The 126,474-nt window shown below is 40.9% G+C and overlaps 5 protein-coding genes and 1 long non-coding RNA gene across 8 annotated transcripts; 2 read left to right on the forward strand and 4 right to left on the reverse strand.

Annotated features, from left to right (window-relative positions):
- Positions 1–2,634: 2,634 nt before the first annotated feature.
- Positions 2,635–7,187, reverse strand: LOC308092699 (C3a anaphylatoxin chemotactic receptor-like). The gene is made up of 4 exons (XM_080438785.1): positions 7,035–7,187; positions 6,940–6,972; positions 5,423–5,611; positions 2,635–4,276 (listed from the first exon to the last, which is right to left on the reverse strand). The coding sequence occupies exons 3-4, from the start codon at positions 5,540–5,542 to the stop codon at positions 3,389–3,391; spliced, it is 1,008 nt and encodes a 335-aa protein (XP_080294911.1). The 5' UTR covers positions 5,543–5,611; positions 6,940–6,972; positions 7,035–7,187; the 3' UTR covers positions 2,635–3,388.
- A 3,674-nt stretch (positions 7,188–10,861) lies between these two features.
- On the reverse strand, positions 10,862–13,203 carry LOC308092700 (fMet-Leu-Phe receptor-like). The gene is made up of 3 exons (XM_080438786.1): positions 13,107–13,203; positions 12,066–12,254; positions 10,862–11,770 (listed from the first exon to the last, which is right to left on the reverse strand). The coding sequence occupies exons 2-3, from the start codon at positions 12,183–12,185 to the stop codon at positions 10,928–10,930; spliced, it is 963 nt and encodes a 320-aa protein (XP_080294912.1). The 5' UTR covers positions 12,186–12,254; positions 13,107–13,203; the 3' UTR covers positions 10,862–10,927.
- Positions 13,204–15,123: 1,920 nt separating this feature from the next.
- LOC308092332 (C3a anaphylatoxin chemotactic receptor-like) lies at positions 15,124–18,853 on the reverse strand (the record flags this gene model as incomplete). Its single annotated transcript, XM_080438184.1, has 3 exons — positions 18,733–18,853; positions 17,425–17,613; positions 15,124–15,987 (listed from the first exon to the last, which is right to left on the reverse strand). Exons 2-3 carry the CDS (start codon positions 17,542–17,544, stop codon positions 15,124–15,126), a joined length of 984 nt encoding a protein of 327 aa, XP_080294310.1. The 5' UTR covers positions 17,545–17,613; positions 18,733–18,853.
- Positions 18,854–21,363: 2,510 nt separating this feature from the next.
- On the forward strand, positions 21,364–46,326 carry LOC308092696 (aminopeptidase N-like). 3 transcript variants are annotated; one of them, XM_080438774.1, is made up of 24 exons: positions 21,364–21,623; positions 23,531–23,609; positions 25,647–25,744; positions 27,062–27,160; positions 28,185–28,371; positions 29,508–29,650; positions 29,958–30,094; positions 30,781–30,907; positions 32,316–32,470; positions 32,592–32,705; positions 32,860–33,003; positions 34,457–34,522; positions 34,714–34,779; positions 35,260–35,420; positions 36,160–36,236; positions 36,698–36,828; positions 37,116–37,171; positions 38,919–39,066; positions 39,339–39,430; positions 40,353–40,460; positions 41,533–41,700; positions 42,825–42,965; positions 44,263–44,344; positions 44,475–46,326. In XM_080438774.1, the coding sequence occupies exons 2-24, from the start codon at positions 23,533–23,535 to the stop codon at positions 44,643–44,645; spliced, it is 2,748 nt and encodes a 915-aa protein (XP_080294900.1). In that variant the 5' UTR covers positions 21,364–21,623; positions 23,531–23,532; the 3' UTR covers positions 44,646–46,326. The 3 variants fall into 3 exon arrangements, with proteins under 3 accessions (XP_080294900.1, XP_080294901.1, XP_080294902.1); XM_080438775.1 differs by having other exon boundaries at positions 21,364–21,440; XM_080438776.1 differs by lacking the exon at positions 23,531–23,609.
- A 10,153-nt stretch (positions 46,327–56,479) lies between these two features.
- Positions 56,480–87,995, reverse strand: sv2bb (synaptic vesicle glycoprotein 2Bb; the record flags this gene model as incomplete). The annotated part of the gene is made up of 14 exons (XM_080437930.1): positions 87,427–87,995; positions 85,187–85,413; positions 74,301–74,481; positions 71,786–71,937; positions 68,559–68,692; positions 66,895–66,984; positions 65,457–65,570; positions 64,317–64,405; positions 63,596–63,683; positions 62,836–62,924; positions 60,173–60,306; positions 58,155–58,355; positions 57,574–57,733; positions 56,480–56,663 (listed from the first exon to the last, which is right to left on the reverse strand). The coding sequence occupies exons 1-14, from the start codon at positions 87,663–87,665 to the stop codon at positions 56,480–56,482; spliced, it is 2,082 nt and encodes a 693-aa protein (XP_080294056.1). The 5' UTR covers positions 87,666–87,995.
- An 8,952-nt stretch (positions 87,996–96,947) lies between these two features.
- On the forward strand, positions 96,948–98,442 carry LOC308091947. Its single transcript, XR_013933756.1, has 3 exons — positions 96,948–97,028; positions 98,115–98,186; positions 98,278–98,442. It is a non-coding gene; the product is annotated as an uncharacterized lncRNA (long non-coding RNA).
- Positions 98,443–126,474: the final 28,032 nt, after the last annotated feature.

Raw genomic sequence — 126,474 nt, forward strand, 5'->3', positions numbered from 1 at the left:
TGAATGTTGCTGGACTCATCGAGCATTAATAGGCTTATTAGATTATATAATTATATAGCTAAACTAAAATGACATACTTGACATACTTTCCCAATTTTAATATAGATTTTAATATAAACAATTTAATTTAATTAGGGTGGTCATCCCTTGGCCTTATGACAAGGCTTGTGTCACAGTTGTGTTACGTGGAGTTAAGTAATAGGTTTTTTGGAAATTTTTCAAGTTATTCACCTTTTTGCATTAGGCCATGCCTCTTTTGGCCAAATTAGCATAACATTTTAATCAGTTCTTCCTTAGCCTATGTCAAACTTTTCCACAAAGTTAAAGCTGGTGTAAGTGGTGTTGTTTGTTTTTTGTTAAAGAGCAGGGGTCTCGAAACGGTCTTCAGGCCAAGGACCCCTTAGCTGACAAAGATGAAGCAGGGACACCCTAGTATTCAACAGGGGGTCCGTGACCCCTGGGGGGTCCTCAGAGTCACAAGATATTGTTGATGTCTTTATTTGGACTGAAAATATGCATGAATCCGACATATTTTTTGCGAAGAAAAAATTCTACCCAACACAACCACCCCCACTGGAGGACAGTAGCAAATTTTGAAAACAGTGAATTAAACAATGGAGACCCATTCAAGCAAAAGTGTACATAGTTTATATTGTACTTTAAAATATGAATGATAATGATTTATAGATGATCCCTAAGAATTCTTTGGCAGTTTACTTTAGACTGATGCTAGGTTCTTGGTTTACCTACAGGTATGCGTTTACCTTGCTTATTGTAAATCTGTAAGTCTGCAAACCATACAGTATTGTACTGCACAGGCTTATGAAACAGTTTTTTTCACTTTATGGGAGAAGACAAAAGATTAAAAAAAAGAAGTATGACTAAGTTACAGAAGTGGTACATTTTATCACCAACTTCAAGTCATGGGTGGACTGGAAACAAAAGTCAGCCTGGGAATATTAATTACCTCATATTTGTTCATTTAAAAATAACAGTAGTAGTGAAAGCTCATCTGTCAATAAAATAAATACAATAAGATAAATACAAATTAAAGGGCCCCAGCATTGTACTGCACATGGCTTATGAAACACTCATATTTTGATACCACTTTTTTCACGTTATGGGAGGAAACTGATTACAAAAAGATAAAATAAGAGAGAAGTGACCAGTTACTGGAAGTAACTACATTTTATCATCAACTTTATGTTGAAATTTGTGGACCAGTAGATCATATCTCACACTAGCAGTAAAAGTGGTTCTCTGGCTGTGTGTGTACGTGCGCGTGTCAACTATGTAGAAACAAGAAGATGTGTAGAAGGAGGTATGGCTGGTACAGTATCAATAGTGCAGCAAATGTGTTGCAAATATTCCGACGTATTGAAAAACGTGACACACGCTTGCTCAGCTCTGTTCAGGGTTTTTTATTTATTTATAATTTATTTGTGACAACACTAAAACTGCAGACTAGAAGCAAAATGTATGAACAATGAGCTATTTTAAGCAGTGGGGGAAAAAGTACTCAAATGTTTTACTTAAAGGTTTCATGACGTTCAGTTTTAACAAAAAAGTCCACTCCATTGATCCATGGCAGGTGTTTTTCTCTCACATTTCTAAAGCCTTTTCAACTGCAATGAAAAAATAAATCTTTGCCTGCGGGTGTCGCTGGTGAGGGATTTTGCCTGTCAATCATCGCCTCTGCTCCGCCCCCCCCAAAGGAAAGGATAGGGGAGGGGAGGGGCGAGGAGGAGAGTGGGCGGGATTAATCGGCTGTGACCTCACTGCCGAAGGGCCAAACTCAGATTACTTTTCAGCCTAATTATTCAGAAAACCCCAGACCACAGAAAATCCACTGAATATTCAATGTTCAGATTTTTTTGGGTGTAATTGAGGTCATAAAACCCCCCCCCAAAAAAGTTAAAATGAATGTCATAGAACCTAAAAGTATCAATACTGTAATGTAGAAGTACTGTTACAAGTAAAAGTTCGGAATTCAAAGTTTACTTGAGTAAAAGTACAAAAGTATTGGTATCAAAATGTTGGTATCAAAACCAAAAGTACAACATTTTTTGAAAATAGCAGATCTACAAGCTCACAACTCGTCGCAATGTGACGCGTTGTGAGCTCGTAGATCGGCTATTTTCAAATAGCCTAGATATAAAATAGGGCTAAAGTGGTTAATGTATGTTTTATAATGTAATAGTTTATATCTGCAAAGTAACTAAAGTTTGTAGTGGAGTAAAAGTACAATATTTGCCTCTGAGATGTAGTGAAGTAGAAGTAAAAGTACAGAAAATTGGAAATACTCCAGTAAAGTAGATGTACTCAAAATTGTACTTAAGTACAGTAAATGTACTTAGTTACTTTACAACACTGGTTTTAAACTGGCTCGTGACAAGCATGAGCTCAGACTGACCACAGCCACCACTGACAGATCATATCCCCTTTTTTCGCAGTATTAGCAGTATTAGTTCCATAAGCAAGCGTGTTAGATCGTCAGCTTCACTACAGGTAACAGTTTCTCATACTATCTCTCTCACCAGGGTCCATGGAAGACTATAGGGAGACCGCCTCCAACCTCTGCAGATATGTACTAGTCATATTGTGTTAACAAATACTCTACTATACAGATACTTTGAAATACAATTTTATTGATTCAAACAATTTGGAGTTTTAACTCCCGAAGAGGAAGTTCACAGCACAGAAAGATCCACATAGAGATATTCAAATTACAGACAAAACAGAGTGGCTGTGCTATGTAAAAATAATAAGTGATGATAACACCCTTGGTTGTCACTGCTCTGTAGCATTGCTTGTATATGAGCTTTCTGGAATCCTCAAATGCAAAAAGCTTTTCCAAGCAGCACTGTTTTCTGGACAAAAATCAAGGCAAGGCACACCCGAGCGAAGCAATAGCAATACTTTTTAAAGTGTCCAGATATTTTGCACAAGCAGCACTTTGAGAAGAAGTGTTGCAAACCTTTAGGCTTAGTTCATGCATTGTGTAAATTAGTTACATCTTTTGCCTTAACCCATTAAGACCTGAGGCCAATTCTACAAATCCCTTCTAAATCAGTAATTCTCAAACTGTTTCGTGCCAAGGACCCCCAAATTGATATGTATATGGCCATGGACCCCCATCTGAAAGCCTTTTGTGCCAGGGACCCCCAGAATAGAAGTTTTGTGTAAAAAAAAATCAAACACTTTCAAGATTTTCCAAAAATGTTTAAGAATAACAGATGTACAAGCTCACTGTGATCTTGTATATCTGCTATTTTTGAGGACCACTCTTTAAAAGAAAATGACTTTGGGTGGGGCCAGAACTCTTTACAACATAAAAAGAAACTGGGCCACAAATGCAATGAATGGCCAAACTGAGACGGCCTATCCTTCACATCGTTGTTAGACAGTGGGCCTCAATCCTGCTACAGCTGTCATCCCCTGAGAGCGCGTGAGATTGGGTGTATGATCCCCCATCCACCCCAGCTGTTCTCCCATCCTCATCCTCAGCCAGCGCCCTGCGGAACACCGTAGCTAGGCTATGTCTGCACATCGCCTTCACGTCCACCCCCATGCTGAAGTAAAGCAGTGGGTTCACACAGCTATTGAAGTATGCCAAAGCCTTTGCCACCGGTAGCCCGATCTTAACCACAAGACTTTTTTTGTCCCTCATACTGGCCAGCTGTAAGAAGTGGTAGGGAGCCCAGCACAGAAAGAAAGCGATGACCAGCAACGCCAAAATGCGAAGTGGTCGAGATGTGTTTGGGAGGCCTGTGCGTCTGATGCCGATAGCCGTCAGGATGTAGCAGACAAGAATGACGATGAAAGGCAGCAGGAAGCCACACGAGAAGCGAATGACGCTTAATGCTAGCATGACAGCTTTGTCATCGGTGGTGTTTGTCCCTTTCACCACCACGCTACATTTGGTCAAGTTGTCCTTCCCCAGGTACACTTCCCGGTAATGGAAGTATGGAGCACTCAAAATGGATGCCAACAGCCAGATGCAGGCGCTTATCACCTTTGCAGCTGTCAAGTTTCGCCGATTCCTGATGAAGATGGGACACCGGACGCACAGCACACGGTCGAGGCTGATGACAGCCAGCAGGAAGACAGAGCAGAACATGTTGGCGTACTTGAAGAATCCATTGAATTTGCAGCTGAACACATCGATGGACCAGTGGTGGAAGAAGAGCCACTTGATGAGGGAATTGACACGCGTGAAGCAGAAGATCAGGTCAGCCACAGCCAGGTTCACCAGCCACACGTTGTTCACGGCGGGCTGGAGATGAATGAGAAAGGAGATGAGATAAGGAGAGAAGAGATAAGAGGGAGTAGATTTATTCATTAAGCACTTACTTTATTAGCACCACACTTTAAAACCCAGCAATGGTAAGAGATCGCAATTGTCTGTCCAAATTTCTGTATTGTGTTCAAAAATCCAATATTTTTGAAGAAGAAATAGAAACTGCTCTTAAAAAATAATTGTATAGTTAACAATTAACACAAATCATGGTAGCCTACTTTAAAAACATGTTTAATACTACTACTAGTAATCTGGAAACAAGACTGACTCGCTACGTTCAGTGTTTTGGAGGCTTCCATTTGAGCCTGATATCCAAACGTCACCTGTTACTGTACATAGGCACGTTATTATTGATTATAGTGCTCAATGAATCACAGCAGCAAGGGAATTGACATTATTAGCCAGCGCCGCTCTCTGAATGCTTCTCTTGTTGACGATCACTAGCCTGAGTAATTGTGTAAACGCTGCATATAGTTGGATAAAGTGTCCACTAAGGGCAGTGAAATAATTATTTTAGCCAAAAGATGGCGATGCACTCTAGGGTATAGCGTGGCTCCAGCCCCTGAAATTGCTAGCCTCTCATTCAGGGTCTGGTGACGCTGTAAAAGGCAGAGTTTTCTCGGTTGAAAAATCTAACCGGTGGCCCGGCCCGATCGGGTTTGGGTTAATCCAGTAAGAATCAATCGCTAAAGAGTCCCACTTTGGCCATGCCCCCATCTCAGAAAACTGCTGCACTGAGAGGGTTTTCAGACTGAATAATGGAGTGAAACGAAATGAAAATTCAGGCTGAGTGTCAGGCTAGAGTATAGCATGACACATTGGCCAAATGATGATGTGCACTCTAGTCTAGGGTATAGCATCAGAAGACAGGAGTACCTTGGTAGAAGACTGGTGTAGTTCATCAGTGACTCGGATGACGTCACTGAAACTCACCTGAGCGTGTCATCAGCTGAGATGTTTAGCCCCGCCCAGAAAATATTAAGTTCATTATTAAAGAGCCTGTAAACAGGAAATGCTTTTGGGCTTTTCCTGTTTACAGGCTCTTTAATGATGAACTTCAGTTAATTTCCTTTCCCCAAAAATTCATGAATAGCATTTTAAAAGTGAAGATTTCATATCCACCTTGAGTTTGAAGCTGGCAACCCAGATCACCAAAGAGTTGCCTGTGATTCCCAGAATAACAGTGAGGGTATAAATGACAAAAGTGATTTTGTCTACGATGGCATTGATGTCCGTCATCATGTCCTGACCCTTCTTACTTGACAGGAGTTTTAAGAGAGGGATGGACGAGTTGGACGATATTCTTTACCCCTGAAGGGAAGAACACCAGTGCGTGACAAGTCAATTAACTCTTACAGTATTTGGCTTACTTCATTCATTTCATTTATACTAAAATATGTCATCCTGTCTACTGCAATGTGCAAGCGTAACAATGTCATTCTAATGCCTTTTTCAGAACACTCCTGACTGAGACACAGCAAGGCAGTATTTTTCTAGCCTGGTAACCCACGCCGGTCGCGGAAATCACATTTCCGCAACCGGGGTGGTTTACCAGGCTAGTGTTTGGCAACTCTAGTCCTTGCTGGTTTTCTCTTCAGCTGTTTAATCAGGGTCTAATTCAAACCTAGAATACAATGTGAATGCAGTTAACTACTGTACAGTACTTGGTGACATAGACAATAAGTAGCAGTCTGGGTGACTGCATGGGGTTAAGGAATTTTACTGAAAGAGAGACTCTTCCCCCATAATGGTTTTCATTGCATCTATATTATTCATTACCATTTAGAAATTACACACCATATACGTATGGATGAATAATGGATTGAACCAGGCACCAGCCACTGTTCACTGGCGGACAATAGTTTCCTGTCCCGAACACTATTAGACTTCTCCTTACGGTTAGCACGGTAGTGAGTAGACTGCTTGAAACAAGGTGAATAATTGACACGCTACAAACACATTGGGTGCCAAAACCGTATATATACGGTTTTGGCCATACTAACGTTGAGTGCCAAAACCGTATATATACTGTTTTTGAAAAAAAAAAATATATATTTTTTCTTCACAGCACCAGGAGATATCACTCCTACAAGATTTAGACTCCAATCCACTTCCTGGTTAACTTATGACTTCAAAAACCTGTATCTCGGCTCCTGTGTACTTTTGTTTTTTACAATGTTAATTTAACTATTTTCAACTGGCTGCAACTATGGAACGGATTACCGAATGTTTTTAAATTTTTTCCCCCGATTGTACGAGACCTGTATGTGTGTAATGAGGGGATCACCGTGAGGACGGTGATCACTGAAAATATTTTGTGACTACTTGAAAAAGGTTAAAAAATGGTTAAAAATCCTGGCACTCAAAGTATAATATTTTAATAAACCTCTGGCACCTGTCACGGCCCCTTGTCACGGGCCGGGTTGTGACACACCCTTAAGATTTTAAAGGTATTTTTTTTTAATCTTATAGTGCAGTGGTGCAAATTACAGCTAACAAACACAGATGAAGATGAAGTGTTATAAAAATGCTTACAAAACTGGTTTAGCAATTATAACTTATGTAATACCCAATCTGTTGTACTAATTGGAATTTGCAACAAACACACCTTCTGCTGATTACACTTACACAGGACTTACCTATATAGCAATGAACAGAATGCTTGCATGGGGCTTGTGAGGTTCTCCTCTGATGCCTGCTCCTGTCGCTGATGGGGAAGAGACAAAAAAAGGACATTCAGTTGAGGGAAATGTCATCACCTCAGCTGTTCCGCCGTGGTTATGCAGAAGTACTCCTCGTTTCACTATTTGAATGTTGGACGAATGTCGCGAACGAATGTAGAGACCAAAAGTAAAAAATGCATCTAGCTGACAGTACAGTATGCTGGACGATTTAGTTCACTTTGTTGTACTGTGGCATCAGGGGTTGTGCCAACTCATCTGGGCAGGACTTCCCAGCTCGCCTCGGGGCACATACAGTGGTGTAAAGTAACTAAGTACATTTATTCAAGTACTATACTTTTTTACTTGAGCATTTCCAATGTTCAATACTTTTACTAATACTCCACTACATCTCAGAGGCAAATATTGTACTTTTACGCCACTACAATTATTTGAAAACTTTAGTTTCTAGTTACTTTGTAGATTTTTATTCTTATTACAAAACATGCATTAACCACTTCATCCCTATTTTATACATAGGCTATTTTCAAACATTTTAGTACTTTTACTTTTGGTACTTAAAGTATATTTTGAATACTTTTGTACTTTTACTCATGTATATTTTGATTACCAGACTTTTACTTGTATGATAGTGTTTCTAAAAAGAAAAAGAAAAAAGACCATTACTGCATCAAAAGTAACCAACAAATTATACTATAAAAACTGGTCAAACATTGGCCAAATTGTCAAATAATATAAGAAAGAGGCAAACATTTTGAAAATAGACGATCTACAAGCTTGTAGATCGGCTATTTTCACTATTTATCTCTGGAACCGAGTCAAACTAAATGTAATGCCTCAACTCCTCAATTCCAAGTGCTTGTCAGGGTGGGGGGTCCCCAGTTCAAATACAGTATGACTATTTTGGGGGTCACGGCCTGAAAAGGTTTAGAACCATCGGTATAGAACCTATACCCTAAACTGTGACCTATTGGTCATATGATTGGTTAGACAAGGAATAATTTCGACAGCATACTGTTGTATAACCTGTATTTCCTTTGTGTGTGTGTGTGTGTGTGTGTGTGAGAGCTGTTGGTGTGTAGCCTATAGTGCTTTTGTGTCTACGACAGGGGCGATTCTAGGATCACTTCAAGGGCTCAGCCCATAAGCCACTGGATAACAATTTATTGATACATTCACTGCTAAGCATGATATTTCAATAGATTTGCTCTTGACAATTCTCTTCAAGACTTGCATGTTTAGCATCTGTTTCTTGCATTCCACCCAGTAACTAAACCTAGTTGTTCACTAATTTGTGTGTGCGCGCGATATATATTAGCTGGTGATATGACACAATCCTTAGATTACATTTCAGCAGCAGTTGAGCATGCATCATAGAAAACTGAACATTCTCCCTGTTCAGTTTACGTTTTTTTTTTTTTTTACACCTACAGAGATGGTGGGTTCTTTGCAAGTCATAAGGTTGTGGTTAGTCTGAATGTTGCACATCCGCCATTTCTCTGTGTTAAACATGACCTACTTAGGCTACTTGACCACATACTTAAGATACTTAGGCTACTTGACCACATAGCCTACATACTGTCCTCCATTTAGTATGCATGCTCTACAGGCTATGACCACATCCTCTCCTCTCATGCTGTCCCCCTCAGACAGAACTGCTAGCTCGAACTAGAACTACGAGGGCAGCAACAATCGATTATCTGTCGATTACTTTGCCGATTAATGGAATAATTGAGAAGAGTGTTTTTGGTTAACTGTATTTCTATTTATTTTCGTATTTTTATTAACGAATAGACACAATATTGTAATGTTTTTATAATCAACTAAATCAAGCCTGATTAACCGTTAAGTCTTATTTCATGTCTTTGTACAATGGTGTAGTGAAAATAAATAGCCAAAATAGCAGGTCTACAAGCTCACAAGGAGTTGTGTCACATTGTCAGGGGGCAGTCCATACCTCTGCTTTAGATCAATCTTGGTCAGTCAATTGTTTGTTTTTTATTTTAAAAAAGGGAACCGAAAGAAAACATGAAATGACACTTCCAAACCCACATCCAGCACCCCCAACATACACAAGCACAATTTGTCTACACAAACACATCGAAACATGCAGAATCATGACACAAAGAGAAACCAACATGATCAGCGCATGTGGTCGGAACTCTCTTACAGAATTAACACAAAAGCAGAGTCAGGAGCAATAAAGGGATATTTCACTTTTTAAAAAAAGTAATGGAAAAATCACGACCCCTCACGCATTAGAAGGACCTTCTAATGCGTGAAGGGGCCGTGATTTTTCCATAACTTTTTTCATTTAATTTGTATACATTATTTGAATGTTTATTTTATTTGAAATTGAAATATGCCCTTAACCAATAAAAAACATATATATACATGTAACTGGATATCAAGCCCTGCAGTATATTCATAAATGTCTTTAAGAGAAGAGGTGCCAGAAACCTTAATACATAAAACTAAACTGGGCCACAAATCGAATGAATGGCTGGAATATTTATTGACGGCGTCTATTCTGCACAGGCGGGATGATTGTATAGGGTGTATACATCCGTATACCTTATTCATATTTGTCTTTATTGTGATGTTCTGTACCCTCTACTCCTCTTTCTTTGCCCTGTATCTGTAACTTTTGCCGCTGTGCTGTTTCTGGTGCCTGAATTTCCCCAGCGGTATCAATGAAGATATCTACAGTATCTATCTGTCTGTCTATCTATGAGACTCTTTCTCCCGTTATTAGACACTGGCTTCCGTCCTACCACAACTGTCATCCCTTGTGAGTGCGTGAGATTGGGTATATGATCCCCCATCCACCCCAGCTCCAACTAAAATGACAGATGCTTTCCCAATTTTGAATGGGTTAATACATTGGAACTAGCGTTGAAATATGAGACAATTTGTGTACAGTGTGCAATACTGTATGGTTTGCAAAACAGTAGGGGTCTGGTCCCATATAGGCTATCATGCTGGGCCCCTTTAGTTTGTATTTATTTTAGACTGATCAGCTGATTTATGTGGTTTTACTACTTTATTTTGTATGAAAATAAGATAACGTATGGTAAACCTGTAATTTACATTCCCAGGTTGATTTTTGTTTCCAGTCTGTCCCTGTGTATTGGATACATTGGTAAATAGATATAAAGCCCTATATTCCCCATTGTAAAATAAAACTTTTTTGGCAACCCTCTTTAAAGGGATTCTAGGCAACATTAAGCCTAAATTTTTAAATATTTATATATATATATTTTGCATTTTTTCCCCCCTCTATCAGCCACTATATAATGATGCTGGGGTGTTTTCCTGCATTGAAACACAGTCCTCTTTCTGAAATCCGTATTTTCCCTACAGTTTATGTTTGTCCGGGACGTAAATCAACGTACGCATGTGCGCGTCCGTGCGCGTCCGTGCGAACTGTTAGAGTGAAACCGAATGGAACCGAGTGCAGCCGACAAAAATGGAACGAGCCGCCATTGTTTTTCTGTTTTTTACTTTCGGTTTTAAAACGCTCTCAAACTTATTTTTTGAGGCACGGAATTTACTTTTAAGATATCGTTTGGATAGAATCTAGTTGTTTAACTTTATATATGTGGTCAATTTATCATGAGAGAGCCTATTTAAAAATGAAAATTCAGAGAACCGGCAGGGGCGGACCGGGCGGGCAGTGACACACATTGTATCCGAATAAAGCAATCTATTTTCGGCATGGCCCGTTTAGAAGTCCCCCCTGCGTCATCCCCTGGTGGTCGGGGAAACAAACTGCTGATGAGGGGGGGGGAAGTGGAGGGGCGATGTTTGACTTTTTTTTATCTCTGAACTTGCCTACAATCCCTTTAAAAGAAAATGACTCAGGGTGGGGCTGAGAACTCTTTACAACATAAAAAGAAACTGGGCCACAAATGCAATGAATGGCCAAACTGAGACGGTCTATCCTTCACATTGTTGTTAGACAGTGGGCCTCAATCCTGCTACAGCTGTCATCCCCTGAGAGCGCGTGGGATTGGGTGTATGATCCCCCGTCCACATCCTCAGCCAGCGCCCTGCGGAACACCCCAGCTAGGCTATGTCTGCACATCGCCTTCACGTCCAACCCCATACAGAAGTAGAGCAGTGGGTTCACACAGCTATTGAAGTATGCCAACGCCTTTGCCACCTGTAGCCCGATCTTAACCGCAACACTTTTTCTGTCCACCATATTAGCTAGCTGTAAGCAGTGGTATGGCGCCCAACACAGGAAGAAAGCGATGACCAGGAATGCCAAAATGCGAAGTGGTCGAGATGTGTTTGGGAGGCCTGTGCGTCTGATCCCAATACCCGTCAGGATGTAGCAGACAAGGATGACGATGAAAGGCAGCAGGAAGCCACACGAGAAGCGAATTATGTTCAACGCTAGAACGATGGCTTCATCTGTGTTGTTTGACCCTTTCACAACCGCTCTACATTTGGTCACGTTGTTGTTCCCCAGGTACACTTCCCGGTAATGGAAGTATGGAGCACTCATAACGGATGCCAACAGCCAGATGCAGGCGCCTATCACCCTAGCAGCTCGCAAGGTGCTCCGATTCCTGATGAAGATGGGACACCAGACGCACAGCGCACGGTCGATGCTGATGACAGCCAGCAGGAAGACGGAGCAGAACATGTTGGCGTACTTGAAGAATCCATTGAACTTGCAGCTGAGGAGAGAACTTCCCTCGACGAGAGAAAGGGCACGCGTGAAGCAGAAGATCAGGTCAGCCACGGATAGGTTCACTAGCCACACGTTGTTCACTGTGGGCTGGAGATGAATGACAAAGGAGATAGAGAGAATTGTAGAGGAGACAACAGGGAGGGACACTTTAAAACAAACCAGTAGTCAAGGATCATGCGCATCAATGGCGTCTGCCATGCAAGCAATGGCGTCTACCCGCCCCCTAGGCCGTCCCTTCCTTCTTTTCTAATTTCCTTGCCTGTAAACAGGAAATGCTTTTGGGCATTTCCTGTTTACAGGCTCTTTAATGATGAACTTCAGTTAATTTCCTTTCCCCAAAAATTCATGAATAGCATTTTAAAAGTGAAGATTTCATATCCACCTTGAGTTTGAAGCTGGCAACCCAGATCACCAAAGAGTTGCCTGTGATTCCCAGAATAACAGTGAGGGTATAAATGACAAAAGTGATTTTGTCTACGATGGCATTGATGTCCATCATCATGTCCTGACCCTTCTTACTTGACAGGAGTTTTAAGAGAGGGATGGACGAGTTGGACGATATTCTTTACCCCTGAAGGGAAGAACACCAGTGCGTGACAAGTCAATTAACTCTTACAGTATTTGGCTTACTTCATTCATTTAATTTATACTAAAATATGTCATCCTGTCTACTATGTGCAAGCGTAACAATGTCATTCTAATGCCTTTTTCAGAACACTCCTGACTGAGACACAGCAAGGCAGTATTTGTCTAGCCTCGTAACCCACGCCGGTCGCGGAAATCACATTTCCGCGACCGGGGTGGTTTACCAGGCTAGTGTTTGGCAACTCTAGTCCTTGCTGGTTTTCTCTTCAGCTGTTTAATCAGGGTCTAATTCAAACCTAGAATACCATGTGAATGCAGTTAACTACTGTACAGTACTTGGTGGCATAGACAATAAGTAGCAGTCTGGGTGACTGGGGTTAAGGAATTTTACTGAAAGAGAGACTCTTCCCCCATAATGCATTTTTTTTCATTGCATCTATATTATTCATTACCATTTAGAAATTACACACCATATACGTATGGATGAATAATGGATTGAACCAGGCACCAGCCACTGTTCACTGGCCGACAATAGTTTCCTGTCCCGAACACTATAGACTTCTCCTTACGGTTAGCACGGTAGTGAGTAGACTGCTTGAAACAAGGTGAATAATTGACACGCTACTTAAGATTTTAAAAGTATTTTTAAGGTATTTTTTTTAATCTCGCAGTGCAGTGGTGCAAATTACAGCTAACAAACACAGATGAAGATGAAGTGTTATAAAAATGCTTACAAAACTGGTTTAGCAATTATAACTTATGTAATACCCAATCTGTTGTACTAATTGGAATTTGCAACAAACACACCTTCTGCTGATTACACTTACACAGGACTTACCTAGATAGCAATGAACAGAATGCTTGCATGAAGTTGCAGTTGAGGGAAATGTCATCACCTCAGCTGTTCCGCCGTGGTTATGCAGAAGTACTCCTCGGCAGGACCTCCCAGCTCGCCTCGGGGCACATACAGTGGTGTAAAGTAACTAAGTACATTTATTCAAGTACTATACTTTTTTACGTATTGAACATTTCCAATGTTCAATACCTTTACTAATACTCCACTACATCTCAGAGGCAAATATTGTACTTTTACTCCACTACAATTATTTGAAAACTTTAGTTTCTAGTTACTTTGTAGATTTGTATTCTTATTACAAAACAGGCATTAACCACTTCATCCCTATTTTATACATAGGCTATTTTCAAACATTTTAGTACTTTTACTTTTGGTACTTAAAGTATATTTTGAATACTTTTGTACTTTTACTCATGTATATTACCAGACTTTTACTTGTAAGAAAGAAGACCATTACTGCATCAAAAGTAATCAACAAATTATACTATAAAAACTGGTCAAACATTGGCCAAATTGTCAAATAATATAAGAAAGAGGCAAACATTTTGAAAATAGCCGATCTACAAGCTTGTAGATCGGCTATTTTCACAATATTTATCTGTGGAACCGAGTCAAACTAAATGTAATGCCTCAACTCCTACAATTCCAAGTGCTTGTCAGGGTGGGGGGTCCCCAGTTCAAATACAGTATGACTATTTTGGGGGGTCACGGCCTGAAAAGGTTTAGAACCATCGGTATAAAACCTATACCCTACCTAAACTGACCTATTGGTCATATGATTGGTTAGACAAGGAATCATTTCGACAGCATATAACCTGTATTTCCTTTGTGTGTGTGTGTGTGTGAGAGCTGTTGGTGTGTAGCCTATAGTGCTTTTGTGTTTACGACAGGGGCGATTCTAGGATCACTTCAAGGGCTCAGCCCATAAGCCACTGGATAACAATGTATTGATACATTCACTGCTAAGCATGATATTTCAATAGATTTGCTCCTGATAATTCTCTTCAAGACTTGCAAGTTTAGCATCTGTTTCTTGCATTCCACCCAGTAACTAAACCTAGTTGTTCACTAATTTGTGTGTGCGTGCGAGCGAGCGTGCGTGTGTGTGTGTGTATATATATATATAGCTGGTGATTTGAACATTCTCCCTGTTCAGTTTATGTTTGTTTTTTTTACACCTACAGAGATGGTGGGTTCTTTGCAAGTCATAAGGTTGTGGTTAGTCTGAATGTTGCACATCCGCCATTTCTCTGTGTTAAACATGACCTACTTAGGCTACTTGAGATACTTAGGCTACTTGACCACATAGCCTACATAATGTCCTCCATTTAGTAGGCATGCTCGTCTACAGGCTATGACCACATCCTCTCCTCTCATGCTGTCCCCCTCAGACAGAACTGCTAGCTCGAACTAGAACTACGAGGGCAGCAACAATCGATTATCTGTCGATTGCTTTGCCGATTAATGGAATAATTGAGAAGAGGGTTTTGGGAAAACTGTATTTTTATTTCGTTTCGTATTCAACTAAAATGACAGATGCTTTCCCAATTTTGAATGGGTTAATACATTGGAACTAGCTTTGAAATATGAGACAATTTGTGTACAGTGTGCAATACTGTATGGTTTGCAAAACAGTAGGGGTCTGGTCCCATATACTGTAGGGCAGGCTATCATGCAGGGCCCATTTTAGTTTGTATTTATTTGATAGACTGATCAGCTGATTTATGTGGTTTTACTACTTTATTTTTTATAAAAATAAGATAACATGGTAAACCTGTAATTCACATTCCCAGGTTGATTTTTGTTTCCAGTCTGTCCCTGTGTATTGGATACATTGGTAAATAGATATAAAGCCCTATATTCCCCATTGTAAAATACAACTTTTTTGGCAACCCTCTTTAAAAGAAAATGACTCAGGGTGGGGCTGAGAACTCTTTACAACATAAAAAGAATCTGGGCCACAAATGTAATGAATGGCCAAACTGAGACGGTCTATCCTTCACATTGTTGTTAGACATTGGGCCTCAATCCTACTACAGCTGTCATCCCCTGAGAGCGCGTGAGATTGGGTGTATGATCCCCCATCCACCCCAGCTGTTCTTCCATCCACATCCTCAGCCAGCGCCCTGCGGAACACCCCAGCTAGGCTATGTCTGCACATCGCCTTCACGTCCACCCCCATACAGAAGTAGAGCAGTGGGTTCACACAGCTATTGAAGTATGCCAACGCCTTTGCCACAGGTAGCCCGATCTTTACCGCAACACTTTTTCTGTCCACCATATTAGCTAGCTGTAAGCAGTGGTATGGCGCCCAACACAGGAAGAAAGCGATGACCAGGAATGCCAAAATGCGAGGTGGTCGAGATCTGTTTGGGAGGCCTGTGCGTCTGATCCCAATACCCGTCAGGATGTAGCAGAGAAGGATGACGATGAAAGGCAGCAGGAAGCCACACGAGAAGCGAATTATGTTCAACGCTAGAACGATGGCTTCATCTGTGTTGTTTGACCCTTTCACAACCGCTCTACATTTGGTCACATTGTTGTTCCCCAGGTACACTTCCCGGTAATGGAAGTATGGAGCACTCATAACGGATGCCAAAAGCCAGATGCAGGCGCCTATCACCCTCGCAGCTCGCAAGGTGCTCCGATTCCTGATGAAGATGGGACACCAGACGCACAGCGCACGGTCAATGCTGATGACAGCCAGCAGGAAGACGGAGCAGAACATGTTGGCGTACTTGAAGAATCCATTGAACTTGCAGCTGAGGAGAGAACTTCCCTCGACGAGAGAAAGGGCACGCGTGAAGCAGAAGATCAGGTCAGCCACGGATAGGTTCACCAGCCACACGTTGTTCACTGTGGGCTGGAGATGAATGACAAAGGAGATAGAGAGAATTGTAGGGGAGACAACAGGGAGGGACACTTTAAAACAAACCAGTAGTCAAGGATCACATGTATGTCCAATCCATGTAGAATGTTATAAATTTGTATCCCTCATTTGAAAAAAGTATTTTTAGAAAATAATGTAATTCAGTCAGAATAGAGCGAATAGATTGAGACCAATAATAGCTTGAGAACATTTTATTTATAAAATGTAAATGCAATTGTGAATATTATATTTGATCTTGGCGTTCAGGCTCTGCTTACATTAATCCCTGCTCAGCACATTAGCAGACAACCATTTAAGAGCAGGGAGATATACATCTATAACAAATCCCCCAGGGGGAAACAGTGCTGGGGTGGTGATGGTGGAAGCAAACAAAGCACCTACAACATCAGTGGCAACACTGATGACAGCGAGAGGAAGTGCAATGAATCAGGTGAGCTTAAGTAGACCGCCATAGTGCTGCACATGGGTATAAACATCTGCCTGAACTTAGCTCGCAGGCTACGCATCATTTGATCATTAATTTAACACAAATCATGATACTTTTCAAAGCACATTTTATTGCTACTAATCTGTATTAATTTCATGAATTGTGTACTGTATTAAAATAGAAGGGGGAAGCGCTCAAACAGGTGTTCTTCAGTGAAACGGGTAGGTACGTATACATAAAAGCAATAGAAGAAAGAAAAAAAAATTAAGTTCTGCTTGTGGTGTGATAGAGTGCCTCATAACCTACTTTTTTCCCTATAGTCTGACTCACCACAAGCAGAACTTCATTTTTAGTTTGCTTCCTTGTGTAGGCTACTGTATTGTTAGTGAGACAGAATTTTTAACCTATTATTACCATTCCCCAAATAATTCATAAATAGCACTTTAAAAGCAGGTGGAAGAAGTACTCTAATTTTGTACTTAAGTAAAAGTATCAATATCACAATGTAATAAATGCTCTATTACAAGTTAAAGTCCGGTATTAAAAATTTACTTGAGTTAAAGTAAAAAAGTATTGGCATCAAAATAATACTAAGAGTACCAAAAGTAAAAGTACTTATTATGCAGAATGTCCCATTTCGCAAGTTTCCAAATGTATGAAATCCTTAGAAAATAGCAGATCTACAAGAGGTTGTAGATCGGCTATTTTCAAACAGCCAAACTATATAGGGCCGAAGTGGTTAGTTAGTGTATGTTTTGTAATGATAATCTAAATCTACAAAGTAACTAGTAATTAACATTTTCAAATAATTGTAGTGGAGTAAAAGTACAACATTTGCCTCTGGGATATAATGGCGTAGAAGTAATAGCATTGAAAATTGGAAATACTCCAGTAAAGTAAAAACACATCAAATCGAGGACAGTACTTGAGTAAATGTACTTAGTTACTTTCCACCACTGTTTAAAAGTGAAGACTTCATATACCTGGAGTTTGAAGCTGGCAACCCAGATCACCAAAGAGTTGCCTGTGATTCCCAGAATAACAGTCAGGGTATAAATGACAAAAGTGATTTTGTATACGATGGCATCGATGTCCATCATCATGTCCTGACCCTTCTTACTTGACAGGAGTTCGAAGAGAGGGATGGACGAGTTGGACGATATTCTTCACCCCTGAAGAGAAGAACACCGGTGCATGACATGTTATTTTCTTAATTTATTCTTCAGTGCATGCAAGCTAATTTATAAAAAAATATGCATATCTCTGCTGTCGGGCAGAAACCAGCTATGTCCAAAATATTAGCTTTTCAGGAAATGAAAAAACAACAACATGCTTTTAGAACAACACAATACTGTCTCATCAAAGTTGGTATGGTGACTTTATACATTTACAGATACTTGAATGTGTCCTAATATTATCATCACTGACACCAAATACAGCTCAAGTGGAGTTAGGAGGTTTTTGACCATTAATGTGGAGTTTTTTCATGCTAATCAATGATGGATAAAAACAGCTACCTCCAATGTTGGAGTTAGGTGGTTTAACTGACAGTTTTGAGGATCCAATGGAGTTAGGAGGTTTAGTCAGAAGCGTTCAATATTTGTAAAACCCCACACACAGACACAATGTTCAATAGCACTGATTTATTAAAAAAAATAAAAAAAGTTGAAAAAAGATATGCAAACCCAACAATGTAATTCTAATGCCTTTTTCAGTACACTACTTACTGAGACAAAATAGGGCAGTATATTATAACCACTGTTGTAATGCAGTGACCACTTACTACATAGTGCTATAATCACTTTACAAATTTTATTGTAAAATAATGTATTTCATAATGTATTATGATTATTGTTATAATACATTATGAGTACTTATTGTGAGTGTTTATACAGTAACTGTAATTCTACAATGTTATAAGCAGATTATAATGCATGTAAACTTTACCTTACGAGTCATACAATATAATGTGCTATGATTATTGTTATCAAGCATTATGATTTCTTGTAAATATACAATGGCATGAACAGATTATAATGCAGGCATACAGTAGGCTTCATAGAAAGTCTTAATTTTCTTTATTATTTCTATATTATTAGTATTACTAATAACACAATATGTGTAGAAAAATAATGATGGATTGAACTAGGCACTGGTCACTGATGGACAATAGCTTACGGTCCTGAACACTAGACTTCTCAAATACCAGCTAACAAACTTTGGTGAAGTTTGATATAGTATTATAAAATGTTTACAAAGCATGTTTAGCTGTTATAGCTGTTATGCTATACCTAATCATTTGTAGTAATTGGGACCCACACATCTGCTGCAGATTGAACTGAAGGACTTACCTGAATTAGCCTGACTAATACAGAAATATATAGGCTACAATTAGTGCTGGCAGGTTCGTCAGGTACAGTAGCAATGAATATAGAATGCTTGTATGAAGTTGCTTTTGCAGGAACAATAACGTCACCTCAGCTGTTCTGCATGCAGAATACAGAAGTAGCCTAATCCTCATTTGACTATTCATGCATGATTTACTGTAAGCAAACCAATGTAGAAACCAAAAGTAAGTGCTCCTCCGAGTGATGAAATTCACTGACATGACACTTATTTTCCTGTTCACTGATGACATTATTAATTAACCACTATAAGCCCCCTTTCAAATAAAATAAAAAATGTCTACCTTTTAATACAGCAATGCATTGATATTAAAAAGAAGAGAAAATAATGTGCTTTTGAATACTTTAAGTTAAGTAACAGAACAACTTTCACTTGTTGAGTAATATTGAGTATCTACTTTGACTTAAGGCTACTGGTACTGGGGTTGAGTAGCCTACTTGTGTCCTTCTAATCTACACTGTAGAAGGTCTCAAGTAGAATCTAGGTTCATGAAAATGGCTATGTCAACTCCAAACAGCCCCAAAGACGCGATGCCAGCACTATTTGACCCCACTGATTCCTAAAACAATACAGGTCAGTGTTACAATAGTGATGGTACATGTCCAATGGGCGTTTGGAGTTTTTCATAAATGTACCACTCACCTGGTCTGAGAAAAGGGGGGCAGACAGTTTCTGGCAAGCAAATGTGTATTGCCGAATACAGTCCGCCTCCTTTAATTTCTGTTTTCAGAATCAATAGGGTCAAATAGTGCTGGCATTGTGTCTTTGGGGCTGTTTGGAGTTGGCATAGCCATTTTCATGAATGTTGAAAGGTCTAAATATACAATTGCCAAATATGTGCATTAAGCCTGCATATAGCCTAGGTCAAGGCCCTATACCAATTCACGCAAAATGAACATATACTGTACAACAATCTGACTATTATGAGGCATAATACTACACGCACGCTCTGTCTGTCTGTCTGTCTGTCTGTTTGTCTGTCTGTCTGTTCTCGTCATTATATCTATCTATAAATCTATCTTAATAGTCGAATAAACAATGAGTCTAAACGTCCACTTTCCATAGACAGATTATATTTCATCACTGAGGAAGAGGATTATTTACATCGTATTTAAAACGGATATAAGAAGAGTGGGCACTATAAGGAAGAGTGGGCACTGTAAGCAAGAGTGGGCACTGTAAGCAAGAGTGGGCACTGTAAGCAAGAGTGGGCACTATGAGGAAGAGTGGGCACTATGAGGAAAAGTGGGCACTATAAGGAAAAGTGGGCACTATGAGGAAGAGTGGGCACTGTGAGGAAGAGTGGGCACTATAAGGAATAGTGGGCACTATGAGGAAGAGTGGGCACTATGAGGAAAAGTGGGCACTATGAGGAAAAGTGGGCACTATGAGGAAGAGTGGGCACTGTGAGGAAGAGTGGGCTCTGTGAGGAAGAGTGGGTACTATAAGGAATAGTGGGCACTATGAGGAAGAGTGGGCACTGTGAGGAAGAGTGGGCACTATGAGGAAGAGTGGGCACTGTGAGGAAAAGTGGGCACTATAAGGAAGATTGGCACCTGGATGTAAAATTTGCTATTTTGTTAAAAAATTAAAAAAGTAATAAAGGCTACATGATGTGAACATGCACAGTACATCATTATCAGACTTACATTTACCTCAACTTCTTGTTTATGCCCAAAATGATTGGTTACACAGGTGTTGTGTTATTGTAGAAATATTAGACCTTAAAAGTCCAAATTAATGTTCAATCATGTTCTAATTATGTATTACGTATTATTGTATTTACTTGAGACCGTTTTCCAAATATTAAATTGTTTAACATTTTGGACCAAATAGCCAATTTAACATCGAGGTGCCCACTTTTCTTTATAGTGCCCACTTTTTCTGAATGCGCGCGGACATTTCTCGACAGTGGAGTGGATAGATTTCGGTATAACCGTACCCCATGGAACCAGTGCTGTATGTATACCCCACTGTATCGGCGAGCACCCATTTTTATAACCTGACGCTTCCAGATCCAAGAAGCTTACGTCACACATTTATGCTGTCTTGAGAAACGTAGTTACTCAATACCGCCCCCATCTGGCAGAGTGAGAAACGTAGTTACTCAATACCGCCCCCATCTGGCAGAGTCAGGTTACCATTTTTATGGGTCACGATGGGTTTTTTTTTTTTTGTTTCCTACATTTAAAAACAATATTAAAGATTTTTTTAAAGTTTAAAAAACAAAATTTTCCAACCTTCAATTCCAACATTTTTCTAAAGTATTTCATTAAAAAATAATAATAGGCTAATAATGATTTCCATAAATACATTAAACCAAAAAAGGTTAAGAAGTAGTGAAAATAGCAGATCTATACAAGCTCACAAGGCAGTGCGTGAGCTTGTAGATCGGCTATTTTCACAAGTTTGGGTCACGGGGCAAACGTCACATTTCTTTTGGGTTTTGAGCTAAAAACTAAAGGTTTGGGAACCACATGCTGTGGGCGGGTCTAACGTAGGCTACAGAACAGAAGTCGAGCGGATCCTGACTTTATTCGTATTGGAAAGAATCGAAAGATCCATCCAGATCCAGCCGAAGCCGACAAAAAAAGTAACTTAATTTGGGTAATGCTGCCATAATTAAGGGAGAGCCATGTTTTGCAGCAGCAGCCCCTGAAACAGAAAGTGTGCATGACACTGATCAGGCTGTTATTCGCTCGCCAAAGTTTAGTAAAACAAACAACAGTGAGCGTCTAAGCAAAGCTCTTTGACGTCATTACGCCTGTTACGGACGGTGAGTGTTTATTATTAACATGAATAAGTGCAGTGGTGGAAAGTAACTAAGTACATTTACTCAAGTACTGTTATAAGTACAATTTTTAGGCTATCTTTACTTTACTGGAGTATTTCAAATTTTCAGTACTTTTACTTCTACTCCACTACATTTCAGAGGCAAATAGCCTAGTGTACTTTTTACTCCAATTTGTTGTAGATTTAGATCAGTGACCACTTCAGCCTTAGCCTTAGATCAAGACTATCGTAGTATTTTATCGAGTCTGACTTTTACTTTCGTATCTACGAGAGTCTTAGCGACCACTCCCCCAGTTTGTCCTGTCACCAGTAAAGCCTGTATTTCTCCAAACATGTACAAATGCAAAATGTAAGGTGCTTACTCGCTTGCCCCAAATATTAATTAGGTGTTCGGAGTATTCATGCAATGTATTATACCATATATTTCAATAAATGTTTTAATCCCGTCTGTGGCCGATTCTGTCGGAATTCCCAATGGGCGGTAGTGACGGGGGTCCAGGTGAAAGCCGGAATTACACTCAATGTAAACAGGAAGTAAACGAGGAGAGGAAATGGCGTTCGGCCACAGACGGGATTAAAACACTTCTTTATTGAAAAATATGGACTAATACATTACACAAATACTCCGGGAACCTAGTTAACATACGGGGCAAGCGGGTAAGCACCTTATATTTTGCATGTGAATAATGTGACCTTAACAGCCCAATAAAATGCTGCTGTAGTTAATTCATTACCATCTTTATCTCTTAAAACCTGACTGTCATCAATCTTTTTTTCACCACCCCACTAATTGGACTATTACATTGTACAAATACTCCGGAGTCCGGACACCTAATTAACATATGGGGCAAGCGGGTAAGCAACTTTGTAAATTTTTGGAGAAATACGGGCTTTAGGCTACTGGTGGTGACATTCTAAGGCAAACTGGGGGGGTGCTTGCCTCTCGTAGATATAAAAATGTCAAAATCGATCAAATACATCTACGACAGTCTTGATCTAAGGCTAATACATTTCGGTCATTTGAAAATAGCCACTATCGTAAATCTGCTATTTTCAAAATATTTAAACATTTTACACATTTTATACATTTGAAATTGTGAAATGGGACATTCTGCATAATGAGTATACTTTTGGCACTTTAAGTACATTTTGAAACCAATACTTTTGTACTTTTACTCAAGTACATGTTTAATTCCGGACTTTTACTTGCAACAGAGTATTTCTACATCGCAGTATTGATACTTTTACTTAAGTAAAAAAAGAGTAATTTTTCCACCACTGTGAATAACCCATGTGACCTTCTTAACAGCCCAATAAAATGCTGCCGTAGTTAATTCATTACTATCTTTATCTCTTAAAACCTGACTGTCATCAATCTTTTTTTCACCACCCCAACCCATGGGAGCTATTCTGGCCCAGTAATACATCATCCATTTACATAGCCTACTTTCAATAGTAGTGATGCATGTGGTTGTAGCCTAGTGTAGAGAGGAGAACATAATAGAGGCAACAGTCAGATTTATCAGTAATAGTTGAACTTGGCATTTTAGTACAGTTGTCAGTTGACAGACACTTGTAGGCACTTTAGTACAGTTGACAGCAGTTATAGGCATTTAATACAGTTGACACAGACACTTATAGACATTTCAGTACAGTTGACAGTTATATTAGGCTATATGAGGTATAGGGTACTACCTAGAGTGAGGCTGTGCTTTCAGTGATGGAAGTTTAGCAAGTGTTGTTTTAGAATATAACTTTTAGTTGGTCTATATTTCATGTTTTAGCTATTTAAACCAAGTGTTTCTTCAGGTGATTGTTTGTGTGCCAGTGAAACGATGGGAAAACGTTGCTGCCATGTTAACAAATGGTCTGTTATCGCTGCCTTTTTAGCCATGGGATCTGTGGCAGTCATTGTTGGCTTGTGGACCGTTGCCCTCGCAGGTTTTGTCGTCAAACCTCCAAGGCAAAGGTAGGACCTGGCTATTTTTTTATTTACTTAAGTAAACGTATCAGTACTGCAATGTAGAAATACTCTGTTACAAGTAAAAGTCTGGTAATCAAAATTTACTTGTGTAAAAGTACAAAAGTATTGGCATCAAAAATATTCTTCAGTTTCAGTTTTATTTATTTCATTAATGGCTGTTCATGATTACATTAATTTACTTTTCTTTCTTTTTTTCTTTTACTTTTTACGTGTTCCATAAATGAAAAGGAGCCCCTATCTACAATTAAAAGTCAACAAATAATAGATGCTCTGTCCAATGGCTACCAACCAGTACGGCATGATTCATCAAAATAAAAAGGAAAAAATGAACAAAGAATGAGAGAACAAGGAAATAAAACAAAAACAAACAAAAAATGTAAATTTACCAAGAATGAGAGAACAAGGAAATAAAACAAAAACAAACGAAAAATGGAAATTAACCATCCAAATCATACTTTATAATTTTCCCCCTTTTAAACACTTTCTTAAACTGAAACATTGTTGTACTACTCCTTGCCTTGAGAATTCCATAACTTTATACATGTAACAGAAATACACATTTGTTTTAATGTTGTCCGAGCAAACAGATGTTTAAAATCTTCTTCTGTGGTCTTCATCCTCTGAACTAAACTCAAATAACTTCTGCAACTGTTTTGGTAACCCTCTGTTTTTCGCTTTGTACACAACTAATAATGTTCTTAATTCAACTAAATCCATAATTTTCAACAAACCTGATAACATAAAAAGTCTGTTTGTAAGTGCTCTGACATCCTCTTTATAATTATAAATAATTCTTAAAGCTCTTTTTTATAACATAACCAAGGGAATGATATTACTCTTATACGTGTTGCCCCACACTTCCAAACAGTAAATACAATATGGTAAAACCAGTGTACAATACAACATCCTCAATATACTCATGTCTAAATCATATTTTAACTCGTTCAAAATAAAGACTTTTAGCCACCTTGGCTTTTACATACTGTATGCTATATGATTTTTCCTTGTCAATTTGTCGTCTAATATAACACCCAAAAACCTAAATTCGTACGCTCTTTCAATATTCACACCATAGAGCAGCGCTACTCAACCCGCGGCCCGCGGGCCGCATGCGGCCCGATCGCAGCGTCTTGGCGGCCCCCTCATGGTCAAAAAAAAAGAAAAAAAAAAAAACTTTTTCTTTTTTAAGCACAGGATAAAAATATACATTTCCGTTCAAATATATGGGTTGCTAAAACATTTTTCAAAAACAAACAGACAGACATACATACAGGTGCGTCAATTGTTACAGGTATAATGCATAGTTTTCTATGCATTTCGGGTTTTTGGGGGGGTTTGACCCCCAAATTTTTCCGGTGTCTGCCACTGGACATACACACAACACAAAATAAACTGGTACAGTGAAAAGAATATGATGTCAAAATGTACATTTTCTTGTGCGTTACAAAATCGAAAAATCCAAAATAGGACCGTCATTTTTATGGCGGCCCCTTGGACTTTTGGTATTTTGCTGAGTGGCCCCTGAGCCATCTTAAGTTGAGTAGCCCTGCCATAGAGAGTAACATTTCATCCTTTTTCAGATTAGAGAAAATTATAAACTTTTTTTCTTTTTTCAAATGTAACGATTTAAACCACCTTTTAAGTTTAACCATTTCATTTGTAATACCTTCTTCTGCTACACTTATTAAGTTATCCCCTGAACAATTTTTTTTTGTGTCGTCTGCAAACAAAACAAATGCATTATCTTTGATACGTCACAAATGCCACTAATTTATATAAAATAAAGAGTGTTGGTCTGAAAACCGAGCCTTGTGGGACCCCGCATTCAAGCTTCATACATTCAGATTTATAACCCTCCAACTGTGCATATTGTTGCCTGATGTGAAGTTAACCGATTAACCAGTCCAATACACCGCTCACACCATATTTATTCAATTTAGAGATTAGTATAGTGTGGTCAATTGTGTCGAAAGCCTTCTTTAAATCAATAAATCCCTGAATACTGTTTGTTTTTTCTTACAGTCATCGTCTCCCAACTGAATTGGTCCCACATCACTACAATGTGACCTTGTGGCCTCGCCTGACCCCTCACCCCACCAGAGGTGTCAATTATTTCACCGGTGAGGAATCAAAGTCATTTGTTCACTTGTACATTTTAAGAATCACTGGGTTTTCCAGGGGAGAGCGTCATTGATGCCAGTGTCACTGATGCATCATGCGAGTCCACCTGTTCACATCGTCTGTTAAATAAAAAATGGTCTTGTGTTCCTACAATGGTCAAACAAGTGACAACAAACATACATACTGTACACTGCAATACAAGTTTGAAATTAAGAGGGGTTACTTTTCTACATTGTTCCAACTCATTTTCCATGGTCTGTTCCGTGGTACGATGCTCCAAAATAGAGAGGCACTCTCAACAGGTTTTGAAGCACCAACTTGACGCCTCCAGTATGGCTACAGCCATTGTAAACAAGAGTTTGATGACGCAAGTGTCTGACGCGTTCAGTGTGTCAGGGCCTTAACACAATATTCCTCTATCCTGTCATAACATACTGTATCACAACCATTATGTACGACACGACTGAGAATTTACCCCAGTCACTGTTAGACCAGTGCTTAAGTAAGTAAAAGCAGACCAACGGTTTCTGTTTTAACCACTTTTTCAACCCGGGATCCCTATTTTGGGCATGTCATTATAAGCGAAAAAGGGGAAAGAATTGAACATTAAAAACAAATAGTGCACATAGCAGATCTACATGTTCATACTACATCGCAATGCAGCACGTTGTGAGCTTGTAGATCCTCTAATTTCGCAGAGCGACATCTTTGTTCAACAAAGTATAAAGTAGGGCTTAAGCGGTTAAAGTAGGAATCAGACCTCTAATGGCTGGGGAATCATCATTGGCCTACTTTTTGTTGGTCCACACATGAATGAAGTGGTAATACGTTTTTAACAGCCCTCTGTCTAAAAGCAGCAGACTATCATCACCGTCTGTCATAACATGAATTAAGACCTGAGTCCGATTCTACAAATGTCTTCTAAATCCTAACAGTTTTCTCAAAAAACGTGTGTTGCTATATCAGTGGTTCTCAAACCTTTTCACGTCAAGAACCCCCAAAATTATATGTATTTGGCTGTGGACCCCCATCTCAAAATATTTTGTTCCAGGGACTCCTAGAAGCAAAGTTTTGAGTTAAAAGTGTTTGCTTTAAAAATATATATACTGTATATTCAAAGATTTGCACACATTTTCACAAATAAAAAAAAAAGATCAGATATTCAAGCTCATAGTGCGGCACGAAGTGACGCGCTGTGAGCTTTTATATATCTGCTATTTTTGAATAGCCAACCAATGTGCTATATATATATAGCCCAAATCTAAAACGACACAGTTGCTTTCCCGGTTTTAAAATAACACTTCCATGCTTCACAGGTCATTCTATGGTGGAGTTTGAGTGTGTGGAACCGACCAATCTGATTGTGATCCATTCTAACCGGCTGGACTACAACGAAGTCAGACTCACCGCTAAAGGTACAGTACATCCTACTGTACAATAGAGAGTCGTGCGCATGCGTGGCTGTTTGTGTGTCTGCCTCTCCAAGCTGTTTGTCTGTCTGGGTCTCCAACAGGTTAGGTCTCACTTCGCTTTCGGTTCGCATGTTGCAGTTAGGTTTCGCTTTCGATTTACGTGTCGACACAAACACCCATGTTGCAATGACCGTCGACACGCTCTGCTGTCTCTGTCTCCAATGTGCGGCCCAGGCTACTAGACGGGAGCCCCGCGCAGCGGCTAGACGGGAGGGCCGCACAGCGGCCCGAACCGCTAGTACAGTACAATATACACAACACAATACTGCCTGATCAAAGTTGGTATGGTGACTTTATACATTGTCAGATACTTGAATGTGTACTTATATTATCATCACTTTACCCAAATATAGCTCAAGTGGAGTTAGGAGGTTTTTGACCAGTAATGTTTCCGTCTGTCTTCGTCATTCTAATCAATGATGTAAAAAACAGCTATCTCCACAAGTTGGAGTTAGGTGGTTTGGTTAGAAGCGCTTTTTAATACTTTTCATTGGTTAAATATTTGTAAAACCCACACACAGTGTTCAATAGCACTGATTTATAAAAAAAAGATAATAGAAGAATTGAGATAGCTAATTTCTGCCCGACAGCGACGATATGATATATGATATAAAATATATAATTATTCAGGACCTGTTAGGACTGCTTCATCAAAACATCAGTTAGCTTGCACCTTAAATGAAGATAATAAAAGGAAAATGCAGATTTCTGTGTATTTCTCCACAAAATGTTGATGTTGCAAAATGATGACATCAAACATGATCATGCATCATCGGTCTTACATTCAATGTGATTTAGGTTTAAAATCTGAAAAGTTTTCCTTTAAGATGACCTGTGTGCTCCAGCGTTCACCTTTTAAATGTTATACTTTACTGTACATGTGATATTTGTACAATTTGTGTACAACTACTACTAATGATAATAATTATAATGATGATTAGTAGCTCAAATCTTTCTTTCCCTTCAGGTGAAACGTCTGCTCCTGGTATTAGGTCTGACTCCCTGGAGCCTGCCACTCAGTTTCTAGTCGTAGAGTTGAATGGTAAACTGACTAGAGGACAGAGGTACCAACTGTACACTGAGTTCACCGGAGAGCTGGCAGATGACTTGGCTGGTTTGTACCTCAGTGAATATGAAGAAGATGGAGTCAAAAGGTGATGTTATGTTTCTTGAGTGTTAAGGGCCGTCCGCACCAATTATGATAACTATTAAGATAGCTATAATGATAATGAAGTGAGCATCCACACTGATGAACGATAACATTTTGTAAACACGAACCTTGTACATTTGGATAGGTTTTACTTGGCTGTCGTTCATCAAATCGCTCTAAAAGTGATCCCAGCGATATGGTTCACCACTATCGTCGTTATAGTTGTGGTTTGGACTGGCTATCCACTTAAGGTGGAACGATTTTTTAAACAATATATTTATAGTTATTGTAATATAGTTAGTTATCTTTCTCGGCGTTGACAGCCCTTTACAGTCACAAGAGTAACTGTTGACCAGGAGCCAAACATTGAAAAGGTTTAGCTAAAGATAGTTTCTTATTAGCTGTTCTCGTTTACATAATACAAGAGAAACAATAAATAAAAACGAATGTTATTTCACTGTCCCAATATTCATAGAATCGTAGATTCCTATGTAATACTTTAGACTCTGGGCTTAAAATAGAGCTCCTACTATTGCTACTGTCTATAAAATGTTGTACAATGCCAAATAATCAAACAAACTCAAATCATTGGCTGAAAGTAACCCATGAGTAATATGGTGATAGAAACTCCCAATACATTCATAACTGTATACTGTATGCAAATGTGATAAATGGTGACATTTATTCCTTCTACTAAATGCAGTACAGTAAACATACGCAACTCTGTTCTCAATAAACGTCAACTTGTTTTTCTCACCAGTAAAATCTAGAACTGTCTCTACGTCATAAATATACCTCATAAATATCATAAATGGAGTTGGCGAATGTGTCTGTACAACTTTATGGCTGATCGAGTTAACCATATCTTTGACTGGCATTATGGAAATGTGTTGTGTAAGAGTCCTTTACAGTATGCAACTTGTTTCTGTACTTTTTATTCTGTATGTTTATAATTTTAAACATTTAAACTTGCAAACTACCATTCTTGCAGAATATTCCGAATTGTTTTTGGCCTGCAGTTCCTGTCAGTATGCAGACATTTAGCTAAGAATAGAATTGTCGGTGTACTGTACAGTACAGCGTTTTCATTTGTATTTGTTGTTGTTGTTGTGATATTCATTATGTTTTGATAATTCTCAGGGTTGTTATCACCTCTCAGATGCATCCAACTAATGCAAGAAAGACTTTTCCCTGTTTTGATGAGCCAGCTTTGAAAGCCATTTTCCATATCACTCTCATTCACTCCCCTGGAACTATAGCTCTGTCCAATGGCATGGAGGAAGGTGAGTGGAATGTGCAAAAAACATGCAATGGCAGTGTGAAAGAACTAAGAGAGAAATCCTGTCACTCTCGTGGCTGCTTGCAATATGATTTGTTGTCTTGCAACTTCATGTATTTCTGTGCAAGCTATTTAGATTACTTTGACAATAGAATGCACAAAATATCCCATAGAATGGGATATTTTGTGCATTCAGTCAAATAAGAAGTATATGATCAACAACTGAAAATGCTTAAATAAACAAATTCAAATGATACAATGTATCATTGTTGACAATCGCTAATCTAATTATGTGTTTGCCTTTTATCCAGAGATTGTTAACACAACCATAGATGGAGTGGCAGTGACACGGACAAGGTTTGAGCCTACCGAGAAAATGTCCACTTATTTACTGGCCATCATCGTCTCTGATTATGCCCGCCTCAGCTCTAAAGAAGGAGACATATTGGTAACTCTTCGTTTATTTGGGCACTAATTACCCTGTAGTCAGTGTAGTGCAGTGGTTCTCAACCTTTTCAGGTCGTGACCCCCCAAAATAATAATATTTGAACTGGGGATCCCCCAAAATAATAATATTTGAACTGGGGACCCCCACCCTGACAAGCACTTGGAATTGTAAGAGTTGAGGCATTAAATTTAGTTTTACTCGGTTCCACAGATAAATATTGTGAAAATAGCAGATCTACAAGCTCACAACGCCTATTTCTTAATATTATTTGACAATTTGGCCAATGTTTGACCAGTTTTTATAGTATAGTTGGTTGATTACTTTTAATGCAGTAATGGTCTTTTTTCTTTTCTTTCTTTCTTTCTTTCTTTTTTTAAATTAAATTGTCACATTACTGTCATCTCGGTGGGACCCCTCCAAAAATCATGTGGGGACCCCCCTGGGGGGTCCCAAACCCACAGGTTGAGAACCAATGCTGTAGTGGGCATGATGTCATACCCACATAATAGAGTGAACATAGACGAAGAACATATATCTAATATGACTAAAAACATGCACATTTGTGGTATTCTCTATAACAGCATGGCTGCGATTATCTTCTAAGACTGAGTTACAGCTGTGCTGATATCAAGTACTGTATAATAGCATGAACTTTGCTTCAATAATACACAAGTAACTGTTTACAGATCCGTATCTGGGCTCGGAGGAAGGCCATAGAGGAAGGGCAGGGAGACTATGCCCTCAAGCTGACTGGACCCATACTGGACTTCTTCCAACAGTATTACAACACCTCCTACCCGCTGTCCAAGTCTGGTGAGGCCTGTTTTACCACTTACAACCTGCGCCGTCCCTATTTTGGGCATGTGTGCACGTCATTATACTGTAGATCTACTATTTTCGCGGCATGACACCATCATTCGAGGAAGTTTAACCCATTAAGACCTGGAACGCATCTGTGTCACGCATCATCTGTCACTTTAGATTTCTTTGGCTATTCAAAAATAGCAGATATACAAGCTCATAGCAGCTTGTAGATCTGCTTTTTTTTTTTTTTTTAGGATTTAGAAAACATTTTAAAGAATCGCCTCAGGTCTTAATGGGTTAAAATAGGTCTTAAAGGACGACTTCACCCATTTTCAACCTATCTTCATATAATTGTTCCTCAACAATGCTCATTATAATATGGTACAATTTTGTCTACTCGGTCTGTGTCTCATATACAGTAGGAGGGCTGTGGACAGTTTGGAAACCCGCCTACCAGTGACATCATCAATGGGGAATCCAAGCTAATATAAACTGCATAAACTGCTTTCTATTCCTGGAAAGTTATATGCTATAATAGAAGCCGTTGTTCTCACGTTAATACTTTTTTTTTTTTTTAAACCTGCTTCACGATGATGTCACTGGTAGGCGGGTTTCTGAAGTTTACACAGCCCTCCTTTGAGACGCAGACAGAGCAGATTTTTAGATTTTTTTTTTACCATTTTATCATAACCATTAGTGAGGACCAATTATATGAAGATAGGTTGAGAATGGGTGACGTAGTCCTTTACGTAGTTAACCAATTAAACCCCAGCATCCATATGATATTGTGAGCTTGTAGATCGGCTATTTTCAGCAAAGACATTAATGTAGAGCGAAAACAGAAACTACACTAGTATAGAGCCCTGGGGGACTCCGGTCAACCAAGTATAGGGTTTAAGTGGTTAATACTGTAGTCCTGCTCATGTGAGGACATCCACTCTTTGTCCTGTTTGACGTGCATCCATTTGATTTATTCTTACTTCTCCTTCCACCAATGAACACCTGATGATTGATGATTTCACATCAAGCATTTCTATCTACTGTGCAGAGGCCATTCAACTGTCAACTATAGGCTCATCCTATTGTAAACTACCATAATTATGCCCCCCCCCCACCCCAGTGTTTGCCAAATGTTTCTCCATCTCACAATCTTTACCTTCTGTTCAAAACAATCATAATAACCTGCTATTACAGCCATATAGATATAGCTATATATATATAGCACATCTGGTTGGCTATTCAAAAATAGCAGATATACTAGCGCATATTTAATATAAAATATTTTGAGAAGGGGGCCCCTCAAATGTTTTTGGAGGGGGGGGGGGGTCCTTGACGGGAAAAACTGTTAGGATTCAGAAGACATTTGTCGGCCTCAGGTCTTAATGGGCTAGCTAGACTATGATTTTATGCCTTACAGATCAAATAGCTCTTCCAGACTTCTATTACGGAGCAATGGAGAACTGGGGTTTGGTCACATACAGGGAAACCAATCTACTCTATGACCCCCTGACCTCCTCCAATTTAAACAAAGAGACCACTGCCACCATTATTGCTCATGAACTGGCCCACATGGTAAGATGATTTGTGATTTGATTTAATAATTATACCTTTCTTATTAGTAGTATACATCTCTGTCTGTCTGTCTGTTTTAATTGATTAATTGGCTGACTGTCGTTACTGTTTCCCTGACCAGTGGTTTGGTAACCTGGTGACTCTGAGGTGGTGGAATGAGGTGTGGCTCAACGAAGGCTTTGCTTCCTATGTTTCCTATCTGGGAGCCGACTATGCTGAACCACAATGGAACGTGGTATGAATTATAGTGGATTAAACTAAATTACTTACAAAACTCAGCTCTTTTTAAGAGTGCTGTATGAATAAACTTGACTTGAATTCACATACAGTAAATATCATTGATATCATTTATTTAAATTGACACTGACTAATGCATCTGTTCCATCCAGAAAGACTTGATAGTATTGGATGATGTCCAAAAAGTGTTTGCTGTAGATGCCCTGGCCTCCTCTCACCCCCTGTCCTCCAGGGAAGAAGACATTGTCCTGCCACATCAGATCAGTGCGCAGTTTGATACCATCTCATACAGCAAGGTACAAGTAGAACGGATGATAAATGACATACAGTTTGATACCATCTCATACAGCAAGGTACGAGAAGAACGGATTATAAATGACATACAGTTTGATACCATCTCATACAGCAAGGTAGAGAACTGATAATAAACTATAAGATTATCACCCGAGCATTCCTCACTGCTCATTACCCAAAGCCTTATTTATTCATGAAGACAATGAGGAAATAGATAGATAGACAGATAGATCCCGCAGGGAAAAACAGTCGCCCAGAGGCAGCATAGCAGTTAAGAGTTACAGAGTTACAGGAAAAGAGTAAGGAAAGAAAGTAATGTCGTATACAGCAATACAAGGCAAGAAAGGGAAAAGAAGAAGCGCCATCAAAACAGAACAACAGTATACAATAGTATATAAGGAAAAACAAACACTGCACTATGCAGAAAAGAACTCCAAGGTTACAGTGTCTCACCGCATCCCGTCCTGCACTATGCACTGCTATGTCATTAAAGTTGTACTATGCATAAACCTTTAAGATGACATCATGACATACTATCGTTGTTGTGACAGAATGCAGCAACATCCCAAAACTTCGATCTGCGTTCATTTAACTCTGATAGACTGCAAATGTTTGGCATGTTTCTTTTTCAGTTTTTCTCCCCCCCCCCCACCCTGTCTTTCTTAACCCTGAACTTGAATTCATTTTTTAGTTTTTGTCGCATTCCTAAGCCAATAATTTGATGACCGGCAGCAGTTCTGGTAGGAGACACCAACAAGTGTCCTTTGTGTCTCCTACAAGAACCACTGCCTACCGGTCTGCTGGTCATCAAATTATTGGCTTAGGAATGCGACAAAAACTAAAAAATATCCATGAATTCAAGTTTCCATGGGGTGACTAATCGCTAGAAAAAAATATTTTCTTTGGGTGAATTAACCCTTTAGACTGATTCTACAAATGCCTTGTAAATCAGTAGTTCTCACACACGTTCAAAAATAGCAGATGTGCAAGCTCGCAGCGCGGCACGAAGTGACACGCTGTGAGCTTGTAGATCTGCTATTTTTGAATAGCCAACGCCTGTGAGATGCCTGAAGAAGGTCTATTGACCGAAACGTTGGCTAAATAAAGTTGTCCTTATTAAGTGCAGACGGTGTGCAGGACGGTCATTTTATTTTATTCTATACGTCTGATCCCTGCCTACGCACCCGTCTCTGAGTTGATCATGTGTGCATAACACATGGTTGTTTCCTGTGAATAGCCAATGCAAAAATAATAGCCAATGCAAAAACAGATGCTTTCCTGTTTTTAATGGGTTAAAGTGGTGAAAGTGGAAAACCAGCTATGTAGATCGATTCTGATTCTGATGTAACCAAATACATTTGGTTACATTTGCAGGCTCAGAATATTTCTTTTTTTTTATAACTAAACACAAGGGCTTTACTGTGTAACTTTCAGTTCCTTTCTCTTTCTCTTCAGGGTGCAGCAGTGCTGAGGATGTTGTCAGATTTCCTATCAGAACAAGTCTTTGTCCAGGGTCTCAGCGTATGTATTTGTGTTAAGTTACTGTATATTATACAGTACACTACAGTAGTATGTATATTTAGATTGACTTTATATAACAGGAATATGAATCAGGACTTATCACTTCCTGGAAATGAATGATGGTATTATTTCTGCCTCAGTCACCAGTGATCTCATAATAGCATACTGAGATGTGATGCATTCTTCCCCAGAGCTACCTAAATCATTTTGCCTTTGGCAACACAGCAGGCACAGACTTGTGGGACCATCTACAAATGGTAAGAACATTTGACTTGTCTTGCAAACTAATCCCTACTACTACATTACATTTTCATTTGATTTAATAACCGTTTAAAACAAATAAAAATGACCCAGGGGGCGTGGGTTTGACATCAGGACTTTGGTGCTCTTCAGCTGCGGTTCTCAAAATGTTTCATGTCAAGGACCAGCAAATGAATATGTATTTGGCCATGGACCCCCATCTGAAAATATTGTGTGCTAGGGACACCCTTGAGAGAAGATTTGAGTTGTTACATATTCAAAAGATTTTTTCAAGCTTGCACACGCATAGGGTTAAAGTGTTTCAATTATTGCTCAATTTGGTGGGGACCCCCTGGGTTCCCCTCAAAGACCCCTGGGGGTCCCTGAACCCCACTTTGAGAACCACTGCTCTACAGAAGTTGAACACCGAACTTCCCAAATAAGCGGATGAAGCAGCTCTTTTTCAATGGCTATCTGCTGTCATTTGTCCTCCATAGGCGGTAGATGCCAATGGTATGGACCTTCCTGCTGGGGTCAATGATATTATGCAAGGCTGGGTCTCTCAGATGGGCTTCCCTGTGGTCACCATAGATACCTCTAATGGATCATTATCCCAGAGGCATTTTCTACTGGACCCAAAACCTGATGTCCCGTATAAGTACGTTGCATGACTACTTCACAGCCAAAAATACAAATCTTGTGTTCACACCGGACGTGAAGTGAATCTTTGCTCTTTCTTGCTTGACTCATGCATGCTTAATCGCGTCAATGTTAGCACTTAATGTGCGTCACGCCATGTCATTCTCAGCCAATGCAAATTTGCATCTATCTTTGCATTAGTCTCATCTCACGTAGCCAGACAACTATTCCACAATCTCCGAATGCTATATAGTCTGGAACTACATCTCCCGAAATCCGAGGCAGAAAGCTATCATCTTAATTTTAATTTCCATTTCTGCTAAGCAGCAAGCTACTGTATATATGCTTCGATGATTTTGATTTATATTAGAATACATTTGCGCAACTGTAAAGACGTCACATCCGCTTTATCGCTTGATCATTTTCAGAGCTTCCATGCTCCAGACTGTATGACGGAAGCATTTGAAAATTGTAGGAGGCAACAGTCTGGCTTGCGAGACTTTGCATTTTGATTAAAAAAAAATCTTTGCATCTGCTTTTAATGTACACATATTTTGACCAGATTCACATAGACATTCATTTATTCTTCCCTTTACTTATTCCTTTCCTAGCTCCCTCCTTTTTTCTCTTTAGTTATTTTATTCCTACCACCCCTCCATTCACACTTTCCTAATTTACATCATGATAATGAACCCATTGAATCGCACTCTTTCTCAGTCAGTAATCACTCAGACTCACTGACCTTTGTTTGTTTTCAGCAATATGTGGCTGATTCCTATCAGGTGGATGAAGTCAGGAAAGGTTCAGAAAGACATTTGGCTGATGGAGAAGTCAGGTACAGTATGAACACACCAACCTGTACTGTTGTGGTTCCTGTCTTTTAGCAATTAGCAATATAATCATATATACTGTATATCTTTGCTGATGACAGTGGAGAAAGTCAAGTATGTTTGCACTTAGCAGTGATGTACAGTAGCTATCATGCTAGGCTGACGTCTATAAAACCCTCTTTTTTTATTGTTCTAAAATCTGGTAATATTGTTTCTCGCGACAGTATGTTTTGGACATTTACTTACAAACTCAGCAGGTTTGGAGTTAATCTTAAACAGGTTGACGTACAGTATAATGTAACACGATGCATAATACAGTACCTCAGCTTTGCTGCGTGCACTGCTGTTTTCTGCTATAGATACACAATGTGTGTGCACATGGAACATAATGCATAATGCATTATCTTTCTATGTTTACGGTACATTGCTCTCTTCACAGTTCACACCATCTTTATTTTTCTTTCAGGGGTAAACAGAGAGATGAGGACTGGTGGTGATTGGGTTCTGGCCAACATCAATGTGACTGGTTATTATAGAGTGAATTATGATCTTGGCAACTGGGAAAGACTCCTCACACAACTCAACACTGACCACCAGGTGCACAATCGTTTCATTTCAAACCATACAGATCAACTATTTTAGATCAACTCCAGACTTAGCCACCCTGTAATGCCATTATGTTTTATTGCATACAATGGGTCATTTCCGACAAGATTAAATGCAAGGTTAATTGAATCCCATAATTAGTTTCTTCTCCCATGATTTGTTTTCCTGCTGTTCATGTTCAACATCTACACCCACTGTAAATTATAGGATTATAAAGACATTTTTGTTGCCACTAGTGTCCCCAATTCCTGTTTGATCAACAAGAGAATGTTTTGCAGGTGATACCAGTGATCAACAGGGCACAACTGGTGGATGATGCTTTCAATCTTGCCAGGTAAGTTTCAGTGTCGCTGTCTAACATAATCTGGCCGTGGCGGACATAGATATAGAAACCTAGATACCTCATTGGCCTCTGCAGTTCGTTGGAGCGACCTGTTTGGTATGGTGGCCGACTGGCCGCCATATTCCCGGGGGGAACGGGCACTGGCCAATCACAGCGTGTTGACTACTGGCCAACCACAGCGCGTCTTTTCCAGGACTTGTCAGAATCTAGTTGTCCCGCCCCCACCTGCCTCTGATTGGCCTACTGAACGCCCCCTTCTGTGACGCACGCGGAAATTTCCAGCTGCCCTCCCGGAAGCGGAAGCGCGTCCGCCATACAGACGCTTCAGAGCCAGAGGAGGCGTCTACCTTTATATGTCTATGGTGGCGGATGCCCACTGTGTTTGCAGTTTAATCCATTAAGACCTGATAGGCCAATTCTACAAATGCCTTCTAAATCAGTAGTTCTCAAACGTTTTCGTAATAAAAAAGGATTCAAGATTTTTCAAAAATAGCAGGTGTACAAGCTTTGTGTCGCGCTGAGAGCTTGTATATCTGCTATTTTTAAAAGCCAACGCTAAAATGACACAGGTGCTTTCCCGGTTTGAATAGGATAAATGCTGGAATTCTCACCCCCCTCTCAAGTCCAAGGTTCAGTTAGAGAGCTGCATTTGACCAAACCCTTATATACTTAGTTGACTGGGGTCCTTCAGGGCTCCATACTTGGTCCGCTCATTTTCTCCCTGTACACCAAATCTCTTTGCCAAATATTCACCCCAGAATGGGGACGGCTAGCGAGGGCTCATGTGGTTTACCACGTGCTAGTAAGAGACAGTAGACAGTATATTAATGCAGTGGTTCTCAACATGTGGGTCGGGACCCCCAGGGGGTCCCCACATGATTTTGGGGATGACAGTGAAGTGACAATTTAAGGACCTTGTTAAGACCTTTTTAATGAAAGTAAAAAAGCAAAGAAAAATACCATTATTGCATCAAAAGTAATCAACAAACTAACTGGTCAAACATTGGCCAAATTGTCAAATAATATAAGAAAGAGGCAAAGATTGTGAAAATAGCCGATCTATAACCTCGTAACGTGATGTGTTGTGAGCTTGTAGATCTGCTATTTTCATTATTTTTGCTGCTTGGGTAATCAACTGCACCATGTTAGCTTTATGGACCACTATGCAATGAAAATACTATCAACATTCAACAGGGCTTCTTAGACATATTCGCCCCATGATCCAAACTTAAGTCAAACTGTCCAAGGACAGCCTATGGCCCGTTATGGTTACTTAAAACCGGAAAGCAAGAACCATATAAATATACTCCCGTAGACACTTACAGTAACTGACAACTCTGCTTTTTAATCAATGTTTCTAATCAATGTTTCTGTCCTCTGTCCTTTGTCAAGACATTCAAACTAACGTCATTGTGAGTCACTTTTATAGCCTTCACCATTGATGAGCAAACCAAACACAATTGGAGTGCTCATAAAGCCCTTCTTTATGAGACATTGATTGATCAAGGCTACTACGGAGCCACGCTGTAAAACAAAAAAAAGGGACTGTCTGTGTGTCTGTCTATGTGTCTGTCTATTTGCCTGGAGTTAATCTCGCAAACCGCTGGACTGATAAGCGCCACATTTGTTGTGCACGCTGCCAGCTGCCTTAGTCGCCCTCATCAATGAAGAAACTTAAGTGATCATGAAAGTAATATGAATTGACATCTCCATCAAAATAATGTGACTGTTCCTCCAGGGCCTCTGTGCTTCACACTACTCTAGCGCTGAGGACTACCCTCTATCTAGATGGAGAAACACAATACATGCCCTGGCAGTCTGCGCTGAACAATATGCACTATTACTACCGAATGTTGGACCGCACTGAAGTCTTTGGGCCTATGCAGGTATAATATCTGTCCTCTCTCTCTCTTAATGTCTTGCTCACTGTGTGTGTGTGTGTGTGTGTGTGTGTGTGTGTGTGTGTGTGTGTGTGTGTGTGTGTGTGTGTGTGTGTGTGTGTGTGTGTGTGTGTGTGTGTGTGTGTGTGTGTGTGTGTGTGTGTGTGTGTGTGTGTGTGTGTGTGTGTGTGTGTGTGTGTGTATTCGTGTATTCGGACATATCTAACCTAATGAAAAGTTCCTTGAAGAATAACTAGAACAACATCAAATGTTTCCAGGACTACATGAAGAAGCTGGTCACTCCTCTCTTCCTGCACTTCAAGAACGTGACATCAGAATGGACACAGGTTCCAAGTGGACACACTGACCAGTAAGTGGTCTGGATATATTTATTTAAACAAGTGGTTTTCAAACCTTTTCATGTCAAGGGGACCCAGGGACCCCCAGAAGAGAAGATTTGCGTTAAACAATTTCAGTATCGTTAACATTTTTCCAATACTTTCAAGATTTATTTAAAAGAATGGTAGGTGTACATGCTCTGTGATGTGCTGTGAGCTTGTTTATCAGCAATTTTTTAATAGCCAACGTAAAAAATATGGATAAAGTGGTTAAAATGATTGTGATGCTATATTAACTAATTTAGCTGGGGACCCACAGGAACCCACCCGACGACCCCTGTGGGTCCCCGTACCCCACTTTGAGAACCACGGCTTTATGGAATGAATGATAAAGAATTAAATAATGAATCAAAGACAGAGATTCACCTAATAAACCTATAACCTCACATGTTTGTTTATCGGGTGTTATTCCATTATCGCATATTTCCAGTTGGAACACAGTCTTACCACTTGGTAATGCTAGCATTTTCTCCCTGACCATTTGAGCCCCACAATCCACCGATGCTTTTAAAAATGGACTCACAACATACCTTTTTAACAAAGCTTTTGCTTAGTCCTTTTTTTCCTAGGTCTTTTTCCTAGGTCTTTTACTCTATGCCTTAATTAGTTTTTAATCAACTTTTTACCCCAAGAAGGGTCTAATGTTGTTGCAGAATGTTTTTTTATTTCTGTCTTGCCCTTGTTTTTATGCCATTTTTTAAAACCCTGTAGCACTTTGTGATTTGCAAAGATGTAAAGTGTGTTATAAATAAAACGCATAATTATTAATATGAATGTATTATTTTCTCTACTCTACCTCTATGTTTACTGATTAACTGAAGGATATACAGTAGGCACCAGTTATATCTTTTGGGAGTCAGTGTGTTAATCATTAATGTCTCTCCCCTACTACAGATACAACCAGGTGAATGCTATTGACATGGCCTGCAAAACAGGAGTGGCGGAATGCCAGAATTTGACCACCACATGGTTCAGACAATGGATGGACACTCATCACAATCCGTTAGTACACCACTCGTATCCTTTCATCTCTGTCCACACAGTACAGTACAGTATGTCTATCTGCCTCGCTGTATGGTGTAAAGTAACTAAGTATATTTACTCAAGTGCTGTACTTAAAGTTGTACAATGCAGAATCACAAATAACGATTTTTAGCAACCTCTGCTGGTCACTACCGTCACTGCATACAATTTCCCTAGTCCTCGATTACCCAGAATTCCATTCGTTTTCACCGGAAGCCGGAAGCGTTTCAAAAAGCGATCTTTTAATTGTTTTATACTATCTACGGATCGTTTCTCTTAGCCAGTGGAGCATTAGTTACCATGAGCTGTGCTTTCTTTTTCTGTTCTTTTTCGATCTTCCAATCCTACATTATCTTAAAATCAGCGTGAGGTTCCTTTTTGTTAATAGCGCGGTAGTTCCTGGCCAAACAGGAAACCGTTGCGGTAGTTCCTGAGGACGTCGGCCACGACGTCATGACGTTGGCCAGGAACGTCATTTTCCCGGGAAAGTCCCCCCCGTACACGTTCAATAGAAAATATATAAATAAAAGGCTTCCGGGGGTGAAATTCACGGAGTGGGTGTTGTGAAACTTTTGCCACTCGCAAAAGATATACAATTTAACTTTAGTTTTGTTGAAAACGTTACCTAGTATTACTTTAAGTACAATTTTGTGTTTTTTACTTTACTAAAGTATGTATTTCCAATTTGCAATACTTTTACTTCTACTCCACTACATCTCAAAGGCAAATATTGTACTTTTTACTCCACTACAATTATTTGAAAATTGAAGTTACTAGTTACTTTGTAGATTTGGATTATTAATACAAAACGAACAACCACTTCAGCCCTATATGCTATACATTGGCTATTTAAAAATAGCCGATCTACAAGCTCACAACAAGTTGTGAGCTTGTAGATCTGCTATTTTCAAAAGATTTTTATACATTTTATACATTTGACAACTTGTGAAATGGGACTTTCTACAATAATGAGTAGCCTACTTTTATTTTTGTTACTTTAAGTATATTTTGAAAATATATGAGTACTTCTTCCACCACTGTGTGTTGCCAGGATTCATCCCAACCTGCGTTCATCGGTGTACTGCAGTGCCATGGCAGCAGGGGGCGATGCAGAGTGGCAGTTTGTCTGGGCCCAATTTAAGAATGCCACAGTTGCTAGTGAAGCTAGCAAACTGATGCACGCTCTGGCATGTACCAACGACAAGGAACTGTTGAAAAGGTGTGTGTGTGTGTGTGTGTGTGTGTGTGTGTGTGTGTGTGTGTGTGTGTGTGTGTGTGTGTGTGTGTGTGTGTGTGTGTGTGTGTGTGTGTGTGTGTGTGTGTGTGTGTGTGTGTGTGTGTGTGTGTGTGTGTGTGTGTGTGTGTGTGTGTGTGTGTGTGTGTGTGTGTGTGTGTGTGTGTGCTGCTCAATCTCCTCCATTATAGGCAGTCGATCTATTTGAAGGAGAAGGAGCTTCCTGTACCAGCATATGTTGACTGTGAATACGTTCATGTGTGTTGTTTACATTCTGAACTTGTCTGGATTCTACTCTGTGTGGAGTTTGCATGTTCTCCCCGTGTCTCCTAGGGTAGTTAATACCCTCACAAAAACATGTAGTAATCCTGGTCACTATACTGCCTCCCCCATGACAGCCGGGGCGCCTGATGGAGGGGAAGGGAACTGGTTGGAATAACGTGTTCCTTCCACGCGCTACGTCCAACCAGGGAAACTCCCCCCTGTCGGGTGACAAGAAGGTCAGTTGGCTCTCATGCCTGAAGGAAGCATGAGCTCGGCCCTGGTCTCCCTACTGTGGGGGACTGGTGTAGTGCTGGTGTAGGGCTGGTGTAGCGCCCAGGATCACTTAGGAAATTGGCACCGGGTGAAAAAAAATGGGTTACAAAAATCGCGGGATAAAAAATTTAGTGAAAAAAAAAGAACTTGTCTGGATTCATGCACTGAGACACATGTTATTTCAAGTACATAAGACATCTTAAGCAACTGAAAAGTATCTGTAATGTATTTTATAAATGTGGACTCAAATAAATGAGTAGAAGTGTCTGTGTGTGTGTGTGTGTGTGTGTGCGTGTGTGCGCGCGCGGGTTTTAAAGGGATAGTTCACCCCCAAAACGAATCGAATTCATGGATATTTTTGGGCTTTTGTCGCATTCCTAAGCCAATACTTTGATGACCGGTAGGAGAGACAAAGAGTCTCCTTTGTGTACCGGTCTGCTGGTCATCAAATTATTGGCTTAAAGTTTTTACAAAAAAAGTCTCCATGGGGTGACTAATCAATAGCAAAAAAAAACATTTTTTTGGGTGAACTATCCGTTTAATGTGTCACTCTGTCTCTTCTGTCCTTCCAGCTATCTCTCCTTCACCTTAAAGCCAGATATGATCCGGAAGCAGGACGCCACTTCAGTCATCGTCTCCATTGCCGGTAACAGAGAGGGGCAAGATCTGGCCTGGAACTTTGTCAGGGAAAACTGGGAACACATGTTTACAGAGTGAGTATTATACTAACACCGTCAATAGATCAGACAGAATAAGGAGGTGTGAGAGAGAAAGAGAGGTGATGATTTCCCGGTTTTAATGGGTTAAGAAATGAGACTGTTGGAAAAAAGAGCAAATTGAAAGGAACTGGTTATGGTATTGAATAATAAAGAATTAAATAAAGAATCAAAGACAGAGATTCACTCAATAAACATAACCTCACTTGTTTGTTTATTGGGTATTATTCCATGTTTTTTTTTGTTAATAACTGGCATCTAGTTGTACGTTTCAGATAGTGTACAATAATAGTGGACCTCAAAGTGCATCTGTTGAACTGCCAATATTTCAGGTGCTAAGTCACAATATTTTTTTCCCCCCCAGAGGTTAGGTTAAAGGTAGGGTAAGTGATATTTTTGGGTTAAAACAAAAAGTATTTTGTTAAAAGGTTTAAAATACTATATTCTGATAGTAATCATTGCTATAGAGTGTTTGATCAGTAACAGGAGTCTCCCCGTCTCTCCAGCTCTTTAATAAACAGAAAATACATTTTTCGGTAGGTGTCAAAATCTCAGCCAATCAGGAGAAAGCACCCATTTTTAAGCTTCATTTTTATAGTGTTCCAGTTCCAATTTTGCCTGCTCATTTCTTAGTGTCATCACTTCCAATTCCACTTGTTTTATCTATATCCTGATTGAGTTCTCTGTCCTGGTTGGATAAAATTGGAAATGAAACTGAAACGAAAATGCATTTTCTGTTTAATAAAGAGGTGGAGAGACAAAGAGACTCCTTTTACTGAACAAACACTCTATAGCAATGAGTACTATCAGAATATAGATCTATTTAACACTTATTTTAACCAAAGAAAATCACTTACCCTACCTTTAATCACCCTCTTCAGCACTATATACGTTTTGGCCATTTGAAAATAGTCCATCTACAAGCTCACAATGCGACGCATTGTGAGCTTTTAGATCTAGAAGTTGTGAAATGGGACCTTCTGCATAATGAGTAGCCTACTTTCTACTGTTGGTACTTTAAGTACATTTTGATACATACCAATACTTTTGTACTTTTACTCAAGTCAATTTTGAATTACGGACTTTTACTTCAGGTAACAGGTATTGATACTTTTAGATAAGTAAAAAAATTGAGTACCTTTTCCACCTCTGGATACGTGGTGGTGTAATTTAGTAAGACTGAGACTCTGAGATTCAGTGTCTATTTCATTGCATTTTTACTAGTGGGGTGGTGGACAGGAAATGAAACTGGGGATTTCACACTTACCACACATACCATTTCATTTTGTTTCAGCTATGGAGCGGACTCCTTCAACTTTGCCAACTTGATCAGTGGAGTCACTGAGAGATTCTCTACTGAAGCCGAACTGCAGCAGGTTTGTGGTGGAATAATCAACCTCAGTACCTAACTTAGTATTATTTAGGGTTCCCAAACTTTTCAGGTGAACTGATGTACAAGAATTATCAATTTTCTCTTAACTGTACGTCCATGTCTGTGTCCCTTAGCTTAAGGCCTTTGAACAGGAGAACAGTGACTTTGGCTCAGCCACGCTGGCTCTGAAACAGGCCTTTGAGAGGACTTCCGCCAACATCAACTGGCTACAAGAGAACAAACAAGACATCTTGAACTGGTTCAACCAACGCAATATTCAGACCCATAGAGAGAGAGAGTTATGACACTATTTGATCTCGCCGCAAAGCGGGCCGCTATGGGCTATAGTTCCAAACATTGGAACTTCCTCATTGAGATAGATCGAGCATTTCCGCATTCCATTCTTACTATGGGAGTCAACGGTAGTGTCGTCACTCTCATATTAGATCACGCTGACAAAATTGTGAGAGAGAGAGGGTGAGCTCTTGGTAATAGTATAGTACAAAAAGGTAATAGATTAGTATAATAGAATAGTAATAGATACATTTGATTGATTGAATACTTTATTAACAAGTGAAAACAGCACGGCAGAGCGATGACTAGTAAACAAAAAAACAAACAAACAAAACAAAAAACAAACAAATACATAAATAGTAGTCATTATAAAGATTGAACATTACCTTATGATCGATTGATATTGGACCGCATTAATGTTTTTCTTTGTTATTTTATCTATACTGTACAACAACATGTTTTATATACAACTATTATTTTCTGTGTTATTGTCTCCGCCAGGCCGAAAGGCATGGCGAGAGAGTATGTTTTGCCCCCTGTCCGTCCGTCCGTGTGTCCGTCCGTCCGTGTGTCCGTCATTCTGTCATTTTGTGTACAGCTAATCTCTGGCACCGTTGGCTTGATCGCAGCGAAACTGTGCACACACACTCCCTGGATGCCAGAGCAGAACCTCTGCCCCAAATTTGTCAAATTAGCCTTTTATAGCGCCACCAGGAGGCCGCTTTTTGCAAAACACATTTCTTGACAGTACTCCTACAGATTTTATCCAAACATCACGCAAATCAGTACACAGTATCTCTATAGTCATGTGATCAACACGGATCTGTCCAATTTTCCATATTTCATCCTGATTGGCTAAGGTTGGCTTCCAAAGTTTGCAGGATTGCTCCGTTTTCAACAAAATGCCTCAAATCATGAACGCAGCTTGCGATTTCCGTGAGATTTCACACGCACATTCCCACTAGGCCAAGGAAGAAATGCCACTTGAAAATGTTCAAATCAGCCTCATGGTGGCGCTATAAATGGACGATTTGTGTTTTGAAATATAACTTCACCGATCTGCATGAAACTTTGCACGCACACTCCCTAGAGGCTAAGGAAAAACAACTGCCCTGCATTTTTCACATTTGCCTTTCATAGCGCCACCAGGAGGCCGACTTATGTAAAACAAATTTTTTGATATTAAGCCTTCAGAATGTATCCAAATTTCACGCACATCGGTACACATGATCTCTATAGTCATGCGATCACGATGGATCTTTTAAAATGTTCATATTCCATCCTGATTGGCTAACATTGACATCTAAAGTTTGCAGGAGTGGTCCGTTTTGAACAACAAAATGCCACAAATCATGAATGCAGCGTCCGATTGCGGTGACACTTTGCACGCACATTCGCACTACATTGAAAAACAAATGCCACCCTTTTAACATTGCCCTATTATAGCGCCACCAGGAGGCCAATTTTGCAACACTTTTCTTTTTTATATTACTCCTACAAATTCAAACATCATGCAAATCTGTACACATATAGTCAAGTGATCAAGATGGTTCCGTACGATTTTTCATATTCCATCCTGATTGGCTAATTCCGAACATTGCTGCCCCACAATAACCTACCTGACCTGGCGGAGACCTGTGCTCCGAGGAGCACTTTTTCTAGTTATCTTTGCATTATGTCTTTTCTTTTTATATGGACCCATGAGTCTGGAATAAAGATTATATATATATATATACAATGAAACAATTATTGGAAAAATATCTGACTGAATGACTTTATGGGCCATATTTGACAAATGAGATGTATATATATATATATATATATATGTCACAGGGTGAATGGAGAACCAGGTAGATTGAAGACAGAGCGCTCGTTTTTAGGCACAGGGCTTCGGGGCGAGGCGGGGCTTTTAGCGAGGCTCGCGAGGAGGAGGAGGAGAAGGAGGACGCTGCGAGGCGGGGGTTTATTACGTGAGGCTCGCGAGGAGAAATAAACCGTCCTCCTTGAGAAGGAGGACGGTTTATTTCGCGAGGAGGAGCTCCTCCTCGCGAAATAAACCGTCCTCCTTCTCCTCCTCGGCGCGGAGAGGCGGGGCTTTGATGTGCCGACGCGGACCTGTCTTTTGTTGTTCCCCCCCACATAGCAACCAGGAAGCTACGCTAGGGGAACGCTGAACACGCGTGCACACGCACAAGCTTGTCCACGACGTAGGCGCGCCGACTTAGTGGAGCTTGAGGCCGAGGAAGCGCGCCCTCGCGCCTCCAGGCGCGAGTGCCCGCGCTGACCGGCCGATGCTCTACTAGTCGACTCAGCGCCGTTTGAGTTGTAAACCGATAGGGACAGAATAGTTCTTTTCATGGATCACTGTGTGTGTGTGTGTGTGTGTGTGTGTGTCAGGGAGAAAGTAAAACAAAAGCCAGAACACAATAAAAGTATCTTAACAGTCCTGCTTTCAATAAACCAAAAAAAGCATGAGCGCGTGCGCTTGTGTGTGTGTGTGTGACTGTGTGTGTGTGGTCGCAGCCATATACATGTTTGTGCACAAGCCTGGCTTGTGGCTCCCTCTAGTGTTGCTTCTACAGAATTGCTGGTGGGTGGTAAAAACGAACGCGCCTTCTTCAATCTACCTGGTTCTCCATTCACCCTGTAACATATATATATATATATATATATATATATAAAAAATAAGTTGCATAGATCGGTTATTTAAAGTGCTAATGTGGCTTATTAGTCGCTTATTCTTTTGGGCTTGTTTTCATAGATCTGGTTGCTTATTTCTCTCGCGAAATCTGGCAACACTGCCTGTGATAGCACCATGGACAGCACCTGTGTGAACCTTGAGCCATCTTGAGCCTCCAGGAGGAAACAAACATCACAGTCTTGTGTTTTATTTGTTAGCTATAGTTAGAACTTCAGGAAAATAGCAAAACTATCTATAAAACAATTACCATTTTGACTTTTTGTCATTCTGACCATTACACTGACCTGCTACAGAGTTGATAACATAGTCTACTGTAGGCACTTGTTGCTGTTCTGCTCTGTCCAGTCTCTCTAGTAATAAAAATAATACGCTTTCGCTGCTCACCAAAAAAAAGACGGTTTTAAGATTTTGCAAGCCTACTCTCCTTAGTGGGAACACCCTGAGCCCCCCACCTCTCTTTTAAAATACACTTTTTGATCAAAATGTAAAATAATCCATCGGAGTGGAAACATTTTTTTAGTTACTCCACTGCGCCCTCTGCAGATCTTGTTTTTTTTTTTTTTTTTTTTTTTTTTTTCAATAGTATGTTTATTGATTTTTTAAAGACAAGACAAAACAAGACAAGACAAAACAGACAAACAGCTCAGCTCAGATACAAAGGAAAAAGGACACGGATACAAATATAGATTCCAAATACTTACAGTGGACCAAACAAAAATATAACACAATATATATATACATGGTTGGTGCTTGACATTACATAAATGGGTGAGTAACTACCCCAAGAACAAAAAGGAAATACAAGAAATACAGATCACAGTACATATATCCACAACAGAAAAGATGAAAAATAAAAATAAAACAAAAAAAATTAAAAAGCAAGGATTCAGACATTATATCTCAAGGTCAGCGGTATCACTCCTGTTAAGAAACCCTGTCGTTAAAGTATCAGCTAGTTGAGGGCCAATAAAGTGTAGATATGGGTCCCATATTTTATAGAAGGCATCGGTTGTGGAACGTAGGAGGCAGGTTAAAAATTCCAACGGCATGCATTGCATGATTATTTTGTGCCAGTCTCTTTTTGTTGGTGGTTTCTCATTAATCCAAGACAACAGAATATTTTTCCTCGCAGCGTAGGTTAGAAGATTAAACAAACGTCTATGAAACTTGTTAATAATCTTTTTATCAGGAAGTCCCAGAATCAAACACATGGGGTCAGGTTCGAACTCCATATTGAAGATCTCATTCAACTGCTGCACAACACCCAACCAATAATGTCTGATCTTATGACATGACCATATACAGTGAATATAGTCCCCCTCTTCAATCTTACATTTAAGACAGAGATGTGATAGATTAGGGTTCATTTTATGCCGAAGGCTAGGAGAGATCTGTAATCGGTGTATGGTTCTTAGCTGAATCGACCAGGCTCTATTGCACACAGAAAGTTTCTTTGCATTTTCAAATATTTCATACCAAATTTCGTCTGCAATTTCAACCCCGAGATCTCTCTCCCATTTCCTCTTAGTATCCAGGGTGTTAACAGTCGTATTGGATCTTAACAGGCCATAGAGAATGCTAATAAAACCCCTTGTAAAATCCATTATCAATGCTCTTTCAATTGGAGAGGTGCCTATGTTAGTTGAAAGAGTTGTGCGCCTGAGAATGAAATCCCTCACTTGTAGGAATCTGAAAAAATTGCTGCGAGATAGACCATATTTCTGTTGTATCTGATCAAATGACATGAGTATAGGACCCTCAAACAAATTCCCTAGTGTTGTTATACCACCATCTTTCCAAGAATTAAACCCAAGGTCATTAAGGCCAGGAGGGAAGTCTGGGTTCCCCTGAATTGAGGTGAGAGGTGATGTTATTTTGGCTCGGCCCTCCAGGAGCCTCGCCACCTTCCATGCCCTAAGCGTGTTGGAGACAATTGGGTTTTTACAACATTTCTTCACTGTTTTAGGGTCCGTAAGAAACAAGAGATTCCGGAGGGGACAATCACACTGTGCAGCTTCAATATCTAGCCAAATTGAGGGCTGGTCACCCTTCAACCAGGCCGCTATAAACCGCAATTGTGCAGCTGCCTGATACCATTTTATATTGGGAAGATCTAGTCCACCCTCAGAGCCAGACAGTTGTAATTTTGAAAATTTTAATCTGGGCCGTCTCTTGCTCCAAATAAACGAGCTCAGCCAGCCTTCAATGATCTTAACCACCTTGCTTGAGAGAAAAATAGGAACCATTTGAAGTGGATATAGTAACCTTGGTAGTATGTTCATTTTAATAAGCGCTACTCTACCTAACCAAGACAGTGGGAGTGATGCCCACCGGTCAAGGTCGGACTTTATGACATCCAGGAGAGGAGTAAAGTTGGCACTGTACATTTGTCCAAATAGGGGAGTTATATGAACACCCAAATAAACAAAGCCATCAGGGGACCATCGAAATGGAAACGGGTCAGGGGCCCGCGGAACAGTCTGGAGGGAGCCCAGTGGCATGGCTTCTGATTTGGAGAAGTTAATCTTATAACCCGAGAAGGATCCGAACTTGTCAATGATATCCATAACACCGGGGACAGAGAGATCAGGCCTGGTTAGAAATAAAAGAACATCATCAGCATATAAAGTAATCCTATGCTCCCTCTCTCCGACCAGAACCCCCGAGACCACAGGAGACTGGCGTATAGCCTGGGCAAACGGTTCTATGGCGATGGCGAACAGCAAAGGACTCAAAGGGCAACCCTGTCTGTTCGAGCGTTGTAAAGCGAAGTTTTTAGACCTGAGGCCGTTTGTGAGAACCGCTGCCTGAGGGTTATTGTACAGGATCTTAACCCCTCTGCAGATCTTGTTAATAGAAACATTCCATTGACCGGATCTGTAGAGGGCGCAGTGGAGTAACTAAAACATGTTTTCCATCCGGTGTATTGTTTGACATTTTGGTCAAAAAGTGTATTTTAAACGTGAGGTGGGGAGCTTCGAGTGTTCCCACTAAGGAAATTAGGCTTTCATTTCAACATCTTAAAACCGTCTTTGTTTTGGTGAGCAGCGAAAGTGGGTGTGCGGGCAACGGCTCGAAAGTACCAACGCTGTGGACCAGAGCTAATCTGACTCCATGGGACCCCAAAGCCCAAACATCTGTGATCATAACAGAAGAAGAAAAACATCTCTGGTAAGAATTTTGGCTTTTTTTCTTTTTTTTTCTTTCTTTATTATCATGGGATGTAATGACTGCCAAGCTACAGCCTTATAGACCATTATCTGCAGGCTTGTAGACCATTATATCGCTTGCTGTTGTAGGCTATTTGGTGAATGGGGGGCCTTGGGTGACTATAAGAATTGGAAACACTCCAGTAAAATACAAATTCCAAGTACAGTACTTGAGTAAATGTACTCAGTTACTTTCCACCACTGGTTTTGTGGATCTATGTCTCGTTCTCTGCTTCTTTTAGCAGCCATATTGTCATAAACGTTTTTTTTTAATTTATGGACAAACAAACAAACAAACAAAGGAAACTCACTGCACTGATGGATTCAGTTTATTTGTTTAATTTGTCACAGCCACAGAAACATACATACAGTAACCAAACAGAAAAAAGAAAAACAAATCGAACCATAAAACATTGTACACAAAATAACCTTCAGCTTTTCCACAAACCGACAGACAAATATAAAAACTAAGGACAAATTATGGCTTTTTATTTATTTGTTTTACATTAATGCCAGACACAGAATACAAAACAAAAATAAATAAAATAGTTACATGAAGACACATTGTATTCATAATAAGCCATTTCACTGTTATACAAATGGAGCGGTGTGGTACCAGAATATCAACAAATAGACAAACTTTAAGGACATGCTTTGCACTAATAGATCTTGACCTTGATATTCAGCTTCACTTTGGCAATCCAACTCAAATTCAGTTTTAGTGAATACATACAAGCCCAAAAAATTACTGCAAATATCTTACGCCTCTGAAATTCTTGCGTGTGGATGACAATCTAAAAGAGAAACACCATTTTCCTCAGACACTCTCTGAGCATCTGAACACAAAAAGAAAAATTTAACTTTAACCTCTAAACTTTAACACAGTTCAGAGGTCATTTGAGCCCTGGGACCTGACCGACAAGGATCAAATGAAGTAGGACAAATGTTTAAAGACAATAATAATAATAATAATAATAATAATAATAATAATAATAATAATAATAATACAACTTATTGAAAATAATGTGGTTGTTAACCCTTATGTCAGTGGTTCTCAACCTTTTCAGGCTGTGACCCCCCAAAATAATCATAATTTGAACTGGGGACCCCCCACCCACCCTGTCAAGCTCTTGGAATGTAGGGGTTGAGGAGGTATTACATTTTCGGTTCCACAGATCAATATTGTGAAAATAGCAGATCTTGATCGGCTATAGTTTTTTGCCTCTTTCTTATATTATTTGACAATTTAGCCAATGATTCACCAGTTTTTATAGTATCGTTTGTTGATTACTTCTGATGCAGTAATGGTCTTTTTCTTTTCTTTCTTTTTGAGGTGTTAAAAAGGTCTTAAAAGTCCTTAAATTGTCACTTCACTGTCATCTGGGGACCCCCCAAAATCATGTGGGGACCCCGCTGGGGGTCCCGATCCGCAGGTTGAGAACCACTGCCTTATGGTACAGTATAAAATTAAAGACAAACTAAATTTAAATAATCAACATTGCTTCCACATCGAAGCCATGTCATGGAACTAATGACTGGGCGAGAACTGTAAAATGTTCTTATTTTCGTGAGTGAGTGCATTTAGCATGTTAGGTATCCAGTCTGCTAAAGAAGCTTGACTTTATTGAGCAGCTGTTTGAATGTTCATTTCAATGGCCACAGATAAATGACTGGCATATTATGTGGAAACATCTTGCTCCACGCATTGAGGAAATACTAGACATGGGCAACACATTCAATCAATGAAGATGAGAAAAGCTAGCGCCTGACCTGATCGGATATCTGCCATTATTTGACTTTTTTGACACCATCATTATATTATTTCGTTTTTCCCGCCAGAATCGTCGTTCTACAAACTTACAATGCGTTGAAGGTGACCTTTTTAGAAATGTTTTGAATAGGGCTTAAGTGGTTAAATACTAAGTGGTTAAGTGGCTTAAGTGGTTTTTTTCTACCTATCAAAGTTATTTGTGTTTATTTTTATTTATTTGTTATCTCTTCAAAACATTGATTGGACAAACAAACATTGATTATCGGTGCTCGGGATCGGCATCGGACCCAAAAATCTGGCATCAGTAGGGCTCTAGAAAAGCAATATTCTCGTTCTCCATTACCTGAAATAAATTGCCCTTGTGATTGCCATTGGCCCTATTAGTGTACATTACAAGACATGAAACAGCTTATGACGAATGTGTATCCAACTAAAGTGGTGGTGGTGGTGGTAGCAGTTACTTGAAAGCCAGAGAAGGCTACAATATAGCAACGTTTTTTTATATACATATTTTTCGCTCTTACAGTGAGACACAGTGAACATTATCCAGGGACCGGTTTCATATAGAGTAGTAGACCATTGAACTCTCCCGATCATAGGTCAGATTTTACCCAAGGCAAAGCAAACCACAGCTGATTATGGTTAAAAGATATGTTATTGAGGTGTCTGTCTCTTCATCTGAACTGTAACAGCAGTGTACAGTACGTGATAGTACAGATTTAACCATTTTGTCTTTCTGGGAAAGTGAAATATCTTGGTCATTGAGAAATAATTGTCATCATCAAGTGTTTTACCAAGGCTAGTCATTGAAGCATGTCTAGTCCTCTCTAAAATGGGATGTAGGCCTAACTCAGATTCCATGTGTTTTCTTACCAACCATAGGACAAATCTATGTATGCCACAAAGAGTTGGAAACAAATGTTTTTGCTACCTGTGTGAATCCAGCTGTTGATGCATTTGGGAAACGGGTAATGGTTTATATATACTTTGTCACAAGACAGTGTTGCATGACGAAGAATGCATCATGGAACGTGTCGTAGGCCAAAGTATAAATCGGGCTTATAAAAGGGGCTATGGTTCTGAAGGAAACCGGTCCAAGATATATTTCAAAACGACACACCATGTTAAAGACACATTGAAACATTAACCCCATAACAGAAAAAATAACACACAAACATGCAGTCAGTCAGTCAAACCATTTACCGTAAATAAACAGTCACAGCACACACAGACAGGAATGTGCGCATCAGTGATTCTCCAAATGCAGCTAGAGAATTTCCCCATACCTTTATTACTTTATATATATATTTGTTCTCATAGACTTTCTCATATTTATACAATATAAGGTTTCTTGAACGGAAAACTAAATGTGAAGCCTTTTTGAGGGGATAAAATGGCACATCACAGACACAAGTGTGTGTGTGTGTGAAGTTTTGTTCGAAAGCATACTGTGGAAAGCCGTGTAAAAATTATCACCATCCATAATACACTCAAAGTTGAATTAACCCTCTCAAAATCTTAGTGTGTATGGCAAAGTTAAATGTAATAAAAGAGAGGTGTGTGTGTGTGTGTGTGTGTGTGTGTGTGTGTGTGTGTGTGTGTGTGTGTGTGTGTGTGTGTGTGTGTGTGTGTGTGTGTGTGTGTGTGTGTGTGTGTGTGTGTGTGTGTGTGTGTGTGTGTGTGTGTGTGTGTGTGTGTGTGTGTGTGTGTGTGTGAACTCGTGAGACAGAAGGGACAGAACAGCAACAATACATACACAAGCACACTAAGATGACCCAACCGGCAGTGGTGGAAAGTACATTTACTCAAGTACTGTACTTAAGTACAGTTTATGGTATTCTTTTTACTTTACTGCAGTATTTCCAATTTTCTGTACTTTTACTTACTACTACTCCACTACATCTCAAATAATTGTATAATCCTATACAATTATTTCAAAACTTTAGTTACTAAAGTAGCTACTTTGTAGATTTTGATTATTATCACAAAACATACAGTAACCACTTCAGCCCTATATACATTTCGGCCATTTGAAAATAGCCGATCAAAAGATTTTTTTATACATTTTAGACCTTATGATAACTTGTGAAACGGGACATTCTGCATAATGAGTACCTTTTTTTTGGGGTACTTTTAAGTGTATTTTGATGCCAATACTTTTGTACTTTTGCTCATGTACATTTTGATTACCGGACTTTTACTTGTAACAGGGCGTTTCTACATCGCAGTATTGATACTTTTACTTAAGTAAAAAGTCTGAGGACTTTTTCCACCACTGCCAACCGGCGGTGATTGTCAGTCTCTTCCACAAGGTGGCACAATTGTGGGATTTTCGATTTCAGGACTAGGCCAACTGGTTGAGGGGGATGAACTGAATGAAACTCACTACAAGTTGATAAAGGGAAAAGGAAAAAAAATAAGATAAATAAAACAAATACATTGAGGATCGAAGGCAATGTATTAGGGCGATAAGATAAAAATGATGTAGAGTTTATGTATAGGATTCTGACAGGAGGACATTTAGATGATACAAATCTTACAACATTGTAGAAAGATTTCTTGGGGTATAATGATACCCCATTGTCCCCCACAAGTGCAGCATAGGAGGACAGTGTAAACTATTAATCTATTATAAATGGCAACCTATTGACACAAGCTGCATATATTACCATTTATGGAAAGATGTTGGTCTCTATTTGCACAGTATATGCAAATGCACGCAAATGTAACCATTTGAGTGCCTTGTGAGAGGAATTTTACAACTTCAGATCAATTTATATTTCTTGGAACAGATGCATTTAAATGACTTTCTGTTGATTGTCTACACGTTGTGGTAACGGTACGTGTACGTAGTGTATTGTCCTCTGTGACAAACTCATTTTCAATCTGTTCATAATAATTTACAAATGGGCTACTATAACCCAAGGGGTGGTTTGTGGATGCATCCGCATTCTGTGAAAACCTTCGCTGAAAATAGCCGATCGACAAGCTTGTCGATTGTCGAGCTAGCCGACCAGCGAAGCTATTTAATGTAGCGCGAATCCAGTGAAGGCAGACAATAACCATAAGAGAGTACAGCGGAAGAGAGAGAGAGATGCATTATGGGTACAGAGTAGCCTACACTTTGATTCAAACAGTATTAAGACAATAGCCAAATGACACTGGAGAAAAAAAAGTGAACTCTGGCAAGATCCTTAAAACAATTGAATAAAGTTGACTTGAAACGGAAATACATAACATAAAATGAAATAAGTCGCTGGAGATATATTTGGCGCTTAGTAAACGTGTCAAATTGGGCCCTCTGTACCATAACTGTTTGCAAGTCGCAAGGTAGTTGATAAGACTATAGCAAGGGAATGTTATCTGTTCAGGTCTCCATGATGTACAGCAAGTGATTAAAAACGCAGCAGAACTAACTTCAAACAACCAGAAGCAGACATTTGCTATTTATATACACATAATGGTTACGAGACAATTGAACCATTTTATGGCCATAGATTTGGATGTGGAAGTCCAACAACAAAGCGTCTGGTATCAAGAGAAAACGAATGATATCTGCTGGCCAAAGTTTACCTGCCTCTTTGACTATTATTTCCATTTAAATTGATGTTCAGAATAAAAGAAAAGTCTGCCAAAGTTTGTTCCCCTGCCACAGTGGTGGGAGAATTGAAAACGGTACCAGGCAGCTTGTTTCACACTGGATTCACACAAGAAAATTAACAATTAATATTTCTATCGTCATTACTTTACCATGATCATCAGTCTCCTCATCATCAACCTTGTGTACCGTATGTATGTAATACATACATGTATTACATGTACACAGTCTACACACACACAAAAATAAACGCCATTATGACGTCCTTTACGTAAACATCATCCCTTCCCCCCTCTCTTGACACCCGCACAAAAATGCTTCAAATACTTGAAATAAAACAAACCAGCTGAATTCTATAATAATAATGCTAAGCTAAGCTGCCCATTTTGTACTGTCTGGTCGAGTGCTGGCCTGGGTGAAGTCAGTTATATGGCATCGTTAATAAGAAGTATTCAAATGTTTGAAACACTTTGCAAGATTGGGGTGTTACTTTCACTGTAGCTCTTAACTGTCTGATCCCACCCCCTCCTCCCAACATCCCCCACATGACCTTTATACCATTGACCTCACTGCAGGATTTTCTCTCGGGTGTCGGGCAGCTTGAGCGCCACCAGCCCGCCACAGACCAGGGCGGTGAACGAGAGCAGGATGGGGACGGCTTTGGTGACGCCGACGAAGCTGGCAAAGATGGAGCTGCCCAGCACGGCCGCCAGTTTACATAGAGCATTCAGAACTCCGAATGCAGTGGCCCTGAGAGAGAGAGAGAGAGAGAGAGCGGGAAGAGATTCACAAAGGAAGAACATGAGAGAGAGAGGTAACTCTTGTTCAGGAATGTTAAAAGGAGAACTTCTACTGTACTTTATCTGTGGATGTGCAATCATTACTGATGGTCAGTGTAGTCCACTGAACTAAAATACTCATTGCACACTACTGTATATTGATGGAGGAATTTAGAGTTATCCTGCCTACAGAATACATTGCATTGAAATACATTCTCATTTTCAGAGGCATTATGTTTACGGTCAGTAATATACAGTAGCTGTAGACTGCAGAATGAAATCACAGGAAGCTGAACATCCAAATGTAACTAGGGCTGTCACGATTACAACATTTACTTGATTGTCATACAAATAATTGCGATTAACGATTGAATTGTGTTTTTGGCATTGAACGTCGGAACATTATGAATACAAATACAATTTCTGTTTGGCCTTTTAGGCTTCGTCATCAAAAATTGAGCAGGGTAGATATGACTTTAGAAATAAATAAAAATAGCAGAAATAGCTTTCTCTTTTTTAAGTATAAAAAAAAAGACTACAGTATGTTGCTATATCAGTGGTGCTCAAACCTTTTCATATCAAGGACCCTCAAAATTATATGCATTTTGCTGCGGATCCCCATCTGAAAATATTTTGTTCCAGGGACCCCCAGAAGCAAATATTTAAAAATGTTTACTTTAAAAAAATATATATCAATGATTTGCACAAATCTTCACAATTTCTGAACAGCCAAAGTATAAAATGACACAGGTACTTCCCTGCTTTTAATGGGTTAAAGACAAAAGACATGCTTGCCACCGTTCTGACTAATACATGGACAAGAATACGGTTGAAATTCAGAAACCACTGGAATTTCACAATACAATCATCGTATACTGTACCTTTTGGAACATGGGTACAGCTCCACGGTGACCACCTGTATGCCGTTCCAGGCAGCTACGCTCACACCACAGAACAGACACTGCAGGGCAATGAGCGCTGACTGACTGAAACCCAGGAATAGGAAGAAGCAGCAGCCTGCTGAAATCAACATGGAGCCACCTGTCGCGTAGGCGGAGAGAGGTAGACAGAGGGAGAGACGGGAAAGTGACTTGACTGTATTACTTGTTTCCCCAGCAAACGACAATGAATAGTTATTTTCATACAGGCTGCACAACATGGCTAATATGCTACATTGTGTGTGATTTTATATAATCATATGAACAAGGCATATACTGTACCTCTAAATAAACATTGAAAAGCTCAAAACAAACATTATAATGAAGCATCAATGAATGCAAATAAACTTGAGTGAGAAAAATGGGAACTCATAACTTAACATGCAGAATCCTTTCACAACCAATCAAAACTAAAACGTTATCTCCCCTGTGCCGATCTCTAAAATAAAGACGGGTGAACTGTTCGTGCGAGACCCACTCAAAGAAACTTTTAACAAACTGAAAACGTAAAAAAAAAGAATCACCTATGATCTTAATCCTGCCGATTTTCTCCATGAAGAGGGCGGAAATGATGTTGCCAGGCAACACCGCCAGGCTCCCCAGGAAACTGACCAAATAAATGAGAACGTCGTTGTCCTCTAGAGTGTCCAGGTGGCAGCCGTGTTTGTTGTGGGTGAAGGAGGAGTTCTCCATCCTACAGTCGATGAATTTCTCCTTCCACAGATCTGCAGAAAACAATGCAATTAAACGGCACACTCTCTGTGTGAGCGTGCTGTGCTGTGAATGTACAAATGCCTTCGTACACTCTCAGAGTTACGGACCTGTAAAAGGTCCATGTGGAACTAGGGATGGGACGATATGAAAATTACACTTCACCATTAAGGTCATTACACACCGGAGATTACGCGAATATACGCAAAATTCGGATGCGGTCCGAAAAAACAAAATGTGCTTTTTCGCTCCGCGAAATTGATGTGGAAGCTTGCACGCCCCCGGTGTGTAAGGACCTTTATTGTGGCAAAAATAATTCTCTGCGATACGATTATTGTGAGTGTTTTTATTTATTTATTATTGTCCAATCCCTATTTGGAACCCCATCAAGGACCCTTGAGGGTCTCTGGACCACACTTTAAGAACATATCGGCCTGTGTTGTCATGGCTACTGTACTGAACGTCCCATAGCGAAACTTCCTGTTTGTAACCGTTGCCCTGGAAAACAAATTATAAAACGATCAGGAAAACAGCTTTTGTTTACGTAAAATAGTTTAGCCTTCAAAAACTGTCAACTGTACAATTCTTTATTAAATATTATACATTTTGCGAGGGGTGTAAATAGCTTACAGGATTTTCATATGCTTCTGTCTGGTAAACCCCTTTGTTTTGTGTTCACAATAAAGGAAGACACAAAAAACAATTATCAATGGGGCTGTCGTGATTATGAAATTTTACGTGACGATTAATTTTCGCTCAAATAATTGCGATTAACGATTTAATTGTGTTTCTGTCGTTGAACATTGAAACATCCTGAGTAAAAATTACATTTCTGCTTTAAGGCTTCATAAACAAAAAGCTTTACAGGGCAGATATGATGAATAACTTACATAATTCATTTAATAACTTTATACTTAAAAATAAAATAAAAAATAGTGGAAGTAGCCGATCTACAAGCTCAAAACACGTCACACTGTCGAAATCTAATTGAATCTGTGACACCCCTAAAACCACAGCAAATTGCTGTTTAGTTATTTTATTTACATGTTTTCACACATGCAAAGGAAGCCACATGCAGATAGTGGAAAGCACAGCACCCTACTGTATGGCCACAGTAGAGCCTACTGTATATTGTTACAGTAGAACCAGTACTATTGTATACGCTTACAGTAGGGCCGGTACTACTGTGTATGGTTTACATTAGAGCCAGTAGCTGAGCTACCGGACAATGTACTGTATATCAAGTATTGTGTCTTTGCAATGCAGTCCAGGTTCAATATGCTTTATCAGTGAAACATAATGTAGTCAATGACATGTGTGATAAATGTTCTCCAAATGTACATCATGTTTCAATCATATTGAGCAGGACTTGATAATTGCAAATGCCTGTTTGACCTACCTGATTTGATATGTGTCCAGATGGTTTAATAAATGAAAAATGAAATGTTTGGCTGTTACTCCTGCGATACTGTCATGGTGCCAAACATGAATCTTAATTCTAAATTCTGTCCTCTGAGCTAATCTAATATTTATCCCTCGATGCCTGGCTTATAACCCCTTGCTCTTAGAAGTGTTGTAGGAGACAGTAAGTAGTTTGGCTATTATTAACCCACTGACCTGTATGGGTTGATATTTCACTCTGAGTTAACTAACACTCGGGATTTTACTGTGTGCTAGATCTAGCCTCTTAAATACTTGATCGTACAGATCTGCAAGCTTGCAGCGTGTCATAATGTGACGCGTTCATGCAAGCTTGTAGATCAGCTGTTTTTGCTATCCAAGATCGGGACGCCAGGTTGAAGTGGATAAACTTCCTGTACATGACACCTACCTGTGTTGTAGAACTCAGTGGACCGGATGGTGCAGTTCACAAATACTGTGTCTGTTGACCTGATATCCTCAAAATAACAATCTTCAAACAGTGAGTCCTCAAACTTCACTGACCTCATCTCTAGCCTGATGAACCTACAGGGGTGGAATGGCACACACACACACACACACACACACACACACACACACACACACACACACACACACACACACACACACACACACACACACACACACACACACACACACACACACACACACACACACGCAAACACACGCAAACCAACACACAAAGATAACATGGAGACTCACTTCTATGGCTTTGACAACCACAGAACCAAAATGGACACGAGGTACTGTAGCTCTTCCTGATGTATTATGACAACCACCTCGGGTAATTGTAAGATGGCCACAATAGTGTGTTGCTATTGCTTGTGCTGTCAAGGAAAGGAGCTTTGTTTTTGTCTTCAGACAGCATTGACGTTGAAGTGCGGGGCAGCCATAGCTGAGTGGGTAGAGAGGCCATCTGGTAATCAGAAGGTCACCGATTTGCCAACCAGCCCGGTGAGCCCTTCCATGTCTACGTTTCGAAGTGTCCTTGATTACGACACTTAAAAGATGACCTCACCCATTTTCAACCTATCCTCATATAATTGGTCCTCACTAATGCTCATGATAAAATGGTACGATTTTGTTCTACTCGGCCTGTGTCTCATATGGGCTGTGGACACTTCCAGAAACCTGCCTACCAGTGACATCATCGTTATGCAGGTTTTTTGTTTCAAACAGGATTAAAAAATATATATTTTGATTTTTGTTGCTGTTTCTATTAGCTTCGATTCCCCATCGATGATGTCACTGGTAGGCAGGTTTCTGAACTGTCCACACTACAGCCCTCCTCTGAGACACAGACCGAGTAGACAAAAATGGTGCCATCTTATAATAAGCATGAGTGAGGACCAATTATATGAAGATAGGTTGAAAATAGGTGAAGTCGTCCTTTAACAGCTCCTTTGCCTGGCCAGTAATGTGGCCAGTGGCCACATTAGCCCGGCTTGGGGATACCATATTGTTAAACACTCTGTGGTTGACCATTTTTTAAATATACTGCCAAAAGACTAGTTAGAAAGGTTGCATTCTACAGGAAGGCCCATTACATCCATTTTGAATCTGTGTATTCGGCATAGAAGTTTAATAGTATACAGTGTTGTATACTGTATAGGCTGAGAGTACTGACAGTTGTTGTATTCCAAAGGGGAAGCATTCTTAAACCCACTCAAGGGTTTACCGACTTCACCCACTTGAGAAGTGAATTTAAAAGGATTGTACAGCAAGTGATAATCTTTTTGTTAAAATATAATAGCTCTATATTCTGATAATAATAACCATTGCTATAAAGTGTTTGTTCAGTAATAGGGGTCTTCCCATCTCTCCAGCTCTTTAGTAAACTGTAAAATAAATTTCAAGTCGGGATACACATTTTATCCAACGAGGAGAGATGGCTCAAAATGTTTGAGATGTTGTCAAAAGTTTAGAACTTGAACACTATAACATTTTAGAAGATACTGTAAATTATGTTTGTGTGGTATCTGCAAATGGTACTGTAGCTTAAAATATATTTTCTGTTAAATAAAGAGCTGGTATGATGGGAAGACCCCTGTTATTGAACAAACACTCATAGCAATGATTACTATCAGAATATAGAGCTTTAACTTTCTAACACAGACATATCACTTACTGTACACTCCCTTTAAACATTGTATGACTGCATACAATATACTGTAATAGCACCGTAAATAGCATCAGAATGACGTGATAACATTAAAAACATGAAGCATAAACCTCTTTTAAAGGTTTATTTCCTTCAATGTATAGTGAATAAGTTAATCTTATGCTTATTATTCTGATAATTACCATATCAGTGAATGATTGCCTATACCACTTAGCTAATTGTAAATGTTTCAGACACAGAGTAGCATGCTGCTGTATGACAACAGAAATGAGAATGCATGATTGATAGGCTTTTAAACTAACACCTGTCTTCACTGTAACAAGGTGCTACTGAGCCTAAGAATAAACATAACGCATACTTGATGATACTTGTTACCGTAAAGTTAACACAATAAAAATTGTCATTGTGGTATCAAACAGGACTGCTTTATGATAATATCTTGACTATATCCTAGTTTTTGCAGGTGCAGACAGTCTGTGTGCCCAATATACCTGTGTTTTTGTGGGCTTGTTTTTTCTCTCTCCACGATGCTAATAATAGAGAGGACACACGGTTGTGTGTTCCAGAGAATACTGAGAGGTGTGCATGTTTTAAGCACTACAGCACTGCCAGGCACTAAATCATAACTCAGTTCAACTTTAGCCAAACGTCAATTCACAGTATCTGAGATCTTCATTGCAGTATACAGATCCACGGCTATAAGCCCTTCTCAGCCAGAAAGTGAAAACCAGTGCTGCTGCTGTTTTTTCCCACACTCAGTGTTAGATAGATGATAGTATAAGGTAGAAAATCAATAGGCGCAATTAATTTTTTATTCAATCCATAGTGGGGGATGAATGAATTGCGGTTTCTATTTACGTTTAATTGGAGTGATTGAATTAAAGGCCCTGCAGTGAATCTATATCACATGGCGGTGCTGAGGAGGGGCATACTTGTCTCTGATGTACTCTCCTTCTCTATGGATCTGGTTCTCCAAGGAGAAGTTGAAATGGAAGCCCTCCACTCGCTCTCTGTGGAATATCTGGATAAAGATGTTCAGACAAGACAGAGGGACAAGCATTAGTAGAACCAACTTTGAGCTTGTAGATCGACTATGTTTGGCACATGACTGTCATACCACAACGTATAAATCAGGCGTAGTTATAGGCTTTAGTTGCTTTGAATTTAGATGCATGAATTAGTTCACCTTGTTTGGTTGAACTGGTGGCTGGACCTGCGTTATATGGTTAGTTACTGTAGTGTAGGTACAGTAGATGCTGGCAGGTAAGTTAATTTACAGAAGATGATGGTGGGTATGTACCCAGTGCATCAAGAGAATAGGTCCAGTGGGCACCTAAATCTTGTGGGCACCTCAATGTTAAAGGAGTAGTTCACCCTTATTTTCGCTAGAAGATTTTTTAGTTTTTGTCGCATTCCTAAGCCAATCATTTAATGACCGGCGGAGTCTCAAATTGAGTCTCCTATCGGAGACTCCGCCGGTCATCAAATTATTGGCTTAGGAATTATATTAGTGGTTTGAAATAATGTAAAGTATATATGATTTGAATATGTATTGTATGGTACAACATTATCATACCTACATTTACCCTTCAAATGAAGCAAGCTAATGTACAGTAACTTGGTGGCTTGCTGTTTATCTTTCTTGTGAACAGTTGGTGTTTTTCTTTGCTCCATGGCACGGAATGTATTTACCTTTGTATTTTCCTTGACTTTGGCCTCATACTCTTCATACTGGAGGTGCCTGACCATGTCAGGGAACCACACTGACAGGCCATAGTAACTGGAACACAGAGGCAGGACGGTTATAATGGAGACAATAAACGGAGCAACTTCACATGTTATACTATGGCTCTCAATTATACTATATATTGGAGTTGTAAAGTCAACCGAACAACAAAAAATTGCCAGTGAGTGAATATGATGCAAAGCCTTTTCCAACGCGTGGTGTTGACAGTAAATCAGGTCTTCTCTTGAGTGCATTTAAAATGTTTATTTTGATGCAGGATGATGACAGCATAAACAAAAGCTGGGCGTTTAACGGATAATTAAACAACAAACTAGTGACAAGAAAACAAACCAAAAACACTCAAAACAAACTGAAAACACAGAAACGGTTGAAAAACTGTATGGCTTCCCGTGGCGTTCCCAATCCTTACAGCTGTGCACCTGTGACACCCCCAAATATGCTGTGCCCCGCCTATGCCCAGGTCAAGCAGTAATATCACAGCACCTTCACAATATCACATAATAAACCACAATCGAATTGGCTACAACAGGAGTCCTTTTGTACCTACTGTCTGAATTTTCATTAACATTGTGTATTGTATTTGGTTTAATGCACAACGTTATTGAAAGTACAGACAGCATAGGTACAAAAGAAAAAGTACTTTGATAACCCATTGCATAAACTAACCTGAAAGCCATGCAGAACCAGATGATGGCCATGAAGAGAGTAGCAAATCGTAGCTCGGCGGACAGAAGTGATGCAACATTCTTTAATACCTGGGGAAAGATAGGCAGATAAAATAGTTAGACATTGTAACCTATCCTAGTCTCAACTAGCCAGACAATCAGAGATCTGCAAGTTGACAATTAATTGTCACACAAATTATTGTGATTAATCGTGTTTTTGGCATTGAACATTGGGAACATACATACAGTATGATACAACTTAAAATTTGTGTTTGGTTCTTAGGCTTCATAATCACAAATTGCACAGGGCAGATGGGAAAATGTCTTAAATATACAAAGATTAAAACATTTAATTATATACTTTCAATACAAAAGAAAACTTTTGAAAATGTATGAACATTTTTCAACATGGAAACGATTGATGATTATACAAAATAATTGCGATCATCTCAAATAATTGCGATTTGGCATTTATGTAATAATTGTGACAGACCTAAATGATATCTAAATTCAATGAATGGGATAAAACTGTGTTGAAACGATTTGGAAATTAAAAATAAACTAGAGTAACTAGAATAGTGCAGCATAGCTAAAACATGTTTCCCAAATTCATTTCTCCCATTTGGGAACATGATATGAAATATAATTCTTTGATCTCAGATTGTAATGTCCACCTCGTTGAATGAGTATCTAATTATCACCATAATCCAATATAGGCAAAGGAAAGGAGCAGCCACAAACCACCTTTGTGCTCGAAAGCTGAAACAAAACAAGCTTGTTTCTAAAGACAATACTCAATTTAGATTTAAGTGTTCTCAGCTATGTGTGCTTTTTAAAAACACGACATCACAAAATAATCATTTTTGAACTGGGGACCCCCCCAAAATAATCATATTTGAACTGGGGACCCCCCACCCTGACAAGCACTTGTAATGTAGGAGTTGAGACATTACATTTAGTTTGACTCGGTTCCACAGATAAACATTGTGAAAATAGCTGATCTACAAGGGAGGCGTTGTGAGCTTGTAGATCGTCTTATTTTCATTTCATTTATAAAATAATATTTTTAAGGTATTAAAAAACAATCACCCCCCCCAAAACAAAATCAGGTGGGGTTGAGAACCACTGCTGTAGTACATACCAGTTTGCAGAGCGTCAGTGAGCGGACAGCCCATCGCTGGACAGCTGTTCCTGTAGCACTTTGAATCTCTATGAACTCATCCTCTGCTGTCTTAGGAGCCTTAATGTGGGTGACCTGAAATAACACAACATCAACATCACTACTGTAATAACATGTGGACTTCAAGTGTACATACATGGAGTATAATCATTCACTGACCTGAAATAGTCAAATCAGTTAGATGGTGGAGATTAAAAGAATGCTGAAACTAAAGGCCATAAGTATATCCACAGCACAATATTTTGGCTAATTTGCAGTGGGTTTATAGGTGGCTCATAACTACAGTATGTTTGTAAAGCTAGGCTATTAGTTATCTATCTCTTTGCTTCTCTAAATTATATCTAGCATTAAAACTACCCTGCATAATATCTACTAAAATTGCGGACATTCTCAGGCAGTCGTGTGATGGTGTGGTTATTCACTACTTGGCCTGCTCTAAACAAGTGTGTTTAAAGGTGGTTTAAGTGATATTCCTTTGTTGAAACAAAACGTTTTTGGTTAAAAAGATATTCTATTATCTATCTGCATTCTGATATAATCATTGCTATGGAGTGTTTCTTCAGTGACAGGGGTCTCCCCAACTCTCCAGCTCTTTATAGAGTAAACTTCCAATTTCACTTTTTTTCATCTTTTATCTTGTATGAGGGCCCTCTCCTCATTGGATCAAATTGGTATCCTGACCAGAAAATGTATTTTCTATTTACTAAAGAGCTGGAGAGACGGTGAGACCTCTGTTACTGAACAAACACTGTAGAAGTGGCTAATGTTTGAATATAGAGCTATTTAACACTTATTTTAGCAAAGATATATCACTTTTAGCACCTTTTAGTATTCATATACAGAGTGAGCCCACAAAGTATGCATTGGTGTGTGTGTGGTACACTGCTCAGGCTACTGCCCTGTTATTTTATTTTCTGCCACCAGGAGGCACGAGAACTAATATGCACCAAGCAGCACACACTGATCACGACTCTATTTAATGAAGCGATTTGGTACTGACAGAATATTCATATTAAACTGATGCAAGAACACTGGTTTCTATGTCAGCGACGGTGTGCTAACTTTCCAGGAAGAGAAAGACGGTAGTTTCATTCATCAGCTTTGAATCCCCATCAATGATGTCATCGGTAGGTAGGTTACTGAACTGTCCCACAGCCCTCATCTGAGACGCAGAGCGAGTAGACGGAAATGGTGCCATCTTATAATGAGCATTGGCGAAGACCAATTACTATATCAAGATAAGGTTGAAAATGTGTGACGTGCTCCTTTAATGCATGCATATGTTAATATACTTTATATTGAAAAAACGTGTTTCGAGCTTGTGTTGATCTGCTACTTTTGAATTTGAATCCTGAAATGTAACAGTTTTTAATGTACTGGAGTCTGTACATGTACTCACAGTGAAGACTTTCTCCGGCTGTCCTTTGGCCCTCCAGTTGGTGTCATGCACATTTTTCAGAATCATCCAAGCCTCGTCATGCTTGGCATTCTGCTCCACACACAAACGCACACACACACACACACAAAAAGTGAAAAATGTTAATGAACATTTTTAATGCAGCGATTTTGGCTAAGATTCATGTAATGCTGAGACAGGCAAAACGATAATAGTACGGTAATAGTATTCCAGATTTGCATGTCACCTAATACATTATCCACCGGTCAGTTCACTTGGAAATCTTAAAATGTGTAATATTTATTAAATATAAAGTAAATTAAAGGTAGGGTAAGTGATATTTTTGTGTTAAAGGTTAAAGCATTATATTCTGATAGTAATCATTGCTATAGAGTGTTTATTCAGTAACAGGAGTCTCCCCGTCTCTCCATAAACAGAAAATACATTTTCCGGTAAGTGTCAAAATCTCAGCCAATCAGGAGAAAGTACCAATTTTTAAGCTTAATTTTTATAGTGTTCCAGTTCCAATTTTGTCTGCTCATTTCTTAGTGTCATCACTTCCAATTTCACTTGTTTAATCTATATCCTGATTGAGTTCTCTATCCTGATTGGTTAAAATTGGAAATTAAACTGAAACTGAAACGAAAATGTATTTTCTGTTTTATAAAGAGCTGGAGAGACAAGGAGACTCCTTTTACTGAACAAACACTCTATAGCAATGAGTACTATCAGAATATAGAGCTATTTAACACTTATTTTAACCAAAGAAAATCACTTACCCTACCTTTAACACATTCCCTGCCAGAGGGTTTTTTTTATTTTACTTCCCCCAGTGCCAGTGTTTAATTTTTAAAATTTAAAAAGCCGAGATACAGGATTTTAAAGTAATAAGTTAACCAAGGAGTGAATGGAGCTAGAAATCTTTGGATCGTGATATCTCTGGTTCTGTGTGGATAATTTTTTTTTGAAAAACGGTTATACTCGTGGATGGATTATCTTGGCAGTAAACGGGTGTATTTTTCATCAACGGTTATACTCGTGATTGGCAGGTAAAGTGTTAACAGTAAAGATTGAAATAAATAAAAGTAGTCCACACTAAGTCTGATTCAATATATCTTTGCTGTTGGGCGGAAACCTCATATGTCCAAAACTGTTACTTTTTGGACATAATGCTCTACACACAGGCATGCACGCCTGTGTGTGAACGCGTCGCTTTGCCCCGCGTTCCGAGCTTGCAGATCTGCTACTTTTGATGCTTTTGTGTGACACTGTAGTATGATCACAGGATTTACGGGAAAACACTAAAAGTTAGAATGTGGAGATAGCCCAACAGCAATGACATATATATATATATATATATATATATATATATATATATATATATATATATATATATATATATATATATCTTTTTTCTTATTGATGTAATTTTCTTTTATCAATCGATGCACCGAAGGCACAGCAATCAGAACACAGTTTTTGCACGAGGAGGAATCAATATGTGTTCCAGGCCACAACAACAGTTTCCTGCTAACATAGACTGGCAGTGTGAACATGCCTGGTCTTTCACCTCCATGAAGAGGCGAGGGCTCTCAGGCATGAACATGAGGAGTCCCACCATGGGGAGGTGGGACACACTGGCAGTGTAAACACGCGTGGTCTCTCACCTCCAGGAGGAAGCGAGGGCTCTCAGGCATGAACATGAGTCCCACCAGGGAGGCGATGGCAGGGAGCGCTGCTACTATGACGAACACACGCCAGCTATGGAACTGGAACTCTGTACCCATACTGAAGCCCCAGCCTGGAACAGAAACACACACACACGCACACACATGCAGTTAACACAATCAGTGGTGGAGAGTATCAGTGGTGGAAAGTAACTAAGTACATTTACTCAAGTACTGTACCTATGTACCATTTTGATGTATTTCTTACTTTACTGGAGTATTTCCAATTTTCAATAGGCCTACTTTTTACTTCTACTCTATAACGAAAAACATCACATGGATGCACCTAGGACGTATCATCAGTGTTGTAGCCTGGGGTCATAGGATGTTTCGGGTCTCGCAACATACACCCTCACCCAGGTGACCCAGCCAGGGTTGATCAAGCCCCGACTTACGTCCCAGTAGCTACCCACGGTCAGTCCTATAGGGCAAGACAGGGCCACTCAGTCCGCTTCTCCGGAAATACTCTGCCGGGACTCGGGGAGGCTCTGGCACGTGGAGGGACTAGGCTCTGTGGGTTGTCTCCTGGCCGGGCTCCTCCTTCGTCTCACCAGGTCCAGGACCTGAGCGTTGCACCAGACTCCCCTGCTCCAAACATTTCATTCTGGTGTGATGGTGTCTTGGCCCGTGACACCATCACATTGGTGGTACTGCAGGCTGGTGGTACTGCAGGCTCCCTTGCGTCTTACTTGAATGGTCCTCCCAAAGGCCTCACCGTGGATTTGTTGGGCTTCTTCCTCACGCCACTACATCTCAGAGGTAAATATTGTACTTTGTACTCCACTACAAATATTAGATAATGTTAATTATAGTTACTGTGAAGATTTTGATTATTATTACAAAACATACACTAACCACTTCAGCCCTATAAATATTTGTAAATAGCCGATCTACAAGCTCACAATGCGTCGCGAGTGTCACTCACTTTGGAGAAGTAGTTAGACGGGTATGAGAGCACTGTCCCTTTGAATATCTTAAATACCAATCCCATTGACACGTTTTCAGCGCAATAACCCCGGAAACGCTGGACAAGCTGATAAGTGTACAGTATACCACTATTTCTAGCTCTGCTAGCAGCTCTTAAGATGACTGTCGGTTGGTCCAACCACCACCTTGGTCCCAAGCAGCATATCTCATGCATTCATTAGGCCAAAATGTCCACTTGCACACATTTGACTCCCAAACAAGATTATATAGAAATCTACTGGCTGGATTTCCATGGCATTTGCTGTGCACCTTCATGCTCCCCAAAGGATGGGTCCTATTGATCCTGGTGACTCAGTGGCCTTTGCTCAGCCGTCGGTACACAATTTATCAGAAACTCTAATGGCCACATTGCCATGAAACTTAATGCGTGCAGCAAAGATGAACCCTAGTTACCCTACTGATATTAGTGACCCCCAGGCCAATGCGTCGCCCTTAGGCTAAACGTTACGCTTACACACAAGTGATCTCAAAATGTGATGGGTAGATTGTTGTGAAACTTATTGAGTGCATAGATGCTCCCTGCAGGAGTGCCCTCATGTCCTTTCCTTTAGCGCCATCCTCAGGTCAAAATGTAAAATGTGCAAGATCTCATAATCTAAGTTTGAAGGATGAACCCTACTGATTTTGGTGACCCCATAACCTTTTCTCAAGCACAGGCTTTAGACTCAGAGGGCACTATTTTTGGGAGATGGATTGGTGTGAGGCATGCAGCTGACAAGTCATATTAAGTAAGTAATTAACATACTAAACCAGCGGACTTGCAAATTGACAATTTCCAGTGGCATGTTTTTTCTGCCTAGATGTTTTGGGGATTTTTGGGGACTCGCCGTGCGCTAGTATGGTAGGAGAAGTTCAGTGGGAACTTCTGGGAAGGGGTGGGGGGGTTGCGGTTTGCAAATCAGCGGCACACTACAATTTTGGGGTCAACGAGGACAACGATTTGCGCCGTCCACCCTGCCTGCTTGGGGGCGGCACCTGTCAGCAGGGAGTGTTGAGCGGGAGGAGTAGGATGAAGGCTCTACGCGTCCTCCCGGTGGGGGCTCCTCACTGGCAGGTGAGCCAGTAGGATACAACAGCAGCTCTACTGGCTCTAAAAAAAAAAACGATCATCTATACTATACTACTCTGAATGGTCATTGACTCATAACCAGTGTTGCAATGCTTAATTGGAACGTGGTTGAACTCTATTTTAATGACGTGACGCGCACGTCGCTTGACGCTTAACACCTACACTACAGGTCACACAATGGACAATTGATATGCATCTCTAGGCTCATTCCTATGTTAATTTACCTGCTGTGAGTCGGGAGCCTTTGTAAACTTTGTTGAGGTGTGAATTTAAAGTCGTTTTAAATCCATGGGTGTGCCTGCGCGTGCTCCTGGTCAAATAGGTTCCTGCACGGCGTGCAAGGCCGTCCCATGAGCAATGCAACCCTGCTCATAACTGACTTGCGGCACTTGCCGTGGAGTCCTACAAAATGTACCGCCAATTATTTCACCAGTACAGGGACTAAATGGTTAATTACCCCTACACTCCTACCCCACCAGCTGATGCAGGTCTGATGTGTCTCTTGATGAAATGGGGCCATACAGTGTTCATGTCTGCATACAGTAGTTGTGTGAGTGTGTATGTCTATATATATGGACTCTCTGCATTCCCTGGGCTACAAAGCAGTGTTGCCAGATTTTGTGAGAGAAATGAGCAACCAGGTCTAGGAAGCCCAAAAGAGGCGACTAGGCCACAAGCACTTTAAACCTACGTATATATATATATACATTGGCTAATTGATCTACAAGTAGATCTTGTAGTTCTGCTATTTAAAAAAAATCTTGAAATAAAATCTCAAATATATGGACGATTTTTTTGAAACATTCTAACAACAGAAATCTGATACGGGGCACCCTGGCACAAACGGTGGTGGTTAGGGACAAATACATGTTAATTTGGGGGTCCATGACATGAAAATATTCGATAAACACTGGTTTAAATAAAAGCTTTGGAAGCAAGCCCAAATAAGCAACTACACTTTAGAAACAAGCCCAAAAATAAACGTGACTTCACAGTAAAAGAAGCCCAAAGTCGCTTATAATAGGCAGACATGGCAACACTGCTACAAAGCCAACATAGAGGCATCCTGTCATCCTATTATATTATCATATAACTTGTAGAGGGGCCTTACCGTATCGTGGTATGATTCCCCAGGCTGTGAACGATGCGTATATTCCTCCAATCATCCAAAACATACACAGCCAGGAAAGATGCTCTCCTCTCTTTTCCATCGAAAGGAACTCTGAGAAGTATGAGTAGACGATTGGTATGGTGCCTCCAACACTGAAATGGAGGGAGAGAGAGATAGAGATTGATGGCAGTGGTGGAATAATGTACTCACATTTCTTACTAAAGTAAAAGTATCAATACTGCAATGTAGAAATACTCTGTTACAAGTAAAAGTCCGGAATTCAAAATGTACTTGACTAAAAGTATTGAGATCAAAATGTACTTAAAGTACCAAAAGTAGAAAGTACTCATTATGCAAAAAGTCCCATTTCACAAGTTTTCAAATGTATAACATGTACACAAATCTTTTGAAAAAATAGCAGATCTACATGCTCTCAATACGTTGCCATGCGACGCATTGTGAGCTTGTAGATCGGCTATTTTCAAATGGCCGAAATGCATATAGGGCTGAAGTGGGTAATGTATGTTTTGTAATAGGCCAATAATCAAAATCTACAAAGTAACTAGCAGCTAAAGTTTTCAAAATAATTGTTGTGGAGTAAAAGTATAATATTTGCCTCTGAGATGTAGTGGAGCAAAGTAAAAGCACTGAAAATTGGAAGTACTCCAGTAAAGTAAAAATACCTCAAAATTATACTTAAGTACAGCACTTGAGTAAATGTTCTTTTTTTGTCCTTGAATGACTTGATCCCTCGGAGTGTTTTAAACAAAGATATTGAGCTATCTGTGTGTGTTGTTGCTGCCGGCTATAGACTGCTTGTAGCTAAAACCTTTTGAGAATCAATTACGGTGGCACCTGGGACAGAATGTAGTTTAGATGTAATGTGGTGTGCTCCCTTCAAGAAGCTCTACCAAGCGCCTGATGGAGGGGAAAGGAACTGGTTGGAATAATAACGTGTTCCTTCCACGTCTAACCAGGGAAACTCCCCCCTGTCAGGTGTTAAGAAGCGGCTTGCTAGCTCTCATGCACTTACTTAAGTAAAAGTGTCAATACTGCAATGTAGAAGTACTCTGTTACAAGTAAAAGTACAAAAGTATTGGTATCAAAATGTACTTAAAGTACCAAAAGTAAAAGTAATGAAATGTTTGAAAATAGCAGATCTACAGTACAAGCTCACAACGCATCGCATCGCGATGCGTTGTGAGCTTGTAGATCTGCTATTTTCAAATAGCCTATGAAATAGGGCTAAAGTGGTTAATGTATGTTTTATAATGTAATAATTTATGTCTGCAAAAAGTAACCAGTAACTAAAGTTTTCAAATAATTGTAGTGGAGTAAAAGTACAATATTTGCCTCTGAGATGTTGTGGGGTAGAAGTAAAGTAAAGTACAAATACCTCAATGATACTTAAGTACGGTACTTGAGTACATGTACTTAGTTACTTTCCACCACTGAGTTTAGATGTACTAGTGATGTGCTCCCTTCAAGAAAGCTTTACCAGTCCTGTGGTCACAACATCACATAAAATATCCAGGAGGATTACACTCCCAGGTCTCAGGTGAGTTGGTGGTACACACTCTACCGGAGGCCACAGTCTCACAAAACCACTGCACAGACAACAAGCTACGCATACGCAATTCACACATCCGCTGAAAGAGATTCAGCCAATAAAAATGTAATAGAACTTCCTGAGGGGTCTTTCCATTTCTCTGATGCAGAGGACAGAAACATAATTGCGTTTGTTTGCTTGATTTTGTTACTCGGGGAACATCAAACTGAAGTGTTGTGTTGCAGTGTTTTTATAGTTGGATTCCAAATTCACCGCAGTCTGTCTGCAGTATATGACCTGATTTCTCCATAAGTACCGTGTGTGGATCCCTGTGGACTGGTTTATTCTAGGGTGTAACACTGCAGTATATACTGTCTGCATGTTTCTCTCCCTCTTTTTTTCCTCCTCTACAGCAGGGGGTCTTAAACGTTTTTTTCAGCCCAAGGACCCCTTAGCACTGAGAGAGATGGAGCAGGAACCCCCCACAACGTATCGTTTAAAACTTAAGACTTGCTGATTACACTTTTTCATGGATTTCATAGATGGCTTCATAGACTTGTTTGACATAGTGTACGTTATCTTTTCTATTAATATGTCGGATTCATGTTAATGTGTATTTTCAGACTGTTAACCTTTTAAACCCTCAATATTTGTTTTGTCAACTCGACCGTTGGCTCTGTATTTGGTCTGCTCTTTTTTCCCTCTACACCAACTCTCCGAAAACGCCTCGCATGCAGCGCGAGGCGTTGTGAGCTTGTAGATCGGCTATCTCTCTCACTCTTTACTCTTATCTCTTATCTCACTCCCTCTCTTATCTCCTTTCTGCCTTTTTATGTTTGCGTCTGTGTATGTCTGTGCGTCTGTGTATATCTGTGCGAGTGTATTTGTGAGAGAGAGAGTGTCTCTGTGTGTTTTGTGTATTTTCAATGAAATCGAACTCAAATGACCGACATCTGTCCTTCTTACCCAATGCCAGAGAAGAGTCTGAAGAAGAGGAAGAAGCCATAGCCCTGAGCGAACGAGGAGAGGAAGGTGAAGACGCAGTGCATAGCCAATGCCACGATCAGACAGCGTCTACGACCGACCTTGTCTGCCAGGCCGCCCCATACGAACGCTCCGACCATCATCCCCAGAAAGACTATTAGGCCTGGATGGAGAGGAAGAAACGGTAAGGAAGCATGTGAGAAGAGAAAAAAAGGTGTGTGTCTGTCATTAAAATACTACTTACTTCAAGGTGACAGTAGAGTTAGGGTACGGTCACACCGAACTTTAATTTTAAGTTTCACACCAAACTTTTGATTCTGCTAATGCTTTTCAATGGGAATGGAGCGGTTTGTTGCCATTCGATGACCACACCCTTCAGCCCCTTCCATAACATTCCATCCACAACATTGCTGGTTGAAAAATATCCAGCAACGGCAGTGGATTGTCATTCACACTAGGCCTGCAAACTATTCATTATTTTAGTAGCTATTATTCTCGTCCTTTTTCAATAAAAAAAACAAAACACTATTTTATAGTTTGTCATACAACAGTGTCACGCTAAAATATATCAAATTGTCCCACCAAAATCCATCACATCGATTAGTTGGAGTATCTGTTTCACCCCTAATTCACATATTAATTGACCTCCTTAATGGAGATATTATATCTGTATGTACAGCAGTGGTTCTCAACCCTTTCAGACCACGACCCCCCAAAATAATCATTTAGGGACCCCCCACCTTGACAAGCACTTGGAATTGGAAGTGCATTATATTTTGTTTGACTCGGTTCACAATACTCGGTTCACAATATGTAAATATTGTGAAAATAGCTGATCTATTAGTTGTGAGCTTGTAGATCAGCCATTTAATTTTTTTTTGCCTCTTTCTTATATTATTTGATAATTTGACCAATGTTTGACCAGTTTTTATAGTATAGTTGTTGTTGATTACTTTTGATGCAGTAATGGTCTTTTTTCATTTCATTTTTACATATTTTTTGTATTAAAAAGGTCTTAAAAATCCTTAAATTGTCACTTTATAGTCATCCCCCCCAATAGATCCTGTGGGGGTCCTGACCCACAGGTCGAGAACCACTGATGTACAGTATACAGTATGTAATGCAGAATATGTCTAAAGCATGCAAGACCAGACAATGCACACTATTCCTTCATCCTGGGGATGGTATAAAATATGTATTTGGGATGAACATAAATCCTCCCCAGTATGCAGTCAGGATGAAGAGGATTTTATTTTTTTTCCCCTCTTGGAAAATGTCAACTGAGATGACTATCAGTGCACATAATGTCACTGGCAAACAGCGTGCGTCTTCTTCTCTGAGTGCTCACTGCGCTGGTGTCTTGTCTGTGTGACACCAGGAAATGCCAACTTGTGAAAGATGCATTGTAGTTGATAATATATTTATTTATTCAGTGAATCTTTTTTTCTTTTGAAGTGAGGATTTTTAACAAGACGTGGCGTTGCTTCCGTGTGGATCTCGGATGGCATGTGACCAGTCTATGACTTCCAGTTTAAAATAATTGGACATTTTTTAAAATGGTAAATATTTGAAAAACGTGTGTGATAAATATTCAGGGACTTGCTTCCTTGGCCTACTGGCAGCGTGCATGGTGAAATATGGTGCCGATTGTTCCAGTGGTTTGTGAGATTAGTCAGACTCACTGACTCACTGACTCACTGACTCACTCACTCACTGACTCACTCACTCACTCACTCACTCACTCACTCACTCACTCACTCTGAAGAAAATACACTGAACCGCTAAATGCCTGGTCAGCGTGTGAAAGGGACAATGTAATGAAGCTCTTTGGATAAAGGCACTACGCTAGAAATGCAGACCAAGTTTGCCAAAGACTCACACATCCACAGCCTGGCATCCCTGCAGTAGAAACAATGACAGAGCAGATGGTAGTATCACAGGGGGTGAGTGAGGAGTTAACGTGGGAGTTTGGCACACCACACCACCCCACACCACACCGCTCAGGCTGCCTCCCACTCCTCAATCTTCATCCTTTTTTGACTAATCCTTCATGACCTATCTGCGGCATGTGATAGTCTTACCACGAGCAGGAAGCGATTTGGTGTAGAGGGACAAAAGGAGGGGGCTGAGTACAGACCCCCGGGGGACACCAGTTAATGAAGTGTATAGGGTTTAAGTAGTTAATTGAGTCACAAAAAGTGAGTGGAAGAGGGAAAGAGGAGAGATAATCTAAAGAGGCTTGCTGAAAAGAGAGAGAAAGTTATGTAGGCAATCATAAAGAGTTAGTGTAAACAATTGTGTGCACCATTGCTCCACCCCCTCTGTGTTCCTTTTGGCTGGGCTTTAAACAGCCATAACTACAGTTCCCAGCATGCTAAACTTCCCAAACTTGGTAGGTGCTCTTAGACGGCCAATAGGGACAGGATGTCATTGCTTAAGCCCCACCCCCATTTGTTTTCTTATTGTCTGGGCTTTAAACCGACATAATTCCAGTTCCCAGCAATGCTAAAGGCCCCAAACTTAGTGGGTGCTTTTAGACGGTGACCATTGCTCTTATCAGCGCAACATAGGACTAGGTTTGAAGGCTACGTAGCGGGCTGAAAATCTAGTAGTTCTATATTCCCACAGTAATCGCTAATTGCTATAGAGTGTATGTTCAGTAACAGGGGTCTCCCCGTATCTCCAGCTCTTTAGTGCACAGAAAATGCATTTTCAGTTTGGGGTGCCAATTTCATCCAATCAGGAGAGAGAACTCATACAGGATACAGAATAAACAAGTGAAATTGGAAGTGATGAAAGACAACAATTATAAGCAGAGAAAACTGGAACTGGAACACTATAAAATTGAAGCTGATAAATAGGTTCTCTCTCCTGATTGGATGAAATTGGTGTTCCACCTGAAAGTGTAATTTATCTTTACTAATGAGCTGGAGAGATGGGAAGACCCCTGTTACTGAGCAGACACTATAATAGCATGGGTTGTCAAGCTGGCGGCCCACAGGCTACATGCGGCCCGCGAAAGTGTCCAATCCGGCCCTGGGAGATGATTTGTGGAAGAAGGAAATTATTCGCCAAGTATCTATTCTGTACGACAGCTGATCTCCGGCTTCCTTCTCTCACTTCCGTCTCTCACTATACAGCTGCAGTCTAGCATGCAGCTACTTAAACACTTAGACCCCAGCAATGGCATCTGTATTCTGGGAAAAACTGTAACAGAAAAATAGAAGAAGAATTCCCACTCCTTGGGGTGTGTTTTTGTCACTGTATATTTGCACATACGTGAAATCTGTCCTCTGCATTTACCCATTTATAACTACTAGGAGCAGTGAGCGCCATTCTACGGCGCTTGGGGAGCAGAGCGATTAGGGGTTAAAGGACGACTTCACAAATGTTTTCCTCATATAATTGGTCCTCACTAATGCTCAATATGGTACCATGTTTGTCTACCCCGTCTGTGTCTCAGAGGAGGGCTGTGGACAGTTCAGAAACTCATCTCATAAAGAAATCTCATAATCATGACAGCCCTAGACGGCACTGCAGCTAATGCCATTCCACGCCCGAACCCACCAGATGCGCATCAACCCCCCCAAAGTCTGTCCCACTAAGAGTGAGAATGTGTTGTTCCCAGAGGGATGCAGATAATTCATCTTCTTTGCAGTCTGTGCGTATCCTCGTGGGAACAATTACATCTGAACACGGACAGGTAGCCTACAACCACGGAATACGGATGAAAAATGAGTTTCAAAATCAATTTTATGAGTGAAAATAAAAATGCATTTTCAGAAGCCATAATCAGCGTCATGCTGACACGCACGCACGCACGCACGCACGCACGCACGCACGCACGCACGCACGCACGCACGCACGCACGCACGCACGCACGCACGCACGCACGCACGCACGCACGCACGCACGCACGCACGCACGCACGCACGCACGCACGCACGCACGCACGCACGTTGTTTCGTTTATGGGAAGAGTGGAGCTGCAGTCGAAACAGCCTATTTTATTCTCTTATCAAAACCTATTTTATTCTCTCATCACAACTTTCTTGTATAGCCTATGAGTGACTCTGAAAATAAATAAAGGTCATGGCACTCCCCCTGCCCGTGGGATATGATCCAGCCTTACACTCCCTTCCCTACGGCACCCTGTCTAAGCGACCTAGACTCTTCTCCCTCCTGGCTCCCAAGTTGTGAAACGACCCCCCCCCCCCCCCCCTCCAGTCAGGACTGCACAGCTCAGTTTGAAAACTCACCTCTTCAGACCTCCTCCCCTAGCACAGTGGTTCTCAACCTGTGGGTCGGGACCCCCAGATGATTAGCTTAATAATAATAAGTAGGGCTGGGACTCGATAAATTTTTTTTTTAATTAATTAGAGGCTTTGTAATAATTAATCGCAATTTATCGCATATCAATATTTGACCTGAGAACAGTGAAAATATTTTTTTCAAATGGATTTTGGCATACGTCTTTAAGTACATATATACTCAAGAACTGTACTTAAGTCAAATTTTGAGGTATTTGCACTTGACTCTCGAGTATTTCCAATTTTTTATACTTTTACTTCTACTCCAGTAACTCCACTACATCTCAGAGGCAAATATTGTACTGTTACTCCACTACAATTATTTGAAAACTTTAGTTACTAGTTACGTTGTAGATTTCGATTATTATAAAACATACAGTAACCATGTGAAAATAGCAGATCTACAAGCGCAAGGCATTGTGAGCTTGTATATCTGCTATTTTCCACCACTGGAGGCTGGTAGAGTGTGTTGTTGTTACTGTTGTTTTATAGTAGTTTAATTAATTATTAATAAAAATCGCGCGCATGTGACCCGCACTGCATCGAGAACCACTTCCATAGCACTCCTTATGTCTTTGTTTACTTCTTAAATGTATTCTAGGTTTGATGACAACCTGCTTTCTTGGTTAGTTTGTAGAACATACTTTCTCCCTAGTACTCAACCACATGCTGCCCTGGTCTTGCACTTTGTAAATCCCTCTGGATTAGGGATGGGACGATAGTCGTTAATATCATTTATCGTGACAATAATCGTATCGCACTAATCACAGAGATTTAAATTTATCGTGAAATTGTCCTCCGTCATACACAAGGCTGAATTAGCTTTTGTTGAGCTGCAAATTCAGTACAACTTAAACCCTCTATACTTGATAAAACAGACCTGTAAAGAGGGTATTTGGTACGCTCTTATTTCACTCTACATAAATCGATTTAGCCAAAAATATCCGATCTACAAGCTCACAACGTGTTGCAATGCGTTGTGAGCTTGTAGATTGGATATTTTTGCCAAACGTTCCCCCCAGAATAGGGATGCTGGGGGTCCAAGTGGTTAAACAAAAGTGCCATTTGAAATTTTAAGTATATTTTGATTATCGCGATAATATCGTTTTTTTTGCCACAATAATAGTACCATGTCTTCTAAATGCCCAAATTGTAAACTATAGGCTCTTAGTTCTCCTGACACTTGGAAATATTGACAATTACAGTTAGGGTTGCCAGCCGTCCCTTGAAATACAGGATTATTATTTCCCTTATTTGGAAACTAAAAGACGTGTTTTTGGGAATCAATCAATGTCACACATCTTAAACTGGCCCTGAGTGGTCTCTGTACTTGGACCGATTATTTTCTGTCGAGGCCAAATCGCTTTGCCAAATAGCTGATCTACAAGCTTACAACACGCTTTGCGAAAGCTTGGCTCTTTTTGGCTAATGTTCCCCCAGAATATGGATGCTGGGGTTCAAGTGGTTTATATAATATACACAAACTGTGTGCGTGTGCGTGCGTGTGCGTGTGTGTGTCCGTGCGTGCGTGCGAGCTATACTGAGGTGTGGCTGCTGTTCCCAAGGTCAGGACACAAAAAATTGATCGCTCTGACAAACTGGCCACCTGCTGGTCTGCCTCTCTCTCGCTCTCTCTCTCTCTCTGTGTGCTGACTCAGAAACACACACACACACACACACACACACACACACACACACACACACACACACACACACACACACACACACACACACACACACACACACACACACACACACCTACGTACTTGCATACACACTAATGCACCTACACACAGACTCAGTGAGAGATGGAGGGGAGTGGGGGGAGAGAGTGAGATGGAGAAAAAGTGCTACATCATTGGACTAATGCTTAAATTCATGTATACACTGCTAAAAATAGCAGATCTTCAAGCTCCCAGTGTGTGGCATCTGCTATTTCCGGTGTACGACTCTGTTGTACAACCAAGTTTAAATCAGCTTTATCTCAGTGGCTGGCTTTACCCCAGGTGTCCTTGGGGGGGTACCAGGGGGTCCCCAGCTAAAGTAGGTAATACAGCATCACAATCATTTTAGACACTTTAACCGTATTTTATACTTTGGCTATTCAAAAATAGCAGATCTACAAGCTTCGTGTTGCAGCACTATGAGCTTGTATCTTTTTTTTTTTAATATCTTTTTTTTTTACATAAATCTTATCTTCTGGGGGTCCCTGGCACAAAATATTTTCAGATGGGGGTCCGAGACCATATACATATCATTTTGGGGGTCCTTGACATGAAAAGGTTTGAGAACCACTACTTTACATGGTATAGTACAAGGTTTAGCCTCTGGTTGCGGTCCCCCTAACAGCCAAAAATTATATTACACACCTGTTGTCCCCATCCTTTACTTAAGACACACACACACACACACACACACACACACACACACACACACACACACACACTCACACTCACACTCACACTCACACACACTCACAAGTCACACAAGATGCATTACTAGTTTGATTTGATTTATATGACTTAACAGATAAATCAAAGGCAATTGTGTGTGTGTGTGTGTGTGTGTGTGTGTGTGTGTGTGTGTGTGTGTGTGTGTGTGTGTGTGTGTGTGTGTGTGTGTGTGTGTGTGTGTGTGTGTGTGTGTGTGTGTGTGTGTGTGTGTGTGTGTGTGTGTGTGTGGATATTTTTGCCAGACTTTCTAAGAAAAATATGTGATTACTACATTGTTACTATGAAGTCATGCATTTTGTTTGATTGGCAAACAACAGTCATGACTATTTCTATTAGTGATGACCAAATGGTCATCACTAATAGAGATAGTCATGACTGTTGCATATGGTCATCGCTAATAGAGATAGTCATGACTGTTGCATATGGTCACCACTAATAGAGATAGTCATGACTATCTCTATTAGTGAGGACCATATGCAACAGTCACGACTATCTGCAACAGTTACGACTTTTCACTGTTGCATATGCAACAGTCATGACTATCTCTATTAGTGATGACCATATGCAACAGTCACGACTATCTGCAACAGTTACGACTTTTTGCATTCCTATGCTATTCCAGACGCACCTGGCTGAATCCATCTACAGTATGCAAACTGAGTGCTTTTCATTAGATGATGTTGTTTTCAAATGATGATGCAGTATGACCACTTGACATCACAGTCCCTCCCTGGTAAGTGACATTTGAAACGGTGCACTCACCAGTAACTTTAGTAACGATGAGTCCCACAACCAAACTCTCAGACATGAAGGCCAGAGCCATCACACGCCTAGCACTCACAATAGCAAAGGACACCAGTGCTCAAGTACTGTACTTAAGTACAATTTTGAGGTAGTTTACTTTACCCTCTGGGAAAATACAGTCTAAATCAAAAATCTAATATGTTGTGTTAAAAATGTGTGGCTGTACATTTTCACATTACCCATATTGGATAATGGATCCACACAAGCACAGGTCAGCTGTTTTCCTTGGTATATTTTCTGCATGTCACTTAGCATGAATTTTCATTATATAGGGCTGGCATGATCAACCGAGAGAGAGAGAGAGAGAGAGAGAGAGCGAGAGAGAGAGGTACAGTAAGTACGTTGCCAAGCTGTATCCATTAGTGTGATCATTGCAGTATTACAGATCCATGGGTTCTGTTCTGTCAACAGGCTCCTCTTCTCCCTCCGATACTGAGACTTTTCTTTTCCTCTCTCTCTCCATCCTTTCCTCCTCAGGCCATTTTCTCTCCTCTCTTATCTCCCTCATGCTGCGACATTCATCTTCTCATCTGTCTTGTCTGAAAATGACACGTCTAACTTCTTGTGTTATCTGTCTGCGCCTCTCCTTTCATCGTGCCTCTCCTTTCATCCACTCATTTCTTCTCCTCCCCTCCTCTCTCCTCTGCTTTCTTCTCCCCATTATCTCTCCTCTCCTCCTCTCTCTTCCCCTCTTCTCTGCATCATCTCATCTTCTCTCCCCGCCTCTCTCCTCTCTTCTCACTCGTCTTTACTCTCTCATCTACTCTCCTCCTCCTCATTATCTCATATTCTCGCCCCCTCCTTCCCTCCCTCCGTCCGTCTACCTGTTGTCCCTCTGTCTCCCCTTCCTCTCCTATTTTCTCATCTCTGCTCCTCTTTCCACCTTCTGCTCATTTCCTCTTCGGTCATCTCTAGTCTGTCCATCATTCTTTCTGAAGGAAGAGACCCTCCCATCAATCTGCTGTCTGCTTTAGTAACCAGCCATCTGACATCAAACAGTATATTATAGCACAGTACCATACCATACAGTATATTATAGTATAGTACAAGTACAGTACAGTACTACAGCACACCAATACACATGTCCGAAATGCACACACATTTATGGATGTACACATACTCAATCAATTCACCATTCACATTCAATATGCAAACAACACTTACTGTAGGCACATTAATCTCAGCCCCCCCCTCTCTCTCTCTCTCACACACACACACACACACACACACACACACACACACACACACACACACACACACACACACACACACACACACACACACACAGAGAAGCTGATTCATTTCTGCTTCCATAGTTCCCATTAGCTAATTAGGCAGCAGGTCTAATTTGGTGATTTACTGAACACTCTTAAGAAGCTTCGGGAACTTATTGACCGGCGCGTGCGTGCGTGTGTGGGTGTGGGTGTGGGTGCAGTGCTGGTTTGGCGTTCCACCCCTTGTTGTCCTGGGATGGGTTCCCTCCTCAGCGTGATATAACTATGAGAGTGACGACACTAGCGTTGACTCCCATCGTAAGAATGGAATGCGGAAGTTCTCTTTCTATCTCAATGAGGAAGTTCCAATGTTTGGAACTACAGGAGGCAACATCCCGCTTTGTGCCGACTTCAAAGTGTGACGCAACTCTCTCTCTAACGCTGGGTTCCCTGTGAGCCCTATATACTGTCCATGTATCCTTCTTTTATCTTGAACAATGCTACTCAGATTAAGTGAATAGTCTTGTTACTGGCAAAACTATGTTTCTAACTTAAAGGTTTCATGACGTTCAGTTTTACCACATATTAAAAGTCTTTGTCATGGTCCTTCAAACGTGTATACATTTTTTTAACAAAGAATTCCACTCCATTGATCCATGGCAGGTGTTTTTCTCTCACATTTCTAAAGCCTTTTCAACTGCAATGAAAAAATACATCTTTGCCTGCAGGTGTCGCTGTTGAGGGATTTTGCCTGTCAATCATCGCCTCTGCTCCCCCCCCCCCCCCAAAGGAAAGGATAGGGGAGGGGAGGGGCAAGGAGGAGAGTGGGCGGGATTAATGGCCTGTGACTTCACTGCCCAAGGGCCAAGCTCAGATTACTTTTCAGCCTAATATTTCAGAAAACCCCAGACCACAGAAAATCCACTGAATGTTCAAATTCAGATTTTTTGGGTGTAATTGAGGTCATAAAACCCCCCAAAAAACATAAAAAATAAAAAAAGTGAAAATGAATGTCATAGAACCTTTAAACTAACTAAAAGTGGTTAGATGACAGTACAGTGCCAATTTTGAGAAACTCATTGGATCATATTGTTAAACACAATTGTAGACAACGTCTCTGTCGGGTGGAAATCTCATATGACCAAAACTGTTACTTTTCAGGATGCACAAAAAAAAATCGCAAAAGTAGCAGATCGACCAGCTCAAAACGCGTCGCAGCGCATTTCGAGCTGGTAGATCTGCTACTTTTGATACTTTAGTGCGACGCTGTAGTATGATCAAGTTGGGCATCAATTAACGAAAAAATACACAAAAAGTTCAAATATGGAGAAAGGGCACGGTCACACCGCACTTGAATTCTGCCTGTGAGGGTGGATTCTGTCAATGCTTTTCAATGGGAATGGCGTGGTTTGATGGTCTTGCGCATCTTTCCGTGTGTCGTGCACACCTTGCGTTCTATGCGTATTATACGCCATGTATATCAGAAGCAGATAAATGCTCGACACAGATGCTGCTTTTCCCCCTCTGTCCAATTGGGTGAGTCAAAGGCGGACTGTTGACGTGGTGCTCACAATTGAGCGACTGAGGGCTACGGGGAGGGTCCTGAAAGTGAGTGACAGGTCGTCACTGGTTATTGGGACAGAAGGCGCTGCAAGCTACTCCGTTTTTTAGAATGCTGCTGGCTGCAAAAAACTGTCGGCCGTGCACAACCTGAGTTTATCAGCCGGCAGCCATAGTTTGGTGTGACCGTGCCGTAAGGGTGTGGTCACACACCGAACTTTAATTCTGCCTATGCAGCGGATTCTGCCAATGCTTTTCAATGGGAACGGAGTGTTTTTCCTCGAATAGCAACAAACCGCTCGGTTCCTATTGATAAGTATTGGTAGAATCCGCCCGCATAAGCAGAATTAAAGTTTGTTGTGACCGCACCCTCAAGAGATTTCTGCCCGACAGCAACGAAACGAGCATGTTCAGGTTTTATTACCCAACAGCATTGGCTGGGTTTTCTTCATGGGTGAATTGGGCTCCGTCCCTCCCTCCCTCCCTCCCTCCCTCCCTCCCTCCCTCCCTCCCTCAGACGAGGCTTACCCAGCATTCCCTTCTCAGCGTTGGACAGACATAAATCCTTCTCTGCGGAGGGGAGAACAAACGCCACCACGAAGCACTCCACGCCGTCGGCCATCAGTGCCAGTCCCAGCACGATGTACAGGGTCCACTGGAACCTCCCGTGACCACAGTCCTCCATGATGTCCTCGTACTGTTCAGATAACTCCTCCAGTTCAGAGATGGCACTGCCCGCCGCTCTGGATTTTGCCCTAGAAGAGATGGGGGCAAAGCGCAAGAGATTAAGACCAGGGGTCTTCAACGTTTTTCAAGCCAAGGACCCCTTAGCTGAGAGAGAGAGATGAAGCAGGGACCCCCACTAAATATCCTTAATTATATTAAAATAGGATTAAGGGAGGACCGGCCGGCGGACCTCTGATATCACGCTCATGTCACCATGCTCTCAGCCATAATCATAATAAGGAGTTCCTGTCTAACCTCAATGTGCCGTCATGGCATCAGCAAACAAAACAGCCATCTCCATATATGGGCACAAAAGGGACTCTCCATATATGGGCATAAAGGGAACAAGGACTGACAGATACAGAGATGTCCATATATGGGCATATCAGCTTGCCCATATATGGGCATATACTGATGACATCGGGGATCTCCATAATATGGGCATAAGAAGGACTGACAGATACAGAGATCTGTATATGGACATATCAGTCAGATCGGCGGTGCAACGTAGATGTAGGGGCTGCGTAGCGGCACAAACCTCTATTTGTATAAAAATGTGTTGTAGATTAAGCTTTTTCATAGATTTCATAGCTTCATAGACTTGTTTGTTTGACAGCACCGTCATCAGTGTTGTCATATGTGTATTTTCTGATATTTAACCACATAAACATTTAGTAAACTTGACCTTTGTCTCTGTACTTGGTCTGCTCATTTATTTTCCCTCTACACCAAATCTCTTCGCCGCCAATAGCTGATCTACAAGCTCACAACGCGTCACGCGCTGTGAGCTTGTAGATTTGCTATTTTCAGGCAAATGTTTCCCCGACAATAGAGATGCTATAGGGTTCATGTGGTTATGTAAAAAAAAAAAAAAAATGTTACTATCACACAAACATTTGGCGGCCCCCCTGTAGTAACTCGGAGGACCCCCTAGGGGTCCCAGACCCCCTGATGAAGACCCATGAGTTAGACAGACATATGGTCTAACTTACTGTACATGCCAAAGTCATGTAAGTCTCAAGAAAAACAAAGGCTTCAGACTGGTTGGAACATGTCATGGCCACAGTGTTGTATAATGCTGTCACTGAGTCCAGAAACGTTTGTTCAAGATTTATACTGTACTGTAGGTCTGGCAAAAAAAGGTTCAACCATATGTTATGCTATACTTGGTGCGAAAATAGCCTATCTACAAGCTCAACGCGTCACCTTGCGACACGTTGTGAGCTTGTAGATTGGCTATTTTAGCTATGTATTTGTGCAGATTTATTACATTTTGGAAATCTTTAGACAATAATAGGTGTGATAGCAATTTTAGAATGCCAATCTGTTCTAAAATGTTAACGTTCTATTTAATTGCATTTTGGACCATAGAGTGTTAGCTTCACAGCAGGGGTCTTTTCACAGCTCTTGTTGTTGTTATTCAACAACTGTTCCAAGGGCTATTTCTACTACACTATTCTCTTTTGGCTGGTTCAGCAATACAACATACATGGACGTTCTCAACTTAACCAGTCAGCATTACTATATATTGTACTGTCACTTAGTTTAGCACATATCCTTCTATAGAATAGCATCTCAGGGTATAAAGAGGTATTGAAGACGACACCCCAAAGAGATTGAGCCCAGGGGCGCCATTTGGCTCCTGATGTGAGAGCATGGAGAGAGGACTGGTCTAGCAAACCAGGCTATTCTGTTTTGATCATCATCTTTCAATAAAACTTTGTCAATCCTTCATCTTTGTGGCAGAATTTTTTCCCCCATTATATAGGGATGCCCAGGTTGAATATTTTATCAAACAAATTTGACCAAGTATAACTTGGCTATAATACACAGAACGAGAGAGAGAGAAAGAGATAGAGAGCGAGAGACAGACAGAGAGATTAACAATGTCCTTAGATACACAGAGCAAACGGGCGTACAGTACCCTTTGCCACCTGCTCCTTGGCTCAGAGAGCGATAACAAAAACAAAAGCAGATGGTAAACTGACAGGACAGGTTGGTCGGGAGCGTAATAGAGTCGTAACACATTTCCTGACACCCACCTCGCTGCTCTCTGTGCGGCCTTGACTTCGTCAGGATGTGGGATGCCCTGATATTCCCCTTCGTACATCTGCTCCTCCTCGTCGTGGCCTTCCGTGGCGTCGCTAGCGGCATCCTCCTCCTGGGGCGGGTATTCTGCCTGGTAGCCGTATCCGTCTTGGCCGCCGCCCCCTTCTCCATAAGTTCCATACGCATCGCCACCACCCTGGTGGTAGACGTTGTTCTGGTACGGGTCGGCCATTTAAGCCTAATTAAGCTGAATTGCACTTATCGTCCTTATTTAACAATACTACTAGGATGGTGTTCTTTTTCCGTCAGCCAAGTGTAGCTATACGTGGCCTAGGCTGTCATTTGATTTGAGTCACTTAATAGATGAGATAAATGAGTACTTTGTAATATCGGATACGCATGGCCAGCTAACAAGGAGAATGACGCTGACAAGTTCAGTTTGCTGACAGACTTGCTATGCTACAGTAATTATGTCTCCGGATGTTAACAACTAGCACGGTTCCTTGTTTTTTCTTTTTGTATATTTTTTGGACGGAGAATTATAGTGATGAGTTCGATGTAGTCCTTGATCAAAGTTGTCAATTCTAATATGTACAAGCTTTGTATACAATGGGGGGAGGGCGGGGGGGATTTGTTCCCCACACTCAGGCCTCTTCTGTTGACTGTGCTGGTATACGTAGCCTGTGACTGGAGATGATGCCTGGATTTTAGCTCTTCACCATGATTCTCTCCTCGCCTAAAACAGGAATGAGACAAGAATTAGTAACGGTTATGCTTTTCAGAGAGCAGTATGAGGTCTTGTTTTTTTGTTATGATCTCAAATGTCGTGCCTTCCTGTTGACAAAACAACCATTTGCTCTAGGGTAGAGCATGGATTTATCATGAATTTAATCTGCATAGATTTTCTCTGTTGGCGTGTAGTTGTTTTTGTTGCACTGCTGTTTGTTTTTCAGTTGTATGAGTGTTGAATGTTTAATGGACAGCATTGGAAACAAGCCTCTGGCATTTTATGTCATCTATTTGGCATGATTTTAACTGTTTGTACTGGCTGTACCCTTAAAAATAATCAATCATGTGTGTGTGTGTGTGTGTGTGTGTGTGTGTGTGTGTGTGTGTGTGTGTGTGTGTGTGTGTGTGTGTGTGTGTGTGTGTGTGTGTGTGTGTGTGTGTGTGTGTGTGTGTGTGTGTGTGTGTGTGTGCGTGCGTGCGTGTGCCCACGCATGCACGTGTGTCTGTGTGTAAGGTTGTTCTTAAAGATGTCTATTACAGTGAGCTTGCAGTGAGAAAAGCAAAGAGTACATTGTGGAGAGACAGGAAACCTAAAGCAAAGACAAGGGAGACGTTCAAGACATGATGGGACTCAGGTCCTCCCCACTCACAAGGATGCACTAACTGTCTGTCTCACCCCAATCCAGACACCTTTAATATTGCCTTTTATATTATGATGGAAGACAGACACGTAGTGAGGAACGAACACACACACACACACACACACACACACACACACACACACACACACACACACACACACACACACACACACACACACACACACACACACACACACACACACACACACACACACACACAGCAATGGCCCCAGCATCTGCTTGTAATGCTGTAAATGAGATTTGCCTCGCCTTCCCGAGGTGACACTGCAGTCTATTAACACAGTCTTATTCCCCTCCCTTGTCAACTTTCCTCTCCTCTCCTCTCCTCTCCTCTACTCCTCTTTTTTCATCTCCTATGATTTCCTCACCTCTTCCCTGTCTTCACACCCTCCTCTCTCACCTAGTTTCCTATCATTTCTCGACTCTGTCTCAACTGATACCTCTTCTCTCGTTCTCTTACTTTTCACTGCCATTTCACTGCATGCTTTTTCTGCTCAGCTGCATTCCTTTCATCTTGTCGCTCATCTCTCGTCTTTCCTGTCAAACCAAAATTACAAAATAGCTTCAAGGAGGTATAAATGCAGTAGGTTTTCTCCTCAAAGGCGCCTTTTGACCTGAATCCATGTCAATGTATTGTGAGGAGGACATACAAATCTGACATGACACTTCCCAATATGGTGTGTGTTTCGAGCTTGCTCTCTAGCTGCTCTGCCAGCCTATGTCGGGAGTGTGTTGAAGTGTTGTGAAACACGTCAGCATGATGCGTCCAACGAGCGAGAAAAATATGAAAGAAAATAAAAGCCTAGGTTTAAAAAGAACACAAAACTAGCTTACGGAAATAATTAGAATAATAAAAAAATGTAATACAAAAAAGCAACCGGAAATCAATCGCTAAATGAATGCTATTGGTTGGGTAGCTTGTCAAGAGCGGGGGCGGGGAATGAATGCTATTGGTTGTGTAGCTTGTCAATTAAATCATCTCACCCCTCCTAGAGCATAACCTACTGTATCATCAATTTTCTAATAAATGGGACCATAATTTACCAAAACGCATATCATGATGATTGAAAGAAGACTTTAAACTAGCACCTGGAAGCATATTCATGACAATGTTTATTTAAGGTAATAAAATCAAGTCTAAAGTTAGTCAAAAACCCACCCAGTTGAATGGAGAAAATTTCTTTCTGACACCAACAGGGGTAAAACAGTGAACCTTTCATATGAACTGTCACTTCCTATATAGACTCAATTTCAAAGCAGGAAGCTGGTCACTTGGTCTGAACGAGAGAAAGAGGACAGTGGAACTGGAAATGGAGGATGCAAGGAGTAGAGGTGGCGAAGGTGAAGGAGTTTAAATACCTAGAGTCAACTATCCGAAGTAATGGGGAGTGTGGAAGAGAGGTGAAGAAGAGAGTGCAGGCAGGGTGGAATGGGTGGAGGAAAGTGTCAGGAGTGATTTGTGACAGAAGGGTACCAGCAAGAGTGAGAGGGAAGATGTATAAGACAGTAGTGAGACCAGCCATGCTGTATGGCTTGGAAACGGTGGCACTGGACGAAGACACATGAGTTTCCCCATTCGAATTTTCAATACTTTTACTTCTACTCCACTACATCTCAGAGGCAAATATTGTACTTTTACTCCTCTACAATTATTTGAAAACTTTAGTAACTAGTTAGTTTGAAGATTTTGATTATTATTACAAAACATACGTTAACCACTTCAGCCCTATACATATAAACTTTAGCCGATGCAACGCGTTGTGAGCTTGTAGATCGGCAATTTTCAAAGGATTTGTATACATTTGAAAACTACATTTGAATACATTGTAATAACTATTGGTACTTTAAGTATATTTTTATGCCAATACTTTTGTGCTTTTACTCAAGTAAATTTTGAATACCGGACTTTTACTTGTAACAGAGTATTTCTATATTGTGGTATTAATACTTTTACTTAAGTAAACATGTGAGTAGGCTACTTCTTCCATCACTGGTTGGGAGCGCTACCTGTAGATCTCCACTCAAGTACATAGACATCTTATTGTGCTTACAAGTTACTAAGTATATTTACGCAAATACAATTTTGAGGTATTTTTACTTTACTGGAGTATTTCTAATGTTCAATAATTTTACTTCTACTCCACTGCATCTCAAAGGCAAATATTGTACTTTTACTCCACCATAATTATTTGAAAAACTGTAGTTACTAGTTACTAATATTTAGATTTTTATTACAAAACCTCAGGGGTAGAGCGGCCAGATGGGAACCGCAAGGTTCCCAGTTCGATCCCGGGCTCCCCCAGAGTTAGTGTCGAAGTGTCCTTGTCTGAGCAAGACGCTGAACCCCTTATTGCTCCCGATGAGCAGGTTGGTGCCTTGCATGGTTTCCTCCGCCATCGGTGTATGAATGTGTGTGTGAATGGGTGAATGTAATGCACAATCTATGTAAAGCGCTTTGGATAAAACTGCTATATAAATGCACCATTTACCATTTACCACTTCAGACCTTTATATATACTTTGGCAATTTGAAAATAGCCGATCTACAAGCTTACAATGTGTCACAAAGCGATGGGTTGTAAGCGTGTAGATTTACTTTTGGAACTACATGGAAAAAACATGGAAAAAAACGTATTAAATATGGAGATTCCTCGATTATTCTGCCTGAGCAGGCCTCTTTCTCTCTCTCTCTCTCTCTCTCTCTCTCTCTCTCTCTCTTATATATTATCTTCCCTCTCTCTCTCTCTCTCTCTCTCTCTCTCTCTCTCTCTCTCTCTCTCTCTCTCTTATATATTATCTTCCAACGACTGCATTTCTGTCTCTATGTTTTCTGTGCATCTGTCTCTCTCCATCCCCCTCTACTCTTCTTTTCTTTTCTTTTTTCCCCCATTGGCCAATTGTCTGAGTAAAATAAATTAATAAATCTGGATCAATAGTTAGCAACCAGCCAGCCAGTCTGATGAAATCTCTACAACACGCACACGCAAACGCACACGCACAAGCACACAGTACCTGTAAGTTAATGCGGACAGACCACACTCACACAAAACACTTTGTGATTGCGGATCATTAAGCGCTGCATTTCAGTTTTGCCATTAAACATACAAACAGTGGCCTTGATTGAAAGAGTTTTAAAGCACCAAATGTTCATTACAGTCAACAAAAAAATATAACAGAAAAGGGAGAGAGGAGCGCACTGGCTGGATAACCCTGGATAACCCTAACCCTATGCAATCTGCACAACAAAAAAAACAAGACACCTTTCCAGAGTTACAGATGCCTTGATTTAAATTGGCATTTTCAAGGTCGCTGTTGAAAGATGTTGAAAGATGAAAAGTGGCTTGTGTTGTACTTATAATCCTTGATTCTTTCTACCAATGTATCAGTCATTGTTTGTTACAAAAGAAAACTGCCTGTCTAGAATGAACAAAAAAGGTAAGCTGTTGAGAGAACAAATCATGCTTTTTAGTTGCTTTACTGAAAATCATGAACATGCTGCTCCTCCACCTCCCAACATACTGTAACAAAGACAAATCTACATTCAATCAAATATGATAACTAAATGCACAGGTTCTGCCAAAAGAGCTATATGCGTCGAGTCTCTGCTGCTGCCTCTTTTTCCATCTCATAATTCATCTCTCTCGCTTTCGATGCTTTCAAACTCCTTGTTTTCTTTTTCTATCACGCAATTTATTCTTTTCTCACATTCTTTTTCCTGGCTTCACTTCATTGTTTCTCTTGAGAGAGAGAGAGGGGGGGAGAGAGAGAGAGAGAGATAGAGGTGGCTGCGGGGTCACATCTGTTATGTAACTGCTCTCTCAGCCAGAAAGTAAATCTGCCAAGGTAGTATACACCTTACTCTCAGCTTGAAGAACAGGGACTGTAGACTAGAGCAGTGGTTCTCAAACTTTTTCATGTCAAGGACCCCCAAAATGATATGTATTTGGCCACGGACCCCCATCTCAAAATATTTTGTTCCAGGGACCCTCCCAGAAGCAAAGATTTGAGTTACAAATGTTGGCTTTAAAAAATATCTATATATTCAAAGATTTGCGGAAATTTTCACGATTTTTCTAAAATAGCAGATCTACAAGCTCATAGCGCAGAACTCGCTGCTGTGCTTTGAGCATGTATATCTGCTATTTTTTAATATATATAAAATATGGATAAAGGGGTTAAAATGATAGTGACGCTTTATTAACACATTTTGCTGGGGACCCCCTGGTAGCCCCCCACGGACCCCTGGGGGTCCCCGGAGCCCACTTTGAGGACCAACGCTGTAGAACACCTCAATCTGCAGCCCAAATAACATTGACATTAGCTCCTTCATACTCCCCAGAGCAGTGGTTCTCAAACTTTTTCATGTCACGGACCCCTAAAATTGCTATGTATTTGGCCACGGACCCCCATCTGAAATGAATATGTGCCAGGGACCACCATACGAGATTTGTTTCAAAACTATTCAAAATATTTTCTCGAGGCTTTTTTGGGAAAATAGCAAATCTACAAGCTCACAACGTGTTACATACATGGTTTAAGTGGTTCAACTGATTTTGACATTTCATTCCAAATAACCATACTGTATGTGGGCATGTCATATTAGGTGAACATTTTGTCAAAAGTAGGCAAACATACTTTTTTGGAGATTTGTAGAGAGAATAAAGGAGGGGTCCAAAGATAGTCCCCGGGGGACACTGGCCAATCAAGTTTGGTTTAAGTGGTTATTTAACCATGGTGATTTTTCAACATGCACTAATGTCAGACACAACAGAAACCATGTCAAATGCACATATATGGAGATTTTCAACATGCACTGATGTCAGACAGAAACCATGTATTATTAGATGTGTCGTTTTTGATTCATCCCAAAAATATAATGTATTTGAATAACAACACCGATTTGCCCATGCAATCCCCTGGGTGCTTCTGATACGCCCATACAATATTTATGGCCATATCTGTCGGATCGGCGGTGCGACGTAGGTGTGAGGGCCGCTTAGCCGAAATAGCCAAAAATAGTGAATGTACAAACTCCCACCACATCATGATGTGACAGGTTGTGAAGTTGTAGATCAGCTACTTTTGTTGTTCTCTGAAATGTTGAAAACTTTTTAATTCATTATGTATTTATTTTAAAGAAGGATGTCGGGATGTCGGGTTGAAAGATTCATGGCTAAAATTCACATCTACAGATACAGAGTTCAAGTTGAAAAACGGCGGATTTGTCTTTTAAGTAGTGTTTAGCTGTTTGGATCCCTGCGAGGGAATACCCACTGTGAGGTGTATGGCTGGCTATTGAAGAATAAAGCTATCTGCAGGGGATTGGCTGCGCTCTCTCTCTCTCTCTCATCTCTCACACACAAACTATCTCCAAACTGCCCATAAAACAGTCCATTTCCACTCAGTGGCTCTCCTGCTATTTGACAGATCTTTCATGATGACAAGTTCTATCTCTCTCTTGTGTGTCACATACACATAAGCAAGGGGGAAGGGGAATAGAATAGAATAGATAACATAATGTTGATATACTGTACTTGCTTCTGTCTGTCTGTCTTTCTTTCTTTCTTTCTTTCTCTCTAGTGGAATAATTGCCTTCAATCATGTAAACAAAGAGAGTAGAAGTCTCAGAAGGTGGTGCCATACAGTTGAGGGTTTTATGTCAAAGAGCTTGTTTCGCAAACATTTTGGTTTGCAATATTGTTATTTCTATGTATATTTTATTTCTATGTACTGTTTTTGCTGCTGTGTTTGTAACTTATTTTTTATTGTTGCTCTACTGTATGTGACGTTCTTGTTTTATTTTAGCTTATTTATTGTACAGCACCTTGTAACATTTGTTTTGAAAGGTGTTTTATACATATTTCCTGTACCTTACTATATCACATTTAGTAGCCTGCTGCCTCCCACACCTTAAAGTTTAGTGTATCTTTGACCAAGAAATTCATTAATTTAAATCCACAGCTGTGCAAACTGACATGATGCTGTATGCATAACACACACACACACACACACACACACACACACACACACACACACACACACACACACACACACACACACACACACACACACACACACACACACACACACACACACACACACACACTAATCCAGTGGTACAGATTCACCTCATGTATGGATGTGATAAGGTCATTATGTCAAGATTCTCTTCCATAATCAGCTATTACAGTCAGAAGTGTGTCTGGATCAACCCTACGACAGTACCAGACTGCTAATACTTCTCTCCAGAGTAACCTTTTCTCACCAAAGAGCCTTTTAGGAAATGGAACACGTTCTATAATTAGGTCTAGCCTGCTACATCTACTAACAGCATTTTTCAAATGAGAATTTCGTTTAATTATGCCCTGTGTGTTACTTACTGAAGTTCAGACTTTTAAGCTAACGCTACATGGAGAAGCATTACTTTTGGCACCATTGGTTTAAGACTGTCAGGAAATGGGGGAACGCATTTATACAGCCTTTTCCCCCAGTCTGCACCAAATCTCTGCGCCAAAAATAGCCGATCTACAAGCTCACAACGCGTCGCAGCACGATGCGTTGTGAGCTTGTAGAACGACTATTTTTGGCTAATGTTCCCCCAAGACTATGGATGCTGGGGTTCGAGTGGTTAATCATTGACCAAAACCCAAATCCTATCTTTAGATGTGGGAACGCTCCCCCCCCCCCCCCCCATTTCCAGGGGAACAGTTAGTGGATTTTTGTCCTGTTTTTAGGCGACGGGAACCCTGTGGTTGATTGATTGATTGATTGATTGACGGCAATACCGTCAAGAAAGCTCAGCTAAAAGGATGACACAAAAAGCCCAGAGGGGCTTGTTTCCATTGTGGTCCATTGTAGGCTACAATACATTCAAATCGGGATTGTGTCTGGATGTGAGCCCACCGCTAGTCTGTCCTTTTGGCCTATTCTTGTAAAGTTTTAAATAGAATAAATAGTTATAAATGAATACCAAGGTTTAAATGTCCCTCACAGTCCCTTGGGGTCCTTGAGGGAGTTACAGGGGGCCGCCAGCTAAACGATTGATTAGTTACTGTAGAAATAAATCTATTTGTATAAGACAAACACTAAGGATTTTACATTGTGGATTTGGGTCCCTGAGATAACAAAGAAAACGTATAAAAAGGGGGTCCATGGCCTGCCCTAACACATATCAAGTAGGGTTTTACTGGTTTAGTAGCGAGCAAAACACAATGTGAAGACAGGGCTCTGATCCAAACATATTTTTTTATGCAAAACCATCTGAGGATTTTGAAACTCTATAAAACCGCAACCCTTCCAAGTTCCACTGGCTGCCATTTTGTCCCTCTCCAAGTAGACATCATCTGGGAGTGCACATATAAAGTTAGATACAGTAAAGAATAAAGAGTGTACGAATGTACGGAGCCCCTTAGGGGACATTACTAGGTAGATTGTTTTAAGGGTAGGTACATTATTTTAAGAGCTAGGTAGATTGTTTTAAGGGTAGGTACATTATTTTAAGAGCTGGTGGTTTATGTTTTCTGGTATGGAAAAAAAAAACATAGGCTATAACATTTTTTTTGAGGGATGAGTTTTTTTTTTGAGGGATGAGTTTTTTTTTTTGAGGGATGAGTTTTTTTTTTTGAGGGATGAGTTTTTTTTTTTGAGGGATGAGTTTTTTTTTTTGAGGGATGAGTTTTTTTTTTTGAGGGATGAGTTTTTTTTTTTGAGGGATGAGTTTTTTTTTTTGAGGGATGAGTTTTTTTTTTGAGGGATGAGTTTATTTTTTTGAGGGATGAGTTTTTTTTTTTTGAGGGATGAGTTTTTTTTTGAGGGATGAGTTTTTTTTTTAAAAGAGGGATGAGTTTTTTTTTAGGAGGGATGAGTTTTTTTTTTAAGAGGGATGAGTTTTTTTTTTTAGGTTAGTTTTTTTTTCATGCATGACATAAAAAAAAAACTTTGAAAAAAAAAAAAAAACTTGGACAAAAAAAAAATATTATACCTATCTTGAAAATAAAACCTCTCCTTTTCAAAGTCGCTATTTATAGCATTTATAGCACTATAAATAGCATTTTATTTTATTTTGAAGGACAGGCCGTCCGTCAAAGGAGTTCCGGGTATTACGTCCCTTCCTCTTTGACCAAACTTGGTCACCGGACTTTCCACTCTCCACCACGGAGGAAATAGCTGGTCAGCTAACGTTTACTTGTTTACAAGGAAATTATTGTAAGTGATAATATGCTCTCATTAATCTACCGCTATCTGGGATAATGAATGAATGAATGAATGCTTGTGTACAGCTTGCTTACTAACGTTAGCCATTATGCTAGCTAACGCTAACATTAGCACCGTTAGCTCCATGGGTAGCACCCAGCTAGCACTGGCACTCAACGCCAAACCCACTACGTTAATGTACGTTGCCGATCATATTTATGTTGTATATGGAGTGCAGCGTTTCAAAGTGATTTAATTCTAGGGAAAGAATGTCATCATATTGGCTAGCAGCTGACAGGCGCAAGCTAGCATAGCTGAGCTATTGTATACGTTCGTGTTCTATCACATACATAACGTTGACATCGAAAATAGCAGCTCTATAAGTTCACAACATGTTGCGTCCGCGACGCGCTGTGAGCTTGTAGATCTGCTATTTTTGGGGCCGACAACGTTGTGCGATGTAGCATATACCTACTGTAGCTTATTGAGGTGTTGTTGCTATTCTGTACTGTACTTGTAGCTTAATGAGGTGCTGTTGCTATACTCTACTGTACATGTAGCTTAATGAGGTGTTGTTGCTATACTCTACTGTACATGTAGCTTAATGTGGTGTTGTTGCTATACTGTACTGTACATGTAGCTTAATGAGGTTGTTGCTATGATACTTAACATTATTATTATAATGATGTACCGTGCAGGTTCACATCATGTATACTTTACATTATTATTATTATTATTATTATTATTATGTACTGTGCATGTTCACATCATGTATACTTAACATTATTATTATAATGATGTACCGTGCATGGTCACATCATGTATACTTAACATTACTTGAGACCATTTTTCTTTTTTTACATGTTGGACAAAATAGCCAATTTTACATACATGTGTTTGGTGAGGTGGAATGCTGTGCGACGAATGGGAAAAGTTAGAGGACGACAGGATTAAAAAGTTGCACTCATCTTAGCTAGGTTGAAGGACAAATCCTCACATACTGTACATTCAGCAGTATTAGGGATGTGTTGTAAACACATTGATTAAAATAAATTAATAAATGGAGTGTAATTGTTTTGTATTTGGCCACCACTGCAGACTGCAGATGGGACAAATTCAATCCAAGCCATAATCAAAGAGTTGCCGCATCTAGTGGACACTCAAGGCATGGTGAGCTTACATCTCACAGAATAAGTTTAGTACAGACTAAATCGATTATTGTTTGTGCCTTACACATTTTTTTGTCTTTACCTGTCTGTAGATTTCTCATGATTTTCGATGTTAAATCCTGAGTGTACTGGGAGATGAACCCTGAATTCTCCGCGAAGATCACTCACATGGCCGGCCAGGAAGGAGAAGACGGGTGACCTTTGCGTCAACATACAGTAGATTTGCTCTCAGCAGGTATTCACATAGAGCTCACATATTCCGGGAGCAGTATGGGTTAGCGCCCCAGCCTTGGTCTCCAGCGAGGAAGAAGCCCAACAAACAGTTGGATCATGCAGACACATTTTTTTGTAATATAGCCTAATATATAAGTTGGCATAAGATATTGATAGCTAATTGCAGTGACATTATTTTAATGCTGTTTAAGGGAAGGCATGTGTGTTCCACCTACATGTGCATGCACACTCATGTTCAGTAACTTTGGACTCAGACTCAGTTAATGTGGACTCTATTTGGACTTGAGCACTGCTGGGGAATTGACTCAACCTAGACTCCAGATATAGTGACTTGACTACAGCACTGGAGCTTTGGAGTTCAATTTAACCTGTTGTATCAACTTGTAATAATCTTGTTCTTTCCTCTCTTTTCTTTTCTTCTTCAGCCTGTGACAAACCTGGTGCAGTAGCTGACCGCAGCAACCACAGAGTATCCATATGTTTTTATGCTAGGGGAGGGGCATCAGTGTTCCCAAGCTTATGTGATAATAAATGGGGCGGCCTTGGCGCACCCATCTCTTTTGGGTGATGGGTGTTTTAATGGAGTTGGTACAATGTATGTTCAGGAGGAAGACTACGCCTTCAAGCTATGAGATTGTTACTAACCTTGCCCCTCACTCTACTCCCATGATCTATTTCCATTCCTAGCTCACTCTCTAGGTTACAAGCTTGATCGATCACCATGGTAACTGAGTCAACTCCGCCCTCGATTTATCTGCCATGGTAACCGATCACAGCTCCACCCTTGCCACTCACAAGCCAATCCGTGTTTGGACCGTGATATCACTCAAAAAGGCATTAAGAGAGAAGAGCGTCGCTTTTTCCAGCACCGCAAACAAAGGACAACTTTTTCATCTTTACACCACAGCAGCGAGAGTTTCCTCTTCTCCAGCGGGACCTTCACAGGCGCGCCATGATGACGTCAGACAGCCGGCACGGGGTCCATCTACCAGCAGACACGACGGCAGCAGAGCGGACACTACAACGCCCGCTCGAAACACACGTTCATCAGGTGAGCCTGTGTTGTTTCCTATTAATGCAAACCATCCACCAGCATTGTCCATAATTACACAAGATATTCGCCAATCGAATTCATCTCCACCTACAGGTCGCACTCTGCTGAGCCGCCTCAGACCCCCAACTCAAGCAGAGGAGACCAGGCTTGTTCCCACTACCCCCATGCATCTCCCTCCACCCCCTGTGCCTGCTCCCCTCCCCTCCTTCCCTACCTTTAATCCTCTTTCCCCCATCCCTTCCCCCTCTTACCAAAACCCTCTGCAAAGGTTTTCACCCCCGTCAATGCAGGCTTCACTGTCATCCCACCCCCCTGCACAATCATCCAACTTCCCCCACACTTCTGTCTCTTTTTCTGTTTCCGTCCCCGAGGCCGCTAGCCAGCCCAACACCCAGATGGCTATCGCACGGGGCCGGCTAGCACCTTCACCCCCCACTCAGGTGCCCCCCCAAACAGCCATCGGCATCCTGAGCAACTTAACTCTCTCTTCTTTCCCTCCCTCCCCCGCCCTTGTGTTTCCAACCCCCCCCTTTTCTCTCTCCTCCGCAGTCGCAGCCCAGGTGCCACTGAACGCGCTGGCCCTCAACCCACAACCCATATCAAACCACCTCCGTCAACAAATCATCCAGGGTATGGACATCGACCTCTCTGCAATTCTAAAACCATCCACCCACACCTTCCAACCCCGGACAGTCGACTGCGGAGGCATCTCGATCACCCTCCGAGACCTTTCATCCACTGCCCCACCCCACAACACCCTCACCTGCACCAAATTCACCCTAGCCTTCTCAATTTTCAGAAATGTCATCTGCTCCCTATTCCCCCACAGAAGGCAAGAGCTAGACGACTACCTTTCCCTAATCATGGCAGTGCGGTTTGGTGGCACCTTATTTTATGAATACCATCGGCAGTTCGCAGCGAGGGCGGCTGCCCGTATCCAACAGTGGAACCTCGCTACCTACTGGGGAGCGCTGGACATAGAACTTTACAGCCGGCTGTTCACAGGCAGCGCCGCCATAGCATGCAACATCTGCGGCTGCCCCTCCCACCCCACCACCGACTGCGTGCTCACCGCACACCAGCCTGCACCTGTAGCCCAACCTAAAAGAGAGCCAGCAGCCCCAGTTCATTATTACAATCGCCCCACCCCATTCTCCATCCCTCCATCAGTCCCCGCCCTCATGGGAATAGGAACACAACAGTACCAGCCAGGCCGGGACAAGCGATCCAAACCCGGCCGCCCCATCGCCCAACCAGCCTCCTCTCAAGCCACGGACAAGCGTGGCAGGAAGATTATGTTTGTAGGCTCCCCGCATGCTATGCAATAATTTCAACGATGCAGGATGCGACTCATCATTTTGCAAGCTCCTGCACGTATGCACCTACTGCGGAGGAGCCCATGCCCGCCACATGCCCCCACAACCCAACCAAACCTTCCAAAAGTTGACTGTCGCACCATCTGGCCACCCCCATTAACATCCCTGCCCTGGCCAAGGAGCTCGCATTCCACCCAGACCCCACATTCGTCCATTTTTTCATTGACGGTCTCAATCATGGTTTTTCAACCGGCCTCATCACACTTCCCGATCATTCCCACTCTTGCAATAACCTCCAGTCCGCACTAACAGAACCTGAAATCGTCACCACCCTGCTTGAGAAAGAAGTCAAGCAAGGGTTCATGATCGGTCCGTTCGATTCCCCCCCATTCCCCATCTACCGCATCAGCCCAATAGGAGTGGCCACTAGGAAGTATTCAGGGAAGAAAAGATTAATTATCGATCTATCTTCCCCACACGGTTCATCCATCCCCAGTATTAATAGCCTCATCCCCAGTGCAGATTTCACACTTCATTATTCAACCGTTGATCATGCCATTGCCCTGATCCGGCTGCCTGGCTATCAAAAGCCAACATCACGTCTGCCTTCAAAGTCCTCCACCTCCACCCAGACTCATGGCACCTTTTCGGCGTCTGCTGGCAGTCAAAATTTTATTTTGCAGTAATTTGGCTGTAAAAGTAGCCCAAAACTTTTCGACAATCTCTCAGAGCTCCTTTGCTGGATATTAAGCAACAATTACCGCATCCCGCACCTAGTCCATCTCCTGGATGACTTCCTCACAGTCGACCCCCCATCAGCCCCCCCCCGCACGCAGTATCACGTGCCTCAAGACCGCTTTTGCGGCACTCGGAGTTCCCCTGGCCGATGAAAAAACAGTAGGTCCATTTTAAAAAATTGAATTCTTAGGAATCAATTTGGACTCCATCTCATTTCAAGCCTCACTCCCTACAGAGAAACTAGACCGTATTACACTACTCATTTCCAATTTTCTACAAATCACATCCTGCACCAAGCAGCAACTACTTCAGTTACTAGGTCACCTCAATTTCGCCACTAGAATCATCCCACAAGGCCGTTCATTTATTTCCCACCTCCTCCACCTCGCTGCATCCGTGCTATCCCTCCACCATCATATCATGTTAGACCTAGAATGCCGCTCAGAGCTTAGGCTCTGGCACCTCCTGTTATCCAACTGGAATGGCATTTCTTTTTTCTACAACGATTTCCACTCCTCACCAGAGGATTTGCAATTATACACCGATGCAGCGCCCTCTGTAGGTTTCGGGGGTTACTACAGAGGGAGATGGTTTGCAGATAATTGGCCCTTAGATTTTGTTTCCCCCCCGTTCGACACCGCCCACTCTTCAGCTTTGTTCGAATTATATCCAATCATTGTCGCGGCCTCTCTTTGGGGCCATGAATGGACCAGCCGCTCTGTTCTCATACACTCCGATAACCAGTCCACAGTCCACATCATCAATAAAGGTCGGTCAGCATCACTACCCATCATGGCTCTTCTCAGGCGTCTAACATGGCTCTCAGTCACCAATAACTTCATAATCCGAGCAGCCCATGTCCCAGGTTACCACAACACGGTAGCTGATTCACTCTCACGTTTCTCCTTCCAAAGATTCAGAGCCTTGGCACCATCCGCAGACCTCCACCCGACTCCAGTTCCTTCATTTTCCGAGATGACCTTCCCATAAACCATTCTCTCCATAACCTGGTATCCATCTCCCAAAATCACATCCTGCAAGGTATAGCTCCCTCCACACTCTCCTCCTACTGGACAGCTTGGAACAATTTCCAATCCTTTCACTCTACAGCCTGCCATTTCCGTCTCTGGACCTCGTTACACTCACCTCCTACATCAGCTACAGCCATTCTTCTCGGGCCATGCATCCACCAACCATCCGCGTCTATCTATCAGGTATACATTTTATTACTAAGCTCCTAACAGGAGCACCTCACCCCTTTGCCCAGCACTCACACGTCACCCTGCTCCTTTAGAGCCTGAGAAGGAACAAGCCACGTAATCCTCCAGGCCGCCAACCTATTACCTCTGATGTTCTCGCAGGATGCATCAACATACTCCGCTCTGGCTATGTAAACCCATCTGTAGACTCCACACTGGAAGCAATGTTTCTCTTAGCTTTCTTTGGGTTTCTAAGATGTTCAGAATTCACTACCTCTAATTCTACATTCATTCCTCACTACCATCCCTGTTTATCTGATCTGACCATTCCAGATTCCTCCACACTAGTATTCTTGCTAAAACATAGCAAAACAGACCAATTCGGCAGAACAACGCCAATTTACATGTTTAAACTCAACTCCTACCTCAGCCCTTACGAACCCTTGGTCCATCACCTCCATACCAGGCACTCCTCCCACGCCTCTCCTTCCGACCCGTTATTTACCACTGATACCGGTTCAGTCGCGACCCGTCACTGGTTCCTCTACCACCTCCGGCAAGTTCTGACCAAGGCCGGATATCCCGCAGGTAACTTCTCCGGCCATTCGTTCCGAATCGGTGCTGCTTCTTCTGCATCTAGAAGAGGCATCACCGACCACACCGTCCAACTCCTAGGGCGTTGGACTTCCCAAGCATACCACACTTACATTAGAACCAATGTCCAAGACCTCAGGAACGCCCACACATCCATGGTCCAGTAAATGTTCTAATTAATGTCTGACTAATTATGCTTTCTCTTTTGGGGTCTCGAGTGATGGTGCGTCCACAGATTACTGCCAAGACGGACGCCTATCTCCTCAGACCCTAAGCCAAATACTCAGGTCTCCATTCCCCTGGAGCCCCATGGTTATGCCTCCCCCCTCTCTGGGCTTCACGCGCCCTTCCACCCCTCATCAGGGCTACGCCCTTCCTCCCCCACCAGGGCTACGCCCTTCCTCCCCCACCAGGGCTTTGCCCTTCCCTCCCCCAGGGCCGCGCCCCCACTGGGCCCCGTCCTTCATCCCTCCCCAGGGCTACGACGCCCTCCGTCCCACACTCCCATTTGCGCCCCTTATCCAGGCTTCACATGCCCCTTCATCCCCACCTCCCCTTCCTCTGTTCTCACTCCCTCAAGCTCACCTCACCCTAGCCATCCTCTCACCATCCTCACACCTTACATCCTTCACTTACCCTCCTCACTAGATAAATCGTACCCCTTGTCTTCACTTCCTCATCCTCACCCCCTTCCTCATCACCTCCCTGTCTACACATCATCTCCTCCTCCATCTCCACTCCTACATCCCCACCCCTAAAGCCTCCCTTCCTCCCCCCCCCCCTTCCTTCCCTTCCCTTCCTTCCCTCCATCTCCTAATCCATGCATAACCAATTCCTTTCCTGACAGGTCCATCTCCTTCTTTTCTAAATAAAGAATGTTAAACAATGTTTGGTTTGAAGGCGTGGTCTGTACTCGTGAAAAGCATTTTATGTCTTCGATCTCAATTTCCCTGAAACCATGTTCCCAGGTTTGGGAGTTCATTCAGACTTTCATCTTTGACATCCCAGGAAGCAAATCCAATGCAGTTAAATTAATGAGATCTCAACTTGCTGTTATGTAGGATGACATTTTGTTAAGGTGCATGGAAGGAGCTAGTAGGCTTCCAAGATTTCAAAAATGGGTTACCCCCCACACCCCTGTTCAATGGTTCAAGTCATCCTGATGATAGTAAAGTACACTAGCTTCCAAGAGTTACCCCCCTCCAATGGTTTGAGTCTTTGTCATGTAAGCTAAGTATACTTCAAGTGCAAACGAAAAAAGTTTTTTAATTGGTCAATATTTTTTTGCCAAAGGCTTTCTGTTAGCAACATGAATGTGGGAATGTATGTCAGCATAGCATGAGATAAATGCAACATTTAGCATGTAATGACTTATGTAATGAACTAAGATATAGATGTTTTGTGGGGTAATACTATTCAACAGAGTTCAACGTGACATAAGCAATTGATAATGTAGGAAACAGCAGTCATGAACATGGCAAAGCACAAATGTCTATTTGTAATTCTTGTATGCACTTTTAATTTAAGCTGTCATTTATATCAGTGTGTATGTATATGTGTATAAATATATATGTGTGTGTGTGTGTGTGTATATATATGTACACACACACACACACACACACACACACACAGTGACACAGTTATTGCTGATGTATACATTTCTGCAAAGAGTGGCAAATAAAGACCCTGATTTTGTAGGCTATACGTGTTATTTCATGTACTTAACATGATTCTGTAGGCTACATGGTTGTTGTGATGATGAGGAGTTAAAGTGACCTATCTATTTGATGTATTTCAATAACTTCAATGACAACAGCTGTACCTGAGCATGTCAATGAATTAGAAAGATGACCCAAGACGACTCACCTCTGTGCATTCACATGCCATTTGAGGTACTTAATAGCTGCAATAGCAGAACATGACCCAAGATGATGAGACGATGATTAGCATGTTAATTAATTAGAAAGATGATTGTTAGAGTGAATCACCTCTCTTTCACTTGTAGAAGTTGGAAGTAAGTATAGAAGTAACTTATTTTTGATCAAAGTAGTTTTTCAATTCTGTAATCTCATTCACATAATATGGGCTCCAGCAGTAGTTAAATATGGTTATACTGTATACATGCATGCATGTATGTTTTTATTCTTTTTTAATTGGTAGAAGTGATTCTATAAATAGGCGAAGCTCTCTATAAGCCTATCTAGTTTTAGTTCTCCAATAGCTGCAATAGCAGAAGCATGAGGCATGTTAATGAATTAGAAAGATGGGGGCATTATATAGGGTATTTCGTCCCGGATAGAGAATTAGTCAAAGTTCCTAAGTTGTTCCCTGGGGTCATATTAGCCAAGAACAGTTGAGATATTCTCTCCTAAATTAAGTGCATACATATCTTAGCCAGGTCCTAGACTAAGCTGAGCACCGGCCGCCACGGAGAGCCCCGTGGACCCCCGGCCGCCACGGGGACCCCCGTGGACCCCTGGCCGGTCCACGGGGACCTCGGTGGAACCCCGGCCGCCACCCCCGCCACGGAGACCCCTGTGGACCCCCGGCCGTTGAAAATAAAAACTTTGAAGATGAAACAATACTTGGGAAAAAAAATTAAAAATTAACTAAAAATTGAAAAAGAAAAATTTGTATTGAAAAAAAAAATCTCCTTTTGAAAAACTCATCCCTCAAAAAAAAAACTCATCCCTCAAAAAAAAAAACTCATCCCTCAAAAAAAAAAACTCATCCCTCAAAAAAAAAACCTCATCCCTCAAAAAAAAAAACTCATCCCTCAAAAAACAAAAACTCATCCCTCAAAAAAAAAAAACTCATCCCTCAAAAAAAAAAACTCATCCCTCAAAAAAAAAACTCACCCCTCAAAAAAAAAAACTCATCCCTCAAAAAAAAACCTCATCCCTCAAAAAAAAAACTCATCCCTCAAAAAAAAACTCATCCCTCAAAAAAAAAAACTCATCCCTCAAAAAAAAAAACTCATCCCTCAAAAAAAAAAACTCATCCCTCAAAAAAAAAAAACTTAGCCCTCAAAAAAAAAAACTCATCCCTCAAAAAAAAAAACTCATCCCTCAAAAAAAATGTTATAGCCTATGTTTTTTTTTTCCATACCAGGAAACATAAACCACCAGCTCTTAAAATAATGTACCTACCCTTAAAACAATCTACCTAGCTCTTAAAATAATGTACCTACCCTTAAAACAATCTACCTAGTAATGTCCCCTAAGGGGCTCCGTACGAATGGAACCATCAGTGTTAATCTAGAGTAAAGAGTGTACAAATGGAAGCAAATGGACCCCATTCCATTTGTTGCACTTAAATTAACCCATTCAATCCGGGAACGCATCTGTGTCATTTTAGATTTCCTTGGGCTATTCAAAAAGTAGAGGTTGCTTTCACTCAAGCATAAAGAGTAAAATCCTGTATCAATCCATAAAGGCCGGGAACGCATCTCTGTCATTTCAAAATGTCTTTGGCTATTCAAAAATAGCAGATATACAAGCTCATAGCACTCTGTGCCACGCTATGAGCTTGTATATCTGCTATTTTTGAAAAATCTTGAGAATTTGTGCAAATCTTTTCCACATTTAAAACAAAACATTGCAGATCTACAAGCTTATAGCGCGGCACTCTGTGCTGCGCTATAAGCTTGTAGATCTGCTATTTGCAGATCTGCTATTTGCACTGTTCAATACTTTAGTATTACTCCAGTCTCCTTTTTGCACTGTGGCTTGTTCTGCTTTGCTCGTTGTGAATCTTAAACAGGTCTGACCACAGAAACGGTTTTCCATTTCGAGTAAGGATTTGTGTTTAACCCTTTAAGGCTTCCAATTCTACAAAATGTCTTCTAAATCCTAACCGTTTTCTGAAAAACGTATGTTGCTATATCAGTGGTTCTCAAACTCTTTCATGTCAAGGACCTCCAAAATTATGTATTTGGCCGCGGACCCCCATCTGAAAATATATTTTTCCAGGGTTAGTTGTCCCCAGTCCCCAGTTCAAATGTATGATTATTTTGGCGGGTCCCAAGTTCAAATGTGATTATTTCGGGAGGTCCCCAGTTCAAATTTTGGGGGGTTGCGGCCTGAAAAGGTTGAGAGCCACTGAATAGAGATCTGTCTGGTGGTGACGTTTAAATTCAGTGACTCTGCTCAAACTGGGTGGAACAATTCTGGGGGGAAAAAAATATTATAATAACAGTATTACAGAACCAATGCAAAGACTTTAGGGTGGTCCGTCATATTGTGACAGTAGGAATCTGGATTGATTTTCAAAGTAGTGGCCATAGGTTTGACAGCAGTCATTCTCGCTGCTGTTCTAGCCCAATGGTTCCCAACTTTTTTAGCTCGGAACCCAAAAGAGAAATCTCCCCGGGACCCAAACTAGTGAGCTAGTAGATCGCCTATTTTCACTACTTCTTAAAATATGTATTTATTTTGTTTGTGTGAATTCTTTTATTGTCATTTTCTATTTTTAAAATTGTATTCATTATATTTCTTTGAATTTGAAAATGAAAAATATTGATGTTTGACAATCTTTACAAAAACAATTACTATATATTTACTCACGACCCATAAAAATGAGTCCACAGCCCACAAATGGGCCCCAATCCAGTGTTCAGGAAACACTGTTCTAGCCCATATATTGAATTTAGATTTGACCAGATATATTAGTATAGGCATGCAGATCTTGTGGTCGTCTGTCTACGCGAAATTACCTCTCCAACGATTATTTATTTCCCCTTTGCCAGCAAACTGTGTACAAATACACTGAAATATTTCTATTATAATTTTTTCCCCCAGTACAGACAGTGTGTGCATGTATGTCATTTGTTGTGTTCAAAACCTCACTCTGTGCCACTAATCCCAGATCTCTCGGATTAAAACTCAACCACTCTGACTGACAACACAGATGTGTGTGCGTGCGTGCGTGCGTGCGTGCGTGTGTGTGGGGGGGGGATCATTGTTTCCCCTGATGCTCTATATTTTCAGAACTAATAGACAAAATGGCCATGCCCTTAACCAATGCAGAGAGGAAGAGGAATCGAAAGAAAGAATGAAGGTGAAGAAAAGATTGTTGTGAAATGGGGAACAAAAAAAGAGACCCCCAGAAGTCCCCCGATATTTTAAAAAATAGCAGATGTGCAAGCTCGCAGTAACGTGCTGTGAGCTTGTACATCTGCTATTTTTGAACAGCCAACGAATTGATAAAGTGGTTAAAATGATTGCGATGCTAATGATTGTGTGATATATTAACTACTTTTGCTGGGGACCCCCTGGAACATCCCCAAGGACCCCTGCGGGTCCCCTGACCCCACTTATGTAACATACAGGTGAAGCTTGACTTTGTTTATAAGATGTGAACGGACAAAGTGTTTCTCTGAACAATCTGGCTCCCCTCCACCTCTTTGACCTCCTCACACGTCATGTCCCCTCCCATTCCCTCAGGTCTGGTGACGCAAACGTCCTTGAGGTCCCCAGGACCAAGTACCGTACCTGGGGCGACAGAGCTTTTGCTTTTGCTGCCCCAATCCTGTGGAATGCACTTCCAATACTCTCAGAGAAGCCCCCACCCTCCAAACCTGCCAAACCGCCCTCAAAACCAGTGGTGTAAAGTTACTAAGTACATCCTACTATATAATTGGAGTAACCTCTGTCTTGGTGTCCGTCTTGGTGTCCGTCCGTCTTGGGTCGACCGACCGGCCGACCGGGTATGGGCTAGTATACTCAAGTACTGTACTTAAGTAATATTTTGAGGTATTTTTTACTTTACTGGAGTATTTCCAATTTTCAGTACTTTTACTTCTACTCTACTACATCTCAGAGGCAAATATTGTACTTTAACTCCACTACAATTATTTGAACACTTTAGTTACTAGTTACTTTGTAGATTTAAATTATTATTACAAAACATACATTAACCACTTTAGCCTAATATACATTTCAGCCATTTGAAAATAACCGATCTACAAGCTCACAATGCGTCGCATTGTGAGCTGATAGATCTGCTATTTTCAAAAGATTTGTATACATTTGAAAACTTGTGAAATGGGACATTCTGCATAATGAAGACTTTTACTTTTGGTACTTTAAGTATATTTTGATGATAGAATTCTGGACTTTTACTTGTAACAGAGTATTTCTACATTGCAGTATTGATACGTTTACTTAAGTAAAACATTTGAGTACTTTTCCACCATGCACTGCTCAAAACCCACCTCTTCAATATGGCTTTCCCCAGCTAACTACACTCCCCCTTCTCATCATTCCAATGTTTTTATTGATTTTATTCCTTAGCCTTTTCTTAGTGTTTTTTCATTGTTGTTTTCTCATGCCCCTCATGTAAAGCGTGTCTTTGGCTACTTAAAAAAGCACGATATGGCCTGGGCCGCAGCTTGGCGGTCCAGGCACCCTAGGCTGCAATGCCAGCCTGACAGCGTGTCGCAGGTTCGAGTCCCGATCCCGACGACCTTTGTTGCGTCACTCCCCATCTCTCTCCCCATTTACTGTCAGTCTACTGTCCTATAAATAAAGGCATGAAAAGCCAACAAAAATCAATCTAAAAATTTGAGATATTATTATTATTATTATTATGAGAATCATCTCATTGTTATCCTTGTCTTCCTAATGAGCTTTGGCAATGTACACTGTCTAATATCTGACTGCCAATGAAGTGTTGCAGATTGTAACAGAAAGCTCTAAAGAACCAAAGAAAGAAAGAACACATTCTGCGATGTGACTCAGCATTTCCCTTTGACTGATAGCTGACTGCTGATTGGTAGCCTGCAAGCTTTCTTATCGATGCTGATAGGCTCGCTTGTTATTGATAAATGGCCAACAGGAAATTAAAACCAGTGATCTGCACCCAGCTACTCTGTGTCTTGTTGGCTCAGATTCGGCACAAGACCATGCTGTGAATATTGGCCAGTATTCATTCTCTCTCTCCCTCCCTGTCTGTCTGTCTGTCTGTCTGTCCCTATGTCTCCCTCTCTCCTTCTGTGTGTGTGTGTGTGTGTGTGTGTGTGTGTGTGTGTGTGTGTGTGTGTGTGTGTGTGTGTGTGTGTGTGTGTGTGTGTGTGTGTGTGTGTGTGTGTGTGTGTGTGTGTGTGTGTGTGTGTGTGTGTGTGTGTGTGTGTCTCTCTCTCTATCTCTCTATCTCTCTTTCTCAATACATCATGTCATTAAAGTGATGACAGAGCTAGCATTGTGCCTGCAAGTTTCAGCAAGGTGAATCTAATCCTTGTTTTGTAAGCCTTTGAGTAGACTAGTGTGACGGAAAACATTAATATTCCTGCTCCAGGTTGCTTTGTTAACGTTTGGAGGGACATGGCAAGACGACTGTGCAAATGTTCCATTCTTAAATGAAAACTGAATTCACCACTTGGCCCAGCATTATTGCTGAAAGATGATATGCCATTTATAATTGGCTGCGCGTTGTAGCATGATGCGTTGTGATCTTATAGATCTTCTATTATCAATGCATGACACTGGCACACAACTCAGTATAAAGCCTGAGCACACACTTTGTTAGATAAAGGTGAATCCAAATCCAAATATAATGTAATCAAACTATTTCTTCTGTCAGTACTCTGTTCCTAATGACACAGTGATGTTCTGATAATAGACAAGACAGTGTTTTTAGTAACATGATAGATGAAAGACACTGCCTGACAAGAAAATGTCAAGACCATTCATTCTGCTCCCTTCTCCTCTTCCTTTCCTTTCTCCTTTAATCTATTCTCCACTGTTTCCTCATTTATCTCTCCTCCCCTCCCCTCTCTCAAACTGCTCCTTTCTTGCACCCACCATCTATTTGATCCTTAATTAAGTCTGTCATCCTGCATACCTGGCAGGCCTGTGTGTGTGTGTGTGTGTGTGTGTGTGTGTGTGTGTGTGTGTGTGTGTGTGTGTGTGTGTGTGTGTGTGTGTGTGTGTGTGTGTGTGTGTGTGTGTGTGTGTGTGTGTGTGTGTGTGTGTGTGTGTGTGTGTGTGTGTGTGTTTGCATGCACGCATGCATGCATGCATGCATGTTTTTATTGTGTGGGTGTATACACGTGAGTGTGTTAATTAGAAGCGGGACAGATGCTTTGTCAGATCGGGATGTGATGGGTGAGTAGTTTAATACTGAGCTATTGGGACACAGTGTAGTAGAGGAATGTTGGCACCTTCTCTGGTGCCAACATTTGCTGATAATAATAGCAGATCTACAAGCTCACAATACGACACAAGCTCACACACGGCGAAGGGATTTTGTGTAGAGTGGAAAAATTAAGCGTAGACCAAGCCCTGGGGGGACAACTAATGGGTTTAAGTGGTTAAGTCTGAGAGTGTACAAACTGTTAAGTTTGTACACTCTCAGACTTACAATTAACACTGAGCATTTTTACTGTGTGCATTGCAGGCTAGCCCAGCGAGCGCACACACACGAAATGTGCCGGCCTATTAAATGCTGCAGGTGTTTCATGAATATTCGATAAAACTTTAATTTCCTGATGGCAGTAATTCACAATCTGTACCCGCAACCATGGGTGATATACAAGCCACTTGCACAGCAGCACAGCAGCAAAGGATGTACGTTTTCTTTCCATTTCTAACGCTGATAAATATTGTAAGCAAGAAAGAAAAACAGGTGCGCTTCCTCTGGATGCCTTCTTAGTTTAGGCAGTGGGTGCTCAGCTATGTATACAAGTCAAATCAAAAACCACCGAAGTGGAAAGAGCGGCACTCCAAAATAAACACTGCAAGACTGGCTCCGATGTAGTTTCTCATTTTTATTGAGAGAACGCTAACGCGGTTCGGCCGTATAGCCTTCCTCAGAGCAGATTAAAAAGAGATTGAAATATTGTAATTGAGAACGAATGTCTTACAAGCAGGTTCATTTCAGGGTCTTGTTTATTGTTCTCTAAGGAAAGGCATGAAACTTTTTGTGAGCTTTCGTTATCCTCTGAGAATGAACCCTAACCATTTGAGTGACCCCGTGACCTTTTCTTTAGGGCCATCCTCAGGCCACAAAAAAAATGCTCACAACGCGTTCTTTTAAAAAATGTGTTTGACATTCTTTTGAAACTATAATGACATGCCCCAGAATAGGAATTGATTACTAAGCGACAATTCTATCTGCTGGCAGATGCAAACTTGGGGACTTGGGACAGTACTTCTGTTACAAGTACAGACAAGCACAGATATTGAGAAACACATTCTTGCTGCTCTAGCTATGATTTGTTAAGAGTCATGCTTTTTTACATCAGGGGTCTTCAATGTTTTTCAGGCCAAGGACCCCCTAGCTGAGAGAGAGATGAAGCAGGGACCCCCACTACATATTGCATAAAATTGTGTCGCAGATTAAACTTTTTCATAGATTTCATAGATGGCTTCATAGACTTGTTTGACAGCAGCGAACGTTGGATTCGTGTTCACGTGTATTTTCAGACATTTAACCAATTAAACCTTCAATACTTAGTAAACTTGACCTATGGCTCTCTACATGGTCTACTTTTCCCTCTACACCAAACCTCTTTGCCAAAAATAGCAGATCTACAAGCTCACAACGCCTCGCAGCGCGAGGCGTTGTGAGCTTGTAGATCTGCTGTTTTTGGCTAATGTTCCCGTCAGAATAGTAATTCTAGGGTTCAAGTGGTTAAAGGTATGGTAAGGGATATTTTTGGGTGAAAACAAAAAGTATTTTGTTAAAAGGTTAAAGCACTATATTCTGATAGTAATCATTGCTATAGAGTGTTTGTTCAGTAACAGGAGTCTCCCTGTCTCTCCAGCTCTTTAATAAACAGAAAATACATTTTATGGTAGGTGTCAAAATCTCAGCCAATCAGGAGAAAGTACAAATTTTTAAGCTTAATTTTTATAGTGTTCCAGTTCCAAATTTGCCTTCTCATTTCTTAGTGTCATCACTTCCAATTTCACTTGTTTAATCTATATCCTGATTGAGTTCTCTATCCTGATTGGATAAAATTGGAAATGAAACTGAAACTGAAACGAAAATGCATTTTCTATTTTATAAAGAGCGGGAGAGACATGGAGACTCTTTATATGGACAGGACACTCTATAGTAACGAGCACTATCAGAACATAGACCCATTTTGCAATTATTTGAATAATTGCAAATCACTTACCCTACCTTTAATATAAAACAAATAATCTATCACACAAAGATTCCCCCCCCCCCACCTGTAGTACCTCTGAGGACCCCCAGGGGTCCCGGATCCCCTGTTGAAGACCCCTGCTTTACATACTATTCCCATGCATTAGTCTAGTGTGACATGGGTAATAGAGCTGTTGCTGCTGCTGCTGCTGCTGCTGCAGCCGACAGTGAAAAGAACTACAGGTGCTGCGGGCCATCAAGCTTGTCCCTGGGCCTGAAGATGGAGTGCACCATGGGAGCTGTAGTTAAAAGCCCTGGCTGCCGTCGTAAGTCACAGTCGTTAAATATTAAAGAACTCACAGTCTCGAGGCACCTCATCCATCTAACCAAGCATTCAGATTTTCCGTGCAGTCAGCTGTGTGGTGACAAGATGGAGAATTCAATATCGCATATGGCATTACCAGGGCCTGTAAATACCGAAGAACATTGTAAATCAGCATAGCCTCCGAGAGAGCCACTGATAAGGTTTTTTTTTACGTTCCCCTTTTTTACGTTCCCCTTCTTTCTTAAAGTAATCATCGATATCTGGACATGTGTAACAATGTATGTTAATTCAGGCATTTAGCCTCATGGCCAATGTTTGTACGGCCTACAAAAGTACAAAGGAATAGAGTAAGGAAGCCTTCTTGAATCTCATAGCTGCAGATAAGCTGATATAAGCAGTATGAATAACAACAGTATGAGGAGCAAACAGACATGCTGTCTATAGAGAGCCTCTTTCACAGAAATGACTTGACTTAACTACTTAAGCCATATATACTTTATCGTACGACAAATAGGGGGAAATAGCCGATCTACTGTACAAGCTCACAGTAGATCAGCTTTTTCTTTTTTTCCTGAAAGTTATCGGGTCATGCTTGAGTGGTAGTGATCATAATGAAAGAACTGTAGGAGAAACTGTTTATACCCTCCCATTCTGCATTCTGAAACCAGGGCCATCTCTGTTCAAAACTAAATGACCTGAACCATCAAAGCAATTAACTCATTTACATGATGCATATACACTACAGTAGACACAAATGTCAAGCTAGTTCTGCAGCATCGCCAGTGGTAGCCAATCTAATGCCAAAAAAGAAAACAAAACTGCAGTACAATAAAGAGGAGCACGATTCAGAAGTGTGTGTGTGTGTGGATTGAAAACAGACATACAGTAAGTAGAGCACAAATGATTTTCTACTGGATAAACCAGGTGTGTGGGGAACTACAGTACACATTGTGTACTACCACACAAGGTTGCGAAATACCTTTAACCACATGAACTCTAGCTTCCCTATTCTGGGGCAAACATTCAGCGGAAATAGCATGTCTACGATGTCATGGGTTTTGAGCTCACCCCCTCGAGGACGCCTGGGGGACCCCACTTAAATTTGAGAACCGGTGGAATATACCATAGAGAGAGAGAGAGAGAGAGAGAGAGAGAGAGATGGGGGGGAGAGAGATGTTCTATAGAGTGGTGTATTAAAGATTCATAGTATGGGATGTGCTCTTTACCCTGTGTCTATCTCCCTGTATCTCCTTTACTGTATGTTGTTCTTTCTCCCTTGATTGTTTTCCATCTCTCTCTCCCTTTCGCTCTCTCTCTCTTTCTCTTGTGTGCCCCACCCACCAGTGAACACACCCACACACACACACTCCATCGTACAGAAAGCTATTCACAATGGACTCTTAGTGTAATCAGCATTTGGAAGAAGGCTTGACGTGGAGCGATAGTTGGAACGTTCTCAACAAACCTCTTTAAGATGTCAGGCCCTCTCACACACACACACACACACACACACACACCGCTCTGCTACCTCAGACTGGCCCGCCTTCAGTCTCACAAAACATTTGTTTAATGAATTGATGTAGATTCAGCATCTCTCAGACTTTTACACAGTCAGTGCTTCTGGAACCAGCTCGACGGCTCTCTCTCTCTTTGCCTATAAAGTGCATGTTGTTGATACAACGTCTGTCATTCATGAAGCTACTTATGGACAGGAAGCACTATTAATAGATAATACTCTGCGCACCTGCGCTGGTGGTCACATGAGGGCCTCTCGGATGTATTCTATTTCCACCCCAGAATAAATACTATATTCTATATATTTCCACAGGAAACAAGCGTGTTGTTGCTGTCGGGTAGAAACCTTGTGTATCTCTCCATGTTGCAACTTCGTATGTTTTATTTTTGGGTAAATGAATGCCCTACTTTGTCGTAGTTGTGAATATCTTTATGATGATGAATGTTCCTTATTGACACGAGATGCATCTGTTAATTTCCGAATATCATGTTCCTTATATTATTCTTATCCTATTACGTTCTAGATGTTCTTTTCATGTCTCATATCTTCTGCTCACGTCGTGTGTCCAACTCTATATCGTCTCTGTAGGGTGGAAACCCCACATATGTCCAAAGCTGTTACTTTTCAGGATTCAAATAAAAAAATCTAAAAAATAACAGATCGACAAGCTCAAAACATGTTGCTTTGCGTCGCGTTTCGAGCTTGTCGATCTGCTATTTTGGATACTTTTTGTGTGACGCTGTAGTATGATCAAGTACGGCATTAATTTGCGGAGAGGTTTCTGCCCAACAGCGACGATATGTATTCCCTGTTTGTGTAATAAACTTTGAACTGCGTTGCATGATACTGCCTTTGTGTCATCTTGTTCTCCCGGGCCCACCGCTTCAACTGAATTGTCACTCACCACCAAGTACTGCTAGGATCACACCGACGGTCTTCCTGAATTGTCACTCACCACCCTGATACTGTTAGGACCACACCTAACCCTAACCCTAACCCTAACACGTCTTCCTGAATTCACAACACTCATACAAGAGTGTCGTGCGCAAAACTAGTGGAAATAACTGATCTACGATCTCACAGCTTGCAGACCTGCTATTTTCACTATTTATTTATTTTTAATTTAAAATACAGTTTAGGCCCTACTCAGTTAAAATGCAGTTTAGGCCCCACTCAGCCAAAAGGTTGGTTTTCAGAGTGTTTCTATGCTGTCTGCAGCGAAACACAGAACAGATTAAACCCTCTAGTCTTAGTGAAACGGACCTGAATTACAACTGTACTGATTTTTCTGTCTACACCAAAGCTCTTCGCCAAAAAGCCAATCTACAAGCTTGAAGATCAGCTATTTTTGCCAAATGTTGCCCCCCCCCCCCCCCCCCCAGAATAGAGATGCTGGTGGTTCTAGTGGTTAACCCTTCCATTGTGTTAGGGTCTTTTTTGACCCGTTTTCAAGTTTGAATAGGTAAAAGTACCCTTTACATTTCTTTATTGGAACGAGGCTTCATGATATCCTCAGAAATAGCCATTTTAACGCACAAAATTATTTATCATCATTTTAATTCATTCTGATGGTCTCAAAAAAAAAGTGACACTTGTGGTGTTAGGGTCCGAAATGACCCGGCAAAGAAGTGTGGCTCAATTCCCCCCCAAATTGTCAATATTCAATGTTTACATGTTTGAGAGTGAGAGAGACTTGTCCTCAATTAGCATTTGCTATCAGGAGTAAAATCAAGTTTGAGTTTATGAAAAATAAATGACTTTTTACCTTCTTTGGTATACGGGTCATTTCGGACCCTAACACCACTAGTGTCACTATCTTTTATAATTTTAACATTTTTTAAAGTAAAAAAACGAAAACAAGTATTTTTTTTTGTTTTGTTTAAATTATTATTCTTAATTATTCTATTATAGCTAGATAACATCATTATCCATTGCCTTCATTATAGGAAATTTAAAGAGTGAATTTTAACATTTTTATAATAGAAAATGAGATATATTGAAAGATGAAACCCTAGCCCTAATCCAACATAATATTTTAAAAAGTGTTTACATGGATATGAATGCATTACAAGTCAGCTATGAGGTGGGAGAAAAAAGAATAATGAAAATACTAGTTTTTTTAGTATTTTGGGCTGATTTAAATCACGGGTCAAATTTGACCTGCTAACACCACAAGTGGATGCAGTTTTCTACGGAGCCCCTGAAGGGACATTACTAGGTAGATTGTTTTAAGGGTAGGTAAACATTTTTAAAGGGTCACTTTATTTTTAAAAGCTGGCGGTTTATGTTTTGTGGTATGGGGAAAAAATATATTTTTTGGCAGAAAAAAAGAGGAGGCTATAAAAACATTTTTTTTAGGGGGTGAATTTTTTTGGGAGGTTAACATTTTTTTTTTATAGTTGCTTTATTATTAAAGGGTGTATAAAATAATCTTTTTAGAGAATGATATTTTTGTAAAGAGGGATGATTTCTTTATTTAGAAAAAAATATATATATATATATATTTTTTTTCAAAGTGAGTGTTTTTTTTCAAAGTGAGTGTTTTTTTTTAAAGTCGTGCGCACGACTTTGAAAGTCGTGCGCACGACTTTGAAAAAGAGGAACATTTTTTTATTTTAATTTTTTTTTTTTTTCAAAGCGAGTTTTTTTTTCAAAAAGGAGGACGTTTTTTTTTTCAAAGTGAGTGTTTTTTTTTTCTTTCAAAAGGAGATTTTTTTTTTTTAAATAAAAAAAATTATGAAATTTTTTTTTTAGGTAATTTTTCTTTTTTTTTCCAAGTATTGTTTCATCTTCAAAGTTTTTTTTTTCAACGGCCGGGGGTCCACAGGGGTCCCCGTGGCGGGGGTAGCGGCCGGGGTTCCACCGAGGTCCCCGTGGACCGGCCAGGGGTCCACGGGGGTCCCCGTGGCGGCCGGGGGTCCACGGGGCTCCCCGTGGCGGCCGGTGCTCAGCTGCCCGACCCGTCCGAAGGGCCACCCTTCCTGGGTACCAGATGGGACGAGTCCCCTCCCTGCCCTGGAGGTGCGCCTCGGAGCTCCGGGCGGCCCGTGGACCGTCTCTACCCGGCGAAGGTGGGGTCCCCTCTTCCCCCTCTGCTGAGTTGCAGAGGGGGAAGACACCTCCAGAGCTGGGAGGGGGGCACTCGTCCCATCTGGTACCCAGGAAGAGTGGCCCTTCGGACGGGTCGAGCAGCTGAGCACCATCCCTGGATGTTCCATCAGAACAGAACGGGGCTCCCCGTGGCGGCCGGGGTCCACGGGGGTCCCCGTCTCTACCCGCCCCGGGGTCCGCGGGGGTCCCGGCGGAGTTCCATGGGGGTCCCCCGCGGACCTCTTTGAAGAATTTTTGACTTTTCTGATGGAACATCCAGGGATGGTGCTTTTTAAAAAAAATAATAATAAATAAAATAAATAAGATCTTTGAAAAAAAAAAATCTTTGAAAAAAGAATTTTTTTCCTCCTTGAAAAAAACATCTTTGAAAAAAAAATGTTTTCCTCCTTTTCATAGTCGTGCGCACGACTTTCAAAGTCGTGCGCACGACTTTGAAAAAAAAACACTCACTTTGAAAAGAAAACACTTATATATATTTTTTCTAAATAAAAAAAATCATCCCTCTTTACAAAAATATCATTCTCTAAAAAGATTATTTTATACACCCTTTAATAATAAAGCAACTATAAAAAAAAATGTTAACCCCCCAAAAAAATTCCTTCCCCTTTTAAAAAAAAATCACCCCCTAATAAAAATGTTTTTATAGCCTCCTCTTTTTTTCTGCCAACATATGATTTTTTTCCCCATACCACAAAACATAAACCGCCAGCTTTTAAAAATAAAGTGACCCTTTAAAAATGTTTACCTACCCTTAAAACAATCTACCTAGTAATGTCCCTTCAGGGGCTCCGTAGTTTTCTAACACAATGCAAGGGTTAAAGGGATAATAGATGCTTAGAAGAAGGAAATGGAACATTTTGAGGATAGAGGAGATGATAGGGAAAACAAAGACATTAAATTAGTTCTGTGAGATGAAGATGTAGATACTAGCTCACCAGGAAAGCATTGGAAATACCTCTAAAGTCAACCAAATGTTTGATCTTTTAGATTAGAATATATTGTATATATAGTACGTGAAGAGGGGAATACTGGAGAGACTGCTAGCATCAGCAGTCATTTAGACCAGATTAATAATGCATCACATTTCTATCTATGGCAGTACTGTAAGAGCGTTCAAACGCGCACACGCACGTGCAAGCGCGTTTGGTACAGGGCCTTCTTCTACAGTATCAAAGTGGAGCAGATGAAACATGCACCACCGTTGGTCTATCGCAGCAGCATCACGATCTGTTCTGTGCTTATTTTGCACTCCATCTCATCTTCAAGATAAAAATGCTAATGGTCCTGGAAATGTTATGCAATGCCCGTCATTATTTCTAAGATATATATATATTTTGTGTGCAGTTTCATGAATTGTAAACATGGATTCTTCAGATGAAACGAACGGTAATATATCGCACTGGTCTGTCTGTGTTACTGAACTGTCTCAATGATCTCTCACAACCAGAAATGAGACAGACAGACAATCTTTATTCATGAACCTTCAATACTCTCCACTACAGGCACATTAAAATATATTTGGGCCTTCCAAATCTGTATGACACACAGTATAGGTCAGTGATTATTGACTCTTTGTTTTCCATTTCAAGGACCCCCAATGTGATATGCATTAGGCCACAGACCCCCATTTGATACAATTTATATAGTGTATCTGGGACCCCCACATTACACTGCAAAATCATAAGTGTTCATTTAAAGCAGCACTAATTAGTGTTTTTCCCCCCTAATAAAGTTGTTTTTATTTGTTGTTTTCTCATATTCCCATATAAAGCGTCTTTGGGTACTCAGAAAAGCGCTATATAAATTTGAGATATTATTACCGTATGTAACTTTTTTTTATTAATAAAATGTAATTTTCCAATCTGTATGGTAGAGTATGTTAATACAATATATATCTTGTGTCTCCCTGCTCTTCTATTGAGACATTTAGATTGTGTCAAAGGTCATGTCTCACCTAGACACAGGACCTGACACGAATTTTGACCTGATGGTCAAGATTCAATCTACAAGCTCATTATGAGCTTGTAGATCGGTTATTTTTAGCGAAGACATTTGGTGTAGACGGAAAAAAGTTATTAAAGTACGATTGTAACTCAAGTCTAGTTCTCTAAGACTACAGGGCTTTACGTTTTTTGTTCACTGCCCTAATAATACACATGACTGCCAGTATACCGTATATGAAAAGGAAGATCGATATGTAGTTCCCTTCAGGTCATGGCTATTTCATTATATACACGATCATATCAAATGTCCTTTTTACAGGCAATGACCCCGTAATGCATCATAATGCGTTCAGCACATTCACCATGTCAATAGAATTTAGTAATGCTACACCAGCCCATTCAACAACACAAAGGAGATGTGTGCATGTTTTAAAAGGAATTGCTCTATGCATTATGTGTAATGTGCTTTTTTATGTAGTTTATTTACTCATTGCTAAACCCTATATACTTAGTTGGCTGGGGTCCCCCAGGGGTCTAGACATGGTCCCTTCCTTTTTTGTCCTCTAGACAACACCATCTCCTCAAGGAAAAAAGACGATTCACAAGCTCTCAACGCATCGCTTTCAGCTATTTATAGCGAAAGCTCACCCCGGAATAGGGACCTTTATAGGGTTCATGTGGTTAATCCACTGTAACACTCTATGCAGTACTGTGTCAACTTCCAACATGAATCAAAAGCAAAACAGCTGCAAGATGTTATACAGCTAGGTGTGTGTGTGTGTGTGTGTGTGTGTGTGTGTGTGTGTGTGTGTGTGTGTGTGTGTGTGTGTGTGTGTGTGTGTGTGTGTGTGTGTGTGTGTGTGTGTGTGTGTGTGTGTGTGTGTGTGTGTGTGTGTGTGTGTGTGTGTGTGTGTGTGTGTGTGTGCGTGCGTGCGTGCGTGCGTGCGTCTATTGATTACATAATGTCGCCGGTAGACCATCCCCTCAGAGTAGGAGCTTTTGCTCTTTGAGTGTTCAAAATCCACGATCAAATCTCATTGCACCTTCTGCTTTCAATCATAAATTCAAACAAATTCTCAGAAAGATTCCCGGCATCACTTCCGTTACAATGAAGAAAGTTTGCAAACCAAACCTCTGCATGTAATAATCATTTCTGTAGTAGCTACATGATGATACAAAGCAGATGAAGCACATTTGTAGCAAACGTGTAAAGACTAAGTATACCGTAGCCCACTTCAATGTACACAGATTGAGAATAATGCCTTGCTGTAAGGAGGAGTTGTACAGTAATACATTATTTTCTCAGATTAAATTGTCCAGTGTTAAAGGGTAATCTCCATTTTTGATTTTATACGATATGAACAGTCTCCCTATTGTGAATGATAAATGTTAATGCTGAATTCAATGCGACAGATTTAATCCAGAGAAACACAGCTTTTACTCTTAAGATTATTGTACGTGCTTACTGCCTACTCAAATCTTCATGTGATGTGGCTTTCTAATGTGCCCATAAAATGTTAAACCACTCATCCAAGTGAATGCACAGTAGTACAGAGTTGTGTCTAAGCACCTTAAATATTACATCCGTCTAGTGTCTTCAATGCGCCCAAAAACAACAAAAAATTTAGTGTGTGACTGCTTACAACCAAACAAGTCAAACAAAAGCAACGTACAGTACAATGAGGCATTTTGTGATCCAAAGACACCCAACAAAACACCTGAAATTAGTTTTTTAGAACCAGTGCCCTTACCAGATATAAGAATCAAAGTTAAAATCCAGTCCACAGCGTCCTGTTTTAACACGAAAATATCTTTTGAAGTGAAGTGAGCCTGGAAATTGAAATTAAATTGTGGTCCAGGGTCTATGACCTAGAATAAGAGAGTACACAGCAACATCACTTTGACTTAGCATTCTCCAAACACACACAGAGGAAGGATTAGGAGAGGAATAGATAGTACCAGCCCCTTTCTCGCTCTCTCTCTCTCTCTCTCTCTCTCTCTCTCACTCTCTCTCTCCCCCACTCTCTCTCTCTGCAGCCCATCCCGCAGCGCACACACACACACTCCCCTCCCACCTGTCCCGTGCAGAATGGCACGGTCCGACGTGTATTAACTGTACATTACAAGAACATACCATTCGATCAGCCGACAGGGGTGAGTGAGCGGAGAGCCGGAGAGGTAGAGTAGAGAGGCAAATGACTCAGGCTGCATATGCACAAAAAAGTGAGAGAGTGATGGAGATAGAGAGACAACAAGAGAGATGGAGAGAGAGATAGGGATAGAGGCTGTGTGAGAAGAGCAAGAATGCAGGGAGGGGGGGGGGGTGAGAGTGGCAGATGGGTGGCTCGTGGGAGGGATGGGATGGGATGTACTGTAGGGGGAGGGGTGGGTGAGGTCCCACCGTGGCAGATGTGTTGACTTAGTGTGAGGGCAGAATGCCTGCTGGTTTCTGCACTGTGGACGCAATGGTAAAAACACCACCGACGCACTCTCTGGCTTTATCTGTTTGTACCTTGACCAGACGTCTCGGATTGGCCGGGGATTGGCCCGGTTTCATGCTGGGCTTTCCCCAAGGCCCAATAGCTTTAAAATACTCAAATGTCCCGGTTTTCAACATGAATTCATTACCAAATTGTCTCTGCTTTCACGTCGATTGAAATAAGAAATACTTGTTTTGAGCACTAACTGTATACGTACAGTAGGTGTTGGGTGACCCCATCCTGATGAAAACACCATCAGGATATATATACGCTATTTTTTAAATAGGCCATATGGCAAAGGGTCCCAGTTTGTGTGTTTGAAAATATGGTCATGTATCAGTTTGAGACCTCTGTCTGTCTGTCTGTCTGTCTGTCTGTCTGTCTGTCTGTCTGTCTGTCTGTCTGTCTGTCTGTCTCTCTCTCTCCCTCCCTCTCCCTCCCCTCCCCCCCCCACCCCCCCAGATCCAAGTACTGCATGTGCTGGGTAAATTAATATCATTGCTATCAATTTCTCTTTCAGGCCCGCTAGCAGCACTACCTTATCAACACTTAGAAATTTGACAGATAGACATACATTATGTAAAGACAATTTTGTTAATATAATATTATATACGAAAAACACGATGATCGTTTAGATTTTGATCCAAGACTATGTGCGTGGTGTGCATCCTGGTTGTTTCCCCCACTGAAGTCTGTCAACACTTTATTCAGAAATTACTTCATTTTAGTCACACGATTGTTTAAACGGCACAAATGATCCTTTACTTCTCCATTTGTTCACTGTTCCTCCTTCTCTCTTTTATTCACATCTCATTCTCATGTCTTTAATGCTCTTCAAGCTGCAATCTGGGACTTATTTTAATGAATTAAACATTATTTTAACCAGGATGTATGGCAGAGTATGTTAATTCAATACAACTAGCACATCTTCAGAGGTTGGAGGTGGTCTGCCTACTTCCCATGAAACGTAGCCCCTAGTGTTGGGTAGGACAGTGGTTCTCAGCCAGCGGGGTCCCCACATGATTTTGGGGGGGGGTCCCCAGATGACAGTGAAGTGACAATTAGGACTTTTAATACCTTTTTAATACCAAAAAAAATAATAAGAAAGAAAAGAAAAAGACCATTACTGCATCAAAAGTAATCAACAAACTATACTATAAAAACACTGGTCAAACATTGGCCAAATTGTCAAATAGTATAAGAAACATTTAGAAAATAGCCGTTACAGCGTGTAGATCTGCTATTTTCACAATATTTATCTATGGAACCGAGTCAAACTAAATGTAACTTGTGCTTGTCAGGGTGGCGGGTCCCTAGTTCAAATATGATTGTTTTGGGGGTTCCCCAGTTCAAATATGATTTTGGGAGGTCCCCAGTTCAAATATTGTTATTTTGGGGGGTCGCGGCCTGAAAAGGTTAAGAACCACTGTGGTAGGACACCTACTGGTTGACAAGTTGTACTACCTGAAGCTCATAAGCACAATTATCTCCCTTGACCCAGCAGGGTAAACGTTTGGTTTCCCACGCGGGGCGACCCAGGTTTGAATCCCACAGATGTAAATACCTCCATCAGTCGGGAGAGGACATGACACTTATGTAATGTAGCTTCTATCTGTCTCTCTTTATCTTTGTTACTATCTTTGTATTCTCTCTCTCGCTGTCTTCCTCTCTTTCTCTCTCCACTCTATTCTGACTCTATAGAGTGTCTCCACTCTTATTCTATCTTTTAAACACTCCACTGTGTCCATAAGCACTTCTTTCATCCACTAATATTGATATTACTTGCTTTAGCGGTGTGTGTGTGTGTGTGTGTGTGTGTGTGTGTGTGTGTGTGTGTGTGTGTGTGTGTGTGTGTGTGTGTGTGTGTGTGTGTGTGTGTGTGTGTGTGTGTGTGTGTGTGTGTGTGTGCTCGTGTGTGCATGTGTGGGTGGGCTTGTGTGTGTGCTTGCATGCCTGTGTGTGTGTGTGTGTGTGTGTGTGTGTGTGTGTGCGCGCACCTGCCTGCATGCATGGGTGTGTGCGTGCGTGGGTGGCACCCAAGGCAGACCATATGGAGCTGCACCTATTGTGTACTCATTAGTACAAACTCAAAGGGAGAGACAGGTCTCACACAGACTCGTACACGTACACGTGCACGTGCACATGCGTGTGTGTGTGTGTGTGTGTGTGTGTGTGTGTGTGTGTGTGTGTGTGTGCGCACGCACACACACACACACACACACACACACACACACACACACACACACACACACACACACACACACACACACACACACACACACACACACACACACACACACACACACACACACACAGACCCTGGCTGGTGTTTACCCAGCCCAGGGCTGGGGTGGGATGTTGTGAGGAGAAAGGTCAATGATAAAACATTGACAGTCATTTGACGAGAGAGGGAATAGCATAGCATCCCTCGGTTACTGTAAGCTGAGCTAAAGCTTTATGATAATCATGTATTTTCTATGAGTGTAGATCCCTGTCTCCATAACATCATATTTTAGTTGTTATTTGTTGTTTATCTGGTACAGTATATGCCAGCTTCTTGGAGGCACTAGTACATTGTTCTCTCTACACCTGATGTGACTGTTTACCTTGTTTATTGACTAGAGTTCATGCACTCTGCTTAATCCAATTTTGCACTTAAATCTCTCTGGATAAGAGCGTCCACTAAATGCCTCAATTGTAAATTGTAAATTTAAGATGATGGAGCAAAAATCTATTTCAGTGACAAGAGTGCCTGTATTGCTACTTCAATCAAGGATAATATGGTCATTGGTCATAATTGTGAACATGTGTATAGTATTGTGTGTATGTTTTATTGGTGGTCAGAAACCACCCCCACACATATTCACAGATGGCTTGCTCCATTTAGCCCTTAATCACATACAACACACACACACACACACACACACACACACACACACACACACACACACACACACACACACACACACACACACACACACACACACACACACACACACACACACACACACACACACACACACACACACCTCTCAGAAAGACACCAGATGGTATGATCTGTGTGCATAGTAGATCATTTTGACCACAGACACACACACACGCATCATAAGAACTTCTTAATCCTGGTAGCATACACGCAGTGTAATTTGGCTAAGCTATTTTGACGAATATTTGTTGCCAAATGTTTGCCGATTTCTGCTAAATGTTCCCATATTAAGTCACATGTGATGCCCAGCATAGGGACCAGACCAGTCATTCAATCATTCAGCCAGTATGTCAGCCAAACATTTAAAAAAATTATCTACCAATCAGAATCTTTGATCTCATCTCCTCATTTATTTAACTTGATATGGACTTTGTCTTCTAGTTTTTAATCAGGTCTTTCTATACAGTAGCTTCCTCTGTCCACCCACCATCCATCATCCATCCATCCATCCATCCAAAAAGGAAATACAGTATATCGTTGCTGTCGGGCAGAAACCTCTTTATCTCCATATTCTAACTTTTGTGTTTTTTTGTAAATGAATGCCCAACTTCATCATACTACAGCGTCACACAACAGCATCAAAAGTAGCAAAACCACAAGCTCGAAACGCGGCGCGAAGTGACACGTTTTGAGCTTGTAGATCTGCTACTTTTGATATTTTTGAATTTGAATCCTGAAAAGTAAAATTTTTGTACAGTTTC

This window comes from Gymnoscopelus braueri (assembly GCF_963280865.1).
Source record: "Gymnoscopelus braueri genome assembly, chromosome: 9".
NCBI lineage: Eukaryota > Metazoa > Chordata > Actinopteri > Myctophiformes > Myctophidae > Gymnoscopelus > Gymnoscopelus braueri.

Excerpts from the sequence above, each read along its gene's own strand:
- LOC308092699 (XM_080438785.1), bottom strand. The coding sequence starts at position 5,542 with ATGATGACGGACATCAATGCCATCGTAGACAAAATCACTTTTGTCATT. Across the intron at positions 4,277-5,422 it reads TTGCCAGCTTCAAACTCAAG|CCCGCCGTGAACAACGTGTG; the intron begins GTGGATATGAAA and ends ATTCATCTCCAG.
- LOC308092700 (XM_080438786.1), bottom strand. The coding sequence starts at position 12,185 with ATGATGATGGACATCAATGCCATCGTAGACAAAATCACTTTTGTCATT. Across the intron at positions 11,771-12,065 it reads TTGCCAGCTTCAAACTCAAG|CCCACAGTGAACAACGTGTG; the intron begins GTGGATATGAAA and ends ATTCATCTCCAG.
- LOC308092696 (XM_080438774.1), top strand. The coding sequence starts at position 23,533 with ATGGGATCTGTGGCAGTCATTGTTGGCTTGTGGACCGTTGCCCTCGCA. Across the intron at positions 36,237-36,697 it reads TTGGCTGATGGAGAAGTCAG|GGGTAAACAGAGAGATGAGG; the intron begins GTACAGTATGAA and ends TTTTTCTTTCAG. Across the intron at positions 42,966-44,262 it reads TGGGAACACATGTTTACAGA|CTATGGAGCGGACTCCTTCA; the intron begins GTGAGTATTATA and ends ATTTTGTTTCAG.